Source organism: Lynx rufus, unplaced genomic scaffold, assembly GCF_022079265.1.
Source record: "Lynx rufus isolate CCGP_SWC_20201006 ecotype Redwood Valley unplaced genomic scaffold, mLynRuf1.p SCAF_1, whole genome shotgun sequence".
In the NCBI taxonomy this organism is placed as follows: domain Eukaryota; kingdom Metazoa; phylum Chordata; class Mammalia; order Carnivora; family Felidae; genus Lynx; species Lynx rufus.
The window spans coordinates 194,624,629-194,768,807 of NW_025814823.1; the positions used below are offsets into that span (position 1 = coordinate 194,624,629).

The following is a 144,179-nucleotide window of genomic DNA, read 5'->3' on the forward strand; positions in this document are numbered from 1 at the left end:
CTCTTTGATGTTTAGTGTCAACCAGGCATTTAATAAATGTCAACAGAGATACTGTATTTATGGGAATATATTCAGTGAAAGATTAAATTAGGCACTGCAACCTGACCACCTACTGAGCAGGGAAGTATTCTGTGCTAGAAAAAAACATTACCATCATAAGGATAAAAAGAATTTCAAATAAGAGACTTAGGATTTTCCTCCCCAAAATGCATGGTGTGAGTTTTCATCCTCAAACTAGGATATGTGTGGCTTGGTCTGGTTTCAAATGCCCTCCTGGTGCCCCTTATCTATCATGGCCTTTGAGACTCATTTCCACCCAGATACTTTCCCTGATTAGCCCCATCGCACTCATATCATTCTTTGTATCCAAACTCCTCCGTCAAAACATTCAGGCAGCATAGAAAGCATAGAAACTTATAATCTGAACATCAGTGCTTCAGTAATAATTCCTTTCCCCTCTACCATGAGACCATTGGACCTCAGATCACCCATAAGTACAACAGATGTTACATGAGTGCATGTGCTGTTAGAGCTATAGCATGTCCAACATTGCCTTCTGCACCACTGTTTTCGAGATGTTTGATTTGTTAAAACTTGATTGGCATATTAGAGGACGATTACAAAGAACAGAGTTACAGATAAAGAAACATAGCAAAGGTAAAGAAATATGTGTTCAAGTTCATGTAAGATGAAGACAGATTCCAGACATGCAGAGAAAAATACAAAAGAGAGTTATGTCAGTTACAGGTTAAATACGAACAGCTCTAGTGGACAGGTTTGAATTCTGCTCCATGGTGGATGATAGTTGCACCCTCTCTGCACTCCTGGCTACAAGTTGGTGGTCCTCAACCAAAACCAAAAGTGATTAAACAAAACCAGAAAGTCGGGGAGCAAAGGTGAATCCACAGTAGGATTTAGTCATCTTATCTCTGTAGGCCTCAAAAACTTTAAGGCAACTGTTCGTCATCAAATTTGGCCCAGTGTAAAATATCAAGAACTACTCAGAAGAACCACAGCTGTAAATGTTCAGAGAGCCACACCCTTGCTAGTAGTAAGTGACTTTCAATACAATTTGATTCCCTACCATACGTGAAAGATTGCATTCTTAGAAACATGGTAGATATAATTGAAAAATCAGGGTTTATTTTATTTTTCCCTTATTTTTGTTTCATCCACTGTCTTCATTTCCATTGGCTGTATTAAAAATAGCTAACAGTGAGACTTCTTAGATATCAAACACTGGACAAATACTTTAGATAGCAGTATCTTATTTAATCCTCATAACCAATCCTTTTACAGATGAGACAATGGAAACCTAGAGACATGAAGTACCAGGTGCAAAAATCAAAGAGTAATAGATAAAGTCAGAATATGAGCCTAGTGCTGTCTGATTTAGTCAGGAAAGTTGTTGTGACATGAGTAATTTTGTCTCTGGCATTGCTTTTATTCTTACAGCAATAGAACTTCTACTCACAAGAAGAGAACAAGCAGAGTGGCTATGGCCTATCTTTGGCTTCTTTACCCAGAATCTGAAGGTACTTATGGATTGTTTACAACCTCTAATCCATTCTGCCTATTTCTTGGCCCTCCACTCATCATGGAAACCAGCTACAAACAGCTATTGTCCATCTATTTTATTTACCTCATTTAGGGAGTTGATACTCACTTATTGGGCAATTTTTCAAAGCCACCAAGATTTTATTATCAGTAGGCCATATGAGCTGATCTGAAAGCCAGAAAAGACATGTAATACCATGAATTCTAGTTTCACAGCTGTCTACAAGCCTATGTTTTATAACGATAGAAAAAAACCTAACCCAGTCTGGTAGGCCATATTCTAAGTGAGATAGTTAGGGAAATTATTATTTTATGTGGGTATTTTTTTCACAGCAAATGATTAGAACAGTTATAATTTAGCTTTAATAGTGTAGCTCTGCTAAAGAAAACAAGCCTTTTGGCTATATACCCAAATATTTCTTATAGGCTGTTAAGACAACCAAGCATGTTCTACACTTTCTTCTTTGCATTGGGATATTGCTTCTTAAATAAGAACACTGAAAATATGTATCCTGAGAGATTTTGTTATTCAGACAATGTAAATTCTTCTAATATGAATTTAAAAACTGGATGAACATTAATGAAGGAACTATGTGAAAGTCCTGAATTCAACCGAAGGCTGATTTTTTTTCTCTTAAAACCCACACTTGTTCATCACTTGACATTTTACCCCTACCCTTTTAATTCTTGTGGTCTCCGAGTTTCTGTAATTGGCCTCTCAGATTTCCTATTTAGTGAAGGGTCTGAAGTATGCAGTATCCAAATTTGTGGCACGTCTGAAATGTTCAGTTTGGCTGTTTCAAAGAACCATCTGGATTGATTCAGCTGTGATGCATCTGGTTAGATTGGTTGTGGGCCAGGTTAAAAAAAATACACTGGATGGAATTGCCTTTCAAGAATCTGATCATTTTGCTTTAAATGTTTGGCCATAAAATCATAAATTAGGAAATAGTCTCAATGGGTAAAAATGCTTCAAAGAGTCATCTATTCTAGTCCTGACTTACTATTTAGGAAATTTTCCTTCACAACTAACCTAACATTTTCTTTCTACAATTAACAAAAAGCCACATTGCTTTATTTAGCTTCCGCATGGAGAGTGAAGTCTTCTAGGCAATCCTGAAAAGTTGTAAATTATTTCCATAAAATTGTGATCACACAGATGAGTTTAGATTAATTGGGGATTTCAGGTAATTGATTGCAGGCTTAAAAACCTTCTTCTGACCAATGATTATTTGTTTTGACAATTTTCCTCCAAAATGTCTGATTTCACTTTTGCGATACAGTAATTTTTACTCCTCTGTTTTTTAATAGTCTAATTTTTATCTGTGGTAAGTAGTTGCATTGCATTTCACTGGACAATCTCAAGTGTTGGCACTCTCTAAAATGTAAAGGCTTACGAAGTCAACCATTATTCCACAGAGCATCTCAGTGACTTTTTAAGACATGTCCTCATACTTTCAGCCTCTTCTTAACAAAGTTTGTCCTGAACAGAACACTGGGGACTGAATGGAACTCATCCAAGTAGAATAGGAATTCAGAATGGCACCTCTCCTTACAGATGACCTATCACAGGGTACCTAGTCACCTGTTAACCTTCCTCTAAGAAAGGCACTCAAACCAGACCTGTTTTTCCCTCATCTTTGAAAACATCACCACTTCTATCCATTTCTCAAGCCAAACCTGAGTCATTTTTTACTTTTTACCTCCTCTAGAACAGTCAATTCATCAGTAAGTCCTAACCCCACTGCCCCCAAATTATATCTCCAATGTATCAACTTCTTATCAACTCCAGTGTAACCAGCCTTCAAAAGTGACCATTATCTCTCATGTGCAACAGTTTCCTGCCTGGGTTCTCAGTTTTCATTTTTGTCTCTTTGTCTTCCATTATTTTTAGGCAAATAAAAACATCATAATCTTACATTCAGGGATCAACATCAAAGTTAACATCTTAGTATATGTGTCTATGGATCTTTTTCTATGCATGTATGTATACATGTGTAGTTATTTTTAAGTTCATTTATTTATTTAGAGAGAGAGAGAATCCCAAGCAGGCTCCACACTGATAGCCCCATGTGGGACTCGAACTCACCAACCATGAGATCATGACCTGAGCCCAAATCAACAGTTGATGCTCAACTGACTGAGCCACCCAGGCACCCCTGCATGTGTTGTTTTTTAACCAAAGTAAGAACATAGTGTATACTATTTTTAACTTGTTTCTCGTTGATAATATTACCTCTATATTTCAGTAATTTAAAAAATTTCTCTAATGATCCCAAAATGTTTTTTACAGCTGTTTTTTTTTTCTATTTCAGGATCATACTTTAATCCTACTTTTAATATAGCATAGTCCCTTTCTTATGTTTCTGGCTTATTGAAAAGACTAGACCAATTTTCTTAACATGCCTTTTTTTACAGAAAGGTCTGACCTCTTGTAAATGTAAATTAGATCAGTTGACTTTCTTTCTTAAACATATTAATGAATTCTCACTGCATGTAGAATGAAATCCAAATTCCTATTGCCTACAAGGCCTTATGATCTGCCTCTGCGCAACCTCACTGGTTTGGTCTTCTAGCCACTCTTTCTTCTTACTCACAAAGTACCAGCTGTATAGGGCTAAATCTCAGATCCTCAAAAACTTCAAGTTTTTCTTACCTCAACACCTTTGTACCTGCCCTCTTCTCTAGGATCTTACAGTTTTTCTCTCTCAGTTCAAATAGCATAGCTTCTGAGAGGTTTCTCCTGTTTTCCAATATAAAGTAGTCATCTCCCCCTATCTTTGGTGACTACAATAAATGCTGGCCTGTTTTCATGCACTTGTGTAATTCCCTCCCACACTGACTCTGGGCTTGCCCATCTGTTGATTTGGTCAATGGGACATTGAAAAACAGGACAATCATGTATGCTTGGGGAACACTTGCACACTGGGGTTTGTGCATTTAATATCCACCTAGTAATATTATTCTATTAAGCAGCTTGGGGAGGAATGCAAAATAATGACAAGGCAAAGAGAACCCGGAGAATGAGAGGTCATCTTGGGTGTTCGAGCCCCAAATGACCTCCCAGCTGACTGTGGTTGCACAAGTAATTTTGACTGTAGCACATGGAGGAGGAGAGTAACTTGGTTGAGTCCAGTCAACTACCGATTCATGAGAATAAACAAATCATTGTTGTTCTAAGGCAGTGCATTTTCAGTAGTTTTTACACTGCACTTGAGAACTGAAACCAGTTCTTCTTCATTTTAGTGTACTTCATAGCATTTATCACCACTTGATATAATCAGACATTCCTGTCCCCTTGATTATAGTCCATCTCCTGCCATTGTAAGTTCCATAAAAACAAAAATTTTTCCAGATCATTTACCATCATATGCACCTTCAGTGCCTATGACAGAGCCTGCCATCTCAGTAAAATGTGTTTAGTGAATGAATAAATAAAAAGCTGCAAAACCTGAGAAAAGTTTGGGCAAAATGTATAAAAGACAAGCTAGACAGGGCTCCTGGGTGACTCAGGCAGTTAAGCGTCTGACTTCGGCTCGGGTCATGATCTCATGGTTCATGGGTTCGAGCCTATGATGGGCTCTGTGCTGACAGCTCAGAGCCTGGAGCCTGCTTCAGAGTCTGTCTTCCTCTCTCTCTGCCCCTCCCCCACTCGCCCTCTGTCTCTGTCTCTTAAAAAAAAAGTGAATACAAGTTAAAAAAAAAAAAAAAGACAAGCATATTCAAAGATCATCTAAGCCAATCTTTCCTGTTATTGGTGAGGAAAGGTAGTCCAGAGAAGAAAAGGTTAGAACAAGGCCTAAACAATAAGAAAGAATCTGCAAACCAAGTCTTCTAGAAAGCAAACCACTCAGATTAGGAATCCCAGGTCCCTGAATACAAAAAGCTCTTTAAGTACTGAAAGTGTTACAAAAAAGTGATTTTAGACTGGAAGCATCTGGATTTGGAACTGTTTTTCCTGAATAGTCTGGAGTAGATCTGTATGGTGCTTGGGAAGGTACTCTTGGCCATATAACTACTCATTTTGTGCAACCTCTGGGCAACCACGATTGTACATCTCGACTCTAATTGCTTAGTAGTGACTTAGATCCCCACAGAAGCCTGGTCTCCCAACTCCTGCTATAGCACTTTTCCATGCCAACATCCTGTCCCCAAGCTGTGGTGGTGTTTTTGGTGTGTTTTGTTTTTTTTTTTTAACCATGGTATTATCCAGGTTTGCTCTGTGACACTGATCCCCATAACCACATGGACAAACTTACCAGCCTCTATTCACTGTTTACAGTATGTCAGGACCTCTAAGTGGTTTTCATGAATTCTTTCATTTAAGATTCACAGCATCTCTTAGAAGTCAATACTATTGTAGTTCCCGTGTACTGATGAATAAACTGTGCCTCAAAAAACGTAGGTAATCTGTTAACAACTAAAATAAGTAAAGCAGTCCGGCTTCAAATCTCTATATGCCTATCTACAAATCTTAAAACCTACTGCCTCTTCTCTGTGATGCCTCAACCCTCATGGGCTTGTATGTGCCAACCTCGGTCCATTTCCCAACCCTATATACCCCTTCACTGGGAGGTGCCTCATTTCTTTGAGCTCAAATTTACTGTCATGCTTAAACTGAGAATTTGTGGATTTTACTTGATATGTCACATCTCCCAAGTGGCTCAGGAATAGTTCATGCCTTAACTCCCCCCAAAAGTATCTCATCTTACATATTTCAAATCTGCTGGCAGCCTAGTGAGGAATGTATTTTGGGATAGAGGAGCTCTAAGAGCTTGGCTATATGAAAGATAACTTCCCCCATATCTGTATTCTGGCATATTCTGCCCTGTGTAAATATTTAGTTATGTTTAAGAGTGGGAAACAGTCATTTTATTTAGAACCTTAAGCTTAAGGAAACCCAAACACCATTTACTCCAGGATTTTTAGTAATATATCATTTTCCTCCCATCCTCTCATGCAAATGCAGTACATAAAAGATAAGAATCATGTTTCTCTGATTTAAGGAAGTATGTGTATGTGTGGTAACTGTAGTGGTAAGGATAGGGAGAAATTAGCTATATCTGGCTCCTTGGCTTCCTGCTTTTGCCAGAAAATCTGCGGCTGAAGAAAGTGACTACTCAAGGCCATACAGTTTCCCAGACGACAATATAGTTTCCAGTAAGTGTTGGCAACTAGCACTTTGATGCTAAAATGCACAACGTAATTCAGTGTATGCGCTACATCTTTACCTGGGTAGTAGGCAGTGCTTTTTCCTTTCCTGCCTCTCCAAGAAAAGAATTGCTTCCCCCTTTTTTCCAGGCCCACCTCCCTGAATTCTCTCATGGTGCACACTGGTTGCTGCCTCCAGACTGGGTTGCCTAGCAACCAAGCTCTGCAGGCTTCGTAATAGACAAAGGCTTTTCCTTCTAGTCCAACTGCTGTGCTAATGCTCATTGTTGACAAGGGAACAACTCCCTACTGAACACACTCTGTAATATGGAGGCAGATTTAGGGACATGGTACCAGGAGCTATGGACATCTCTCCTAAACGGGAAGGCGAATACAAGTTTGAGGGCCAACTTAGTTTACTGCACGGACTATTTCATACATTGATAGATGACTATGCATGCATTTCTACTTGATGACTCACCAAAATTGTATTATAGAAGGCATTTTGTCACAGTGGAATCTGAATTCAGAGAACCATTCATATCACCATTTTCTTGGCCCATAAAACCGACAAAGAAATTATCTGATATTGCAAGGTACACAACCACACAGTTAGAAATTATTTCATGCCTATCAACAAAGTGTCTCAGATGTAAACTCCATTTAACTAGAAGCACTTGAATTCATAGAACACTTTCAAATCCTTTTCACTGGATCCTAACATTGAGCAACCATCAAGGTAGGCAGAACATGGAATGGTATTTTCACGTAACTGAACGATGAGGTGACTCACCCAATGGTAGAGATAAGGAGACAAAGATTATTCTTTAAAACCGGTTCTTCAGAGTCCTCTGGCTCCAGGTACTTGTTCAGCTCTGGGACAGATGCATCTTCGTATGTAAAACGACTTTATATGTATAGCTTGCTTGTTGCAAAAGGAGGGCAGAAGGTCACTTTCTAAATTGCTGAATAAGCTTGGAGAAATGTAACAACTTATTATGCAGTATTCAGCAAAGCTGTGACCCTCTTATCTTTCTGAATCAAGGCAATCAGCCATTAAACACTATATTACTGATGCCTCCATAGTGTTATTCTCAGATGGCATGTGAATGCATGTAGAAAGATATGCAAGCAACTAAATTTTAAATATAGATTGGCAAAATGCAATTAAATACACGCCACTATTGAATATGGCAGGATTTCATAACCTTTTTTGTTTCCTAGGAAAAAGCAAGATAATCAACTTAATGATCATAGCAATTGTGTCTATTTTCCTTGGCTTTGTGTCTTTTATAGGCCTCACAGAGCCTGGCATATAGAAGTCTTAAATATTTATAGAACTAAAGACTAAAGAAAAAATAAGAAACCAGTATGTTACCCATTATAGCAGAAAGATCCTGTGTTCCAATTCCTACCTCATATCATCCAGTTAGACCTTAGGTTCAAAATCAGGAAGATTCTTCTCACATTTTAGTATTGCTAAAATTTTGCAATGTTTTCCAGTGGAAAAATAAAAGATCTTTCCTTTGAAATAAGACCAGACACCCAACTGTAAGTCCAGACCCATTCAGATAGAAATTCAGATAGAAAACATAAAGATTCAACCAAATCAGAATTTCCCTTCTTACCCTCAGTATCTTAATTCTTCTTCTCACATTCATTAGTATTCCATCTTTGAATACAATGATCATCAGATGTTTTGCTTACCTAGTTCTATAATCCATTATTTTTAAGACAAGTTTATTATAGCACATACAGCATACTAATCAAAAGTGTAAAATTTGGACTCAGAATGACCTAGGTAAAAGGCCTCTCTTCCTAATGGCTGTGTGACCTTTGGGTATCTTTGAACCAGTTTTATTTTAAGCAAAATGGGAATTATAGTACTTTATGTCAGTGCAGTGGTAGGTAGATATTTAATAAGATACATCATGTAAGACTTTTTGCTTGGACCTAGCATATAGGGCTCAATAAACGTTAGTCATTAAATGATAAAAAAATAATAGTGATTTAAATAAGTAAATATTTGGTTTTATATTGAGTTATTTTTTGAGGGGTCCACATTCTTTCAAGGCCCAAGATGCCCCAAAGTTTTCAATCAACACAAAGAAAGAGTTCCTAATATATTTCCAAGAAATGTGTTCAAATAGCATTTAACAAGACTTTGTACTCTTCTAGGACCAGGGAGGAATCCTAGAGAAGCAGCAAGCTAGACGTTTTCCATGAAGGGATTTGCTGTTGGTACCCTACTATCTCCCTTCTCTTCCCACCTCCACCACCTGGAAGGAGGAATTATTCAGTACACCCTGTTCCCACTCCTCCCTATGCTGGATAGAAATGCACCATGTTTTTCCATCACATGCTAGATTTTTCTGACACCATCTGTTCTCATAAGCCCACGGCACACAGTTTGCCTTGCTGTCACAACTCTATTTGAAAATGTCGAGAAGAAATGTGATGAATGATTCTGAGGAATGTTGTTTACCTACCCACCAACCACCATTGAGTTGTAGGGATTTGGGACTGGATAAAATACTGAGATCCTAGGATTAGCTCTACTAATACATCACAGAGTTTGAATGAAAGAGACAAGAGCTGATTGCAAAGATTTTCAACCCAGTGAAGACCCGTTGCTACAGATCAGGCCTTAGCTCTTATTTATGAAGTCCTAGTTTCCACTACTATATTAACCACCTTCCACACATAACACAATCCTCAACACCCTAACAAGACAGAAGATGCTGGTTATCATCCACCTGCATGGTTGAGAAACTAGAAGTGTGGAAGGATGAGTTAATCTTCTTACACTCATACAGCTAGTAAATGGCAGAGTTGAAATATGAATCCAAGTTGTCTGTCTCTAGACTCTCCGTCCTTGACCAATGTATATAATGCCTCCTACAGAACAGTAAACTAAGAACCAGTTGGCTTGCACTCTCTGGTTCCACCTTTAAGAAGATGCCATATCCTGGAGTTACAGTTTTATTTTGCCATTATTGTAACCCTAAAGTGTAAGGAAGTTCATTAAGGGCAGAGACCATGAAATACTTACATCTACACTCACATACACATTCACACCACCTTTAATCATGCATAGTAGGTGCTCTGTAATATCACTGATTTATCAAATAGAGACCACTAACCAGGGTGATCAAATAATTTATCACCCAAATCAGGGTATGTTTGAGGGGGAAAGGGGTCCTTCTACAACAACAACTATAAATTGAGATCATCCTACACAAATAGATCACATGTTTAATCTAGTTATAACCTCTGTTAATCTATTCAGTGTTATGAGCTCCCTCTGAGATTAAGATTAGAGACAGCCTTTGAAACTGCAACACCCAAAAAATGGAGCCATCTATCCTAAACACAAACCCAGAAACAGAGACTATAAAAAAGACAACCTGGATGTCACCCTGATTTTGCTTTCCCTTTTATAAATGTGTTTGTGATTTTTTTCCCACTCCTCAGCAGATGCTACCTGATTTGTGCTCTGGCTAATGTCACTCTCGTCAAAAGCATTGCCAAACGCAATGAGGTGCGACTGACACCAGGAAAGATGATGAGCAAGGAGAATGGCAGCTGGCTGCATTTCCTTCTTGTAGAATTTTAATGAATCAAGGAGCATTCTGATAGAGTACATCTGTACATGCTAGAAGAAAAGCAGAATGCTCTCGATCCAAACTCTGAGATCTGCAAACTCTCAAGTAGGCCCCACCCTCATGACAGGGCTGGATGGGTCCTGAATGGAGGATGAGGATTGAAAAATACATACAACAGCTGCAGAGCCATAGGAAAAATGGCAGAGAAGTTGTTACAAAACTGGAGTTCTCTCTCACTCTGGGCTACTCTCCAGTTCTCTGACTTAGGCAAACTCCTTGTCTTAACTACAAATCTATTAATAGTAATAATTAAAGCTACTTTAAGCAAAAGCAAGAAAACAATTGGTTTATCTCAAGGATCCACAGGCATTTCATGGAAGCCAAGGGCAGGAACACAGCAGGGTCTCAGAAGCACCGTAAATCTAGGAAGGGACCTCGTTTCTTCTTTAATTATTGTTTTTTGTTTCTGTGAATTTGCTTCTCTCTCTTCTCTGTCCATCTTTATTCTTCCCCCCCCCCTCTAGTTTTCTGATGGAAGACAGAATAACCCAGGTTTTTACGGTGTCAGTAGCCACAAGGAAAGACTAATTCTCAATTCTTATTCTCTTTTCCATGTCTGATTCCCAGCCTAGTATCTGATTGGCTTAGCTAGTGTCAGGTGTCTTTCCCAGGCTCAAAAGCATAAAAAAAAGTATTCATCAATTTAAAAAAAATTTTTAATGTTTATTTATTTTTGAGACAGAGAGAGACAGAGCATGAATGGGGGAGGGGCAGAGAGAGAGAGGGAGACAAAGAATCCGAAGCAGGCTCCAGGCTCTGAGCCATCAGCCCAGAGCCCGACGCGGGGCTTGAACTCACGGACCGTGAGATCGTGACCTGAGCTGAAGTCTGACGCCTAACCGACTGAGCCACCCAGGCGCCCCAACATCAATTTTAGATATCATGCCTGGGATCCATTCCTCTGACTCAATAGAAGACAGATTCATCCTCATTGCAGAGGAACTGTTTGTGAGTGGAGGCATTTTCAAAGGTGTCCATTCACTTGTGTACCCGTGTTCCCTCAAAAGTAAAATCCAACTTCTCTCCCCTCATGTGGTTATATCTTAAATGATGCTACGTACAAGGGAAAAATTGTGGAATGAAAAGGGCTTTACATCAGTCAGGCACTAGCTTTAAACTTGAATGACCCTGTAAGTCAGATGCAAAGCAATCATAGTTAAGCCTATATATTCTAACTTCCCAAGTTGTAGTCCTCCTTCCACAGATAACTGGTAGGTCAATGTCACTGCCAGAAAAGAAGAAAAAGTTTCCTCATTTGAATCTTGTGGGCATAGAGTTCACTCTCAAGTCAAAACCCTCTCCTTCTCTAGATTTATAATTAATTCATTTATTTGCATTATGTAAATGGTACCTTCTATAAATTCATATTAATAGTTATCATTAATAAACTCAGTTGCTATTTCTCTGAGCTCTGAGATGCTTAATTATTAGAATTGTAAACACAACATAAGGGTTACAGAAAGCATGAATATTTAGAAATACTGACAGATTTTGTTCATGACCTGCCATGATTATTAATATTACTATAAATTTTGCCAGGGCAGCTTGTCAGCATGGGTACTAAGTATGAAGCAAGGAAGAATCCATTACCTAGAGCCGAATTCTCGACGAAATGCCACTACAAAAGAAAAGAACACACATCTCACTCAAGCCTTAAGATAACAGTCAAGCAAACAACAGATCTTCACTAAGGCCTGTAGTGGGTCAAGACTCAACAATGTCGGGGGTTAGGACAGGGCTAGGGTGTGAAATAATATTTTTGAAGTCTTTATTCATAGGCCCTTCCACATGTGTCTGATCTGGACCTTCCTTTCCAACCCTCTATAGAAATGACTTAATGAAAAAAAACATCAAATTCCTTACCATTAAAGGAGGCATAATTAAAATATCTGCCCTGCCTAACTCGACCTGGCAGGGAGGGAATATTTTGTCACTGAGCCACAGAGAAGAGTTGAAATTCAGGGTTTCAAGCATTGTTTACCCAAGAAAGCTTGAAGTCACATAAACCCTGTGTAAACATGAGCCATCTTACTTAGAACCACAGAAACAAGATCCATCACATGATGCTCTCGACAGGTAAAAATACAAGGAGGCTCTCACTGCAAAGAGAAAGATGGTAAGGTACAGATTACTGATGGGTGGTGCCATCTGAGAGGGTAAAAATTGAGATGAAGGAACAGGGACAGAGACTAGAGAAAGGGGACATAAAGGGAGAAAGGAAACAAAAGAGAACATTCAGGCAGAGTTTCAAAGATGTATAACATGAAGAGTGGTTGTTCTTTATACTCTCAATGGTGCATATATGCAAACCTGCAGACATGGACACACATGGTCATGTACTTCCTCCACCCACAGACATATATATATATATACACACACACACATATATACATATATACATATATACATATATATATATATACACACACAATCTCCTCATATTCCTCAATATGTACAACACGTGTCCACACACACACATAAAAATATTCCCACAAATCACACACACACACAAACACTCCCCCCACCTTGCAGATTTCGTTTCATACACAAGAGTATCAACAGCATTTTAGCAAAGCTGTCTGAAACAAATGCAGAAATGAAGCACACAAATACTTTAAAGACAGACATAGGGACAGAGGCTGTCTGACCAAGACTCAATCAGAAAAACAGGAAGACCTAACTACAAATGCCAATAGAAAGGTCAGCATGACTGACTCCTGCTTCCTTAAAGCAGTTGGTAATTTTTTCTATATTACTGTCGATAGAATTAAAGATAGAAGAAATTCAGGTTAATGGCTGAGTGCTCTCATTAGCCAATCGATTGGTGATCATTTTGGAAAGAATATTTAAGTGGCATATTTACCAAATGGTCCTACTCAAATGCTAACTAAAATAGAAAGTTATAAAAACATAAGTCACTATACTTGTTGATCCATCTACCCAAATGCACACAGGAATCAACTGAGACACAAATATACAAACACACACTTGAACATCTGTAATTATCAAATATATTGCTCCAAATGCCCACATGTAGCTTTGAGTTGTTAAACAAGCTTTTAGTTGTATGTGCTAAAATAGTACTGCATAAAGGAAAGGGAAACTAAGTTCACTTGAGAGCCACCATTTATTAAGAACCAACTATGTGCAGACACTATTTCAAAATTCTTCACATTACCTTATTAAAACCTTACAATGTTTCTGTAGTGTAGGTACTATTATCTCCATTTTGTGTATGCCCCTGAAAAAGGGGCAGAGCTTGAATGTGAACCTAGGTGATCTAGTTCTAGAATATTATACTAAAATAAGGATATTTCATTCCCATGCTGACCATCAACTAGTAGTAACTGTCTGTAATGCCATATGGAGTACTTCTGACTGCATCTGGGCTTGTAAAGAAAGAGTTCTGTGAAGTGTGCAATGGGTAGAAAGGTGAGTAGAGTATGCATAATGAGTATTTGCAACACTGATCCGGGTTGCAGAGGATGAACAACCACTAACCATATGTGTGACCTTGCCCAAAATGACCAGTGGAAAGTGAAGGAATCACAGACAGTATCACTAGTTTAGCAATATTATTATGGGTGTGAATACGACAAGGACCTCTTAGCATAATCCTGGATGGCTAGAACAGCCTAATAGCCTAAGATCTTAGATCACTAGTCTCTAGTTTAGAATATGATTTCATGACTACAATCTATATTATCTAAACTCCACCCATCACCACATCTATTATTGAAAATAATAGAATTCAGGGGTGCCTGGATGGCTCAGTCTCTTAAGTGTCTGATTTCGGCTCAGGTCATGATCTCATGGTTTGTGAGTTCGAGCCCCACATTGAGTTCTCTGCTGTCAGTGCAGAGCCTGCTTCAGATCCTCTGCCCCCCTCATTCTCTCCCTGCCCCCCACTCAGACTCTTTCTCTCAAAAGTAAATAAACACTAAAAATAAAACATTAAAAAACGATTCAATCAACAATAAAGTTCCTCTGTGTGCTTATCAATACAGTGGGGATTTAAACGCACATCCAAAAGTCATATGACAATTAAAGAAAGCGACTTTCCATACTCACAAAAGTTCACTGGAGAAGAAATGTAAAGGGTAGGTGAAATTCTAACATTTAAACAACCCTCAAAAGGTTTGGCAGTTCTACTAGTCCAAAAATGTAATAAACATGCTCACCTTCCTAAAAGAAGATCATGCTTAACACTTAACCTTAATAAGAATCAGTAAGAATACTTGGTTGATTTAGTCTTTATAACAACTTTGGAAGCTCTGTTAGAAAACTTATTCAAGGTTACCTCACCATTCTGAGCAGATCCAGAACTATTACCCCAAACTTCTAAAACCAACCTATTTTTTTCTATGCTCTCAAGTTTGCCATTTGGGGAGTGGGGTGAACAAACATGTCTCTATCTTATAACCAAGAGTCTATGGGCTGATGACTGGCAAGGAAGAAGGCTGTGGGCTGTGACTGTGGCACAGCTTGGCACTCAGCCTGGCTTCTTTTGAATCACACTCTCAAGTGACAGAATTAACCAGCCACAGAGATTGAGTTCACTGAACAGGAAAAAAGAGGCTGCCAAAAAAAATTAAAAAAAAAAGTTAATGCAATCCAAGACTGTGTTTAATAGAACAACAGCCATTTATTTTTTTTCCCCTACCCTCCCTCAAGAAAGACTTAAGGGGGCAATAGACAATAATGTCCAGAAACAAGTAGGTGAAAATCTCACTCCGCTTTTGGTTTCCAAGTGACACATTGAAGAGAGTCCTAGATTCCATAAAAATACTTCACAAGGTCTTTTGAGAAACTAGAGCTCATCTATTTAGGGTGACCAGGATGATGATGGGGCAGAAAATCGTGGCATGTTGTGATGCCTGAAGAAACAGAGAATATTTACTCTAATAAAAAGACCTTGATTCGTTATTTTTTTAATTAATACTTAAAAGGTGTATCATACTGAAGAGCGTTTGGACTTTTTTATGCCTTTTAGGGAACTGAGTAAGACTGGTAAGTGGAAGTTCCAAAACCTGTCCAAAAATGAAAAACGATACCCATGAAGTAGTGATCACCACTCACATCAGAGCTACTCAAGAGAAACACAGTTATAAATCTCTCCACAAGTGGCTGGAAGGGACTTTTAAAAATTGTTCATTTAACCAACTCAGAGTCATATACATTCTCAGATATCTTTTCATCTTTACCAGACACTGGTGTGAAAGATTTCATATACTTTATGCTTTATTTGCTAAGCTCAGGAAGTAACTTGGGTTAGGAAGAAGAGTGAGGGTTTTTCTGTAAAAAGCCTCAGAATTTTAATCAAAATTAAGTACAGCGGAAGCATGTCACATTGCTGAATGGACCAAGATGTCTGGGGTGAAAGGTCACTTACTTCAATCATCATAGAATTTATTCTTTTATTTTCCCCACATAAGAGCAAAAAAATGCCCGATCCATATGGACTTCTGAGCTATAGATTATACTGGCAGCCATTCAAGAAAATTTGGACAATAGCAAATCATTTATCACTGGTAGGTAGCATTAGCCAGCTCCTTTGAACTGAAGGGGCTTCAGAAGCAATCCCAATATCCCATTCTTTTCTCTCTTTATGAATTCTACTAAGCCATTATCCTTGCAAGAATCAGCAAACCTGATCAAACTATTTGTAATGCAGTTAGTGACCTCATCGCCCCTACCCCAGTTGAATACCTTATTATACATGGGAAGAAAAGAATAAACGTATTTTTTCATCTGTTCTGCAATTTCCAGTTTAAAAAAAATAAATCTCCCTGCATTTTCAGAAGGTGTTTTGTCAGATTTTCTTTACCTTGCTTTGCTGATACAGCAGTAGACACAAGAGCTGTGTGGGGCAATTTTCTAGCCAACTTGCTGCAACTGGGAAATGAAGGAGAATTGTATTCAAAATTCAGTATCACAGTTCTGTCTTTCCAAATGAGTAAGATCTGGCATCCATGCATAAAAGAGACAATAAAAATAACAATGGTTATAGTAGAAAAATAAAAATGCTTTCCTTATAAGTAGATGCTATATATATTTAGAATCAAAGACTACAAATCAGACCATAAATTAAAAAAGCATATTTTAAAGGCCCAGGCAGATGAGGTAAATATGTAAAACAGGCTGGTTATGAGGCCATAGAAAGCATAGTGTTGGCATCCCCAGTTGGAAATTCTGCACCCTGACTAAGCATATTGTAATTCAACAACAGCATTAATGACAACAAAATGTGGACTAACCAAACACTTGAAGGTTTCCAGCTTGTAGACTCCCATTTGAGCTGGAAACCACCAGATTCAGTGGTTTTCAATTCTGACACCATATTCAAATCCGTGAACAACTGTCAAAAAAATTATTAACTCCTGGGCCCCATACTAGAAAAATTAGATGAGCATCTCTGTGAGTGGGAACCACCATCAGTGTGATTTTAAAATCCACCAGGTGATTCTAGTGTACAGCTAAACATAAGAAACAATATGAGAAAACTAAAGCTGAAAGAAGCAAAACATCTATATCAAGACATTAGTACTTGGTAGTACTAGTCAGCAAGGGCTGCCTTAATTATCAATGATGAACTTCTTAGGTTCCCAGCTAGAAGATGCCCAGAAGCAAATACAAAGTGGAAGTAATAAAAGGGTAATGTAAGAAAGTTAAGATTACTATTTGAGTCTGGCAAATATTTGACCAGTTAGAGATTTGGCTGCATTAATGAGATGATGCACCTTCTTAGTGCCTAGAACATGCCCCAAATAATTAAACATTCAACATACATTTCTCTCTCTAAATGCTGTAACAATCCATTAAAGACATTGCTGCACAGAGAGACAAATAATGTTGCCAAGTACACAAAGCTAATAAATTGTCAAGGATAGATTTAAACCTATCTATTTGAGGTAAAAATTATAGGAAGGAAATGCTCAGAGTTGAGCTTATGATTCCATCAGTTTGCCAAATGTGTGCACCCATGTAACCAACACTGCCGTGAAGATATGGAACATTCCCATTACCCTAGAAAATTCTCTCCTATACACTTCCAGTTGTTCCAGCCTGCATATGATTCTCATTTCTATCACAATGAACTAGACCTTCATATATACAAAATCTTATACTGTGTTCTGATTTGTTTCTCACTCGTCTGCTCAACATATTTTTTGAGGTTCATCCATATTGTTCCACGTATCAATAGTTTGCTACCTTTATGTAGCTAAGGAATATTCCATGATATGAATATACCATAATTTGTTCACCTACTGTCCCGATACTGGTCATTTTGCTATTGTTGGTAAGCCTCTTTGCCCATTTATTAGTAAAGTTGCTATAAATATTCTTCTTCAAGTCTTTTTTGTAGAAATATATTTTTATTTCTCTTGGGTAAATACTTAGAGATGGAATTTCTGGGTCAGTAGAAACAGCTGCATGTTTAACTTTATGGGAAATTCCCAAACTGTTTTCTAAAGTGGATGCTTTATTATGTACATACTTCCCTGAACAATATGAGAGTTCCAGTTACTCCACATCCTTGACATTTGTTGATGCCACAGTGAAGTGGTATTACATTGTGGTTTCAATTTGCATTTCTCTAATAACTAATAATGTTAAATATTTTTTCAAGTTCATATTCACCATTCACATTTTCTTTCTTGTGACGTGTCCGAACCTTGGCCTAGTAAAACAAACAAAAAACTTGCTTGTCCTCTTATTACTGATTTCTTCTTTATTTATTCTGCATCAAGTTCTTTGTCAAATATATATTGCAAATATTTTCTCCAAGATTATAACTAAACTTTGTATTTTCTTTCAACGAAAAGAAGTTTGGTTTTGTTTGGTTGGTTTGGTTTGGTGAAATCTGTCACTTTTTTTGTGGTTTAGTGCTTTTCCTTTCCTAAGAAACTTTTGCCCCTCCCAAAATCACTAATACGTTTTTCTATGTTTACTTCAGAAAGCTTTGGTTATTTTTTTTTAAAGATTTTATTTCTAAGTAATCTCTATACCCAGTGTGGGGCTTGAACCCACAACCCTGAGATCAAGAGTTGCATGCTCTACTAACTGAGCCAGCCAGATGCCTCCAAAAAGCTTTAGTTTTAGTTATTATGATTAAATTGCCTGGCCTTGTGGTGCAATGGATAGCGCATTGGACTTCTAGACAGTTATTATGATTAAATCTATAATTTATCTAAATTAATTTTGAGAATGGAGTGTAGTTGCAGTCAAGAGTCATTTTTTCCATGTGTTTATCCAGTTATTCTAGCACTATTTGTTAAAAAGTCTTGTCTTTTCTCACTGAATTTCCTTTGAGCTTCTACTGAAATTGACTCTATGTATCAATGTATTTCTGAACTCTACTTTGTCCCATTGATAAACTCGTATATCCTTATGCTTATACAATACTATCTTGATTACTATGACTTATAGGAAGTCTTGATATGAAGTATTATAACTCATCTGACTTTGTTCTTTTGCAAGATGGCCCCGAATGTTGTATACTCTGCATTTTCATATAATTTTTTTAAGTTTTTATTTAAATTCCAGTTAGCTAACATACAGCGTAATAGGAGTTTCAAGTGTAGAATTTAGTGATTCGGGGCGCCTGGGTGGCGCAGTCGGTTAAGCGTCCGACTTCAGCCAGGTCACGATCTTGCGGTCCGTCAGTCAGTTCGAGCCCCGCGTCAGGCTCTGGGCTGATGGCTCGGAGCCTGGAGCCTGTTTCCGATTCTGTGTCTCCCTCTCTCTCTGCCCCTCCTCCGTTCATGCTCTGTCTCTCTGTCCCAAAAATAAATAAAAAACGTTGAAAAAAAAATTAAAAAAAAAAGAATTTAGTGATTCAACAATTATATGTAATACTTGGTGTTCATCACAATTGCCCTTCTTAATCCCCATCACCTAACTCACCCATTTCCCCACCCACCTCCCCTCTGGTAACCATCAGTTTGTTCTCTATAGTTAACAGTCTGTTTCTTGATTTTCCTTCCCCCCTACCATGTTCATTTGTTAATATTACTCAGCCACAAAAAAACAATAAAATCTTGCCATTTGCAACAGCATGGATGGAGCTATAGAGTATAATGCTAAATGGAGTAAGTCAGGGAAAGACAAACACCATATAATTTTACTTGTATGTGGAATTTAAGAAATGAGATAAATGAGAATTTTCATATAAATTAAATAAAATTATTTCCACAAAAAAGTTGAAATGTTTCTTAAGATTGTGTTTGATCAAAACAGTATTGAGTCTTCCTGTTCATTAACATGTTATCTCCATCAATTTAAGTCTTCCTTAAATCTCTAAGGAATATTTTTAAGTTTTTATTACAGAGGTCTCATACATCTTCTTATTAAACTTATCTCTAAATATGAGTATCTTTTCAATATGCTATTGCAAATGTTACATTTAAATTTCATTTTCCAAATGTTTGCATCCAATATATAGATATACAACTTATTATTTTATATTGATATTGTATTAATCACCACCCACTAGTGATTATAATGTGCCAGAAAACTACACTAAACATCTATGAAAATCTTTACAACAATCTAAGAGACAAGGCAACTGAGGAAGAGAGAAGTTATATACCAAAGACATAAAGTTAATAAAGTTCCAAAGTTTAATTATATCCTGTCTTTGTAATGTTAAACTCTAAGTTCAAACCTCTGTTGCTTTGCTTATGTCATAATATGGGGGTCATGACAACCATGGCCTTGAGGGTTTAATACCAGTCAGTGGATTTTCATGGTAGATTCTTGAGCAAGGAAATAACATTTTGAAGGAGATTTTCTAAGGAGCCTATCCAGATGGAGGTGGGAAGAATGAAATGGATGGAGTGATGAGAAACAGACTACATTGTGTCAAACATCCCACACACTGCCTCCTCTAACTTGACTCTATTTCTTTACATTCACCAAGAGTTAAATTTCATGCCACCACATTTGAAAACAGTCTGATAGTTCTTTAAATGATTAAACAAGTTACTATATAACCTAGCCATTCTACTACTAGTTATGTACAAGAGAAATGAAAACCTATGTCCGCACAAAAACTTATATGTACATGTTTAAGGCAGTATTATTTATAGTAGCCAAAAGGTGGCAATGATCCGACTGTCCATCAGCTGAGGAATGGATTAACTAAAATGTGATATATCCAAATAATTGAATATTTTTGGCCATAAAAAGGAATGAAGTACAGATACTATAATATAGCTGAACCTTGGAAACATTATACGAAGTAAAAGCAGCAAGTCACAAAAGACCCTTAATATGACTCTATTCATATGAATAGAAAAATACATTAGTAGGAAGTAGATTAGTGTTTGTTTAGGGCTAGGAGAGGGAGGAGACAGGGGGAAAATCTAACTGGTATAAGATTTATTTTTAAAGTGGTAAAAATATTCTAAAATTGACTTTGGTGATAGTTGCAAATATTGATAAATATACAAAAACCCTTGAATTTTATACTTTAAATGTATGAATTGTATATTATGTGTCTTATATCTCAATGAAACTATTAAAAATAAAAGAATGATTGACTTACTTTGCTTCACATGATATACTCTAGTTCCAGTAGAAAAAAGACAAATAAATATATGTGGAATTTAAGAAACACAACAGATGAACATAGGGGTAGAGAAGGAAAAACAAGTTAAAAACAGAGAGGGAGGAAAAACATAAGAAACTCTTAGATACAGAGAACAAACTGAGGGTTGCTAGAGGGGAAGTGGGGGTGACGGGCTAAATGGGTGTTGGGCATTAAGGAGGACACTTGGGATAAGCACTGGGTGTTACATGTTGAGTGATGAATCACTGGGTTCTGCTCCTGAAACCAGTACTACACTGTATGTTAACTTGAATTTAAATAAATAAAACAAAAAATAAAAGAATGAAGTTCTTGTTCTTTTTCACAATGAAAAATACCTGATACCTAATAGGTGTGCAACAAATATTTGCTGGAAAGATAAAAAAGAATAAATTCACCAATATTAGGATCCTACTGTGTCCAAGTGCTGGGCTACAATGAGAGAGAAAGGGTTTTAAAATATACAAAAAGTAACTCTCTTTCCCTTATTTATTCAACTGTGTAATAAATCACCTGGGGCATCACTTAACTGTTCTAGGCTTCATTTAACTAAATCCTTTACTTATTTGGGGGTTCCTTCTGAAGTACTGTTGTCATCCATATTTTCAGCACTGCCTTGCAGAATGACCTTTGGTAGGTCACTTTAGTTTTCCTAGCTTGTTTCTAGTAGAATTCTTGAAAGCATCCTTGAGAAGGTGATTAATGAGAAGAGCCAGGGAAGCAGTAAAGGATATGGCAAGAAACCACAAGAAGCTATAAGATCACTAAATACAGTAAGAAATCTTGTATCCCTTGGCAATTTTTGCCTCCAAAATTTTCAACCAACAAAAAAGAAAATATTTTTATATATAAATATATATATATGCACAAATATATATATACACAAATATATATATACACAAATATATATACACAAATATATATATATATATACACAAATATATACACACACACACACACACACACACACACGCATGTGTGTGTGTGTATCTCCCACATATATGGGCCCTACTTCTTTATTTTCTCAGAGAGTATTACAATCACTAAAGATGTTTTGTTTTTGTTTCTTATTTTTCTCTTAAGCACTTTTAGTTCTAAAAAGTTAGAATAGAAAGTTACCTTTAGAGATTCTTTAGTCCAATACTGTCCAAAATTCAATGAGGATTTTGTTAAAATGCAGATTCTGATGCAGTAGGTCTGTAAAGAGGCCCACAATTCTAGAAAGCTCCTGGGTGATATGGATATTGCTGTTTCGTGGACTGCACTGTGAGTAGCAAAGTTCAATTCCAATGTCTTTACATTACAAATGAAAAAATCCACAGGAGGACAAGAAAAAGAAACTTATTCAAGGTCACAGAGCTTTGCAGTAGGAAGATCAAGCCCAGAGACAGAATCTCTAAAATCCTAACTCAGGTTCCTTTCCACTACATATCATAAATCAGAAACCCAAAGCGCATTTCCTTTTCATTATGTAGTCCTTAAATCTTTAAATGTTCTGAGATTATTATACCTAACAAGCAAAAATCCCCAATTAGTTTTTTTTCTGCCCTATCAAGCTCTTAGGAACATGAAACATGAGAGAAAAAAATCAAACCTACTTTTGGCCTTCAAGACCATCAACTGTTTTCCTTATAAATGGCTACTGTAGATCCTGGCCTGAGGTCAGTCTCTGTTCTACCATCTGTCATCATCAGGTGTAATTGGAAATAGAGATGTATTTTAGCTTAAACAATCCATTCTCATAGCAGATCTATTGAAGAAAAAGATTCATAAAACCTTTCGAAAGAAAAACCCCGTAAGTTTATTTTATTTCTAATCTTGTCACTATGGATAAATGAGAAAGGATTTTATAACTCAAATATATGTAGACTTAATAGAATGCAATATTTGTATGCATATGTTGGTGTATGCATAACATTTTTGAAAGATTACACACAGTGAATAATGATTAAATTTAGTCACTATATAATTGTTAACCAAAGTACATACTCTGATGAGGAAAAAAGAGAAGGACCTTTTAATTTTTCACACTGCATTTTTTGTCTTATTTTCATGTTCATTTCTTATCATTTCATTTTGCATGTATAAGTTTAATTATTTCTTAAAACCAAGAATGTTTAAATAAGGTTAATAAAACATAGCAAGGAAGATTGTAATTTCTAAAAATGGCTACAGTAATATTTTCAGTCCCACATGTCTTTCCAGAACCTTACAACATTCCATCAAGAATTGTAGTCTATTTTACTTCCCATTAAGTCTGGGAATGTTTGTGAATTTTCTACCTAAGAAAGTAAAGGGATGCTATGTGATTTCTGGGGCTAGGTCTTAAAAAGAATACAGCTTCAACCTGGATCCCTCTTTTTGGGATGCTTGCTCTGAAAAAGCAAATGCCATACTGTGAAGATACCCACATTTACCCACACAAAATGATCCTATGCAGAGGGCTTTGTAGAAAGTAATTAAGGCCTTGGTCAACAGCCTTCATTAATCACCATACCTGTGGGTCAAACAAGCCTTCACATGATTCCAGTCCTCACAATGAATCTTCTAGCTGAGAGCCAAACGTCATGGAGGGGAGACAAACCCATCACTCTACACTTATCTAAATACCTAACTTGGAGAATCCACGAACAAAATAAATAGATATATTTTATCCTAAGTTTCATAGTAATTTTTTATATAGCATTAAATTGCTGGAATAGATTTTTCACACCTGGAAGTAAGTACACTGCCATTACAAAAATACCTACAACCAGGGTAGTGTATTTAGGACTTGGTGGTGGGCAAAGACTAGCAAAAACACAGGGGAGAGTATTAGTGAAAATGTAAAGCATCTTAATAAGTCTATCTGCAGAACCTTGACAACCCGCAAGGAGATTTTAAGTAGGAGATTAAAGGAAAGGGAAAGTGTTACTGCAAGTTAGAAGAAACAAGACACTTGTTATGTAGTGGTGGGAAGTTTGGAAACATGGTCTCCTATGATAACATGGAAATAGAATTGTATTCAATGGTTTGGATAATTGAGCCATGGAGATTTCTGGGCAGATTGCTAAAGGTGCCACCCAGTAGTACAGGCTGCTACAGAAGCCTAGAGTAAATGCAAGAAAACAGAGAAATTCTAAAGGAAGGATTAGTGAATATAAAGGAGCCAGGACTTTCTGGGTTTGAAAATAATAGTGTTTCTCATTCTCAGCCTCCCCAGATGGTAAATGAGGCTAAAATTAATAAACGGCTTTGTTGAAGATATCAGATCTGGGGTATTGTCAGGAAAACATGATCTAAAGATAAAGTCAAGTGTGTGATTTTAAAATCCTTTAAGATCTCAAAAGAAAAAAAAACAATAATGAGGTGGTATCTCAAACAGATAAAAGTCCATTTAAGGAAAATAGCAGTGTAGAAGATTCTGAGCTCACCTCCTCCCATGGACACACCAGTTACAAATATACATATAACAAGTTTCTCTAAAAAAGACCTAAGACTAGCAGAATAGCTCTTCCACAACACAGGGGGGAAGGAAGGAAGGAAGGAAAAGAAGGAAAAGAAGGAAAGGAAGGAAAGGAAGAAGGAAAGGAAGGAAAGGAAGAAGGAAAGGAAGGAAAGGAAGGAAAGGAAGGAAGGAAGGAAGGAAAAAAGAAAGAAAGAAAGGAGGGAGGGAGGAGAAAAGGAAGGGAGGGAGGGAGGGAGGGAGACCACATTCAGATGAATAAAAGGGGCAGCTAAGTGGTATTTCCTGGACTCCCACCATTACCCATAAGAGGAAGAGACATCACAAGTGTGTGGCTCCACATTGAGGAGTGAGTGGTCCAAGCCCCATAATGGACACCACAGTCCATGGGACCTGCAGTGGAAAGGACCCCCAAAATGACTGCCTTTGAAATCCAGGGGTGATAACCTCTGGGGGATCAGGAGAGCTATAAAAAACCAAGAGCCCACTCCTAAAGGGCTTGTGAGCTGGCTCACTCACTATGAATCCCTATAGTAGAGGCAGTAGCTGGAGAAGTGCTTGGGTAGTGTGTAAGGAAGATTCATTGACTAGTCAGTGGAGTATACCAGAGGACCAATAGTCAGTTGGATATTTCTCTAGGAACAGAGGATCTAACAGATGTTTTTCGGGAAGGGGGAGGCTTGTTTTTGTGCTTTTTTTTCACTCTCCTTATTCCTTGTTAGCTTGGCACTAGCAGGTGCCATTTTTGATGCTCTCAATTTTCCTTGTTAGTGCCACTCACCCTGTCCTATATCCCCCTGAAGCCCTGCCCTACAGCCAGCCTAGTGCTCATCCACCACAGCCCCTACCCAAAAGACCCAGAATGGGGCCTCACCCTAGCCCAGTGATTTTCTACCATGGCCCTTGCCTTGACAGACTCAGTGCAAAGGTTTGCCCTGGGCTGGCACTCCTCCACCACAGCCCCTACCCTGCCTGACCAGAAGGTGTACACATCCATGCAGGGGACATCTGTGAATGTCTGTCCAGGAGGGCTTACATTTCTGGGTCCCATAAAACTAAAACATTGAGACAGAACTTGGCAAGCTACCACCCTGAGGGCACTGGACAGACTCCCAGCCTTCCAGTGGCAATTTCTTCAATATTGGAGACAGCTACTTCATTTAATACAAAGATACAAACACAGGCAGGAAAAATGAGGAGATGTAGGAATATGTTGCAAAACAAAGAACAAGAAAAACCTCAGAAAGTCATTAATGAAATAGAGATAAGCAATCTACCACATAGCTCAAAGTAATAGTCATAAAAGTGCTCATTAACTTGGGAAAAGAATCAATGGACACAGTGAGATCTTTAAACAAGGACCCAGAAAATATAAGAAAGCTTCAAACAGCAGTTATACAGCTGAAGAATATAACTAAAATGAAAAGTACACTGTAGGGGTCAACAGCAGACTAGATGAAGCAGAAGAAAAGATTAGCAAGCAGGAAGACAAAGCAATGGAAATCACCCAAAAAGAAAAACTAAATAAATACGATAAAGTGAAGATTCCTTAAGAGACCTTTTCATCAACATCAAAGAGAATAACATTTGCATGTGTCAGAAGAAGAGAGACAAAAAGGGCCAGAAAACGTACTTGAAGAAATAATGGCTAAAAATTTCCATAATTTGGGCAAGAAAACAGACATTCAGGCCCAGGAAGCATAGAGAGTCCCAAACAAAATGAACCCAGAGATCCACACCAAGACAGATTGTAATTAAAATGTCCAAAGTTAAGTAGAAAAAGAGCATCTTAAAAGCAGCTAGAGAAAAATAACTTCTTACTTAAAAGGGAAACTCCATAAGGCTATCAGATTTCTCAGCAGAAACTACAGATCAGAAGAGAGGGGTGTGACATATTCAAGTGCTAAATAGAGAAAGGAAAAAAAAAAGTTTCCAACCCAGAATTCCCCACTTGGCAAAGTTATCATTCAGAACTGAAGGAGAGATCAGATAAGCAAAAGCTGAAGGAGTACATCACCACTAAACCAGACTCACAAGAGAGGGATTCTGGGAAGATGGCGGCGTAGGAGGACGCTGGGCTCACCGCGCGTCCTGCTGATCACGTAGATTCCACCTACACCTGCCTAAATAACCCAGAAAACCGCCAGAGGATTAGCAGAACAGAGTCACCGGACCCAAGTGCAGACGAGAGGCCCACGGAAGAGGGTAGGAAGGGCGGCGAGGCGGTGCGCGCTCCACGGACTGGCGGGAGGGAGCCGGGGCGGAGGGGCGGCTCGCCGGCCAAGCAGAGCCCCCGAGTCCGGCTTGCAAAAGCGGAGGGGCCTGACGGACTGTGTTCCGACAGCAAGCGCGACTTAGCGTCTGGGAGGTCATAAGTTAACAGCTCTGCTCGGAAAGCGGCAAGGCTGGAGGACAAAGGGAGGGTGAGCTGCGGAGCCCCCGGACGACAGAGCTCAATTTGGCGGGGAACAAAGGCGCTCGCCAGCGCCATCTCCCCCGCCCATCCCCCAGCCAAAATCCCAAAGGGAACCGGTTCCTGCCAGGGAACTTGCTCGCTCCGCGCGAACACCCAACTCTGTGCTTCTGCGGAGCCAAACCTCCGGCAGCGATCTGACTCCCTCCGGCTGCCACAGGGCCCCTCCTGAAGTGGATCACCTAAGGAGAAGCGAGCTAAGCCTGCCCCCCCTGCCGCCGTGCACCTTGCCTTCCCACCCCAGCTAATACGCCAGATCCCCAGCATCACAAGCCTGGCAGTGTGCAAGTAGCCCAGACGGGCCACGCCACCCCACAATGAATCCCGCCCCTAGGAGAGGGGAAGAGAAGGCACACACCAGTCTGACTGTGGCCCCAGCGGTGGGCTGGGGGCAGACATCAGGTCGGACTGCGGCCCCGCCCACCAACTCCAGTTATACACCACAGCACAGGGGAAGTGCCCTGCAGGCCCTCACCACACCAGGGACTATCCAAAATGACCAAGCGGAAGAATTCCCCTCAGAAGAATCTCCAGGAAATAACAACAGCTAATGAGCTGATCAAAAAGGATTTAAATAATATAACAGAAAGTGAATTTAGAATAATAGTCATAAAATTAATCGCTGGGCTGGAAAACAGCATACAGGACAGCAGAGAATCTCTTGCTACAGACATCAGGGGACTAAGGAACAGTCACGAGGAGCTGAAAAACGCTTTAAAGGAAATGGAAAACAAAATGCAAACCACCACGGCTCGGATGGAAGAGGCAGAGGAGAGAATAGGTGAACTAGAAGATAAAGTTATGGAAAAAGAGGAAGCTGAGAAAAAGAGAGATAAAAAAATCCAGGAGTATGAGGGGAAAATTAGAGAACTAAGTGATACACTAAAAAGAAATAATATACGCATAATTGGTATCCCAGAGGAGGAAGAGAGAGGGAAAGGTGCTGAAGGGGTACTTGAAGAAATAATAGCTGAGAACTTCCCTGAACTGGGGAAGGAAAAAGGCATTGAAATCCAAGAGGCACAGAGAACTCCCTTCAGACGTAACTTGAATCGATCTTCTGCATGACATATCATAGTGAAACTGGCAAAATACAAGGATAAAGAGAAAATTCTGAAAGCAGCAAGGGGTAAACATGCCCTCACATATAAAGGGAGACCTATAAGACTCGTGACTGATCTCTCTTTTGAAACTTGGCAGGCCAGAAAGAATTGGCACGAGATTTTCAGGGTGCTAGACAGCAAAAATATGCAGCCAAGAATCCTTTATCCAGCAAGTCTGTCATTTACAATAGAAGGAGAGATAAAGGTCTTCCCAAACAAACAAAAACTGAAGGAATTTGTCACCACTAAACCAGCCCTACAAGAGATCCTAAGGGGGACCCTGTGAGACAAAGTACCAGAGACATCACTACAAGCATAAAACAGACAGACATCACAATGACTCTAAACCCGTATCTTTCTATAATAACACTGAATGTAAATGGATTAAATGCGCCAACCAAAAGACATAGGGTATCAGAATGGATAAAAAAACAAGACCCATCTATTTGCTGTCTACAAGAGACTCATTTTAGACCTGAGGACACCTTTAGATTCAGAGTGAGGGGATGGAGAACCATTTATCATGCTACTGGAAGCCAGAAGAAAGCTGGAGTAGCCATACTTATATCAGACAAACTAGACTTTAAATTAAAGGCTGTAACAAGAGATGAAGAAGGACATTATATAATAGTCACAAGGGTCTGTCCATCAGGAAGAGCTAACAATTATAAATGTCTATGTGCCGAATACCGGAGCCCCCAAATATATAAAACAATTACTCATAAACAGAAGCAACCTTATTGATAAGAATGTGGTAATTGCTGGGGACTTTAACACCCCACTTACAGAAATGGATAGATCATCTAGACACACGGTCAATAAAGAAACAAGGGCCCTGAATGAGACACTGGATCAGATGGACTTGACAGATATATTTAGAACTCTGCATCCCAAAGCAACAGAATATACTTTCTTCTCGAGTGCACATGGAACATTCTCCAAGATAGATCATATACTGGGTCACAAAACAGCCCTTCATAAGTTTACAAGAATTGAAATTATACCATGCATACTTTCAGACCACAATGCTATGAAGCTTGAAATCAACCACAGGAAAAAGTCTGGAAAACCTCCAAAAGCATGGAGGTTAAAGAACACCCTACTAACGAATGAGTGGGTCAACCAGGCAATTAGAGAAGAAATCAAAAAATATATGGAAACAACGAAAATGAAAATACAACAATCCAAACGCTTTGGGACGCAGCGAAGGCAGTCCTGAGAGGAAAATACATTGCAATCCAGGCCTATCTCAAGAAACAAGAAAAATCCCAAATACAAAATCTAACAGCACACCTAAAGGAAATAGAAGCAGAACAGCAAAGGCAGCCTAAACCCAGCAGAAGAAGAGAGATAATAAAGATCAGAGCAGAAATAAACAATATAGAATCTAAAAAAACTGTAGAGCAGATCAACGAAACCAAGAGTTGGTTTTTTGAAAAAATAAACAAAATTGACAAACCTCTAGCCAGGCTTCTCAAAAAGAAAAGGGAGATGACCCAAATAGATAAAATCATGAATGAAAATGGAATTATTACAACCAATCCCTCAGAGATACAAACAATTATCAGGGAATACTATGAAAAATTATATGCCAACAAATTGGACAACCTGGAAGAAATGGACAAATTCCTGAACACCCACACTCTTCCAAAACTCAATCAGGAGGAAATAGAAAGCTTGAACAGACCCATAACCAGCGAAGAAATTGAATCAGTTATCAGAAATCTCCCAACAAATAAGAGTCCAGGACCAGATGGCTTCCCAGGGGAGTTCTACCAGACGTTTAAAGCAGAGATAATACCTATCCTTCTCAAGCTATTCCAAAAAATAGAAAGGGAAGGAAAACTTCCAGACTCATTCTATGAAGCCAGTATTACTTTGATTCCTAAACCAGACAGAGACCCAGTAAAAAAAGAGAACTACAGGCCAATATCCCTGATGAATATGGATGCCAAAATTCTCAATAAGATACTAGCAAATCGAATTCAACAGCATATAAAAAGAATTATTCACCATGATCAAGTGGGATTCATTCCTGGGATGCAGGGCTGGTTCAACATTCGCAAATCAATCAACGTGATACATCACATTAACAAAAAAAAAGAGAAGAACCATATGATCCTGTCAATCGATGCAGAAAAGGCCTTTGACAAAATCCAGCACCCTTTCTTAATAAAAACCCTTGAGAAAGTCGGGATAGAAGGAACATACTTAAAGATCATAAAAGCCATTTATGAAAAGCCCACAGCTAACATCATCCTCAACGGGGAAAAACTGAGAGCTTTTTCCCTGAGATCCGGAACACGACAGGGATGCCCACTCTCACCGTTGTTGTTTAACATAGTGCTGGAAGTTCTAGCATCAGCAATCAGACAACAAAAGGAAATCAAAGGCATCAAAATTGGCAAAGATGAAGTCAAGCTTTCGCTTTTTGCAGATGACATGATATTATACATGGAAAATCCGATAGACTCCACCAAAAGTCTGCTAGAACTGATACATGAATTCAGCAAAGTTGCAGGATACAAAATCAATGTACAGAAATCAGTTGCATTCTTATACACTAACAATGAAGCAACAGAAAGACAAATAAAGAAACTGATCCCATTCACAATTGCACCAAGAAGCATAAAATACCTAGGAATAAATCTAACCAAAGATGTAAAGGATCTGTATGCTGAAAACTATAGAAAGCTTATGAAGGTAATTGAAGAAGATTTAAAGAAATGGAAAGACATTCCCTGCTCATGGATTGGAAAAATAAATATTGTCAAAATGTCAATACTACCCAAAGCTATCTACACATTCAATGCAATCCCAATCAAAATTGCACCAGCATTCTTCTCGAAACTAGAACAAGCAATCCTAAAATTCATATGGAACCACAAAAGGCCCCGAATAGCCAAAGGAATTTTAAAGAAGAAGACCAAAGCAGGAGGCATCACAATCCCAGACTTCAGCCTCTACTACAAAGCTGTCATCATCAAGACAGCATGGTATTGGCACAAAAACAGACACACAGACCAATGGAATAGAATAGAAACCCCAGAACTAGACCCACAAACATATGGCCAACTCATCTTTGACAAAGCAGGAAAGAACATCCAATGGAAAAAAGACAGCCTCTTTAACAAATGGTGCTGGGAGAACTGGACAGCAACATGCAGAAGGTTGAAACTAGACCACTTTCTCACACCATTTACAAAAATAAACTCAAAATGGATAAAGGACCTAAATGTGAGACAGGAAACCATCAGAACCTTAGAGGAGAAAGCAGGAAAAGACCTCTCTGACCTCAGCCGTAGCAATCTCTTACTCGACACATCCCCAAAGGCAAGGGAATTAAAAGCAAAAGTGAATTACTGGGACCTTATGAAGATAAAAAGCTTCTGCACAGCAAAGGAAACAACCAACAAAACTAAAAGGCAACCAACGGAATGGGAAAAGATATTTGCAAATGACATATCCGACAAAGGGCTAGTATCTAAAATCTATAAAGAGCTCACCAAACTCCACACCCGAAAAACAAATAACCCAGTGAAGAAATGGGCAGAAAACATGAATAGACACTTCTCTAAAGAAGACATCCAGATGGCCAACAGGCACATGAAAAGATGTTCAGCGTCGCTCCTTATCAGGGAAATACAAATCAAAATCACACTCAGGTATCACCTCACGCCAGTCAGAGTGGCCAAAATGAACAAATCAGGAGACTATAGATGCTGGAGAGGATGTGGAGAAACGGGAACCCTCTTGCACTGTTGGTGGGAATGCAAATTGGTGCAGCCGCTCTGGAAAGCAGTGTGGAGGTTCCTCAGAAAATTAAAAATAGACCTACCCTATGACCCAGCAATAGCACTGCTAGGAATCTACCCAAGGGATACAGGAGTACTGATGCATAGGGGCACTTGTACCCCAATGTTCATAGCAGCACTCTCAACAATAGCCAAAGTATGGAAAGAGCCTAAATGTCCATCAACTGATGAATGGATAAAGAAATTGTGGTTTATATACACAATGGAATACTACGTGGCAATGAGAAAAAATGAAATATGGCCTTTTGTAGCAACGTGGATGGAACTGGAGAGTGTGATGCTAAGTGAAATAAGTCATACAGAGAAAGACAGATACCATATGGTTTCACTCTTATGTGGATCCTGAGAAACTTAACAGGAACCCATGGGGGAGGGGAAGGAAAAAAAAAAAAAAAAAAAAGGACGTTAGAGTGGGAGAGAGCCAAAGCATAAGAGACTGTTGAAAACTGAGAACAAACTGAGGGTTGATGGGGGGTGGGAGGGAGGGGCGGGTGGGTGATGGGTATTGAGGAGGGCACCTTTTGGGATGAGCACTGGGTGTTGTATGGAAACCAATTTGTCAATAAACTTCATATAAAAAAAAATAAATAAATAAACCAGACTCACAAGAAATGTTAAACAGATTTATGTGAGCTGAAAGAAACAAAGTAAGTAATAATAAACATACAAAAGTAAAAATATCACTGTAAAAGGTAAATATGCAGTAAAGAAAGTAGAAAAACATACTTGATAAGAAGTATTTATAAAGTATTTATAAAAAGCTTTATAAGAAGCAAGTATGAAGATTAAAAGACAAAAAATAAAATTAAAACTATAGTAATTAGTCAAGGGATACATGAAATAACAAGATTTAAAATGTGACATCAAAAATATAAAATATGGATGGGTAAATAAAAATGTAATGCTTTGGATATGTTCAAATTTAAGCTGCTATCAGGTTAAAATAGACTGTTACATACATAGACTGCTATATGTGAACCTCATGGTAACCACAAAGCCAATAGTCATAGTAAATAAAAGAAAATGAGAAAGGATTCTAAACAATAAAGAAAGCCATCAAACCACAAGGGAAGAGAGAAAGAGTAGAAGGTAACAGAGAGGAACTATGGAAACAGCCAGAAAACTATTAACAGAATGGCAACAGCTACATACTTATCAATAATAACTTTGAATGTAAATGGACTAAACTATCCAAGCCCAGAGTGGTTGAGTGGATTAAAAAAAAAAAACAAGATTCATCTATAGGCTGCCTACAAGAGACTCACTTCAGAAGTAAGGACAAACACAGATTGAAAGTAAAAGCATGAGGAAAGATATTTCATGCAAGCAGAAATGAAAAGAAAGTGTAGTTTTGCTTCTATCAGAAAAAATAGACTTTAAAATGAAGACTGTAATAAAGGACAAAGAAGGACATTACATAATGATAAAAGGGTCAAAAAGATCCAGCAAAAAGATATAACATTTGTAAATATGTATGTCCCCAAAACAGAAGCATGAAAATATATAAAGCAAATATTATTACTTATGTTGGGGTAATTCAACCTATTCACCTAAGGGGAGGAATTGATAGAAATATAATAAGAGTATAGGACTTTAATATTCTTCATATGTCAATGGATAGATCAATTAGAGTATCAATAAGGAAACACCAACCTTAAACAACATCATATGTGCCTACAGAGTATTTTCTAGGATAGATGAAATGTTAGGCCACAAAACAAGTTTCAATGGATTTAGCAAGACTGAAATCATATTAAGCATCTTTTCTGACCACAATGGTATGAAATTAGAAATAATTTACAAAATAAAGGAGAAGAGAAAAATGTGGAGATTAAACATATGCTACTAAACAACCAATGGGTCAAAGAAACCAAATAAGAAACCAAAAAATACACAGAGACAAATGAAAACAGAAATATGCTATACTAAAATCTTTACAATGCAGCAAAAGTAGTTTTAAGAGGAAAGTTCATAGCAATATAAGCCTACATCAAGACACAAGGAAAGCCTCAAATAAACAATCTAACTTTACACTTAAAGGAATTCAAACAAGAAGAACAAATGGAGCTTAAAGTTAGTTGAAGGAAGGAAATAATAAAGATCAGAGAAGAAATAAATGAAGTGGAAACTAAAAAAGAAATTTAAAAAGATCAAAGAAACTGAGAGTTGGTTCTTTGAAAATGTAAGCAAAATTTTCAGATCTTAGCTAGACTAACCAAGAAAAAGAGAGGTCTCAAAATCAGAAATGAAAGAGAAATTATAGCTAATACCACATAAATACAAAGTATCAAATAGACTACTACAAACAACTATATGTTAACGAATTAGATAAACTAGAAGACATGGACAAATTCCTAGAAACACACTATCTTCCAGGACTGGATCATAAAGAAATAGAAAATCTGAATAGACTGATTACTAGTAAGGATAAGGAATCAGTAATCAAAAACCTCCAAACAAAAGTCCAGGACCAGACAGCTTCACTGGTGAAATGTATCAAATATTTGAAGATGATTGAAGAACAGGGAGTACTCCCAAAACTCATTTTATAAGGCTGTATTAGCCTGATACAAAAACCAGACAATACTGCAAGAAAAGATAACTATAGAGCAATATCCCTGAATAATATAGATACAGAAATACTCAATAAAATACTAGCAAACCAAATTTAACTGTACCTTAAAATGATCACACACCATGATCAAGTGGAATTTATTTCAGTAATACAAAGATGGTTCAACATCTGCAAATCAATGTGATGCACCACATTAACAAAATTAAAGATAAAAATCATATGATCATCTCAATAGATGAAGCAAAAATTCAACATCCATTTATGATAAAAACTATCAACAAAGTAGGACTGGTGGAAATGTACCTCAACATAAAAAAGGCTATATATGACAAACCCACAGCTGACTTCATACTCAATGGAGAAAAGCTGAAAGCTTTTTCTCTAACATCAGGAACAAGACAGGAATGCCTACTCTTGCTACTTTTTTTTAACATTATATTTAAAGTCTTAGCCACACCAATTAAGCCAGAAACAGAAATAAAAGTATCTAAGTCAGAAAGAAAGTAAAATGGTCATGATTTGCAGGTGGCATATACTTTATATAGGAATTCCTAAAGCCTCCACCAAAAAATGATTAGAACTAATAAACGATTTCTGTGAAATTGCAGGATACAAAATCAATCTATAGAAATCAATAGCATTTCTATACACTAATAATAGACTAGCAGAGAAATTAAAACAATTCCATTTACAATTCCAACAAAAACAACAAAACATCTAGGAATACATTTCATCAAGAAGGTGAAAGATCTCTACACTGGCAACATTAAGACATGGATGAAGGAAATTGAAGATGACACAAAGAAATGGAAATATATTCTATACTTATAAATCGAAACAATCACTATTATTGACCCAAAGCAATCTACAGATTCAGTGCAACCTCTCAAAATTTCAATGGCATTGTTTTACAAAACTAGAACAAATGATTCACAAATCTGTATGGAACCACAAAAGATCGCAAATAATAGCAAAAGTGACCTTGAGTAAAAAGAACAAGGAGGGAGGTATCATGCTCCATGACCTCAAGCTATAATCCAAAGCTACAGTAATCAAAACAATATGGTACTGGCATAAAAACAGATACAAAGATCAATGGTATAGAACTAACAGCCCAGAAATAGAAGCACACATATATAGATACTTTATGACAAAGGAGCCAGGAACATATAATGGAGAAAAGATAATCTCTTCAATAGATGGTATTGGGAAAACTGGACAGCTGCATGCAAAAAAATAAATAAAACTAGACCGACCATATTACACCATATACAAGCAAGACTTAAATGTAAGACCTGAAACCATAAAATTCTGGGAGCAAAACATAGGTGGTATACTCCTGACATTGGTTTAGTGATATTTTTGTAAATCTGACACCAAAGACAAGGAAGCAGCAAAAACAAATCAAACTACATGAAGCTGAAAAGATTCTGTACAGCAAAGAAAACCATCACCCAAACAAAAGGTAACCTACTGGATATGAGTAGGTATTTGCAAATCACATACCCACTAAGGGACTAATATCCAAAATACATCAAAACTCATACAAGTTAACACCAAGCAAATAACCTGATTTACAAACGGGCAGAGGATCTGAAGAGATATTTTTCCAAAAAAGACATACAGATAACCAACTGGTCCAAGAAAGGGTGTTCAACATCACAAATCATCACAGAAATTCAAATCAAAACCACAATGAGATAAAACCTCACACCAGTTAGGTTGGTTATTATCAAAAAGACAAGAAATAACAAGCATTGCAGAGCATGTGGGGAAAAGAGAACCCGTCCACTGCTGGTGGGAATGTAAACTGGTATAGCTACTATGGGAAACAGTATGGAGATGCTAAAAAGGTTAAGAATAGAACTACCACGTGATCCAGCTATTCCACTTCTGGGTATTTAGCTGAAGAATACAAAATTCTAGTTTGAAAAGATATCTGCATCCTGATATTCACAGCAACATTATTTACAATAGCCAAACTATGGAAACAATATAAGTGTCCGTCAATAGATGTAGGGACAAAGATGATGTGGCATATATACACAATGGAATACTCAGCCATAAAAAAGAGTGAAATGTCACCACTTAGGATCACATGGATAGACGTTGAGGGTATTATGGTAAGTAAAATAAGCCAGAAGGAGAAAGACAAAAACACTAAGACTTCACTCCTATGTGGAATCTAAAAGAACTGAACAAAGCAACACAACAAACTCAAAGACACAAAGAACAGATTGGTGGTTACCATAAGAAATGGGGGTACAAGTGCCCCTATGCATCAGTATTCCTGTATCCCTTGGGTAAATTCCTATCAGGAACCCATGGGGGAGGGGAAGGAAAAAAAAAAAAAAAAAAAAAAGGACGTTAGAGTGGGAGAGAGCCAAAGCATAAGAGACTGTTAAAAACTGAGAACAAACTGAGGGTTGATGGGGGGTGGGAGGGAGGGAAGGGTGGGTGATGGGTATTGAGGAGGGCACCTTTTGGGAAGAGCACTGGGTGTTGTATGGAAACCAATTTGTCAATAAATTTCATATAAAAAAAAAGAAATGGGGGGCGGAGGGGAGGGGTGGTGCTAAGGGGCAAAACTGGAAAAGGGGGTCAAATGTACGGTGACAACTGATAACTATTCTTTTGGAGGGGATCACTTTGCAAGGAATATATATGTCTAATATGCTGTTGTAAGCCTTACACTTACATAATGTTATATACTAACTTTACCTTAATTTAAAAAGAAAGAAAGAAAGAAAAAGTCCCTTTAAAGATCTTAAGAGTATACGGAAGAGATCCTCTCTGTTTAAGTGTGGGATTTCTAAGAATCTTAAGGGCATTTCCCCTGCAGCCTAACAAGAAGTCTGAGGTAGATAAGGGCTTATCTCAATGATATTTGTAGCTGTGGCTTTTGTTTGAGTGAGTTAACCCAAGTAAGATCAGTAGGAAATCTGTAACACTTATGAGATAATTGTTTTGAGAGAAACACTGCTAGACATTTCTTATGGAAATGAAAGCATGACTCAGAGGGCAGATCCATGAGCCATAGAGAATCATTCTCAGACAGTAGTCCTGAAAACCAATCAAAGAAGCTGCAAAGTATGCCTCTCTCGATTACAGAAATCCTATGGACCAGTGACTGATTTGTGCCTCCTATCTTCTCATTTTATTTTTTTAATGTTTATTTGTTTTTGAGAGAGAGAGAGTGAGCCATCAAGGGGCAGAGAGAGAGGGAGACACAGAATCTGAAGCAGGCTCCAGGATCTGAGCTGTCAGCACAGAGCCCAATGGGGGGCTCGAACCCACGAACAATGAGCTCATGACCTGAGCCGAAGTCGGATGCTTAACCTACTGAGCCACCCAGGAACCCCCTATCCTCTCATTTTTAAATCAAAGTGTCTTTAGTGGTTATCCTATGCCAATTCCACCATGGTATGTTGGATGTTTGTAGGGAATAAAACTGTGTCTACAGACCACACTTCTTTGAATCAAAAGAAACTGTCCTTAGAAGCTCCAAGGAACCTCACCCACTCTTGTACCTGCTTCAGATGATGATATCCTGGACTTCAGACCTGAGCCTGAAAATGTAATGGGGGGCGGGGGGGGGATGAGACTTTGGTGAGAGTACATTGATGGAAAGGTTAATGTATTTTGCACATATGGGGGAAGGATATGAACTACCATGGCCAAAGGATTGACTGAGGCTGATTATATTTTTTGAAAACAGTCATAGAAGGGGTGCTGGGGTGGCTCACTCAGTTCAGCATCTGACTCTTGATTTGGGCTCAGGTCATGATCTCATGGTTATGAGATCAAGCCCCACATCAGGTTCCTCACTGGACATAGAGCTTGCTTAATATTCTCTCTTTCCCTCTTCCTCTGTTCCTCCCCTGTTCACATGTATGCTCTCTCAATAAATAAATAAATAAATAAATAAATAAATAAATAGTAAGAAACAAAGATTTTTAAAACATAGTCATGAAATTATTTCAGATCCCATATGTTCTTCTATAACCTTGCTTTCCCCACCAAATTATACAGTGTATTTCTCTTCCTCTTAGACCTTGACTCTCTTGTGACTATTCTAGCCAACAAAGTATGCTGAGAGTAATACTACATAATTCACAACACCAGATCTTTAAAAGGATACAGTTTCCACACGTTCTCTTCATTTAGAACATTGGCCCTGGAGAAGCCAGCAACCATCCCTTGAAGAAGCCCAAAGCAGCCCATGCAAAGAGGCCCACATGGAAGGGAACTTTGATACCTAGCCAAGAGCTAGCATCAACCACCAGAACATGTGAGTGAACAAATGCACAAATGACCCCAGCTCCTAGCCTTCAAGTCTTCCATCGCAGTTTCCAGGAAGCAAGGAAACAGAGACAAGCCATCCTTGATACATCATGTCCGAATTCCTGACTCCCAGACTTTGGAAATGTAACAAGTAATTATATTGCAACATGAAATTTTGGGATAATTTGTTTTGCACTGTTAGATAACCACAACGGTAAAAGGAGTGGCCACCTGCAACACTTTCACTCTGCTCAGTAATCATATAGATAAAACCATTATGAAAGTGCTTTCATATCCAATAATGTATTTGATGTTTATTAAAAAAGCATGGTAAACATTTTCATTTCTGAATTTACTGTAGCAGATTCTGGTAATAAAAATTAGTGGTCTAAACCCACAGCTTTTAAAATCCAATTGAACCACACAAAGCTGAAACCACAGAAATTAAAGTAACTTGACCAAAATCATCTACTAGTAAAAAAACAAAGCCACATTTTCTGAGTAAAAATTTTTTCTGACCCAAATTTCCTGCCTATAAATCCAATGCTTATATTAAATATTAATATCATGTTCATGAATGCCTATGAAACCCAAGTATAAATTAGGGATATTGGCTCCTTCAAAGAAAGAACAACCCAGCATCCCTAGGAATTAAAATTCTTTCATTTAATTATGTGGAAAGAAATGCTTAGTTTACTACCATGCTCCTTGGGAAGTCACCAATTCAATTCCCCATGAATGATATCAGAATGTTTATAGAAAATACAAACATATATCTTACACATCAAACTGACTAGAATATCAACTCCACCACAAGAGTATAAAGTTTGCCTGTTTTGTTATTATATTCCCAGTGACTGAAACAGTATCTGAATTTTGGTAAGTGCTCAGTAACTTTGTGTTACATGAATAGACCTAGAAAAATTTCAAAAGCGATCTTCCCACATTCACTGTCTTACAGACCAAACTGTACCCACCTCTCCATTCATTTCTTAAAGCCCAATCCTCATTTGGAGCCAGAGCTTTGGGGAGGTAATTCAGTGTAAAAGGAGGTCATTAGAGTGGGACCCTTCTAAGAGATTAGTGCCCTTAAAAGAAAAGGCACCAGAGGACTTGCTCTGGCTCTCTTTGCCTTGAGGAAGATACAGGATAAAGACAGCCATGTGCAAGCCAGAAACAGGGCCCTTAGCAGAAACTGAATCAGTCAGCACCTTGATCTTGGACTTCCCAGCCTGCAGAATTGTGAAAAATAAATTCCAGTTGTTTAAGACACCCAGCCTACGGTATTTTGTTATGGAAACCTGAGCTAATAGAACTCTAAGGCTCTAATCAGATAAATTCAGAATAAATTATAGGAAATAAAGTTTCCATGAAAAACTTCAAACCTCATGGGGAACTTAAAAATTCATGGAAATAAGCTCCCCTATTTTACCAGTGGGGAAAATGAACATCTGCCTCAGGTCACATGGCTACTTGACATCATAAAACTGCAGAGGCATCTCCTATTTCAATGTTCTTTTTTAAGTCTGGTAAATTTATTACTTCCAAAGGGCTATGCAGAACTAAAATACAGATTTAGAAAAACTAATGTATCACTAAAGGAGAATATGGTATTTTTTATCATGTCCCTAACCTTTGAAACTAAGATCTCAGGGAACAGTTGTTTTCTTCCATCCCTGTCTCTTGGGTTATTGCTTGAAACAGACACCTTACATGGAGATCTTTGGAAGATACTGCTGGTTTGTGTCTAGGTTTCTTATTGTATATAAGTGGAAACTAAGATTCAGGAATGATAAAGGGGGGGTTTCTAGCCTTGCAGTTACAAAGAGAGAATTATAAAAAGAGGATAATCTTACCTTTATTAACATTTGAGTGATTACCAAGTGCCATACATTGAACTAAGTGCTTTACCACCATCTTTTAAAAATCTCTTATCAACAGTAAGGTAGAAACAACCAAACGCATCTCCCATTTATAGATGAGAAAAACAGAGAACAGAAATCATTTGTCCCAAATCAAACAGTGAATTGGTGATAGATTTGAACCCAGGTATGCCTGACTCTTAGGTCTAGGATATAGTTTATAAAGAAAGTGGCTTCTGGTTACTACAGCATGTCCTTTGACCCAATGGGGCTGTTGCCACATCCTCCTTCCCTGAGTTTAGGATTCTGTGATAAGACTCACATTTAATCAGAGGTCCCTCTTAATGAAAACAAAGTACTGTTATGCTAAGTGAAATTAGTCATACAGAGAAAGACAGATACGATATGTTTTCACTCTTATGTGGATCCTGAGAAACTTAACAGAAACCAATGGGGGAAGGAAAGGAGGGAAAAAAAGTTAGAGAGGGAGGGAGCCAAACCATAAGAGACTCTTAAAAACTGAGAATAAACTGAGGGTTGATGGGGGGTGGGAGGGAGGGGAGGGAGGGTGGGTGATGGGTATTGAGGAGGGCACCTGTTGGGATGAGCACTGGGTGTTGTATGGGAATCAGTTTGACAATAAATTTCATATTAAAAAAAAACAAAACAAAGTACTTTTGCAAAGAACATTCTTTCCTACTGACCATTACTTCCCTGTCTCCCTTATTCTCCCCAGAACATCTTCATCAATGTTGCACTTCATTACTGACTATAGGGTCTCAGGCTTCATTACACCTACTCTAGAATACCCTCTTGTGTGTTTTTCCTCCGTTTGCTAACATGAGGATTGGGGTGGAGAGAAAGTCAGCAGGCCTTCATTTAGCCAGCTGGTCTTCAGAAGTTCACACACGTCACTGCCAAGATACAGGTCCTAGGAAAGGAGTCTGAAAGTTTGCTACATCCCATTTGTTTTCTTTCAAAGGCCACTGCACTGGCTGTAGACAGATATCTGGAAGGCTACATATGAGGATATTTACTCCACGCCTACCCACAGATGTCTTTACCAAGTTTCATAGCATAAGTTTGATTTCTTTCCCAAGCTTCAATTTGTAAGTAGGGATTCACAAAAGTTATGGCTGAATACATACTATCATTGTGACTTATGACAGCTAATATTTGAATACTCACATGCTAGACAATATACAAAATACTTAATAATACCTCATTTAATGCTCACATGAACCCTTTAATGTAGGCATTATCATTATCCCCCTTCTAGGAATGAATAAGCTAAGAATCAGAAGGGCAAGTCACATAGCTAATAAAACATGGAGTTGGCTTTAAAGTCAAAGTAGAGCCTATGTTCTTTACCACTGTGCAATAAAAGCTAATAGAGATGATAATGATATTGTTAAGGATAACAACAGCAGCAACAAAAATCACAGCCACACTCCCTGCATTGTGACGAGTACTTTACATGCACCATTTCATTGAGCCCTCCCAGTTCTTCATGGGATGTGGTATCAGTATCTTCAGCTTACCTGAAGAAACTGAGTTTAGAGAAGTTAAACACCTTTCTCAGTGCTGCACAGACGATGACAGCACCAGGACGGGGCCAGTGCCAGTCCAACCACCCAAGCTCTTATTAATTACTAACACTAGCACCTTATTTTAAAGGTAGGGAAATGGAGGCTCAGAGAGGGAAAGGGCCAAACCCCTATATTCACAACAAGCTCGTTGAGAAGTCTGGTGGTGACATCCCCCAAGCCTGGATTACCGACTCCCAGGCAAGCGTTCTCTCCTTAGTGCCACCTAAGAGAAAACTCAACCAGGTCTCATTTCAAGCAGTGGAGCAATGTTCTGAGAAACAGTGGGGGCAGAGTGGCCCTGGAGCCAGAAAATAAGAACTGAACCATGTATTAGCTGCTTCACTTTGACTAAGACACTTAACTTGTCTCTGGCTCTTCCTCCGTCACTAGAGAACTTATTATGTGATTGGAAAGTTTTTCCATCAGAGACTATTCCAAGACAGTGAGTAGGAAAGAGCTAAATTAGGCTGTAAAAATATTAACTGCTATCATTTGAGACTGAATAGATCTCTATGGGTCAAAGTAATAAAAAGTGCCTTAATTGAGAAGGTGGCACCTAAGGTTGGCTCTGCACTATATTAGAACAGTAACTTCTTTTTAAATTATGTTATTACTATGTATCAGGTCCTGAAATAGGTAACTTACATGTATGGTTTCAGTTTTTCCTTATGAAACCCTATACATTTACTATTATTATGGTTCCTATTCTGGAGGTATAGTAACTGAGGTCCAGAATGGTGCATGGTTAAAGAGCTGGTAGATGACACAGCCAAGATTCAAACTGGGATTTAGACTCCATCACTGCATTACACTTCCTCTCTGGGCTGGCTGAAAAGACAACTGTGGGAATGGCTCTGTGAAAGCAACAGGCATCCAGAGAGTGAAATTCTCCATTGAAACTAGCAATACATGCATTCTATAATATGGGATTTGGTACTGAAGACACCCTAACATGATATTCTAGTTGTGCCTTCTGCTTTCAGACAGGGCAAGCATCACCACCATACTGTTTCATGCTTGAAGGATACTCCCAAAGTCAGACATCTAGATAATCATCCCCTCTTCCCATGGCAGTGCTTCTTCCTTAATCCCTTGCCTTGAAACCCTGTTTAAATTCATGGACATCCAGGTCTCAGGTAATAACTGCTCTGTCTACCTTATACATATCTGTTCTATAGGCCACAGATTATAAATAAGGGTGCTGAGGGTCTCTTTCACAGACAGAAAACTATAAATACAAGGTATATGGAAACCTAGAATAGAAGGCCTGGAACCTTCTATGTATTCATAGACACACAGCCAAATGGAAAGTGGAATGCATAGCCTTTCGTGCCCAGAACAGTACTGTAGGTGGAAGAAACCTTGGAAGTTGGTTAATCCAAACCACTCATGTTACAGACAAGAAAACCAAGAAGCAAAGGATAGAATGATTTGAACAAATTTACACAGACAGCCAATGCTGAACCTAGGCTAGCGCCCAACTTCCAGATTTTTAATTTGCTGCTCTTTCTTCTTCACCGTGCTACCTTCTCCCTCACATTTCTATCACTGTTAGGTCTACCCCATTGCTTCTCATTTGAATTACTTGCCAGCTTACCTGAAGCCACGCCCCCATAATCCATTGCTTTTTTTTTTTATATGAAATTTATTGACAAATTGGTTTCCATACAACACCCAGTGCTCATCCCAAAAGGTGCCCTCCTCAATACCCATCACCCATCCTCCCCTCCCTCCCACCCCCCATCAACCCTCAGTTTGTTCTCAGTTTTTTAACAGTCTCTTATGCTTTGGCTCTCTCCCACTCTAACCTCTTTTTTTTTTTCCTTCCCCTCCCCCATGGGTTCCTGTTAAGTTTCTCAGGATCCACATAAGAGTGAACACATATGGTAGCTGCCTTTCTCTGGCTTATTTCACTTAGCATCACACTCTCCAGTTGGATGCAGGGCTGGTTCAACGTTCGCAAATCAATCAACGTGATACATCACATTAACAAAAAAAAGAGAAGAACCATATGATCCTGTCAATCGATGCAGAAAAGGCCTTTGACAAAATCCAGCACCCTTTCTTAATAAAAACCCTTGAGAAAGTCGGGATAGAAGGAACATACTTAAAGATCATAAAAGCCATTTATGAAAAGCCCACAGCTAACAGAATCCATTGCTTTTTAACTATCTGTCCCTTATTAAAGCACTCTCTTTGCTGGCCTTTTTACCCTCCGCATACTTGGTTCCCTCAGAGAGAGGCACTAGAAAGTTGTCATTAACTGACAGGATGCTGATGGGACTCTCCCACATGTGAATGTGCCCATCCTACTGATTTGGCCCTGGATACACCATGCAGTATAGGCCTTCTTTTTGACACAAAGACCAAGAGGATTCTGAAGCAGGACAACTATCGGTGTGTGGGAAAAGAATAGCGTGCTGTGAGCGGAACAGCTTCTCAGTATAAAAACTCATTTGATTTTACATAATGGAGGCTGAGAGAACTCAGAGTGAATGATGGTGGAAGTCCATTTACATTTTTAATGAATATAACATTTGCTTAGGGGCAATACTTCCTCCTAATAATCTAATCTGTAAAACACACTATTCCTTTTTCTCTTTTTTCAAATCCTTTTCCTTAAGGTCAATAAACAAGGACTTTTCTGCTGCCCAAAGGTTTTACTATCTGTATATCTTTTAAGCGTAAAATCAAGACTGGGCCTTCAATGAATGACTGGTGGAAGCCATATAAGCATTTCCATGAGAGTTAATAGACTGAGTGACTCCTGGGATTCTGTCTTCTTCAAATGCAAAGAATTCTCAATGGAGACAGATTCCCTAGCCAGACCTCCAATCTCCCCTTCCCTTGCAGGGTAAGGAAAAGAAAGAAACATTGCCTGACAAGAATGACTTCACAGATGCTTCAGTGATTCCCAAGGTGATTCCACAGAGAAACCTCCACTCCCTTCAGGCACCTGGGGCCACGTGACCTGAGTGTGCTGCACATTTGTTACTCAATGAAATTACATTTTTGAAACAGAATCAACTGAGGATGTCCAGAGTCATGAGAGAGAGGCCTGGCAGGAGAAGAGATGATTAATTTTCTTATCACTAGCTTCTCCAGCAAGGGTTTAGAGGGACCTTGTATAATTTAATTCTGCCAGGGTTGTATAGTAGAAAAAATACAAATGAACAAAAAATTAGTTATGACCCCTCCCATCCTGTGACCATATCAAGGGACATACTCTTACCCTCCATCCCCAAACATTCACCAAGGAAAACAAGACTTCATGGGAGACTCTGACTCCTCGTTTTGTTCCTTCCTTTACTTGATCAGGTCGTCATACTTTTTAGAACCTTGCTTACCTATCCTTAAAACTACGAGAGAGGGTTTGCTTCACCTTCCTTCTGTACTTTCTCCATTACCACTGGGACAGGAGCAGAAACATGAATTATCAGGAGAGTTATCAGGCTGATATCTAGACCAGTGTTTCCAAAATTTGGTTGCATACTGTCTTCAGTAAGTAATTTTTAACTGTGCATGCTCAGTATATTTATTTATGAATCCATACAAACCCCATATAATGTATATTATAAATATATACAAAAATTTTAAATACTTTAACCAATATATTAAAATACAAGTGAATATAAGTTCTAACTCCCTCCCCTCAAGCCTCCGTGTTGCCACCACTCAGTATGCAGACATTCCATTTTGAAAACCTGTGATTGAAACCATCACTGAATGACCTCTCCTTCCAATGGGTATCACCCCAGAATCAGACAACAACCAGTGAGAGAGCAACTGTTGTGCTCAGGTAAAGGGCAGGTAGTGTGGGAGCTTTAACAAGTTGTCACATCTTAAATGCCCTACGCTTGTGAAAAGCTAACTGTTCAATTGTTGGTTAGGGGTTATAACAGTTCTACCATCTAAATAACACTTTCCTGGCTCTTTGGATCTGAAATATTCCTTTTTCTCCAATAAATCCCTGTAATGAATTTGTTGAGTACCAGGCATGTAGTAAGTGTTTATAGGTGTTCTTACTTGTGTAATTTTAGTAACACTAAGAGAGAAGGAAATTAGTTTCCTTTTTACCAGATTAGCAAAAAAGAAAATTGGTTGAAATCTCACCGTTATTAAGTTGTAGACCTAGAGCATTCAAACCCTAGTGTTATGCTAAATTGTTATGCTAAATTATGTCAACTACACTGTCTTTACAATAATACAAATCACCTGTGCCATTCTCTGACATTTAACACGTACTACCTTCTACAATAGTAATTAGCTGGACCTTCAAGCTCCTTCAGCAAGCCATTTCTGAGAGTTCCTACTGTGATATTGTCTCTTTTAGCACTGAAATTCCTCCATGAACTTACACTGAGTACTTGCTATATTCCAAGAATAGCACATAAGCTATCTCACTCAATTGTCCTGGTCATTTTTCAGCATTTTGTAATTATACTCATCTTAAAAATGAAAAAAAAAAAGTCATAGATCGGTTAAAAACTTTCTAACCAAGATAGTAATTTTGTAAGGAATGGAGTCAGGATTTGAATTGTGCCTAAGTCCCAAAACCTTGTACCATTGGATCTCTTCATATGCCCCTTACTATGCATTGGTCCCTCACTATACATCTCACTGATGAGCTTCACACTTTCCTGTTATGTGTGACTGGCAACTCTATTAGCATCAGTTACATGGTAAATTGCAAGTGAGTGACTCAGCACAATGATGGTTTATTCTTCTGTGATGTGCTACTTTAGAAAAAGGATAATTGCTGTTAGATGCTAAAGAATATACTCTACTTCATTTCATATATATATATATATATATATATATATATATATATATATATGTATGGAATTATATATATGGGGCCTTTCTGCCTGCCTCCTTTCAGCCTAGTTTAATATTTTCAAGGTTCATCCATATTAGAGCATATACTAGTACTTCAGCCCTTATTATAGTGGAGTAATATTTCACATTTCACTTTATGGATATACCACATTCTGTTTATCCATTCATCATTTCATGGACATTTGTGTTGTTTCACTTTTTGACTATTATGAATAATGCTGTTATGAACATTTGTGTGAAAGCTTTTGTGTGGACATATGTTTTAATTTCTCCTTGACAGATGCTTTGGGCAAAAGGGACAGAAAGAATATTTTAGGAAATGATGGCCAAAAATTTCTCAAACTTGATGAAAAATATTAATCTATACATCTAAGAATGCTAATGAACTCCAAGAAGGATAACTCAAATAGCTCCACATCTAGACACATCATATTCAACTATTGAAAATCAAAGACAAAGGTATAATTTGAAAAGCTGCAAGAGAAAAATTATTCTTCACATACAAATCATCCTCATAAGATTAAGAGCATACTTCACGTCAGAAACCATGGAGGTGAGAACAAAGAGAAGTGACATATTCAAAGTGCTCAAAACATATCAAGGGGCACTTAAGTGGCTCAGTCAGGTAGGCATCCAACTCTTGATTTCAACTCGGGTCATGATCTCACAGTTTGTGGGTTCGAGCCCCATATCATGCTCTGTTCTGACAGTGTAGAGCCTGATTGGGATTCTCTCTCTCTCAAAACAATAAATAAACCTAAAAAAAGAATACCAATCAAGAATTCTATACCCAGCAAAACCTAGGCAAATCTGTCAAGACAGAAAGATGAATGGTTGCCAGACACTGTGGGATAGGAGAGGTAACTACTAATGGGTACAAGATTTTCTTTATAGGGTGATAAGTATATTATAAAATTACCAGTGATGATTTCATAACTCTGTGGATATACTAAAATCTGATGATTTGTACGGTTTAAAGGAGTGAATTTTGTGATATGTGAATTATATCAAAATAAAGCATTTTCTTAAAAAATGGGATCTGGTACATAGTAAATACTATATTAGGGACAGCCATTACTCTCTATTCTTTATATTATTTTTATTGTTTTTAGTTTTACTTTTATTCACATCATGGATCATTCATATCATGGATCTGTGTGGAGAATGGATTGTTTGGGGGCAACTGGGTAAGAGATGGGCACAGTACATTAAGGTAAGAGAAAATGGTAGCCTGGATGAGATGACTGTGCAGATGGAGAGAAGTGGCAGGATTCAGGATAAATTCTGAAGTAGAGTGCCCATTGTGTGAAAGAAAGCACTCTCTTTGGATAGGATTTATGAGTGACTGGATGCCTGTAATAACCTTGGTGAACAAATAACTATCAGCTTCCCCAGTAAATACAGCTGCTATCAAAGGAACCACTTGAGTGGAGACTATTTTCTTTTCCTGTCCAGTTGCTGGCCCCAAACCTATTTCAATCAGGTACCTCTGGTTCTTAAAATAAAAGAAAAAGACTTTTCTCCAAGCTGATTATTATAAAGATTTTCATGTGGGAAGTCTTGAGAACTTCCACATTGAGGAAGTACAATTTGAAGGAAAGGAACCAATTCAGAGGACGAGTGGCTAGCTTCCTGGTTCAGCAAATACTGATTGATTAGATGTTCGGTGGCTCCATCAGTTAAACGTCCAACTTCAGCTCAGGTCATGATCTCACAGCTTGTGGGTTCGAGCCCCGCATCAGGCTCTGTGCTGACAGCTCAGAGCCTGGAGCCTACTTCAGATTCTGTGTCTCTCTCTCTGTGCCTCCCCCACTCGCACTCTGTCTCTGTCTCAAAAATAAATAAATATTTTTAAAATGAATTTTGAATACCTTTGCAGATCGTGTGATTACTATAAAGCGCCATTATCATGAGTACCAGAATTCTGCCTTGAATAGTGAAAAAAATTTGATGGTCAGAAAGGAGGATGTTTTACCTTAAGAACAGTTACATGGTCTATAGAACTTATAAAAATTTCAAGAACTGTTTCCACCTACTTTTAAAATTACAGCATTATGGACTAGTATGGTAATTCTTAAGAAACAAACAAACTTGAGATATGAGAAGGAAAGGACACATGGACTCTGTCTTCAAAGGCAAGATTATCCCAGGAAGAAGTGGCAGACTTGCTTCTTGTGGCTTCAGAACTGATGGTTGGATGTCAGTAGAGAAAATATTCTCGTATGCATTTACTAACAAGGACACTATATTAATAAAACATGTTTTTAATGGTAATTGGAAGCTGGACATTTTGTTGTTTTAGAGTTGTGGGGAGAAATACCAACAAAGTAGAAACCCAGTCACTCTGGCCCCATAGTGGTTTGCTCAGCTGACTTTGATGTCTTCATACCATACCCATGATAGGGTAGTCCAATATGATAGCATTTTCATACCTGTACCCATATCTACCCTATAACACCCCAAATTACCTATTCTCCCCTCTAGATAAACTCACAAAATTCAGTTAACTATTTGATGACTGCCCTATATTCCTGCTCACCTTGATGCATTTCTCTCTTCTTTGAATTCATGTAACATGTACTCTTTGAGTCCCACAATACTATCTCTTTATTATTTCTCTGAACCAATCTAATTTTCTAAGCAGCAAAAGGCAAATCCATATCTTCTTTCTCTTGTGTAGTTCTGGAACAGCATAATGCAAATACAGAAACAAGATAGATGGTAAACAACAGCACAGATAGTTTATATTCCGATAACAGGTGACCAGGTACTCCTACATACCTTCTTCAGTTGAAATCCACAACCTACTAATGCAGTTGTTGAGAAAACAGAAGTTGAAACATTTAAGTGATGTGTCTAAGGTTTCATAGGTATTAAGTAGCATGAGTTCTACTCCTGCAAAACTGAGCCTTATGTGATTAGGTTATTTTATTATATGGTTTCATAGTACTCTGGACTTCTATATGCTCTCTGCAGAATAAATAGATCAGCAATTGTTTTTTGGTTTTATTTTCTTCCCCAAGTAAGTCTAAAAACTCCATATGGGTAAGACTCTGTCTGGTTCGCTTCAGCGCTTTCTGTAGTCTCTAGTATATATAGGCACAAACTAAATGTGTGTGGAAGAAAGGGAGAAGAGGGAAATAAGAATTTGGGGTGTTGAGAAATATCAGACTGGATTTTAAGTCTAAGTCAAAAAACCTGGATTTTAAGTTCTTCTAGGTTACATCCATTTAGGTAAATTCAGTTAGACTGTTTCTGGGAAAGCAAAGAGGAACAGTGAAAAGGCAAGTGAGAGAAGGGATCAAGATAGCATAATTCCACACATCATTCCCCTTATGAGCATAGTACCTGGCAGAAGTTCTGTTGGACTTCTGTAGTATTATATTACCTGCCTAGAGTATTTTTAAGGGTAGTGATAGCCAGACTGAATTTTTTTTCACATGCCAATTTGAGAGCCTAACTCTTTCCTAAGATGAGGACTGACTGCCTCATTAGTCTTCAGTGATCCACTAGTTCTACTCAACTTTCTTTTTAACACCTTGATATTCTATAATTTTAGAACAGAATTTTCCTTTTTTGATTTTTTTTCTGACTCGCAAAATATATGTGAGTCTAAATAGAAATAGAAATCACCCTTTCCTTCAAAATACCTGCAAAATACCGCTGGCTAAGAACTTCAAATCAAATTTAAAAATTCACACACACACACACACACACACATCTTGAAGAATTGCATAAAGTGGTCTATAAAATCAATATGGCTGCAATGCACTCAGTACTGATGAGCTGGCCTTGGAAAAAGAGTACTCACCTAAGAAAGCAGAGATTCTCTCCTACTGAAACTGAGATTAATTAATTACTTTATAGGAAAAGATTTGCTTTTGTGAGGATCTGAGATTTGGTTTTTAAGCCCTTTTACTGACTTCTGTTGTGACCTTCAAAATTTATTCCTCATCTTTGAACTTAATATCATCATCACTTTAAAGAAAGGTCAAAATAAGTGATATATATGCCTGCCTCCATCCTTGGCAAGGCAACTTTCTACTCCAGCTACTCCAAATAAGTATATAAGTCAAAACAGTATGTCATATCAAGACCAGGTTTCTAGCCCATCGAAGACTCTCCAGTAGGAAAATTCTGGTACTACAACTAGCTGCAACTATGACCTGGTTTGAAAAGTTGGGTAATATAGGAAACAAATAGCCCATTTTTGTTTGTCATGTTTTTCAAGTGTAACTAAAATTTCCAAGATAACTCCCAAGGCTTCCTTAAGTATACAGTGAAAAATAAAGCCTCATATGGATGAACTTAGGGTATGTCCAGGTCAATTAACGATATCTTTCACAACCCCAGAAACCTTTCAGAAATTTTACCTTTTAAAGGTAAAAATACATCTTTAAGATGTATTTTCTGAGATGATGGGCCTTTTAACTTCCCCTATTAGGAGGCAAATACTATTGGCAGGGCAACCTCTTAACCTGTGTTTGTTACTCAGGGGCAGAGATATAGAAATACACAGATTCAGGGCATGAAAGCCACATTTCCTTTATTCCACAACTTGCCAAGGTAGCCTTCTACATTTAGGCCTTTAGATGTTATAGATGAATATTTCATATGGTTCTGCCCAAAAGACTGCCCACTTTGCCAAATTTTTTTATCTTGAGCCTCAAAGAAGATGAAGCCTTTTCATTCTATTTATTGAGATACCCAGTCCTGGAAACCTAGGAAGCACAGGAATTCAGAAGAGAAGCCTAGAGCAGAGACAAAGCTGGAAGGTGAGCAGGGGGGAACTTTCTATACCAGTTATGGTTTTATATAAATTAATAAAAATAATCATATAATTGGCTTTTGTTAAGACTCTGATGAAGCTATCAGAGGAAACAGTCATAAAGCAAGACCTAGGGAATCCTAGACTACACACAAAAAGGATGGTGACTTTCTTCATGACAATACACTTCCATCAACCAACAGTACAGATAGGGCTTGACTCACCAACTCCTTCCATGGTCATCCCCCATGGCTGATCATAGATATTGCTTTGCCAAGATATCACCTATTCTAACTCCCCCATTCACATTTGGAGTGACTGAGGCATAGTAGCAAAAAAAAAAAAAATGATTTGCTTATGGACAAAAAACTGGTTTCAGTGGTTAAAACAAAAAAAAAACCTGATAGGGTTCAAGAGAGGCTGCCCCAGAATGAGCCATTTTGGCATGTGGAGTATTTCAAGATGAAGATAACCAAGGCCCAAAAAAGTCAGAAGAATTTTTACCTTTCCTTTTAGTGCCTGGTTCATCTATCACCAGAAACAAGTACAAAGAGTGTGGGGTGGGTGTGGTAAGCTGGGGGAAGCCCAAGTGGGGCCTGTTTGTTCCACTGTCTCTGCACTGCATGACAAACATTTGTTTGCCAAATATTTGCTCTTCCCACCTTCCTGTTGTCTGTCTTCCTTCCCTTAGGAGCCCCAGACCCTAACCCTTCTCCTCAGCTCAGGATGGCATGTAAGCCTCAAATGCCTCTCTTTGAGCCCCCTATCTTTTAGGTTCTCATACATACAAAACTAAAATTTTCTCCTGTTATTCTGTCTTATGCCAATTTAATTATTAGATCAGCCAAAGAACCTAGAAAGGAAGGGAAAGTTTTCCTCCCCTACAAACTTGATCTTTCCTGAATACAACTTAGCTGGTGGCTGTATTTATGACAGTATCTTAAATTATATTCATTCTCCCATGAACAATTTTTTTTTCCAGAACCATGTCAACCTGTGAGCAGTCACAAAATTCATAGGAATTACTCAATTCATTCTTTCTTAGGACAGAAAACGACAGAAGTGCCTAAATGAAAAAAACAAAACAAAAACCTTAGAATTCTCCAGTCTTTTCTGCCAAGTGCAGAATTTCACACTAATTCATGTCTGTTCACTTCCCACAACCATGTCTCCCATTTATAATCGCTAAATATGCCAGGTTCACAACATCTCCCCATTTAGGTGCCCTATTTGAATCTGTGTATAAATACTCACTCCTCCAAGTGTTCTATTTGAATACACAAAATATTCATTTCAGCACAGAGTGCATAAATTCAGGAATGGAGGCGTGTGGTATACTGCGGAATAGCACTGATTCAGGAGTCAGCTTGTGGAGGTGTGGATATGGTTCAGCTATATGTTCACGATAGGACCTCCGGGACATTGGTTTCCTTCACTGAACATGTTTTCTGATCCCAAAACTGGGGTAAATGAGACTTTTCATTTTCCTCTTATGGATGAGAGACTCATAGGAGATTGTGGACACATTTAAAAAAAAACTGTCCATGATCCTCACACTGAGAACAAAGGAGAGAAATATAAGCAAAGGCATGTATTTAAAAAAAAAAAAAAAAAAAGAGGTTAGAGTGGGAGAGAGCCAAAGCATAAGAGACTGTTAAAAACTGAGAACAAACTGAGGGTTGATGGGGGGTGGGAGGGAGGGGAGAGTGGGTGATGGGTATTGAGGAGGGCACCTTTTGGGATGAGCACTGGGTGTTGTATGGAAACCAATTTGTCAATAAATTTCATATATATTAAAAAAAAAACAAAAAAAATTACAAGTAATGTGAAGAAAATAAATAAAGAAAGTCAAATAATATGGACTCAGTTCCCATCTTTTCACTATTTGATTGTATTTCTTCTCTGGGATGCAGAATCTCCATTAGTAAAATGTGGGATCAAGACTAAATCTTTTATGTCTCCAGTTTGGTTTCTGGCTGATTGAGTCTGCAGCATTATTAAGCAGTACTTAATTGCAGCCTGAATTTTAGTCATAGCAGTGCTTGAATTAACCCTTCAGAATGCCTTCAGAGCCAGGATTCAGCTACTGTAATGTAAAATATAGGATTATAATCTAAAGCAAAAAATTTTTTAGCAAAAAAACCCCTGATGAAATATGAATAAAGTCTATGGTTAGCTAATAATATTGTTCCAATGTCAATTTCTTCTTAGTTGTACTATATGGTTTTATAGAATGTTACTATTAAGGAAAGCTGGATGAAGGGTTCAGGGGCACTCTCTGTACTATATTTGCAACTTTTCTGTAAGTTTAAATTATTATTCATTAGTAGAAGTAGTATATTTCAAAAGAAGAAGGAAAAAAACACTGTATTCCACAGAAATCACATCAAGTACATGTTGAAAATGCAACATTTCCAATTTCAAAGATAAGGAAATGATAGCCCTGGAGCAAAACTCAGGAGTCTTCTTCCAACAGGCACACAAGGAGTTCCTGATACAAATTTCTTAGTGATCGTAGCTGGAGAAACTTGGAAAAAAAAAAAACACTGATCTGTAACCAAACGAGTGATAATATGGTAAATAAAAAATATAACCAAGGCTATAAAAAGGCTCTCAGGTGAGATCTAGGTTTTGGCTCTACCTCTGCCAGTTACTGTTTAAAATTAAGCAAGTTATCTGCTGGGCCTCAGTTTCCTCATTTATAAAGATAGAAGGTATCAGATCTATAGATTTCTAGTGGCCACTCATTCCTGTATAGGACATAAAAAGAAAGTCCAGAATGGTAAATAGTAGTCTTTAAATCCTTACTTTGGTAGCCCTACATCTTTCCCAGCATCTCTGCAGATTCCTTTTCTCTTATGGCACCCAACAGAACTAGGCTTCATGTAGTATCATTCCCATGCATGCAAGTGTCTGGCCCTTCAGTGAGTTAAACACAGCCAAAGGGAGACACAACCATGATGAAAAAACACAGCCAATGTAACAAGGTCAGCAGCAGGGGACATTAGATTTTGAATTTGCTTTATTGAGTAGAGAAGCAGAGACCATAGTTCCGATAGCATGCCCTTTTGCTTTGTGAAATAGAAATCCTAACTTCCATCTGTGAAGGCTCGGGGGAAATGAAATGAGGTCTTTGGCTCTAGGCCTTTCATTAGAAAGCAGTTTTATACCAGACGAGGCCACAGATTCATAGCTACCATGTCTCTACAGAGAGTCTGCCCAGAAGGAGGAGAAACATGGATATAAGTCAGCTCAGAGTCTTGGGATTTTCCCTGGTTTCTTGTTGGACTGGTCTTCTCTGCTAAGTATGTGAGTACTCACAGACATTAACACAAGTTTATACTTTTCAAACCAGAGAAGATGAGGTGATGTATCCAAATAAAAATTCCTATGGGGCAGATAATATGCCAACCTCACCCCATTCAAATTCTGTTGACCTGACTCAACAGTCTACACAGATGAACAATTTTTAAAGTACCTATAAATCAACTTTAAGCAGACAGCATATCAGAAAAACATATGACACTAACATTTTCTGAGTACAAAAATGTTATTTGCTATTGTAGAACATAATTGTACAGCGTATTTAACTTTTCTAAACCTTTGTTTCCTCATTTGTGCAGACAGCTAATAACACGTACAAAATTTAATTTGATCTTGACAATAATCCTATGAGTTTTATTTTATATGACCTTATCCACATATATGGAAAAGGTAAGTGAAATTTAACATCTCAATTTCTCACTGTAGACATTAAGTGCAGCAAAGTGTAAGAGCTTGGATTTAAACTCAGATCAAACAACTCTAAAACTCACACATCCTTTGGGATGACTCCAGGCAAACAACTGTTAACTATGGTGATTTTCCTAAAAGTCAAAATGAATTTTTCTCTTAAGCATAAAAAGAGAAAATTGGGGGGGGGATGGTATATCCTCTTTAATATCTGTTTTGTCAGTGTGATAGTTTGTGATTAAGTGTGGTTTCCTTAGAATGAAATGTATTAGCTATATACAAACAGTCCCCTCTTGACATTTGGGAACTGAGATCTACCCTCCAGTGAAGCATAATGAACAGGAAGGATTATATTTATTCATCCCAGAGATGCTGGTCTTCTGGATTAAGAATTAGAGAAGACAGAGTAGGAAAATTAAACAGATTCAGTAAACTGGAAGATGGTAATATAACTAAATCAGGAGTTTGGTTTTCCTTTATGTTTGTTTTGTTTAATTTTGTTTATGTGGAGGGAAGATAACATTATTTATTTTGCCAGGGCCATTCCTTATTGTTGTGTACATTTTCTGTTTCCCAACATTAGAGGATATCATTATATACTTGTTGGGATATTATGTTAATTCTCAGGCAGATGACAATAAAGTGACTTGAGGAAGTCTAGCTTTAGAAATGTATCATCATGGGGCACCTGGGTGGCTCAGTCGGTTAAGCAGCCGACTTCGGCTCAGATCATGATTTCACGGTCTGTGAGTTCAAGCCCCGCGTCGGGCTCTGTGCTGACAGCTCAGAGCCTGGAGCCTGTTTCAGATTCTGTGTCTCCCTCTCTCTGACCCTCCCCCATTCATGCTCTGTCTCGGTCTCAAAAATAAATAAACGTTAAAATTTTTTTTTAAGTATCATCACTATGAGGATACAGTTTTCAATGATTTTAAGTTATATTACAAAGTTGTTATCATCAAAACAACATAGTACTGGCATAAAAACAGGAGTATAGGCTAATGGATCAGTATAGAGAGTCCAGACATAAACACATGCATATACAGTCAACTATTTTCTTACGATGGTGCCAAGAACACACAATGGGGAAAGGATAGTCTCTTCAGCAAATGGTGTTCAGAAAACTTGACAGCCATATGCAAAATAATACAACTGTACAGTTATCTTATACCACTCACAAAAATTTACTCAAAAGAGATCAATGACTTAAATAAAACACCTGAAAGTACAAAACTCCTAGAACTAAACAAGAAAGAAAGTTCCTTGACATTGGTTTTGGCAATGATTTCTTGGATAAGTCACTAAAAGCACAGGCAACAAAAGCTAAAATAAGAAGGACTATAGTAGGGGCACCTGGGTGGCTGTGTCAGTTAAGTGTCCAACTTCAGCCCAGGTCATGATCTTGTGGTTCGTGAGTTCAAGCCCCACATTGGGCTCTGTGCTGACAGCCCAGAGCCTGGATCCCACTTCAGATTCTGTGTCTCCCTCTCTCTCTTTTCCTCCCCCACTTGCACTTTGTCTTGCTATCTCTCAAAAATAAATAAATAAAGAATAAAAAAAATTTTTTTTTAAGTAGGACTATAGTAAACTAAAAGCCTCTGCACAATAAAGGAAACAATTAAAAAGGCAACCTACATAGTGGAAGAAAATATTCGCAAACGATATATCAATAAAAGGTTAATATCCAAAACAAAGAAATAATTCATACAATTCAATAGCAAAAACCTAAGGAATCCAATTTAAAAATAGGAAAAGGACCTAAACAGACATTTTCCCAAAGACGTTCAAATGCACAACACATACATGAAAAGGTTCTCAACATCACAAACCATTAGGGGAATGCAAATCAAAATCATAATGAATTATCAATTCAACACCTTAAAATGGCTATTATCACAAAAACAAGAGATAATAAATGTTGATTAGGATGTGGAGAAAACAGAATCCTTACATGCCATTAGTGATATTGTAAATTGTTACAGCTATTATGGAAAACAGTATGGGGGTTGCTCAAAAAATTAAAAATAGAACTATCTGATGATCCAGAAATCTTACTCCTGGGTATATATCTGAAGGAAGTGAAATCACTGTCTCAAAGAGATACCTGCCCATGTGCATTACAGCATTATTCACAATAGCCAAGATATGGAAATAATCTAAATATCTTACCACGATAAATGAATAAAGACATGAGATATGTATGTATGTATATACATAAATATATATATATGTGTGCGCAAATATAATATGTATTATATCTAAAGGAATATACAATGTGAGATGTATACATACGTACATATACATATGCACATATACACATGCACACACACAGGAATATTATTCAGCCATTAAAAAAGGACGAAATCTTGTCATTTCCAACAACTTGGATGAAGTTGGAGGACATTATGCTAAGTGAAAATAAGCTGAAGTATCAATTATATGGTATCAATTATATGTGGAATCTAAAAGGCATAACTTGTATGTGGAATTTTTAAAAATGTGGAATTTTCAATTTCGTAGAAACAGAAAAGAATGGTGGTTTCCAGGGGCTGGGGGAAAGGGATAAATGCAGAGAGGTAGGTCAAAGGGTGCAAACTTTCAGTTATAAGACTAAGCTCTGAGGACCTAATGTACGGCATGGTGACCATAGTTAAAAAATACAATATTTTACACTTGAACATTAGCTGAGAGTAGATATTAAACATTCACCATATAGACACACCACACACATACACACACACACACACGCACACACACACACGGAGTTAACTATGTGAGGTGATGGATGTGTTAATTATCTTGATCTTGGTAATCATTCCACTACGTATGTATGTGTGTGAGTGTGCGTGTGTATGTGTGTGTATAAAATCATCAAATTGTATACTTTAAATATACACAACTATATTTGTCAATTAGTACTCAGTAAGGTTGGAAAACAAATTTATCATCAGATAATACTAGGGTTGCACTTTGCCTTAGAATCACAAAGGGAGAAAAAGGAAAGAATCATCTGAAGTTTGCCTTAAGTTACAGGGTGAAGTCTTACTACAAAGATGCTAAAGCAGGAAAATTCCAGGAATTCACAGGAGAAATGAAGTGCTCAGGGATTGTGGCACACTCTTTTCTTGCTTTCTGTCCAGGTTTTCCACTCCACCTGAGTTCCGCACACACTTACAAAGCCCATGATTTGGATCAATTCTACAATATTCTCTCTCTGCTCCTCTGATCAGGCCACCCAGCATTGCTGAAGAAATCCAATTCACTGTGTAAATTGGCGTCTCTACAACTTCATGAGCTGGGCATATTTACAAGCTTTATGCTTTTTTTGGTCAGCTCACTTCCCCATCCTTTTTGGGGATTTCCAAGCTTTTCTCACTCTCTTCAAGCCCACCACTCAGCCCTTAGATGGCTGTATCTCCCATTTCATAAAACAACTGAGGCTACCAAAAGTCATTTGTATCAACTTCCTACTCTACCCAACCATTAACATGCCTATATCTATACCAATCCTCACCTTCATTACTCTACTCTTTGAAAATAATATGCTGTGGTATTCCCTCTAGAAGCTGCTCTCTCTTATATTAACATCCCTTTTCCAACCTCTGGTTATATATGTTCAAGTGTAGTCTGAACAACTTCATCTGAATCTCCCATAGCTATCTAAAATGCAGCTGGTCTAAAACTTACATCTCCCCCCACCCTTGCTTTTTCCTACCAAGATTCTCAATCACTTGTTAGTACCAAAAAGCTGTAAACCTGAGGGTCATCCCTGAATTTCATCTTTCTCTCACTTTCACATGCAATAGAATTATTTATCTAATCAATCATTAGGAGTTCTACTGATTTTGGCTTCTAAATACTTCTTGAATCTGATCTACCTTATTTCTGGATATTATTTCTCTTATGGACAGCACTTCTAGTGATATGGTGGCCTATGGTGCTTTTTTCTCCTTCTGATACTTTTTCTACCTGGTGCCCACAGGTATTTATATAAAATGAAAATCTGAACATACTGATGCTTTACCTAAAACCCTTCACTGAATACCTACTGACCTACTTTTCCAACCTCATCTTCCACTAGAGCACTATACCTTCTTAGAAAAACTCACTCTTAGCCTTCTCTTTTAAGTTTCAGAAAATAAAAATCTATCTATAATTCTCTATATATGCCTACCTATCTCTGTTCATGCTATTTCCTCTTAATTAAATGTCCCTTAACTGCCCCCTTCCCTCTATAATAATTCTTCATCTAACTTCACTTTCATTTTGGAACTTATCTCAGACATCACTTCCTCTAGGAAGACTTTGGTAAGCATCATTACTGATAGACTAGGTTATATGACTTGTATTCTGACTTGTATATGACTTGTATTCCCATAGTACATACTATGTGATTTCATCACTGTTCTCACACAGTATTCAACTTTCCCCTCTCCTCTACAATCCAATTTTTAGAGAACAGTGAAACTATATCCCCAATCCAGTCTGTCACCTGCTTTAGCAAATAAAGTTTTATTGGAAGACAGCCATGTCCATTCATATACTTATTGTCAGTGTGCTTTTGCACTACAACAGCAGGGTTGAGTGGCTGTGACAGAGACCATATGGCCTGAAAAGCCTAAAATATTTACTATCTGGCCTTTTGCAGAAAAAATGTCTGTCAACCTCTATCTTTGAGGAAGCAACTCTTTCTCATGGACTTTTGTATCCCATTACCTTATCAAAAGTATTGCATAGTGTAAAAAGTTTGATATTGCTTAAAGAAATGTTACCAAATAATTAAAGGTAGTTCTGAAGTTTCTCAGCCAATTACATTAATTAGTGATCTACCTATAGGACCTATTCGAGATCAAATTTTGAGGTTGAAATATTTAATGCAATTCTAATGACATAAGGGTCCTATGTAGGTATTTTAGCAAGAATCCTTAAGAAATCTATTTTGAATATTGATTTTAATGACACTGAGCACCTTATAACAAGTACTTTCTGTCTTTCTCTCTCTCTCTCTCTCTCTCTTAAAGAAAGTAAAAATATTCTCAGGTGAAAGAAAATTTTAAAACCTGTTGCTTTAAAATACTTGCTTAAAAAAGAAAAGTAACTAATGCAATTATTGAGTCGCCTTGGCGGCCAACTCTTGGTTTCAGCTCAGGTCATAATCTCACGGTTTGTGAGTTGGGAGTCCCAGGTCGGGCTCTGCGCCAACAGCATGAGGCCACTTGGGATTCTGTCTCCTGTTTACTCTCTCTGTCCCTCCCCCACTCTCTTTCTCTCTCTCTCGAAATAAATAATAAATTTTAAATTAGTGTAAAATATTTGGGATCTCATGATCTCACAGTTCATGGAATCAAGCCCTGCATTGGACTCCATGCTGACAGAGTGCAGCCTGCTTGGGATTCTCTCTCTCTCTCTCTCTCTCTCTCTCTCTCTCTCAAAATAAATTTTAAAGAATAGTTGCTCATGAAAGATCTTCAGACAGAAGGAAAATTATACAGAAAGAAAACTGGGAATATCACGAATGAATGAAGAGCAGCTAAAACAGTAAATTTACACACAATAAGTATATACTACTAAGTTTCTATTGAGTTTTTAAATATAAATTTGACTATTTAAAGTTGAAAGTTTAACATTGTCTAGAAGGGTTTTCCGGGGAGGTATATGTAATCTATAAGAAAACTGCAACATTAAGAGGGTGGGAAAGGAACTCTATATGAATGGTTGCCTTTTAGTTTTGTTGATTGTTTCCTTTGCTGTGCAGAAGCTTTTTATCTTCAGGAGGTCCCAATAGTTCATTTTTTCTTTTAATTCCCTTGCCTTTTGGGATGTGTCAACTAAGAAATTGCTGAGGCTGAGGTCAGAGAGGTTTTTTTCCTGCTTTCTCCTCTAGGGTTTTGATGGTTTCCTGTCTCACATTCAGGTCCTTTATCCATTTTGAGTTTGTTTTTGTGAATGGTGTAAGAAAGTGGTCTAGTTTCATCCTTCTGCATGTTACTGTCCAGTTTTCCCAGTACCATTTGCTAAAGAGACTTTTTTCCATTGGATACTCTTTCCTGCTTTGTCAAAGATTAGTTGGCCATACATTTGTGGGTCCAATTCTGGGGTCTCTATTCTATTCCATTGGTCTATATGTCTGTTTTTGCACCAATACCATACTGTCTTGGTGACTGAAGCTTTGTAGTTCAGGTAAAGTCTGGGATTATGATGCCTTCCACTTTGGTTTTCTTTTTCAACATTACTTTGGCTATTCGGGGTCTTTTGTGGTTCCATACAAATTTTAAGACTGTTTGTTCTAGCCCTGAGAAGAATGACAGTGCAATTTTGATTGGGATTGCATTGAATGTGTAGATTGCTTTGGGTAGTATCAATATTTTAACAATATTTGTTCTTCCAATTCATGAGCATGGAAAACTTCAGTTTCTTTCATAAGTTTTCTGTGGTGTTCAGCATACAGATCTTTTACATCTTTGGTTAGGTTTATTCCTAGGCATTTTATGGTTCTTGGTGCAACTGTAAATGGGATTGATTTCTTGATTTCTTTTCCTGTTACTTCATTATTGGTGTATAGAAATTCAACTGATTTGAGAAACTTATTTCAAATGTAATGATGTAAGCAGTTTAAAAATCAAAAGGATGAAAAGAAATGGTACTGGGAGAACTGGACAGCGACATGCAGAGAATAAAACTAGACCACTTTTTTACACCACACACAAAAATAAATTCAAAATGGATTCAAGACCTAAATGTGAGATAGGAAACCATCAAAATCTTACAGGAGAAAACAAGTAGCAACCTCTTTGGCCTGGGTCACAGCAACTTCTTACTAGACATGTCTCCCTAGGCAAGGGACATAAAAGTAACAATGAACTATTAGGACCTCATCAAGATATAGAGTTTCTACACAGTGAAGGAAACAATCAACAAAACTAAAAGGCAACTGATGGAATGGGAGAAGATATTTGCCAATGGCTTATCAGATAAAGGTTAGTATCCAGAATGTATAAAGAACTTACAAACTCAACACCCGAAAAAAAAATAATAATCCAGTGAAGAAATGGGCAGAAGACATGAATAGACACTTTTCCAAAGACATCCAGATGGCTAACAGACACGTGAAAAGATACCCAACATCACTCATCGTCAGGGAAATACAAATCAAAACCTCACATCTGACAAAATTGCTAAAATGAATGACTCAGGAAACAACAGATGTTGGCGAGGAGGTGGAGAAAGGGAAACCCTTTTGCATTGCTGCTAGAATGCAAACTGGTGTAGCCACTCTGGAAAACAGCATGGAGTTTCCTCAAAAAGTTAAAAATAGAACTATCCTACAACCAAGAAATTACACTGCTAGGTAATGATCCAAAGGATACAAAAATGCTGATTCAAAGGGGCACATGCACCCCAATGTTTATGGCAGCACTAATGACAACAGTCAAATTATGCATAGAGCCCAGATGTCTATTGACCTACAAATCGATAAAGAATACGTGGTATATATATACAATGGGATATTACTCAGTGATCAAAAAGAATGAAATCTTGCCATTTGAAACAACATGTATGGAACTAGAGGGTATTATGCTAAGTGAAAAAGTCAGTCAAAGAAAGACAAATAGCATATGATTTCACTCAAATGTGGAATTTGAGAAACAAAACAAAGGAGCAAAGGGAGATAAAAAGAGAGAGCAGTAAACCAAGAAACTGACTCTTAACTATAGAGAACAAATTGATGGTTACCATCAGTGTGGAATTTGTGAATCACTATATTGTACAACTGAAACTAACATTACAATGTATGTTAAGTAACTGGAGTTAAAATAAAATAAATAAAATAAAATAAAATATAAAATAAAAAATAAAAAATAAAATAAATAAAAATAAAATAAAATAAAAAAGATTTAAACAACAATCCTAATTATATATAGACTTAATAGAGCTTAAAAAATGAAGCAAAAGTTAACAGAACTGAAAGGATAGACAGACAAATCCACAATTATACTTGGTGACTTCAACACTCCCCTCTGAGTAACCGAATAGATGATAAAGTGGTTAGGATATAGAAGAACTAGGCTATATCACCAACCAATTGAGTTTAATTGACATTTTTACAACACTTGACCCAAAAATAGAACATATACTCTTTTCAAGTACACATAAGAATGTACACCAAGATGGACCAGATCTCAGATTACAAAACAACAGTAGAAAATTTTAAAGAATTGAAATTGTATAAAGCATTTTCTATGACTATAATGGAAGTAAACTATATTTGAATTACAGAAGGATAGTAATAAAATCTCTAAACACTTAAGAATTAAACAACACACTTTTAAATAATCCATGGATCAAACAAAGTCTCCAAGGAAATTAGAAAATATCATGAATAAAACAAAAATGAAAATACAATATTCCAAAGTCTGTGCAATTCAGGTAAAACATTGCTAAGTTAAATGTACACTGTCAAATTCTTATATTAGAAAAAAATGGTCCCAGGGCATGTGGGTGGCTTAGTTGATTGAGTTTCCAACTCTTGATTTTGGCTCAGGTCATGATGTCGTAGTTCATGGGATTGAGCCCGTGTTGGGTTCCACACTAAAAGTGCAGAGCGTGCTTGGGATTCTCTCTGGCTTGCTATCTCTGCCCCTCCCTCACTCACACTCTCTGTCTTTCTCTCTCAAATAAACATTTTTTAAAAAGAAAAGAAAACTTGTCCCAAATCACTAAACCAAACGTTCATTTTAAGAAACTACAAAAATAAGAATAAGCATAGGAGGGAAATGACAAAGGTAAGAGAAGTCCATGGAATATAAACATAAACATAATAGAGAAAACCAATGACACTAATAGCTACTTCTTTGGAAAGATCTATAAAACTGACAAACTTCTGACAAAACAGAAAGAGAGATAGAGAAAGCCTATTAAAAAAACAACATTCATTCATTATAACATTCTAAGCAAAGTAGGAATATAAGGGAACTTAATGTAACAGAGGTTGTGTGTGTGTGTGTGTGTGTATGCCTACGGCTAATATATTTAATAGCATATTATGATAGCAAGAATGAAAGTGGAGATTACAGTACAGATTCTTCATGTATTGAGATAAGGAAATATTACTATGAATATTACTATGTATATCAATTTAACAACTTGAATAAAATTGGCCAATTCCTTAAAAAAATAAAAAACTACTAAAAAGATCGAACAGGTAAACTGAATAGCTCTAGAATCATTAAAGAAATTGAATTCCTAGTTTAAAATCTTTAAAAACAGAAGTTTCCAGGCCCAAAAGATTTCTTTGATGAATTCTGCCCAAAATTACATGAACAGGTAATATGAATTCCACAGAATATTTCCAGAAAGCTGAAGATAAGGGAGCAATCTTCTGTTCATTATATAAGATCTGCATTCCCCTAATATCTAAACGAGGCAATGACATTGATTACCTCCCACCATGAACTCTACAACACTCAGGGTATACACCATTCAAAACTATGGAAATCATATTTTCTGCCTATTTTACATTAATAAATTTATTAATATAATAATTTTTGAAAAGTCAATTACAGTTTAAGAAAACCAAAAACCAATATCCACCATAAACATAAAAACCCTTTACCAAATGTTAGCAAATCCAATTCAACACTATGTAAAAAGAATGATACACCACAATTAAGCAGGGTTTATCACAAGCATGCACTGTTGGTTCAATATTTGAAAATCAACCAACGTAATCCACCATATTAACAGTCTAAAGAATAAAAGCTACAAGATAAATATAAATTGACATAGACAAAGCATATTAAAAAAATCAACATTCATTCATGATAACACTCTAAGCAAAGTAGGAATATAAGAGAACTTCTTCAACCTAATAGTGTGTGTGTGTACCTATAGCTAATATCATATTTAATAGGAAAGGCAGAATGGTTTTTCCCTACAAAAGGGAATATGGAATGAATGTTGACTCTCACCACTTCTATTCAGCCTCATAATAGAAGTTCTAGCCAGTGAAATAAGCTTAGAATAAGAAATAAAATTCATATAGATTGGAAAGGAAGATGATTGTAGAAAATCCCAAGAATCCACAAAAACTTCTTAGAACTAATCATTGATTTTAGGTCACAAGATACAAGGCAACACACAAAAATCAATTGTTTTTCTACATATTAACATTGGACAATTGGGAATAGATTTTTTTTAAATGTATGAGTTCCAAAATAATGAAATACCTCAGTATAAATCTAACAAAACATGTACAGTATCTGTATGCCAAACATAACAAAATGTTGGTGAAATAAAATTTAGAAACCTAAGTAAATGGAGAGACATAGGATGTTCATGGATTGCAAGACTTATAAAGATACTAATTCTCCCCAAATTGATCTATAGATTTAACACAGTTCCAAACAAAATCCCACCAGGGTTTTCTATAGATATAGACTAGCTTATTCCAACATTTATATGGAGATGTATTAAGAGTAACCAAAAGAAATTTGAATTAGAAAAATAAAGTTGGAGAAATAACACTACTAAATTTTAAGCTTACTATAAAGTTATAGTAATCAACACAGTGTGGAATTGACAAAAGTGTAAACAAATAGGACAGAATCCAGAAACACACCAGCACAGATATGGCTAAAATGTGCACAGGCAAATCAACAGAGGAAAGATAGTCTTTTCAACAAATGGTGCCAGAACACTCGACAGCCATCTAATAACAACAACAAAAAACTTACCTCACTTGAATGTCACACTTAATATAGACACTAATCCAACATAAATTATAGATCTAAGCATAATATAAATACAAAGGAATATTGCTCAGCCATCAAAAAGAACAAAATCCTGCCATTCGCAATGATGTGGATGGAGGTAGAATGTACTATACTAAGTGAAACAAGTCAGAGAGAAACAATTACCATATGCTTTCACTCACATGTGGAACTTAAGAACCAGGGGTGCCTGCATGGCTCAGTTGGTTAAGCATTCAACTTCAGCGCAGGTCATGATCTTGTGGGTCGTGGGTTTGAGCCCCACGTCGGGCTCTGTGCTGACAGCTCGGAGCCTGGAGTCTGCTTTGGGCTCTGTGTCTCCCCCTCGGTTCCCGCCTCACTCACTCTCTGTCTCTGTCTCCCTCTCTATCAAAAATAAATATTTTTTAAGTATTAAAATAAAGAAACAAAACAGATGAACATATGGAAGGGGAGGGAAGGATAGAGGGAAACAAATCACAAGAGACTCAAAGATAAAGAACAAACTGAGGGTTGATGGAGGGAGGTGGGAGGGAGATGGACTAGATGGATGATGGGTGTTAAAGGGGGCACTTGTTATGATGACCACTGGGTTTTATATGTAAGCGATAAATCACTGAATTCTACTCCTGAAACCAATATTGCACTGTATGTGAACCAAAAGAAAAACCAAAAGAAATTCGAATTAGAACAAATTTTAACTGAAATTTAAATAAAATAAACAAATAAATAAATATAGAAATATAATATAAAACTATGTATTTTTCAGAAGAAAACATAAAACAAAAATCTTCATGACCTTGGGTTAGGCAAACAGTTATTTTTAAAATAGTGTTATTTCAATCAATGTAATGAATCAATTTATTTTAATTAATCTAATCAAGTATAGCTTATTACTGGTATAATAATTATAAATTAATGTGATTACTCTAAATAGTGTTTTTGAGATACACAAGATAATAAAATACAAATTTATGATGTATAATTTACTTAATATAAAATTCACCCAAAAGATACAAATTCAAAGACTTTTAGTATATACACAGAGTTGTGAGATTATCACCATAATCTAATTTGGAACATATTCATCACTCTAAAAATAAATTGTGTACCTATTCACAGTCCCTTTGCATTCCTTTCCATCTCCCCAGCCTTACACATTCACTAATCTTTCTTAGACAGAATTCTTACACAACTCTAAAAACATGGTCCATAAGAGAAAACATAGACAATTTAGACTTCATCAAAATTAAAAACTGATGGTTTGCATTGGACAGACACTATATAAAGAATGAAAAGATTGGGAGAAAATAGTTGCAAATTATATTTCTAACAAAGAGCTTGAATACAGAATATACAGAGACCCTTCTAAATTCAACAGTAAGAAAGCAAAAAACCCAACTAAAAATGGGCAAAAGATTTGAACAGATACTTCGTCAAAGAAGATGTACAGATGGCAAATATTCACATGAAAGGCATGTTATCCATCACAGAAATGTAAAACAATTTTCCAGTTTCTTATTAAGTTAACCATATACTTACCATATGCCCAGAAGTACAAGTTCTGAATATTTACCTTAAAGAAATGAAAACTGACATTCATATCAAAACCTATACACAAATGTTTATGGCAAATCTATTCACAATCACAGAAGGGAAACAATCTAAATGTCTTTCAGGAACTGAATAGAGGGCTACTACTACTGTTCAATATATCTATATCTATATCTACGTATATAGATATATGTAGATATAGATATAGATATATATTTAGATATATAGATATATATTTAGATAGATAGATAGATATATATTTAGATATATAGATATATATTTAGATAGATAGATAGATATATTTAGATATAGATGGAGAGAGAGAGAGAGAGATAATAGGTAGGTAGGTAGGTAGGTAGATAGACAGACAGACTGATTTAACCATTTGGATGAATCTCAAAGACATTATGCTGAGCCAAAGAGGCCAGTCTAAAAAACGTACATTCCATGTTATGCCAATTGTATATCATTCTTATGAAGACTATAGTGATAGAGAACAGATCAATGGTTGCTAAGGGTTAGGAGTGTGAGACAGGTATGAATAACAAGGAATAATATGAAGGAGTTTCATAGGGTAATAGAACTGTTTTATACCCTGATTTTGGTAGTGGCTACATGAACCTATAGATTTATAGAACTATATATAGACAAAATTCAACTTTACTGTAAATTAATTTAAAAATTATACTGAAACACAAAAAGAAAGTAAAAGACAAGCAAAAGCATATCAAATATGAAAAACAACCACTAGCTTTTCCCACCTATCTGACTCCCTCCCCCCAAAACAAAAACCTACACATTCTTTCCTCCTCAATGCTGGGCTTTTATTCATTTGTTTATGTTCATTTATGTTATGTTCACTTATGAATGTTTATATAGCAAATATTATGTGAAGAAAAAAGAGTATTCACTTCTGGTTGGAGAAAATCTAGAAAGAACATGGAAAGTTCTATGGAAAAGGTGGTACATTAACTACATACTGAGAAACAGAATTTTACTAAGAAGAGATAGAAGGAAAAAATTGGACGTCTCTTTGTTTAAAACCAGAAAATAACCTGTCTCATTTGAGGAAGTTTCACTTTTTGGAACCTAGAATAGAGCTAATTTGGAGATTACCAAGAGAATTAATTCAGCTAAGCTAGACTGAGGACAGATCATGAAAACCTTGAATGCCAGACAAAGGTGTTTATACTTAATTTATATGCTATCTTCCTGGCAATAAAGAGCATCTCATATCCTATTCCTTGCCCTTATCATATGAGTCTTATTTAAAGGAGATTTTACATCATTAAAGCCAACAGTAAGTGTTAGAGGATGGATTCCAGTATTTACTTAATCACTTATTTATCATATGATCTTTAGCAAATTAACTTCAGCATCTCCTTTTACCATACATAACATACCAGAAAAATATGCTAGTCTTTCCTATTTTGTTAAGTTTATCTGACAAGTGAACCTGAAAATAATGAGAAAGGAATTTTTAAAGTGTAGTGTAACTCATTTTCTCAAGGTGTGGTCCTTGGGTCACCAACATTAGCAAAACCTGGGAACTTTGTATAAATACAAATTCTCACACCCTACCCCAGACTTACTGTATCAGAAAGGCTGAGGGTGATGGCCAGCAGCAGTGTGCACTTAACAAGCCCTCTCCATTATTCTGATGTGTGCTAAAGCTTGAGAACCACTAATATAAAATATTATAGAAATATACTCAAGCGCCATTAAACTCAAATGGCATGTCTCAGTCCACTCTCAACATTATAATCTCATGAAGGGACAATGTCTTATTTGTAGACAGAAAACCACATATTGGCATTTTGCTTTTTTCAACATCTAAGGCTGATTTTCCTAGAGGAATAATTATTTTCAGAAATACTCAGCACTCTATATCAGAAGGTCCAAGAATGATTTCTTCAAGAGAAAAAAAAAGGAATTTTTCTTCACTGATTTATATTTTGATAAAGCAATTCTGCTTGTGAGAATTGATGTCAGCACACTGACCCACAGTCACAATAAATTTGTGTCAATTCACTCAATGAATCATCTCTAATGTCAACATTTTCCCCTATACCCAAATGCTCTTAAGCATTATAAATCCCTGCTGCAAAAAGGATGAACAACAAAAACATTGCTAGTCAAAGGACAAGGCACAATTGACAAGGAGGTAGCAAGGATACTTTTCTCTCTCACTACAAAATAATAAACAATATATATTTCTGTATAACATATTTCAATATGAAATATCACCCAAATAAATAATTGAAATAGATCACTAATGCCTCACTCAACAATTAGAAAACAGTGAGCTTGTTATTGTCCTAATCTGTATCTTCTTTCACTGATTCAGAACCTTTTTTCTATCATTCGCTTGGTTCAAGATATCACCATCACCATAAAATATCAGCTCTGTCCCTGAATCTGAGACTTCCCTCTAGGCCAACCTGGTCAATATTAACTCTAGAAAACATTCGAATTTAGAAATCACTTGTTTTTGAACTCTACTTCTATCAGGATATAAGAAAACCAACAGGTGGAGTCTATTGACCAAGTACCAAGTTCAGCCATGAACTATGTGCTATAATTACAGTCTTAGGCTTCAGTTTTATATCTATAAAAGAGGAACTAATAACTTCTATGGAAAGGGGTCTCATAATTTTTTTATAACCATGCTTTATTTTAATGCTCCTTCACGGTTTCTCACAAAACATTCAATTCCCTATTCTGCCCACATTAGCCCTGTCTCCAAAAGAAATAAATCAAATGAATCATTGCTATTTAGGCCAGAGGTCACAAATTCAAATGCCCACAGGTTAATAAAGTTATCATAATGCTTGCTGGATATACACAAATGTGTACTAACCAGCTTGTCCTGCAACCAAGCAAAACACTAGTTAGATTATCTTTAAAAATCTATATAAGGGCATATGTAATAAAATGCCCAGATAAAACACCTGTACTAGCTGTAAAACTTTGAAGCCATCAGTTTGAAAACATTAAAAATTTTTTTTTTTAATCCAGGGAGGCCAGTTTTTCTTCCAATCTCCTCTTACGGATGAGGAAATTGCAGCTCATGTTCTCCTGTTCCACCTGTTTCCTTCCCCACCTCCTGCCAGCCCACAATTCCTGCAAAATAACCACGATGCAAACTCTAAATCCCAACTTGATCCTTCTTGCACTATGTACCCATCACCACACTGTTTGTATGTTGGCACGTTAAGGGATACATTAATAGATTATCCACTTCAAGATTCTGGACCTCAACTAAAATAATTGCATGTAAAATTTGCACCCTGTAGAGCAATATGCAATTGAATGGACAATAATGAACCCTGAAAATACAGTGACATTCCTAAGCATTCTGGAATTCCCAAGCATTTTAGGTTTTCAAGGTAATGGGAAAATACGGTATGATATTGTACTTAGTGGGTGGCAAGATGTGGTGCTGCATTTGAGTGCAAGGAAAGGACTTGCATCCAGATTCACATATGGGCACGTTAGCAAAGATTCAGCACCGTGAGATCATGACCTGAGCTGAAATCAAGAGTTAGATGCTTAACCGACTGAGTCACCCAGGCACCCCTCCAATTATATTTTCTTTACCTCTGAGTAAAGGTATTAGCTTATTCCACCCATACTAAAGATGTATTAGGTAATATGGCACTTGGTAAACCTTATATTTTATAATTTGGCATCAGAAATTATGCATTATTGGTATTTAACATAATTTAGAACTGTGCCTGAAATATCTCTCAGTCAGCCCCAAAGAAGGGACAGCTAAAAATGGACTTCTATTCATTGAAATAAAATAACCATGTATAAGTGACTATTCTTATTCAAATATAAGCACTAATCACAGTCACCTCCACTATTATAGATTCCCACATTTCTATGAAGTAAACATCTTTGTGTCTTACAGATTTTACTATACTTTATCCATAGGATTTTACTATGAAGAAAAGGCAGATGTTGTATAGAAAAAAAAAAAAAAGACTGCCTACTGCCTGCAGTGGGAGATTAAGGAGGAAACAAGACACAAAACTTTTCAAACACCATAGAACACTGATTCATTTCTAAAATGTTTTTTCCTTTCTTAAGTCCTTATTTACTAGAAGTTGTTGTCAGGCTGTGATTAAACACATTGATCGCTAATTCCTCCCTGTTAACAAGACTAGCAATCAGTTCTCTTAGAGGAAGTCTGATTGCCCCCATTGTGAAGGTTTAAATATTCCAGATGGCTTTACAGAAATTTTTGGGTTTTGTCCAGTACCATGGACAGCTCCACTTATTCATCTACAAAGGCCTGTGTACAAGTCCTTCCCACAAGTATTATGCATCCTTTGTCCAGCGTTTTTCACAATACCAAGTGTATGTTTTTCTCTTCCACTAAGAGATGCAGTGACATTTCCAGAAGCTGCATCCACATTTCATGAGCATTAGACTTCTGAGTGATCACCAAGATATATAGCAAGTTCTTTAATGAAGCTCATAAGTCAATGATAAAAAATAATTTCTGCCAAATCTCAAGAAAACCTCCAACTTGGCATCTTTTTTTGTCTAAAACTGAGGGGTTTTTATGAGTAATTATTGCTGTCTTTTTTTTCTAAGAAACACCATCATTATTATTAGGGTGTCATTGCAGAGGCAAAGAAAAGAAAGAAGAAAAAACCCATAGATCTCAAAATTATCATAGGCAAGGCTTAAGGTTTTAGATGAGAAAAGAACTGTTGTTAGGATTTTAGTAAAAATAAGTGTTCTGCTGATGACTGATTTGTTTCAATAGGGAGATAAACAATCCCAGAAACCATAGTTACAAATACAAAGTTGGCATCTCATTGTCAGATCACAAAGACTTAGCATTCTCAGTCACTCCCAAGAAAGTCAGACCCAATAGGTCAATGATAATCTGTCCCCTTCTAGTGTCTCTAGTTTAAGAAGGGAATCAGTCTTCCTACAGGCCACAAATATATTTTCTTAAGTATCCTTTCAAAAGGGTCCACTTGCAGTGTACTTCTCAGTCAACATGTTCATAAGGATCTTGGTAAATCCTCACAGATACTCCTTTAATTCCATCTAAAGTTCTCTATGGTGGAAATAATAGCTTGGATTTCCTCTAGGAACTGACTTACCACTACATCTGCATACAATCAAGAAGTTAAGGTGGGTTCCAAGTTCCACTAGTCATTCTAAAATTGTGTCCATCATTTAATGTCATCTGATATTCAAATATAAATAATGTCCCCATACCTGATCAATTTGTTCATGGATGCAATTAAAAGAGAATATTTTTTTAATCTGGATGCTATTACTAGATCAATCCAACACTGAATAAACGGTGCCTTCTCCCTGCAAAAATCTCCTCTTTGAAATGACAGGTTTAAACAAGATGTGCTCCATGAATTTTAGAATTCTACCAAATAGCAAGTTCCTTGGTCAAGTCATTTTAGGCCTCTAAACCTTAGTTTCCTTATTTATGAAGATAATAAATGTATCTCCTCTACCTCACAGATAAAAGGAAGATTATTAACATAAAATTCCATAATGATTTTAGCTAGACAACTCCGTTATATTTTATTTTGTCAGCGTTACATGCCATCAATAGCCAATATTTCATAGCCAAGAAATGTAGGGGCTCTCGAGTTAGACTAAGTTCCAAACTCAGCTCCATTGCTTATAAGCTATGTTACTTTAAGCAAGTTATTTTTAACCTCTATTAGTATAAATTCACTCATTTGTAAAATATTGTTGTTGATGGTGATGACAATAACAATAATAGGAGGAAAAGAAGAAAGAGAAAAGTGTTATTGTTAAGGATAACAAGATCATTTGCATGGTAGGGGTCAAGTCAAGAAACTAGATAATAATCAAAACAGTGACAGCAGCAACTACTTCAGCTGCACTGAAAACCTGCCATGTACTGGGTGGGGATTGTGCTAAGTGTTTTTTAGGTATCATATCCTTCATATCCTTACCTGTGGCCTTCTCCTTCACTTCTTTTACTTATCATCTTGCAAAGAGAGATCTTGTCAGGATTCTTTTGTTTAAAAAAAATTGTCTTACGGTTAGAGAATACTTTCTGTGTCCTCTCTTATTTGATTCTAGAAACAATCTAGGAGTTAATTATTGAAATTATTATACCCATTTTGCAGAGATAGAACTATTCTGAGAGGTTGCAAAGTTCATAAATAGGAGTACATAAATAGAAGATCAAATCTCTTGATTGCAAGGCTGGTATCTCATTGTCTTCCTTCACTGCCTCTCATTGCAAAGACCCACTAGGTAAGCAAATGGCATAGGGCTAATTACTGACGGGCACTGAAATGGAATGGTATCCCACCGAGGAAATCTGAGCACATGGACAGCTGGATATCTTTTGAGTCCTCCCTCTGCCAAAAGCATATTCTAGCCAAGGAATTATTTTATTCATCAAATGCCAGAGGGTTGAATTTTTATGTAAGCTCAAGACTGAGTTGGCTGGCCGAAGAAGGCAAATAAAAATTGCATGAAGTTTGGAGTAGGCTGGGGGTGGGTAGCAAGTTTCCCTGCTGACTTGGCCTTTACTGCATGAAAGAGAAAGCTGAACCTCAGCAAGCCTTGTGTGTATCCTAGAGAAACTCATTTGACAAAAAATAAACCTTCTGTATGAAGGGAAATTCATGAGGCTGCAAAGGCCAGAGAAGCCGACCATTTTTTTTTTTAAGAAGGAAGTGTGAAAAATAGCAACTCTCTTTTTTCCCTTTGTTCATTCAAGATATATTTAATGTCCATTTTGTATTCAGATTTGCTAGGCACTGGGAAGCACATATAAGAAACAGATCATATTCCTATGCTCAAAGATATTAAGTACCAATGCTGGGCTCTGAAGAATAGAAAAAAATGGTTCCAGCCTCAAGAAGCTCACATCTAATAGGAAAGGAGACACCCACAAGAAACTACAATGCTACTAATACTATAATACTACAGTGTTCGTGCTATCAGAGGCAGACTATGATAAGACCTATGACAGAATGGAAGGAAAAAGGAAGGATAGAGAAATTCTGACGGAGTAATCATGGAAGCCTTCACAAAGGAGGTGATATTTTAGGTAGGCCAGTGATAATATCTGAATAGCAATATTTCAGAAACTAAGACTTACAGAAATGCTGAGGCATTCAGGGAAGGCTGAATAGTGGAAGCAGGTCTCCCACTCCAGAAACATCAAATATTACTTTTTTCTTTAAGATAACATCTTAATGGAAGCAGTAAAGTGGGAAGAAAGTGATTATTGCTAATGTGATATAGCAAAAGCAGAAGAGTGAAGCTTTTAAGAGCTGGCACTAGGAGTCAGGCAGTACCAGCTTCAAATCTCAGCATCATCGTTTTCGAGATTTGTGACCTCAATTAATTCAGTTAAAGTCTCTAAACTTCAGTTTTCTAGGCTGTGAAAGGGGTAATACAACCAACTTAGGGTTAATGGAAACATATTAGTAAGCTTGTTAATAATATCTAACGTGTGAAAGTACATAGTATTTAAATGAAGAGAAAGAGGAGAGAGTCCTAACTGATGTCCAGGAATTGTGCCAAGAAAGAGTGGATGATTAGGCTTATGGGAATAAAAAGTCTGCAAGAAAGAGAAAAATAACTCAATTTGAGTTGAATTATTTTACTTGATATTCAACCTTCTTTGGAAACGTCCCTCCTCGTGGGCACAGGTTGTACATCATCACAGCTCAAAGACCAAGTAGAGAACAATGGTCAAAAGCAAGTTATATACGCTGCTTATTTTGAGCTCTTTACTTGATGATTTTCTCATTGAAACAAAAGTGATCAGTTGTCCAAAAGCACATCCATTTGCATAAGAAGTCATGAATTTTACATAGTCTTTGACACCTAGGAAAGTAAATTATATCAGGGTGCCTGATGGAAGAAGCGCTTCATATAGAAAAAGTATGAAAGACTTGGCAAAGATGAAAATTTTCAATAACTTAATGTTTTATTACTATTCTTGATGCTTTTCTCATTCCTGAAAATTTTACTCTTTACTTTTTCTCTTACCCTACAGCCATCTCACCAGAAAATACCATCAACTCTACTTTTGAAATGTGTCCAGAATCTGACCACTTTTTTTTTTTTAACCTCCAAATCTATCACTTTAGTCCAAGCCACTATAATCTCTCACTGGACCATGACAATGGTATGAATTTGTCTCATCTTTCCACTCCTACCCCCTCTAGTCTCTTTTCCACACAATATCTAGACAGATGGTTCAAAATCGTATCAGATCACATCACTCCTCTGCTCAGATCCCCCAGAGGCTTCCCAGTCACTCACGGTTTTTTTAAAAAACCTATTTGATCTGACCCCATTACCTAAACCTTCTCCTTCTTGCTCAGTGTTCTCCATTTATTCTGGCTTCTTTGCTCTTCCACAAACATGGCAAACACCCTCCTCAAGGCCTTTACACCTCTCTCATTTGCCAAACCATTCTTCTAGGTAACATCAAGGCTCACTCACTCACCTTATTCAGGTTCTAATAGAACAGCAATGCAGTAAGACTCCCTCCCAGATTAACACCTATGAAAGAGTAATCAATCCCTATTATCATTCTTTCTTGCTAACTTGATTTTTATTTCACAGCATTTATCACTACTGATAGAATAAACATATTATTTTCAATTACCTGTTTCCCCCTACCAGACTAAAGCTTCACAAGGACTAACACTTTGTTTTGTCCTCTGCTGGATCTCCAGTGCCCATTACTCATGTCGAATAAGTACCACCAGAGAAAGCCTTAGGAATTGAAATGTAGTAACTATCCCCCTTCACTGTCTAACTTCAACCTCAGAAACTTAAAGATTCACCAACCATGTAATACAACAATCCATTTCAAGATATTGCTGTTCATTGACTTAACACTAAAATGAGATGCTAAAAACTGAAATGTTTATTAATGTACACATCAACATTGAATGAAAGCCATCATATTAAAAACATCCTAGGTTATTGGATCTTACAGACCCTATGTTGCATTTTACTAAATGTAGAAGAGGAATTGCAAGCCCCAAGTTGAAGATAAAAAATAAATAAAACCAAGAGCTCATAGTTTAAATAGCTACTTCATAAATATAAAATCTATTTTTACCTCATTAAAAATAATGGTCAACATTTACTGTAGGATTACTGCTGGAATGGTTAAAGTCATTCATCTTCTATTTTATTAATTTTACCAATATGTTGGTTTTATGAAAGCACTGAAGATTGTGGAAGTATAAAGTGATATGTAGGCAAACTATCAAAATTGTTTCATGTTTAATTTATCATATGATTTGGGGTAAATGGCTTGAACTCATGTTTCTGCAGATATAATTGCTTTGAAAGCAATGCAGATATTTGAGATTTTTTAAAGTGAATCAAAAGAAAATATTAAGAAATTAATAGCAGAGGTGTTACTTAGATGTAGCAAAACTTGTGAAGGCTGTCTATAATTTACTCAAGTTTGAAAAATGCTGACACAGTATTTCAATTTACCTTTGCAGAAGTCCTGTGAAGATACTATTAATTGTTCAGACATGTCTCTTTTCAGATAAAATATTGATAACCCGAGAGATGAACTACTCAAGATCTCATAAGTAATGTTCTAGAGAACTGAGGCTAACACCATGTCCCCTGAACATAGTTTGTATCCTTTCCATTAATCTGCCATAATCAAAGGCCTCTTTCATCTCAAACCCAACAATGGCTATCAAAGACTAGGACCAGGATTGCAGGCTGGCAACCCACCATCTAGGTGTGGCCCATGGACAGATTTTGACTATATCATAATGTACATTTTATAAATTTGAACTTGTATCCAACATTTTTTACAACCCAAAATTTTTCACATAAAAATTGTATCTTTCTGCCTTCCTATGAAAATTCCAGACAGTCAGACAACAAACAGTTATATAAGCCAAAAGTTGAGTTGAATCCCACGCATGTGTATATATTCTCTAGAGAGTGATAGCATCTCCAGATGGCCAGCTACAGTTTCAGTACCTGACTGTTATTACAGGCATTTTGCACTTTGAGACCACAGGATTGCAGAACAGTTATGTTTTAGTCAATAGGGTTCTAGTTCTTTTCCTGAAGTTGGACAGAGAAACACTGGATAGAATTCAATCAGATTCAATTAGCAGGACCACAGATGCTTCGTTCAATACCTGAGACTCAACTGGTATTACATAATTTCTAGTGTACTTCTGTTCAGTCTCCTATTTTCATTACCCTCTCTTATCGAAAGGGATATTCTAGAAAAGATAATGTTTTCCAAATAGTGGCTCATTCATCCCTTGCATTGGAATGATCTTGAACTAGGGCCTTATCTATGGATCATCTCTAGAGTTCAGATACCTCCACATAGAGCTGTGCTTCAAGCGATGGCATTTACATAGAAGGCAATGTGAATGGTGTCCCCGGAATTGTACAATATGGCAACCCTGACTGACTCCCATATATTCTGGCTCAGGACACCAGAATAATACTGGAACAAAGGTAAAGATATTTATAGGAAAATAAAAATTCAGAAACACACAAATATTTCTTTGAAGAGATGGCAGGCAGCTCAAACTAAATAGGCTCAAGCAGCCTGTTTGTCATCAATTTATCATCAGCACCAGCACCTGTAAGTGAAGCTTTGGTCCATCAGGCCTAATGATCTCATCCCAAGCTTAATACTGAGCATCATTTCAAAATCCTTCCTTAGAAAGTAAATTACTCAAACGCCTTGGTCACACTAGTGAAATTGTTCTTTTTATTTTTTTCCTAAAAAATGGAAATTATTCTCAGGTGACTAAATGTAAATTTCAAACCCCTTATCAGCAAAGGAGGAGGCTCTTCATCTGTTATGTCTCAAAAGCCATGAAGTAGTTCATGGAACAGCACAGAAACCACAGCTAAGCTTTTTGAGAACTTCTACGAGAAGAGCTGCCACAGAGCCAAGCTGACACACACTCCACACATTCATGTTCCTTCACAGCCTGCAATTCCACCCTTCTGTTTTCTATTTGAGAAACAATAAAAATCATACCTCCCAAAATTCTGCGCTGCTTGTGTGCTAGTCATGGAATAAGGTCTTAGCCAGCTTCTCATGTATAGATGGATTTCGCCCCAGTAAGACCTAAAGTTGTAATATTGGTAAGATATGTCATTTACCACCTTCCTACCCCGTGGCGTTAGATCCGTGTCAACCCTTCAAAAGTACTAAGCCTGCTTCCGACCATCACTATTTAAATATTTAACAATTTTTTGCAGTGCAGGGAATTAGAAAGCAATCTTGTTTCATATTTGTAAGCACCATGAAGACATCACCAAGGAATAAAACACCACAAAAGCTGTCAGAATTGTTCAAAACAAATTCAGTTTCCTGCTTGAGTGAACATTCACTGCCCCCTCGTGGGCACAAGAAGCCACAGGACTGTGTACACAACAGGAGCAATGCTCGGGAAGCCTTAGAAATGGGGCCCAACACAAGGCATTTGGGATGATGGATGGTGCTGATTTATAAAGCCATTTTTGTCCCTGTTAATATGGCAATTGCAGTTAACTTGCAGTAGTAAGCTTAACGGTGACGATCTCAAAAGCATACATGGCTTCTTTTAGACATGGACAATCTTCCAGGTTACTAAACCTTTCATTGGTTCATTATAGACACATTTATTCAAGAAATATTGATTGCCTACTAATCGCAAAGAATTTTTTATGGATATTGGGGATATCTGTGGGGAAAATAGATATAATCTTTGCTCTTACAGCACCCAGTATTTTATGGGTGCTGAGGATATATACATTAATAACAATCATGGCCTAAGTTTACCGAAAGCAAAGAAAAGCACCAGGTTCGTTTTGATTCCTCCCTCAAGATGTAGAAAAGAAGGCATCATCTTACCACTATACCATTCTGCCATTGTAAAACAGACGGTCTCTGGTGGAAGGGCTCCAAAAGACGGTAAAGCAAATTCTCCCATTTGCAGTGGTGGCACAATAGGGTTGTAATCAAGAGCAGGGACTTTGAGTTCCAGTGTCAGTATCCACCTTTCTGAATCTCCATGTCCTCTTTTTTGTAGAGATCACAAGTTAATTTGTAAGTCTGTAGCAAAATTAAAAGAATGAAAACATAAAGTGCCCAGTCAAGCAACTGGCAGGGGTATTTCGGGTGGGGGCTGTGGGGCTCAATCATTCAGAGGTGGCAACAGAGAGTTGTCCCATAAACTACCTCTCCTTGTACTTCTATTTTTCTTTCTTTTTTTTAATCTAGAGAAAAAAATCTGATTTTCACACTTTTGCAGAACAAACAGAACTGTGACTTTTGTTTCACATTGTACTTTTGTGTTCTTTTGAAAGGTTTGGCACTTTCCAAACGATCACATTTTTCTGCTCCTTTCCCATATCATGGGAGCATGTTGAGATGTTATGCCAGGTCATCAGGGAAGAGCACTCAAAGGTGCCTGCCATCCTGATACTGATGCTGCACCAACTGAGTCAAGTTGGATTCAATAAATGTAAAAAAAAAAAAAATCGTGCTTTAATAATATTATAGTCCACACTTGTCACTATTAATAATGATAATAATAATTAGCTCTACTATTACTTTGAGTAGATCTGCCCAAAATGGCCCTCAGGTAACAAATGGTAGCCCCCAAATCTAAGAGCTTCATTCAAAGCATGTTATGTCTAGATCACTTTCAGCACTGTCTCCTGAAAAACTGATGCCATATGGAGGATACAAAACAAAACTACAAACTGCCAGATCACAATGAATGGCAGATTAAGGACCACCCGAGATGTGTAGGAGTCTGTGTACCCCTTCTTGGCCTTTAACATGGGAGCTTTTATGGCGATGGAGAACCAAGTTACCAAATCATGGAATCAGAGTTAAAACGAGCTTGAGGACCTACTCCAAGGGTCATTCTTTTATGGGCCAGGTAGAGACCACACATAAGTGAACTGGTATAGTTGTGGAGAACTTGATCAACCAAGGAGCAATGAAAGTTCTGTCTTGAGAGGACAGCTACAACTCAGAACCGGCCAATTGTTTTAATGCAAGAATGTGGGCCCACTCTTGCCAGATCTGCAGATATTCCAAGCAAAGGCAGAACTCTAGAATTTATGTAATATTTCCCTTTTTTTTTTTCAAAACATGGCGAAGGTTGAAGCAGGTTGCAAAGGAGTATTGAGCCCACAGACCTCCCATTTGCCACTCTGACTCTTTAAAGAGGACAACATTTTAAAGAGAGGAATCTGAAGTCTAGAATGGGGAAGGGATTCTTCAAAGGCCATATAGTTAGTCAACAATAAAAACAGAGACAGACAACAGAATCCCTACCCCTAATTATAGAGGTACTGAAAATTTATTTCTTACACATTATCTTTTCTCTCACACACATCTTGCTACATCTAGCATTTGGCACAAGTCTCAACTACAATGATACAAGCAGAAGACTTCTCATCTATGGTTGGTTCCCATGGTTTTCCAGGAAACAAACACAAAGACGAAAAACAGCATGCTAGTTTGGGTAAGAAATGTAGCCCAGATGGATTGAAAGTACTTGGAGAAAAAAAAAAGGATGTATTTAAGCTGAATTATTATTATTTTTGTGCTTCTACAAGCAGTTTACATCTGGAATGAGTTATCCAGTTAACGTAATGAGATTTGGGGCCATAATCATCTTTAAATAGGAGAAAGGAATTATGGAGGAACTTAATTACCAATCTAAAATTCCTACTGGGACTTAGAAAGTTTTCGTTACAGCCCCATTTTGAGATCTAAGTACCCAATGACTTGGAAAAGTCACTTTACCTCTACAGCTCCCCTGAGGTGATTAATCTCCCTCAATTCCAAAATTGTTTAACTTTTTCTATTTTTTAATGATTAAAACAAGTATTTAGCAATCTAGCACCTAGGACAAGACAACAAAGTGCTCAATGCCACATTGGAGGGATCCATGAAGGAAGTAACACTGGACCTGTTGCCCTTGACCTTGGGTATTGCAATTTCTTTCTTTATTGCTATCAAGAGCCCGGCCCTGAAGCTGAAGCTGAGTCTGCCATTGCTGTTAGGGAAACATTGTGAAATGAAGGGAACAATTTGCCAAGAGAGAACACTGTGTAAAAACTTAACCCCACATTTAAGTACATTACTTAAAAAGTCTGAATCCTATAAATCTCTAGGTCCTAGGTCTTCAAATCTAGTTCATGGCTTCATTTGAAGGAAGCTATTTTTCAGGTGCTACAGACTGAATTATGTTCCCCTAAATTCATATATTAAAACCCAACCCCCCCCCCGTGTGGTTGTATTTGGAAATAAAGCTTTTAGGAAGTAATTATAGTTAAATGAGATTATGAGGGTGGGGTCCTAATCTATTAATGATACTTGGTAGCTTTCTAAGAAGGGGAGAAATCTATTCCCTGCCACATGCACACTCAAAAAGAAAAGACCATGTGAAGACATAGGGAGAAAGCAGTCAGCAGCTTGATCTTAGATTTCCCAGCCTCTGTAACTGTGGGAAGTAAATGTCTATTGTTTAACCCCACCCTGGTCTGTGATATCTTGTAGTTGCAGCTGAGCTGACAAAGACACCAAACTCCATCTCATACACTGGAAAGATGCTTTTACTATTATACGCACATTCACATTCATTTTGGGCTCCCATACACACTGGGCAATAGAAAAGTTAAGAGTTCTTCACGTCCTGATGTGGAAACATACACAGAGATATCGAGAGACCTGCTCAAATCATGGAGCAGGTGTGTGGCAGAGACAGTATCAGACCTTGGGAACAGCTCCACACCCAGCTTTTCTTCCCTGCCCCAGAAGCAGATGCTCCCATGTTGGAGATCGGCCTTCTCCAACTGCAAACTCTTCTATCAAAGGGACTTTGATGACACTGTGCTAGCTTCCCACTGGTCACCTTTCACCCTACAGCATGTTTCTAATTAGTATAAAAGGAAGGGGGGGTGACACTTTGAAGCTGGGGCAGAGGAAGGAGGAGTGACTGAAGGATTAATTGCCTCCCAGCTGTCAGGATGGTAATTAAATTCAGGTTGTTGACTCCAGCCTTGTTTTGATTATGTGAAAGGAATCTCCAAATGCAGCCACAATTTCCACTGTCTTCTACTTTTTTTTTTTTTTTTTTTTTTTTTTTTTACAGAAGACAGGGTGACCTAAACATGAAACACAGAGAATGACACATACTTGGCCAGCATCCAGGCCAAGCAGCTTCCTGGTGCTGAGGGACCGTCTAACTTTCAGTGCTCTTTATAAAACAAAACTGCTCAACTCATGTGCACATGCAGGACCACCTTTAGAGAAAATGGTATATAAGTGTTAGGAAGTCATTTTTTTTAATTTGCATCTTTGCTTTTATTTTTAATATGAAATTTATTATCAAATTGTTTTCCATACAACACCCAGTGCTCATCCCAACAGGTGCCCTCCTCAATGCCCATCACCCACTTTCCCCTCCCTCCCACACCCCTATAAACCCTCAGTTTATTCTCAGTTTTTAAGAGACTCTCATGGTTTGCCTCGATCCCTCTCTAACCCTTTTTTGTTTTCCTTCCCCTCCCCCATGGTCTTCCGTTAAGTTTCTCAGGATCCACATAAAAGTGAAAACATATGGTATCTATCTTTCTCTGTATGACTTATTTCACTTAGCATAACACTCTCCATTTAAACCGATGAAATAAGGGACACCTGAGTGGCTCAGCTGGTTGCGCATCTGACTTTAGCTCAGCTCACAATTTTGCAGTTCATGGGTTCGAGTCCCGCATCAAGCTTGCTGCTGTCAAACTGGAACCCACTTTGGATCCTGGGTCCCCCTCTCTCCCTGCCCCTTCCCCGCTTGTGCTCTCATTCTCTCAAAAATAAATAAACATTAAAAAAAAAGTTGAGGTCAGCATGTCATCCATAGGCTCAGGGAGTTTAAACTATTCCAAAGAGATGTTGGGGTCCTTAAGCAGTGATGTTGAATTGCAGGTCTGGATTCTTAGGTAGAAATTCTGGATCCCAGTGAAGGTTCTACATTCAGTCTTTGTGACTTTGAGCACAGTGTATTTTACCTTTGAACCTCAGGTTAAATCCGTATCCCACCCCTGTGAGAGAATCAGAAGATAAGAACAAAGTGATTTTCTTCCAGTGCTGAGTCCTTGACTATGACCTTTCCACTTTCAATGAAAATCTGTTCATGTCTAAATATTCCAGGCTTCTTCCTTAATAAAATTGTAGCTACTGAATAGCCAGAATTTTCCCCTGGCCTCCAGATACCTAGGAAAAAGAACATCAGTCTATGGAGGTAGAACAAATTAGCTGCCCACATGTTGTGAACTTTAATGATCCTGAAGTCTATTTATACCTGTTCCCTGATGACCAGAATTCCTTTTGGTGAGAAAAGTCCTAGTAGCCCTCAGGGTCAGACTTTAAGTACAAAACCCCCAGGAAAGGGGCCATCTTCCAAGGTCAAGATGACTTATGTTGGAGTCTTTCCTTTAATGGATACAATTACTTAGATGCTAAGTAATATGCAATTATTTGACATCCAGGGGTGGGGTGGGACAAAAAAAAAAAGAGGGGGGTGCACTTTTTGTCTAAACTGCTCCTGCCTCGCAAGACTTAATACCAAGATAAAATTGTATTCCTTGTCTGCAAGACAAAGAAAATGCACACAGAGAAATGACACTAGCACAGAGTTTAGGTCTTGGTCTTCTCGTTAGAAGACTACGAACAATAATGACTCCAACACAGAGCTACTGCAAACATCTAAAGAGATAAGGATGCAAAATACTTTCAAGTGACTATTTCAGAGAAAAGATAATGTTGAATTTTTGTAGGACTGAATTAACAAAACTAAAACTTTTACAGAGGACTGAATACGGGCCAGGTACTCTGGTAAGTGGTTTCCTTTCATTACCTTATTTAACCCCCATATCCACCTTATGATGCCAGAACTATCCCTCCCTCCCACCCTCAGCATTTTCAGCCAGAGATTTAGAGCCGTTAAGTCACTTTCTCAAGGAAAGCACTTGATAAATTATAAATCCAGGATTCAGGTAAGCCTTTCTAATTTCAGAAATTGCATTTTAAACTAACCCAACCCCTGTAATGTAAGGATGGGTCTCCTTTCACTGGACATGTCCAAGCAGAGGCTAGAAAAATGAGTGTCATGAACACTGAGTGTGAAACTTTTGTATGAGGTTGGAACCAGACTATGGAGACTTCTAAGGCTCATTCTTAGAGAACACAGATTCTACACACATGGTCAGTGGTTTAAATGTCAGCTCATCCTTAGTTCTGGGCATTCCTTTAATGGCTGAGCAGAGCAGAAGTCAGAGATGAGTCCAGTTCTAAAATATGAAAACCATCTTTCTTCCTGTGAGAATTTACCTTCTGTCTCCTTTGCTAGAAATTGCTCAGTTACCCATGGATTTTTCAGAATATGCATTTTGTTCCTCCCTCATCCTATTACTCATTATCTAATCCTCTTTATTTGGTGTGCTCCACCATGGGCTATGGTGCTGAATCCCCATGCCCTCTCATTAACCCAATTTTCTTTCTCATGATCTGCAACAAAACCATGACTGATATTCCTTTCTTGGCTCTATGCTATGGGCCCTGCATATTTGCCACAAGTTAATGGAACAAAAAGATAATTAATCCACCCAGGTACCATTACTTCTGTGGATAAGTCTATTGTTCATATTTTTAGAAGCTGTAAGGAAACTCTCTTCAATAGGAAATTTGCCTTTGGATAGAACAGTAACATCCCTGTAGCTTCTGTTTATGGCCTGATCTTAGTCAGCATTTACCAAGCACCTACTATACATGCAAGACTGTGCTTAAAGAATAAACTTCAAAAATTACAGAGAAGACTCTTTTTCTCCCTGATATGGATGGGAAAAAATATTATTATCCATAAGTTAATTTCACATAATTAAAATTTATCTTTTTGAGTCCTGAAACATAAATTAGCCCTTTTCGCTGTAAAATCTCTACAATACAATAAATTAAACATTTCCTCATGTGCTTTGACAGAACATACATGTAACTAGATAAGCCTCCTTCTTGATAACTTAGAGTCAGGTACATAAATGATTATGCGGTAACACACATATTAATTCTCTTGGGGACCCAACAGGCTTTTTGCTTTCACATTAAATACACAAAGTGCTGTACTTTGGGAAATCTTGAACCTTTTACATGTTTATGTGTTTTCCACTACCACCACCCACCTTCACACATGCTCACACCAACGCAGACACTAATGGAACAAAATCTCTGCCTTTAGTTCCTTCCACATTCTGAATTGTACTTCTTTATCTTCTAAGTTCTAAGAAAATGGCATTATTTTATCTGCACCTATGGCTACCTACAATTCCTCCCATCAACAAGCAGATCTATTTGAATCTGGGTCAGCTCTATGACTTGCTTTGACCAACAGAATTCTCCCGAGGTTATGCTATGCTAGCGCTGGACCTAGCCCTCAGCAGCTCGACACCCTAGGAAGCTGGCCTCCATGTTGTAAAGAAACTGAGAACAGACTGTGGAATAATGAGAGCCCACAAGAAGATAGAGACCCTGGAGGTCTCAATGGGCACTGCAGCCACATTCTAGATCCTAGCTGAAGGTAGCCATTTGCATGGACTCAGCTCACATGAAGCAGATCCGCCCAATGGAGCTCAATACACCTCAGATTCATGAAAAATAATTAACTTTTGTTGATCTAAGCCACTAACTTTTAGGTAAGTAAAAAATATTTTGAAATGATACATAAGGGAATAAAAAAATCTCTGAATAAGCATTTAGGTCACCCTATAAATTAAGTACATCATACTTAAAGATAGTGGAGTAAGAGGACCCTAAGCGCACCTCACCCCATGGGTACAATTAGATAACTCTCATGTAAGTGTAAGTAATCCAGAAAACATTCCCAAGACTGGCAGAACAAATGCCACAACTAATGGCAGAGAAGATTCCACATTAAAGAGGGTAGGAAAGGCAGAGATGTGGTAGGAACTAACTGGATGATAGTCTTCCACAGGGTGGGGGCCATGGAGGGATGAGGGAGCCCTGGGCATGGATAAGGGAGAGAAATAGACTATCACGCCAGGAAGTCTGCACGAGGAAGATGTAACATTTGGCTGTGAAAGTGAAAGGGGCTGAATTTCCTGAGTTCTTACAACCAGTGGGACTTAAAGCCTGGAATTCTAAAATGTAGCAGGCTTGCTTCTGGGAGAGACCTGAGGGCAATAGGAAGCTGAGCTCCTAACCTTATAGAGACAGGACAACAAAAAGCCTGTGGAGTTATAGTGTAGAAGCAGCAGTTTGAAAACAGAGGCACACAGGAGGCAGGGTAGTTTACTAATTTCAGACTGTGTCCTGGAGGGACAGGGTCAGAGGGAGACTCCTGGGAACAAAGGAGCTGGCAGATGCTATCTCCCTCAATAACCCCCCAGCACCGCCACCTGTGGGAACCAGCACAGCACCAACAATCACTACCTAATTTGCATACACTGCTCCCTGCCCCCTCCCCTGTGCTTCAACGGACCAGCCTTTTTCAGTCATATTTGCCTCAGTCCCAGCACTGCAAATTCTCTGCCCCAGAAGACCATCACAAACCTTGCCAACACTGATATTCCCTACTAAGGAACTTTGTGGGGCCTTGGTCCTAGTGGCAGTGGCAGCAGCTCTTGTTTCGCAAGCAGACTTGCGTGCACTTTGTTAAAACTGCATGCCCCATCTTGAGAGAGATGAAACACTTCCCTCAAAAGGCAAAGATACCCTTGTAGGACAACTGGACTGAAGGGAAAAGCACCCAAGACACAACAGCAGGGCACACGCAACACACATAGGAGACATCCCCTAAAATGCAAGGTTCTGATGAACAGTGGACACCTCACCACAAGAAACTACAGGACCTCTTTGTCATAATACCACTACTTTCAAGAGCAGGAGAAACAGTGGGAAACAGAAACATACAGAGAGTTAGACAAAATAAGAAGACAGAGGAATATATCTCAAATAAAAGAATAAGACGAAACCACAGCAAGAGACTTCAACAAAACAGATATAAGTAATACGCTTTATATAGAATTTAAAGTAATGATTATATTCACTGGACTTGAGGAAAGAGTGGAGGACAAGAACAAAACCCTTAACAAAGAGATAAGAAAGAAACAATAAGAAATGAAGAACACAGCAAATGAAAGTAAAAGTACATTAGATGGAATAAATAGAAGGCTAGAGGAGGCAGAGAAGCAAACTAGTGACCTAGAAGACAGAGTAAAGAAATCAAGCAGAGCAAGTGACAGAAAAAAAATATATATGCAAAATGAGAATAGACTTTAGAAATTAAGTGGCACCATATATGTAATAATGTAACATGTAAATGTACATACATGTAATTATGTTCATACTATAAGGATCCCAGAAGAACAAGAGAGAGAAAACTGGGCAGAAAATAATTTATTTAAAGGAAACAGATATCCAGATCCAGGTAGCACAGAAATCCCCCAACAAAATCAACTCAAGGAAATCTATACCAAGACACATAGTAAATAGGGTGGCAAAAGTAGTGATAAAGAATTTTAAAAGCAGCAAGAGAAAAAAAAAAGTAGTTACATACAAGGGAAATCCATGAGGCTACCAGATGATTTTTCAGCAGAAACTCTGCAGGCCAGAAGGGAGTGGCATGATATATTCAAACTGCTGAAAGGAAAAAACAAAAACAAAACAAAAAAGAAACAACAACAACAAAAAAAACACCTGTGGCCAAGAATACTCTATCCAGTAATGCTATCATTCATAACAGAGGAGAGATAAAGATTTTCTCAGAAAAACAAAAGGTAAAAGATTTCATGACCACTAAACCAGCCCTACAAGAAATGTTAACAGGGACTATTTGAGTGGAAAGAACAAAAGTATGAAAAATAGAAAACACAAAAGCAGTAAAAAATAAGTGTATCTATAAAAATTGGTCAAGGAACTCACAAAATAAAAGGATGTAATATATGACACCATATACCTAAAATGTGGGGGAGAGAGAAGTAAAGAATGAGTTCAAACTTAAACGACCACCAACTTAATATAGATAGCCACATGCAGATGTTATATCCAAACCTAGTGATAAAACCTCAAATCAAAAACCAGTAATATATATACAATGAATAAAGAAAAAGGAATCCAAGTATATCACCAAAGAAAGCCAGCAAATTATGAGAGAGCCAGAGAAGAAAGGATCAGAGAAGAACTACAAAAACAACCATAAAACAAATAGTAAAATGGCAATAAATACATATATATCAACACTTACATTGAATGTAAATGGACTAAATGCTCCAATCAAAACAAATAGGGGACAGAATGGATTAAAAAAAGACCCATCTATGTGCGGTCTACAAGAGCCTCATTTCAGACCTAAAGACACATACAGATTGAAAGCAAGGGGATAAAGAAAGATTTATCATGCAAAGTAATGTCAAAAGAAAGCTGGAGTGGCAATACTCATATCTGACAAAGTAGACTTTAGAAAAAAGACTGTAACAAGAGACAGGAATGGACACTAGATAATAATCAAGGGGGAAATCCAACAAGAAGATAAAACAATTATAAATATTTATGCATCCAACATGGAAACACTCAACTACATAAAGCAGTTAATAATAAACAAAAAGGAATTAACTGATAGTGATACACTATCACTATAGGAGACTTTAACCTCCCACTTACTCAATGGACAGATCATCCAAACTGAAAATCAACAAAGAAGCAATGGTTTTGAATGACACACTTGACCAAACGGATTTAACAGATATATTCAGAACATTCTATCCTAAAACAACAGAATCCACATTCTTTCCAAGTGCACACAGAACATCCTCCAGAACAAATCATTAATCAGGCTACAAAGCAAGTTTCAACAAATTCAAAAAAATCAGCCATACCATCCATCTTTTCTGACCACAACACTATGAAAGTAGAAGTCAACCACATGAAAAAAAAATCTGGAAAGAGCACACATACGTGGAGGTTAAATAACATGCTACTAAATAATTAATAGGGCAACCAAGAAATCAAAGAATAAATCAAAAGTTACAGAGAGAGAAATGAAAATGAAAATGCAATGATTCAAAATCTTTGGGATGCAGCAAAAGTGGTTCTAAGAGGGAAGTTTATACAGCCCTATATCAAGAGGCAAGAAAAATCTCAAACAACCCAACCTTATACCTAAAGGAGCTAGAAAAAGAAGAACAAACCCAAAACAAACAGAAATAAGGAAAAATAAATATTTGAACAGAAATACAGGACACAGAAACAAACAAACAAAAAAACAATAGAACAGGAAAATAAAACCAGAAGGTTGTTCTCTGAAAAAACAAAATAATAAAATTGACAAACCTCTAGCTATATTCATAAAAAAATAAAATAAAAATAAATAATAAAAAACAGAGAGGACTCCAACAAAATTACAAACGAAGGAGGAGAAATAACAACTGACACCACACAAATACAAATGATTCTAAGAGAGTATTATGAAAAATTATATGTCAAAAAATTAGACAATCTAGAAGAAATGGGATAAATTTCTAGAAACATAATTGAAGCATGAAGAAATAGAAAATTGGAACAGATTGATTACCAGCAATGATATTGAATTGGTAATCAGAAATCCAGGACCAGGTGGCTTCACAGGGGGAATCCTACCAAACATTTGAAGAGTTGATGCCTGTTTTTCTCAAACTTTTCAAAAACAAAATAGAAGAGTAAAGAAAACTTCCAAATTGATTTTATGAGGCCAGCATTACCCTGATATCAAAACCAGATGAAGACACCACAAAGAGAGAGAGAGAGAGAACTATAGGCCAATATTTCTGATGAATATAGATGCAAAAAAAATCCTTAAAATATTAGCAAACTGAATCTAATATAAATTTAAAAAGTCATTCAATCATTCACCATGATAAGTGGAATTTATTCCTGGGCTGCCAGGGTGATCCAATATTTGCAAATCAATCAACATGATACATCACATCAATAAGAGAAAGGATAAAAATCATATGATCACTTCAATAGATACAGAAAAAGCATTTGACAAGGTACAATATCTATTCATGACAGAAACTCTCAAAGTAGGTTTAGAGGGAACATATCTCAACATATATGGCCTTATATGAAAAACCCACAACTAACATCATACTCAATGAGGAAAAAACAGAGATTTTCCTCTATAGTCAAGAACAATACAAGGATGCCCACTCTCACTTTTATTCAACATAGTACTACAAGTCCTAGCCACAGCAATTAGACAACATAAATAAATAAAAGCCATCCAAATTGGTAAGGAAGAAGTAAAACTTCCACTATTTGCAATGGCATACTACTATATACAAAAAAATGCTAAGATTCTTCCAAAAACTACTAGAATTGATAAGTGAATTCAGCAAAGTTGCAGGATACAAAATCAATGACAGAAATCCACTGCATTTCTGTACACTAATAATGAAGCAGAAGGAGAAATTAAGAAAACAATCCCATATGCTATTGTACCAAAAACAATAAAATACCTAGGAATAAGCTTAACCAAAAAGATGAAAGACCTGTACTCTGAAAACTATAAAACGCTGATGAAAGAACTTTAAGATGACACCAAGAAATGGAGAGACATTCCATGCTCATGGATTGGAAAAACAAATATTGTTACAAATGTCTATATTACCCAAAGCAATCTGCAGATTTAGTGCAATCCCTACCAAATACCAATAGCATTTTTCACAAAACTAGAACAAACAATTCTCAAATTTGTATGGGACCACAGAAGACCCTGAATTACTAAAGCAATGTTAAAAAAGAAAAAAAAAAGTGGAGGCACCACAATTCTAGACCTCAAGTTTTATTATGAAGCTGTAGTGATCAAAACAGCATGGTACTGGCACAAAAACAAACACATAGATCAACGGAACAGAATGGAAGCCCAGAAAAAACCCCACAGTTATATAGTCAACTAACCTTCAACATAGTAGGCAAGATTATGCAATGGGGAAAAGACAGTCTATTCAACAAACATTGTTGGGAAAACTGGACAGCTACATGGAAAAGAATGAAACTGGACCACTTTCTTACACCATACACAAAAATAACTCAAAATGGATCAAAGACCTAAATGTGAGACCTGAAACCATAAAAATCCTAGAAAAGAGAACAGGCAGTAATTTATTTGACATTGACTATAGGAATATATTTCTACATAGGTGTCCTGAAGCAAGAGAAATAAAAGCAAAAATAAACTATTGGGACTATATCAAAATACAAAGCTTCTGCACAGGAAACAATCAACAAAACTAAAAGATAACATACTGAACGGGAGAAGATTTTTGCAAATGACATATCCAATAAGGGGTTACTATCCAAAATATATAAAGAATTTCTACAACTCAACACACACACACACAAAGAAAAAAAATCCAATTTAAAAATGGGCAGAAGACATGAACAGACATTTCTCCAAAGACCTACAGATGGACAACACATACATGAAAAGATGCTCAACATCAGACACTATCCAGAAAATGCAAATCAAAACTACAATAAGATATCACTTCACATCTGTCAGAATGGCTAAAACCAAAGCCCAATAAACAACAAGTGTTGGTGAGAATGCAAATGGGTGTAGCCACTCTAGAAAACAGTATGGAGTTTCCTTAGAAAATCAAAAATAGAACTATCCTACAATTCAGTAATCACACTACTGGGTACTTACCCAAAAAATAGGAAAATACTAATTCAAAGATATATATGCATCTCTGTGTTTATTGCAGCATGGTACGCAATAGCCCAACTATGGAAATAAGACAAGTGTCCATCAACCAATGAATTAAGAAGATGTGGTATATGTGTACACACACACACACACACACACACACACACACACACACTGGAATATTACTCGGCCATAAAAAAGAATAAAATATTGCTACTGCAACAACAGAGATTGAGCTAGAGTATAATTTTAAGTGAAATAAGTCAGAGAAAGACAAATACCATATGATTTTGTTCATATGTGGAATTTAACAGCCAAAATAAATGAACAAAGGAGAAAAAAGAAAGAAACCAAAAAAAATTTTTCTTAACTATAAAGAACAAACAGATGGTTACCAGAGAGGAGGTTGGGAGGGGAGGGAATGGGTGAAAAAAGTGAAGGAGATTAGGAAAAAAATTATATGTACATCATACTTAGTAATGTACTCTGATACATTAGAATAATCAGAAAACTAGTTTTCTCATTTTTCTAGTTATGGCTATATTCCATAAAGTTGGTGTCACTAAAGAACTGTCAGCAGAGAGAAGTCTGTTCTTAAATGTGTCTCAGGAAAAACACAAAGGCAGGGCTAAACATGGTATAAGACTAGATGGGAATATGGGACTAGTTAATGAAACCAAAATAAGTTTATGTTAGGAACCAAAAATATAAAGGGGAAAAAAAGAATGGATAGTAGGATGGCAAATGAAGAATCTTGTTAGGATTCGCTAGATAGCTGAGACCTTCCTCAGAGATGTTTTTGGAACCATAAATTGTCAATTCTAAACACAAATAATATAAGAATAGCTGTTGCATCATCCTTAGCTGTGACTAACTATAAGTCTACAGTTTGGCTTGAAGGGTTTTATAAACACAAAATTATTGGATAAGTTGATTAAAGTATAAAGCTGGCAATATTCAATTTTTTCAACCAATATGTATTGAGTACCTGTTCTAGATGATAAATACAAATCCGTGGACTAGATAGTAGAGATAAAAAAAAAAAAACCTAAAAATATTTTGAAGTATTTAAGCTACAAAATAAGTAGAATGTACTGATTGACCATATATGGTAGAGAGGTGAGAAGGAAGAAAAGACGGTGGCCAAGTTTTATTGCAAAACAAATGCATATCCTTTACTCAATTCACATTTTAAAAAGAGCACTTCAGATTTTAAAGGTTAAGTAGTATACAGTAGAAAGAGCACAATACTGCCAGTTAGAAAATTTGGATTCTATTCTCATTTTTTGCCATTGGCTATGTAACCTTCCCTTGCTAAAAAAGTTAAGAGGCTTCATCCCCCACAAGGTAGGAAATTCACTGATCTTTGGAAAACAGGAGGCTTCAGCTTGATGGTGAGAGCTAGGCTGGTGCTGCAAACAGAGAAAACATCTCTCTCTCTCTGTCTCTCTGGCAGGGGGCCACATAATACACTGATTCCATTTGGCAGCAGTAAAGTAGTTAATGGAAACTCCTCTTTCAAGATGTGACATGTTCCGCGTGATCTGTCAGAAGGAAAGTTTACATAATGAAGAGTACTGGCATGGATCAAAGCCATCTGGAGTAGCCCAATTCCCCTCTGGGCATTTGTGACTGGGGAGTCCTTATGAGAGCAAAGCAGAGAGATGAATTCTGGTTCCCTGAACAGTTAGGGAAGGGGATTGACTCTTGATACAAAAAAAAAAAAAAAAAAAAAAGTCAAGATTAGAGGCTTGATTTATGAGAGGGTCAGCAAAGTAAGATTTGGGTAGAGGACCACCCAGAACATGTTCACTGTAAATCTAGCAATAAACAGTCCCCTATTTCAAGTTGTCATCTTGTCCACTCACTCCATGTTTAGGTAGCTCAGACCCGCAGTAGCACTCCATTGCTCAAGATCTGAAGAGTGGTTCTGGGGTGGGCACAGGAAATATGTGATTCCTAACAGAAGAAAATCTCTTTTCAGGAAATGCAGGGGCCAAGGAGCTCTCCCTCTCAGCTGTCATCCCTAGCAACCCCCATCCCCACTCCCCTTACACGCACCACACTCCCCATTTCAATGTGCAAAGATGTAGCTCGAGGAGCAAGCTTGTGCTTCTCTGACCACTCTGACAGGGGAAGCTCAACACTAAATTTTGATTGCGTATAATACCAAGATTCCTAACTGACACAGACTTTTCTTTCTCTGAATCCAAGGTACTGTTATACCTCGTTTGTGTTTTGGCCAACATATGACACTAAATATTAAAGAAGGTATAGAGGAGAATCTGTACTCTTCTTCCCTCCATCAGGGAGGAGGGAGAAGGGATGAGGAAGAAGGGGGGGGAGGGGAGAGGAGGAAGAGGAAAAAGAAGGGCAAATGGCCTGTGTTCTAACTTCAAATTATGTCCCTATGTTATTCAATCTCCCAGGACATGACAGAGGGGGACTTCAGGGTCCCTGTAAGTAAGAGGCAGATTACGCCTCATGCCATACCTTCCTTTCTAATGAGGCTGTTAGAGTATGCAATGACAAAATGCTTGTGAAAGAATTTTGGCAAGTCTACAGCCTGGTATTTCTGGTATGACGATTAGCTCAAAATACATGCTCTTCTTTATATGCTCGATTTAGTATCACATTCGTTTATGAAAAACAACCTGCCAATACAGAATACCGATACACGTTTGGTGTTGGACTAGACAGGATGAGAGGTCTAAACAGTCGTTCAAGTCAAAATTAATCATAAGAGATTAATAATTAGCACATCTGGACTACATACTACTCTTTTGCTGAAAGTTCTATTTCTAGAAAACAAAGCGCGTAATGACATTTCACATTTTTTCTTTAGCAGTTAAAGGTGATTTCCTTGGCTCTAGAACCCAAACAGTTATCCCATGATTCGACAGATAAAGTATGTAAGCATTTCACCAGAAGAATTTACCTTCTAAAATACAAGTTCTTGACAATTTTTAAAATCAGTGAAGCTCACAAAAGTGACAGCTGAAAAACAGCTATTTGCCTGTACCCCGTACCATAGGCATTTCATCTGCATAATGACTATCTCCATGCATAGATCACTAATCTGTATAGTCTGAATATCTATACATTTAGAGAAGAAACTCCAAATCAAAGATTGACAGCTTTAAAAATAGTTAAGCTAGGGGCGCCTGGGTGGCTCAGTCGGTTAAGCGTCCGACTTCAGCTCAGGTCACGATCTCACGGCCCGTGAGTTCGAGCCCCGCGTGGGGCTCTGGGCTGATGACTCAGAGCCTGGAGCCTGCTTTGGATTCTGTGTCTCCCTCTCTCTCTGCCCCTCCCCCGTTCATGCTCTGTCTCTCTCTGTCTCAAAAATAAATAAACGTTAAAAAAAATAAAAAAAAATAGTTAAGTTATTTTAAGTCAATTTTCTATTCTCTTGACTTCCTCTGTATTTTCTCTCAAAAGCTTTCAGGAAATAAATGTTCTCAGGCCTCAGAAGCTACTTTCCTTCTAACAATGTTTAAAAAAAATGAAAAGAACAGTTCTCTTACATTTAGTCATTTATAATTGATTAAAATCTTATTTAAAACATTTTTTAAGCTTATTTCATTTTGAGAGAAAGAGAGTGAGAGAGTGGGGTGGGGAAGAGAGTGAGGGAGAGGGAGAATCCCAAACAGGGTCCACACCATCAGCACTGAACCTGACCAGTGGCTCAAACCCACACTATCAGAGATCATGACCTGGGCTGAAGTCGGACCTTCAACCAACTGAGCTACTCAAGCACCTCAAAAACAACATTGTCAAATTAGTATTTAGTTTGTTTTAATTATTGCAAGCATGGGCCTTGTCTAATTTCAAGTTTTTGTTTTGTGGTGGGCAAGGTTATTTTCATAGTTAATCACATAACAGAGTAGGCAGATGATCGAATGTAATTGGTAGATGCTGTGAGGTGCTCCGGAATGTGGGCTCCATGGGAAACAAGCGATTAGGAAGTGACCATGGTGCTGGAAAAGAGACCCAGGTACTCCCCAGGAGATAGCATGGAATCAGCACACACACTGCCTGGTTTCTACCTTATGGGCTCTTGCCTCCTTTCCAACTTTTTCTTGTAAACACCACATCTTAGCAGTCTCCAACTACTTTTTCAGTCCATCAAACATGCCAAGCCATTTCCCTATCGGTGGGTTCTTCCCTCTGTTTCCTGAGAGTCTTTCTCTAATCAGCTCTTAGTCAATCTTCAGATCTCAAGTTAATGTGGGGTAACATGTTTTGCCCAATCAACCCTTAAAATACATTCCCTCTCATTTTTCTCTAACTTAGGAAGTCATTTTTTTTTAATTTTAATGTTTATTTATTTTTGAGAGAGAGAGAGAGACACAGAGTATGAGTGGGGGAGGGGCAGAGAGAGAGGGAGACACAGAATCTGAAGCAGGCTCCAGGCTCTGAGCTGTCAGCACAGAGTCTGATGCGGGGCTTGAACCCGCAAACTGTGAGATCATGACCTGAGCTGAAGTTGGACACTCAACCAACGGAGCCACCCAGGTGCCCCAGGAAGTCATTTTTCTTATTTCATCCCACCCAAGGTAATCTGTAATTATTCCTTTAAGTATTACCGGTTTATTGTGGATCACTCTTTCTGTGAGTGGCAGACAATAGAACTATGCTTTGTAACTCAGTAGCTCACTAGCTTGCAGCTCACTAGCTGCATATGGCTATTTATGTTTAGATTAAAATTCCAGTTGGCCCTTGAACAACTAGGGGGTTAGGGGCTCCTACCCCCTACAATCAAAACTCTGCTTATTATTTTTGACTCCCCCCAATTTAATTACTAGTAGTTTGTTGTTGACTGGAAGTCTTACTGATAACAAATAGTTAACACATATTTTATATCTCATATGTACTATATACTGTATTCTTACAATAAAGCTAGAGGAAAGAAATGTTAAGAAAATCATAAGAAAGAGAAAATACATATACAGGGCTGTCCTGTAAAAAATCCACATATAACTGGACTGGCATAGTTCAAACCTGTATTGTTCAAGGATACATAAAATTACAAATTCAGTTTCTTAATCACACTAGCTATACTTTAATAATCATAGTAGCTAGTGGGTACCACAATGGACAACACAAATATGGATCATCTCCATCACTGTAGAAAGTTCTATTAGAATAGCTTTGTTCTAGAAAACAAGTTCCTTTAAGGCAAGGCTCACTGTCCATCTTGTTCCCTGTTGTATTCTAATGCCCATCACAATGCCTAGACTATCAGAGGTGCTTAAATATTTGTTGAATCAATGTATAAATGAATGAATTAAAGAAATAATACAAATATTACTGAATGACTGCTAAAAAGAATCTTAAATTAAGACTAAGAACTAGAATGGATAGTTGGGGTAGATTATTTGGAAAGGATTCAAACTCTAGCCCTGAGACAGAGGTTGCCAAAAAACACAGTGCGTATGTAATTGTCAGTTGTTCCCTCTCACACACTAGAAGATAGTCTCCCTGAGAGCCCGGACTTCTTGTCTACTGCTGTGTTCTCAGTACCCAGAACAGAGCCGATCTAGGGTGAGAAAACACAGACCACTTCGTCCCTTTGCATGTCCTTCCTTTTGTCTATAGAATGACCATTTCATTTTCAGAAAAGGGTACATCCATTTTCCAAATATTTCACTTGTATCACTGGCCTTCCTACTGCCTTCCAATTTTGTCTTATTTTATTTCATTTTTATTTTATATATTTTTTAATTTTTTTTTAACATTTATTTATTTTCAAGAGACAGAGTGTGAGCGGGGAAGGGGCAGAGAGAGAGGGAGGCACAGAATCCGAAGCAGGCTCCAGGCTCTGAGCTGTCAGCACAGAGACCGATGTGGGGCCCAAACCCACCAACTGTGAGATCATGACCCAAGCTGAAGTCGGACACTCAACCGACTGAGCCACCCAGGAGCCCCTTGTCTTATTTTTAAAAAGTCTTTTTAAATCTATAGATCTCTCTTTTAAATTTATAGGTGTCTCCTTGTTCTTAGTAACTATTTGACACAGGATGTGCTCTTCAGCTCCTGTGGCTTTTTCTTCACTCCTCAGGAAGCGGCTATGCTTAGCATTTCCTCTTTCAATCAGCATCAGTATCAGGGTGGCTACTTTTAATTCTAACAATTGGCTGTTACCCCAAGCTAACTGTGAATGGGTTAAAGTGTTCCTTCTCCGGGAGGATAGGAATCTTCAGCAAGATTTCTTGCAGTGGTCATAATTCTGAATCTTAGTTACCTCTCCAGGGCTCAGCTTAAACCTCTTCTCCTTCATGAAATCTTTCCTTTTTTCCAGAATTAAACATGAACAGGATTTTGACTTTAGCCTGGGCACATTTGAAGTAACTCATTTACTTGTAGCCAGAAGATGTCCAAGCAAAGCACCCCTTTAGTCCATCTAGACCACAGTAATTTCTTTATACTCTTACCTCCCCCCAGCAACCCATCCATTCCTCACCCGCAGCACATATTACCATCTATCTTGTACTGTAATGATTTATGCCTGGGTCTTATCCTTATAAGACAGCAATTTGTCTTTATGTATCACCCAGCTTTACACAGAATAAGCATTTGAGAAGTGATTTTCACATGGATGAGACAGAGTATCTTGTGTTAGGCCCATGGTTTGGATTTCAAATTCTTAGCTAACAGTATCTGTGTGTCTGAGACTGAAAATAAAAACAAGTGGACTTGATTTGAAATACACAGGACTTAATATAGGATTTAAAAGTTGCCAAAAACTCTGCTCCAATCTAAATTTGTATTAATATTAGCTTATTATCTAATAAGGGAAGAAGGAGAGGCCACTTTCTAGAAAAGGGCCACATTTTTATTGTTTAATGGGTTAGAATGAAGATCTTTTTAAGTATGGGGTGAAGAAGCCATTTATGAAATGACGCCCGCAGAAGCAGGAGGGTCGCAAGACAGACAGAAAGGCAGTCAAGGCAGATAGAGGCTTTTTCAACTAATTATTCCCTCCCCAAATGAGGACACAGATCCAGTCTTTGCTCCAATGTTCATTCTTCTCAATGTTCTGATCTACCTGCTTACTTCTGGTAATAATACCTAAAATTATAGTATTTGAGACACATACCTTTGAGTTATAGCTTATTTTTAAAGAGATTCTCACACATTAAAATATCTTTTTAAAGGGTTAATATGCAAAACGTAAGATATACATGAATATTTTAGCATGGTCCAGTTAAAAAAAAAAAAAGTCCACTGGGAAATATAAAACTGGCCCTGTCATATTTGTTAGTGGGATTCTGGTGACTTCTCTGTGTTTCAGTTACCTTATATGAGTAATATATGTACACATGGACATATGTATGTGCATATATATTTTTATGTAAAATATTTAATAGGTACTAGAAAAGGATACAAAGTACAGTTCCCCTTTTCATGGAAAATTAAAATAATTAGGTGACTCGTAAGATCAACTGATTTATATTTTCTCTTTTGCATATAGGAAACTGTGGCCAAAAGCAGTGATGTCATTTCCTAGAAAATGATTATTCATTTCCTTTTCCTCTGGTGTAATTTTCCTGTGGGAAACCTATCGTTTTACTAATTCCAGATTATGAGGTTCAGGAGAAATCACACCTGTTCTCCAAATAATGAGCCTGTAATCTAAGAACAGGGGAATATATAAAATATTTAATATACAGAACAGCATAAAATAGATGTCACCACAGACAACCATAACAACTATAAAGGCAAGTGCAGTAAAACCTTGGTTTAGGAGCATAATTCGGTCCAGAAATATACTTGTAATCCAAAGCACTTATATATCAAAGCAAATTTCCCCATAAGAAATCATGGAAACTCAGATGATTTATTCCACAACCCCCAAATATTCATATAAAAATAATACTGTAATATAAAACAAAATAACAAAATACAAAATCTAAAGGAAAATAAACAGATTAACCTGCACTTACCTTTGAAAACTTTCGTGGCTGATGTGAGGGAGACAAAACAGAGGAAGGTTATTGTGTAGGACGACTCTCACTATCACTAATGGAATCACTGCTATCTATTGGCTCAATGGAATCTTTTTCTGCCTGGGGACCATTGTATATGCTCACATGGATGTTGACTACAGAACAGTATTTATTTCTTTATTTACCTATTTATTTATTTTAAAATTGTCAACATTTTTTAAATTTTCCTTTGTTTTAAATTTACATCCAAGTTAACTAGCATATAGTGCAACAACGATTCCAAGGGCAGATTCCTTAATGCCCTTGTCTACAGTACAGTATTAATAAACTCTTGTCATATACTGTATCGAATGTAACTGGCAACAAGGCAGCCGAGGAAAGGGTCTCGATCTGCAGGCAGCCTGACCCAGAATGAAGCAGAGCATTCCTAAGCTCACTCTTGTATGGAACAGCGGAGGGCTGTCCATAGGTGCTTTGAAGGGACAAAAAACACACTAGTGCCAGTTGGGGGCACCTTCCAACCTTCTGAAAAATCACTGATTTCTGCCAAAACCTGGCCTGAGACTGACCACCCACGCATGGGAGACAGTCACCCACAATTCTGCAGCGAGAGAGAGAGAGAGAGAGAGAGAGAGAGAGAGAGAGAGAGGAGACATTGGCTCAGTTGTGATCACATGACATCTGGTGTCACACACTACTCGTATTGCAAGACATCACTCGTTTATCAAGTTAAAGTTTATTAGAAATGTTTGCTTATCTTGTGAAAACACTCACAGAACAAGTTACTCACAATCCAAGGTTTTACTGATTAAGGGAGAGACCTCTCTCTCCAAAAGTAAGCTAATTAGGCTGTACATCCCCACTGGCTATAGTGAATGGTTCAGAAATGATCCCAAAAGACAAGTCAGACCAAAGAGTGGAAGCTAAGGCCTTTGGAGGATTTACTGGGGAAAGAAATTTTCTCCCTCTTTGGAGGTTTGTTGAATTATCACAGTGAAGTAATCTCTAAGTGACCCCAATCTCCAAGTCACCACATAGAAACTAAGAACACCAATACAGAGGAAGGAAGAGCTAAAGAGATGGGAAAATATAAGTCCCTTATGATATTGCGTGATTTCTTGATCCATCTGTACCTACAAAATACAACAGGTTTTTACATATGGCTTTGAACTGAAAAGCTAACGGAGACTGTTGGGCAGGTCTGTGCCTAAAGTAGGAATGGCAAATAAGCCAATTCTGAAAAATTAGCAGTTCCTTCCAGGAACACAAAATTGATGGGGGATGGGTGATGGGTATTGAGGAGGGCACCTGTTGGGATGAGCACTGGGTGTTGTATGGAAACCAATTTGACAATAAATTTCATATTAAAAAAAAGGAACACAAAATTGATAAGAACTATGAAGTCTCATATGGATCCAATGGAAAAGTATATCATGATCAATTACTGGTGTCTATCATAGTTGTGGAAAGAGAAAGTGGTAGCTTGAGTGCAATCTACTTATCCTCTCTGACCTAAACCATCCACAACTAATAAAGGCCCGCACTTCTATTTTTCAACTTGTACAAATTTGTGTAAATACTCCCAAATATGTAATTGTATTGGCACTTGGCCATTATTTTAGAGCTAAATAGCAACAAATTGGCTTATTTTGAGACATAACCCTTAAGCTGTGTCAGCCGCATCAACAGCTACACTTCTATTGACCTCTGCAGGGAAACTTATCTCCCACAATTCCCTTCCAATTAGTACAAGTGAACAGGATGGATGTAAATTGATAATTTTCACTTTTAGAGAAAGATGCTCTTTTATTCTTGGAAAAACTAAGTTATAGGAATTAAATTTTTATACCAATCTTCCTTCTTCCCAGTGTCAGCTGTGCATCCTTGTGCTAATCATTTGGTCTCTCTGAGCTTCAGGTTCTCCAACTGTACCATGGACAGACCTATTAGCTATGGGATGCTCCACTGAAATAATGTATTCAAAAGTGCTTTGGATATTGAAAAGTGCTATATAAATTATGACTTGTTACTCTGGAGAGATCCCAAATAACACTGAGGGATCTTTTGTTAATTGCAGGCCCCCTAAAGGTCTATCTATTTCACTTATGATTAAGTGAACTCAGTTCCATCATGTAGGGTAAGAACTTTGCTAAGTTCTCACTAACTCACTTGATACCTTCAGCCTTGTCACCCTGTTGAGCATTATTTCAACCTCCTTCCAGTTAGAGTTCTCTTAACAAACTCTCCACTCTGGTCTGTCTTGATCCCCTACTAGAAGAGAACTTGTTCATGTTGCCATTTTCTAGCCCATATAGCTGACATTCTCCTTATTCCTGTGCAGGCTGTTGACTCTGTCCTTGGTCTAGAAACACAGGTTCCAAACTCCTCAAACCTCTAGCTCTGTTCATCTTCTATTGAATCATCTGAGCAATGTTAGTGGGCTTGATCTTTGCATCGAAACCAATATTTGGGGAGCTGTCATTTTATGATCTCCACAATGCTCTCCTTGAGCACTTCTTCTGTTCTAATTTTATATTTTTTCTCACTCATATCTTTCCTTTAAAAAAAAAAACTACAAAAGTAATAGGTACTTTAGGATGTAGATAAGAAAATGAATACCAAGAAAGGCTAATGACAGTGTCTAAGATCACAGAGATAGTGATCACAATGGAGAAAGAATTTAAATTCAGGTGTCATGACTCAAAAGCACACACTCCTTCTGGAGTACCATGCTGCTTTTAAAATCCTCATCAATCTTCCAGTTATCCTCATTCTATATTTCACATCCCAATTGTGCCAAAAAAAGCCTATGACAAAATCTGTTCATCATCTGAGAAACAGATACACCATTATTACAAGCACAATTTAAACACTAGTCAGCTTTGCTGAAGTTGACAATCAGCCTCTGTATCCCAGAAGATCGAAGGACTTTGAACAATAACATTAAGGGAAAAACTGTATTTTTGAATGACTAGTATTACTGCTCCTTCAATTAGGACAGAATGAGAATTTTAAACATCTCTATTTTGCTAGTTGGAAATGAATATGAAGGTCAAATTCTTATGGCTCTCCTGGGTTATGTCAAAGATTTAGAATAGAACTACTCAATTTTGTTCCAAAACTCTGGACTCTGAAAAATCACCAAGTTTAAAATTAGAGAACTCAGAGTTTATTTTCCAACCCCATAATTTGAGAGAAAGTGAAATTAAGATCAAGAAGGTCAAGTGACTTACCTACAATCACCACAGCTAATACTACTCCAAGTGTCAGACTTATAATAGACCATGAAATAGCACATATGGATTCCTTGCCTGAGCCCAGTAGTGCCTGGTGATGTGATTGACTGATATTCAGCATGAGCTCCTTACATAGTACAGTCTAGTAGTAAGAAGTTTGGGAACTTGCAGTCCCTGGATCCTATTTCAAGTAGGACTGACTGCAGCTAAGTAGTATTTCCACATATCCAAACTTATGCTCTTTCAATGAAACTAGCATTTTCCACAGTGTTCCTTAGAGCAGTATTCATGTAGGATGTCAGATAGTAGGTGCTCCACACTTTCAGGAAGTTTGGAAAATACAGTTCAAACACATTTAATTTATTCTCTTTTATACTACCAAATTTCTTGGTGCCTTTATTATGTTAATGAGCTCCTTGACACGAAGAAATGGCTATATATTACTTCTTAAGCCTTACTGCACAGTTATTAGCATAACTAAACCAGTGACTCAAGGAATACAGTTTGGGAAACTATGCCCACTACCTAACCCACATTTGCGGATTAAATGCTATACTCCCCAGGCAGGTTTCCTCTTTACCCTTTGCTCCTGTTCTTTAATGAAGCCCTAAACAACAGAGATCTCTGTAATGCAACCAGAGTTTACACAAACCCAGAGCAAGATAAAAATGCCAGCAAAAAACAGACAAGCAAAACCATGACAAACGGCCTTAGCCTGATATTTTTCTCCCTTCATGTAGCAAAGGATTACTTCTTGTGGAGTGAATTGAAAGTCTTCTCCACAACAGGCACTTTGGTAAAGGACAGACATGAACCAGAACACCCCATCTTCACAGGCCTTGAGGGCCATCCATGGCAGCTACAGAATTTCTACACATTAGAAATTAGAGCCAGTTAGGGGGACAGGATGAATGGGGATTTGGGAAAAGTGAAGTGACTTACTTTGACTTTTGAGTGCATCACAAAATCATTGCTAGATGGAATTATTTGTTGAGGGGCAAAATTGGGTGGAGGTGAAAGAAATTGTGGAAAGATGACATCCCTGAACCTCCCCTTGCTTCTGCCATGGGAAGCAGGTCTTGTAACTGGGGAGATACATGACAAAACAGATTATCATACAAAAAAGGAGTGCTCTAAACAAAGACCAGCATATTGTGCGCAGGGAGACCAGAACAGTGAATGGACTCTAGGGACATTTTAGTCTACATCTGTAAAGGAAAAAAATATTTCAAATTGCTGCTAGATAGCCATCTAGCGAAGAGAAAACATGGTACTCTCACTTGTTGCCCTGCCAAAGATGTTGTATAGCACAGTCTCTTTGAATAAAAATAAAAATAACAACGTACTGGATTGATTCTTCAGCTGTGTACTTTCAGGACCTCTTTTGATCAGAACTAGACTGGGAATGGAAAATATAAATTCTTATACTGTCAACCCTCCACCAAATGATCCTAAACACATCCTGTAATATCTAGGGGACTGTGTTTCTTCACCCATAGGTTGGGAGAGCTGAACTACAATATCAAGTAAACCCATCTTGGCTCTAAAATAATATGATTTCATAATATTCTTCAATGCCTCTTGGGTATTTAGTGTAGTGGTTAAAATGATCAGGCTCTGGAGTTTAAATCCCAGCTTTGCCATTTACTGTTTCTGTGACCTTGAACAAATTACTCCTTATTGGTCTTATTTCCCTAATCTACAAAATAAGGATAATAATAATACCTACCTGGTAAGTTTTAGGGAAGATTAAATAAAGTAATGCAATTAGAGTGCTCAAGTTAGTTTTTAGCACCTAGTTACAGCTCAATACATAGAAGTTATCATCCACACTATTACAGTTTTAAGTTTTACACAGAGATTATCCCAATGTCTGATATATAGTGCTCAATGAACAGGCACTGAACTGGGCACATCACAGGCCTGTGTTTAATCATTAACCTTATTCTCACTTCTTAGGCCTTGTACTATGCAGAACCTTGTTTATCCAACATATACATAATGAAATGCCTATTAAGTGCTGGACGCTCTTCTAAATGCTTGAAAAATATTATCACTTAATCTTTCCATGACCCTTTGAGTGAGGTATTATCTCATTTTATAAATAAGGAAATGGAGGCCAAACAAGGGTAAATAGCACGTCCTAAAGCATGTGCCAATAACTAGTTTGGGTCAGAGCTAGGATTTGGAGCCAGGCAGCCTAGCTCTAGAACCTGTGCTCCCGAACATCGGCAGACACTGTTAGCCTTGCAACTCACTCTTCTCCTGCTTACCCCTTCCAGCATGGCTGACTTCCCCACAGTCCTCCAAACAGGCCAAGAGGCCTGGCTCAGTCACACTGCTATGCTTTCAATCTTGCCTTCCTTCCTACCACTTCCCAACTCACCAAGTGGCCTCTCCCAGGTCCTGTACTCTATTGATCTTAATCTAAAATATCCTTCAAAACTTGCCACTTTCTCCCCTACAATGTTGTCAGTTTTTCCTTCCACTCACTCTGTTTTCTGCTGTCTGGCTCAACTCCATTTGCATGAAGAGGGGTCAGGGTAACGGGTCTTTATTTCTTGCGTGTCCAATTCTGCCTACCCCACTAAATTATAATTCCAGAAGAACAGAATCCACAGCATCCTCCTTCATTGAAAGACTGGCTCTCATGGTTGGGTGTCTGTCTGAAGATAGCCACAGAAAATTCCTTATGACTTGAAACATTAAGATGCATGGCATTTATTTGATCCTCTTTTTTTCCCTTAAGCAAATTTGAGAACAATGAATATGGTATTTGACAAAAGCTAGTCTAGAGTGACATCTGGTGGCTATTTTTTTTAAAAGGTTCACAAATATTTGCTGCTCCTTACAGGCAAAGTTCATTCCTTAAGGGAAAGGTGCCTTATCCATCAAAGCCTGCATCACAACTAGGCTACCTGCAAAGACAACAGGAAGAATCAAGGCAGAAGAAATCTTTTTTTTTTTTTAGTCATTTTATTTGAACAGAAATCCTCTATACTCACTAAGTCATAAAGATGTGAAACACCTTCTTCCCTCAGGAGGAGAGACAACTGGTACCAAGACCCACGTTTAGAGGCAGAAGTTGAAGTTTCCTATTCCAGTCCTTGTTGTTAGCGTCTAGTGAATAGGCAAGCCCCATTTCCCCCTTTGAGCCTCAGTTACTAGATATATATTTTTTAATACTGGGATTATACTCAAGGTATTCTTCTCTTTATATAAAAGAGCAATCATTCTATAATATATACAATTTCCCCTAAATTTTAAGTGCCAAGTTGGCAGGTATGGTCTCCTAGTTAAATACCACCTCTTTTACACTCATATTTGAACAAAATGAACCAAAATCAAGTTAAAAGTACTCTTACAAAAAGTGGCAACAGTAGTATCATTCATACTTGCAAGAGTAGTAATAATAGATAACCCAGGCCATGCCAAGTATTTTTGTATATATATTGCTTCATACTACCGAATGCCTAACCTGAGAAGGAAGGCATCGGCATCAGACTGTCACAAACTGCACGTTCTGGCCCAGGATGCCATCGAGCAAGAAGTGGGGACGCACACCAGCCCCCTGTAGACTCATCCACCCACTGAGGACATCAACTGGACTACAAGCCTTGCCTGCCCTGACTTTACAGTCCTTTCCCTTTTCTCACCAACCTATCTGTGGTGTAGAAGATGAAGTGTAAAAGGCAAATTAAGTGGAAAAGCTAACCTGCTATATCCCAGCTTCTCCACCGGAGGCATCCAGACAAAACCAGGCTCAAACTGGGGCAGAGGAAGGGGGTGAAAAGTCTAAACCCGGAAGCAATATTGACGCTGTGACATCAGACTACACAGAAAATTTTTCGCGCCTGGGAAATGAGACTGTTTATGATTATTGAACATGACAGAAAAAGCTATGAAATCCCAAGTACTATCAGGGCCACAGGAAAGAGGCTTGACATCACACAGAGTGACAGCAACAGTGAGAAAGGATACAGTTGTTCTCTGAGGCTTACCCCGTCCAGTTCATCCAATAAACCATATTTACCGTCTTGGACTCGAATAGAAATTGTCCGTTTTGAAAGGTGAGTAAGCAAAGGTGACAAGCCAGCACAAAACTTCGGAAAGGATGGCAGAGACTCAGAATACAAGAGATAGGGAAGAAAATAGTCTGTTACCTCTGCTTTTCCCTGTCAAGGCAATTAAACAAAACATGAACGCTCTGAAATAGGAAATAAATCTGTAACACACAATGAAAAGAAAACTAGTGCAACAGAGGACTACTAGCATTCTATGAACTCTTTAAAAGGACTAGGAGTTACCCAGAGCACAATAGGTCAGTGACAGAAGGATATGTTTGAGGGAATAACAAAATCACATAATTCTTAGGTTTAAAAAAAAATGACTAAGATGAAAATGGTTAAAAAAGTACAGTAAGTAGTTGGAGGGCCATTAATAATTGCCCTCCCTAAAGAGAAAAAAAAATATACTTGCAATAGAAAAAATTATTAAAAATTATTCTCTGAAGAAAATAACTCAGAAACAAAGCGGGAGTTTATCTGAAGGTCCAACGAGCTTCCTGTTTTCTGGCAAAGTTTAATAAACACTGTCGCAGGTCTATTTGGAGTTATTATACTTCAAGATTAAAAGCATCTCCTTTCCAGCCAGCGCTTAGCAATGGGCATCGCTCAGGACAACTAACACAAGTGCCAGCCCTGCCATGAGAAGAGGGAGCGTGAGCTGGGATGCCCCATTGCCAACAATGAATTGGCCTCCATCCCCCCCCCCGCCTTCCGCACACAGTCTGTTCAGACAAGGCAGCAACAAGTAGCATGCCTGGAGGCTGGATGTGGGGAACGTACCCTGGGGCTCCAAATGTTATACACACAGAACAAGGATTACTGACTTTGTCTACGATGCATCTAATAACCAACTGGTCCCACCAAAACCCTGGTGAAGAATGGAATCATTCTCATTAACCACACACTGTGTCAATAGTGGTACGGGTCCCACTATGCACTGACCTTGGACTGCAAGAAGGGGGTCCGACTGACTCCCGAAGATGAAGAGATTTTAAACACAAAACGATCAATGACAATTCAAAGAAGCAGGAGGACAAGAAAAAGAATGCCAAGATTAGCGTCTTCTGAAGGAGCAGTTTCAGCCAGGCAAGCTTCTTGCATACACGGCTTCAAGATCAGGCCAGCGTGGCCGAGCACATGGCTATGTGCCAGAGGGCTGGAGGCTGGAGTTCTATCTGAGGAAAATCAAGGCCCAGAAAGGCAAATAAATTCTCCTCCCCGCCTATTGTCCCTCATGTAATTAAAGTGAAAAATAAAACAAGTACCAACAACAAAACAAAACCCCCCCACAAAAATAGAATACAGAAGACGTAGTTACTACTGAAAGGAAGGTAACATACAGTAACTGACTTCTCAGTTGACATGCAAGCAGTTGGCAGAGCTACGCTGTATAGTTTGGGCAGGGAACTGCGTATTTGTAGAACATTGTCCCCAACCCGTGGAGAATACACGTTTATATACTTACCCTGCCCCTTTCCCTTCCACTCCAAACTCATTCAACTGCCTGCCCCACATCTCCACGTGATTATCTAACAGACCACTCAAAAGTACAATTTCCCAAAGCACACCGTCATCTTCTTCTAAAATCTGGGTCCCGGTTTCTCCACCTGAGTTAATGAAAAATGCATTTCCTAGTTACTTGGGCAAGCAACAGCGGAGTTATCTTTGACTTCCTTCCCCGATGCCGATCCCTCTCTCTAGCATTCCAATAGAGTATTGTTTCAGGAGAATTCAGTGACACCCAGTGTTCATCACAACCAGTGTCCTCCTTAGTACCCATCACCCATTTAGCCCATCCGCCACCCACCTTCTTCCATGAACCCTCAGTCTGTTCTCGATCGTTAAGAGTCTTTTGTGGTTTGTTTTCCTCTATTTTCTTCTCTCCCCCACCCTTTCCATATGTTCATCTGCTTTGTTTCTTCAATTCCACATATGAGTGAAATCATATGGTATTTGTCTTTCTCTAAATCTGGGCATTTTGAATAGGAAAGTCACCCAGGACAACAGGCATAAACTAAGACTGTCTTGCACAAGCTGGGTCACATGGTCACCCTATTTAATCTCAACATGACAGCCCAAATGTCTCTTTAAAACCTAAGTCAGACCCTGTACTCCTCCACTCAGAGTCTTCTCAGCTCACTTGGTATAGAAGCCAATATCCTTCAGATGACCAGCAAAGTTTTCCGTGATCTGCCCTCCTACCCCCATCCAGGCCTCTATCTCCTTTTCCCCTCCTTCCCCTTTGTTCACCTTTTTCTTCCCGCCGTGCAAACTCATGCCTCAGAGCCTTTGCTTTGAGGTTCCTTCTGCCTGAAAGGTTTTCTCCTCTGGCATTACATCTATACGATTTACTCCTTCCCTTTCTTCCAGTCTTTGTTCCGAGGTCACCCTCTCAGCAGAACTTTCCCTGAGAACTTTGTTCACAATTGCAAACCCCTCCCCCCAGTCCCCTGATGCCTCTTCCCCTGCTCTATAACCTTCAAATATTCTGTGTAACTTATTTATCATGTTTTACTGTGCCTGCCCATCACTGCCCTGCTAGAACGTAAGTTCCATGCAGACAGTGTTTTGTTTTTGCTTCTGCTTTGATCTAGTAATCTTGGTACAACAGTAAATGGAAATAAATGAAGACCAACCAAATGAGAGCGAGCAAAGTCTATTTATCCTGAGCTTGCTATAGCAAGGGAATCCACCACCATTGCTTGCATTTTCATGGAGACTGAAAGGCAGGCAGAGCAGTGGGAAAGCTTCATAGTGGAAAAAGGGAAGACCTCAGGTATGTACCGATTAGAGGCTATTGTCAAAGGGAAGCTAAAGGTGGGTTTACTAGAAGCAGGGCATGTATGTGATTGGTTAGGGGAGCATATTGAGCTTTCTCTAGTTGGTTCTAAGTTGGAAAAGGAGACAAACGTTAGGGAAACTGTCAGTTATTAATCAAGTCCTGGCCATTTTAGACTAACGTTACAGAAGACAGTAATCTGACTTCCTCCAATCTCACTTATAGAAAGCTGGCTTCCTAGGTGGTTAAGGTAAACAATAGGATTGTTTTCTGGGCAGACTGCTGTAGGTTCTGAGTCAGAATTTTATATTTATATCTGGTCTGGCCATTGTCCACTTGTATATTCAGTCTCTCAGGTATCTGGCATAGAGAAGGTGCTCAGCATTTGTTAAACGAATATCATTCCATTTCTACACAATCCCAAAATTTGGAAAACTAAACAATATGTTGCTTAAAGATAGAATCCTGTATGATGGAAATATGGATAAAAATATGCTGGTCATTATAAACTGTAACATTTAAATAAAGTCTGAAATTAAAAGGTAAACCAGAATATAACAAACATGTGAGATTAAAGTGGTCAACAAGCTATTTATATCATTAAAGTGTGGATAAAGATTATGGTGTACAAAAAAGATAGGTTGCACTCAACCTTTTAGCACACTGAAAGACACAATACCAACACTTATAAAGTAACACCTGAAGACAATGAAGGGGAAATTTACAAAAAGCAGGAAAGTAACTTAACCTCTTACGAAAGCTAACACTTTGGGTGGGTCAAATAATTATTATAATTATTTAGGGGACCAATAAACTAAGTATACTGCAAGGAGAGAACACTCTCCTTTCAATTTAACTTTAAAAATTGACTGTCTAATATGGCACAAAGAAAAACTTTAAAAAAACGATAAAGCAGGAAGAATATATTTTAGCTATATTTTCTAATCTCTGCAACAAAACTACACATAATAAAAGGCAAAAGCCAGACAGGAAAAACAGCAGTAGTAGTGATACTGACAACTCACAAAACGTAATTGAACAACCAAGAAATACAGTCTCTCTTCTAGCGGCATTTATATTACAAAACAAGTAAAAACTTGAAGTACATAGGATACTTCAGCAGTAAAGTGAATATCACAATAAGGTGAGTCAAATCAATTTTTTGGTTTCCCCATGCATATAAAAGTTATGTTTATATTACACTATGATCAATTAAGTGTGTAATAGCATTATGTCTGAAAAACAACATGCATGCCTTAATGAAAAATATTTTATTGCTGAAATATACTAACCATCCTTTGAGCTTTCAGCGAGTCATAATCTTTCTGCTGGTGGAGGGTCTGGCCTCAACGTGGATGGCTGCTGACCGATCAGGGTGGTGGTTTCTTTAAAGTTGGGGTGGCTGTGCCAATTTCTTCAAGTAAGACGACAATGAAGCTTTCCCCATCAGTCAAGTCTTCCTTTCATGAATGATTTCTCTGTAGCCTGTGAGACTATTTAATAGCATTTTACCCACAGAACTTCTTTCAAACTTGGAATCAATCCCTACCGCCACTTTATTAACTCCGCTTATGTAATATTCCAAATCTTTTGTCATTTCAACAATCTTCACAGCATCTTTATTAGGAGTAGATTGTATCTCAAAAAAGAACTTTTTTTTTTTTTTTTTTTTTTTTGCTCATCGCTAAGAAGCAACTCCTCATCCATTGAATTTTATCATGAGATTTCAGCAGTTCAGTCACATCCTCAGGTTCCAAGTCTAGCTCTCTTGCTATTCCCACCACTTCTCCACCACACTTCTCCACTGAAGTCTTGAACCTCTCAAAGTCATCCATGAGGGTTAGAACCAACCAAGCCAAGAATTCCAAACCCCTACTTGATGTTGATATTTTTTACCTCTCCCCATGTATCAAGAATGTTTAACTGACTGCCCAGATCCATCAGAGGAATCACTATGCATGGCAGCTACCGCCTTATGAAATGTATTTCTTCAACAATAAGACTTGGAAGTCAAAATGACTCCTTAATCCATAAGCTGCAGAATGGCTGTTGTGTGAGCAGGCTATGAAAACAACATCAATTTTGTTGTACATCTCCATCAGAGCTCTGGGGTGACCATGTGCATTGTCAGTAAGCAGTCATATTTTTAAAGGAATCTTTTTTTTCTGAGCAGGTCTCAACAGAGGGCTTAAAATAGTCAGTAAACCATGTTGTAAACAGATGTGCTATAATCCAAACTCTGTTGTTTCATTTACAGAGCATAGGAAGAGTAGGTTTAGCATAATTCTTAAGGGTTCTAGGATTTTCAGAATGGTAAATGGGCACTGCCTTCAACTTAAAATCATCAGCTGCATTAGCCCCTAACAAAAGACTCGGCCCATCCTTTGATGATTCTGAAGCCAGGCATTGGTTTCTCCTCTCTAGCTATGAAAGTCCTAAATGGCATCTTTGTCCAATACTAGGCTATTTCACCTACATTGAAAACATGTTTTTTAGTGTAACTACTTTCTTTATTTTAGCTAGATCTTCTGGATTACTTGCTGTAGCTTCTACATCAGGATTTGCTGCTTCACATTGTACTTTTTTTTTAAGTTTATTTTGAGAGAGAGAGCGAGCATGTGTGCAAGAGAGATTGAGCAGGGGAGGGGCAGAGATAGAGGGAGAGAGAGAATCCCAAACAACAATCTCATGAACTGTGGGATCATGACCTGAACCAAAATGATCCACTTAATCAACGGAGCCACCCAGGCACCCCTCACCTTGCACTTTGATGTTACGGAGATAGCTTCTTTCCTTAAACCTCATGAACCAATCTCTCTTAACTTGAAACTCTTCTTCCACAGCTTCCTCACCTCTCAGCCTTCACAGAATTGAAGAGAGTTAGGGCCTTGCTCTGGGTTAGGCTTTGGCTTAAGGAAATTGTGCTACTGGTTTGATGTTCTATCTAGACCACTAGAACTTTCTCTATAGCAATAAGTCTGTTTTGTTTTCTTTTCATGTGTGTGTTCACTAGAAAAAGGGAAACGGGAAACTCTTAGGTCCTTGTAAGGTACTGGAGCTCAACTTGAACTCCCACATTAAACCAGAAAACTCAGATGGACTACATTCTGGAAAAGTCTACCAACCAGCAAAGAGAATTTTCTAAAAATTCTGGCTGCAAATGTCTCCACATATAGTATCCTTTGATAATTTTAAATATAAGCCTGCTCTCACCTGGGTCTGGAGTTAAAACCATGTAACACCCAACCTAAGCCAGGAAAATAAAGGAATCTCTGCTTGGCAGCGCTAATAGGGTCCAGCAGGATCAAACATGAGCATGGAATGGTGCAAAACATCCCTAATTCAAGTCCTCTGTTTTGTGATCAAGTTCAACCCTAAATGAGGTAACTAAAAAAAGAACAAACAAAAACACAAAGAAATAAACACAGGAGGAAATGGGAAACCACAAATAAGAGTCAGCAGACATAGACCCCAGAGGACTTCAAATATTTGAATTATCAATAGCAAGAAAAGATAAATCTTAATATACTTACTTTTCAAAGCTAAGCGATAAAATAAAAATGAGCAAGGAAACCCACATTTGAACGGAAGATTCTCTGAATACAGTGGGAAAAGGATGCCAAGGGATTCCACATAGACATATTGGCACAACAGGTATTGCTCCATTTCTTAGGTTGGAAGGTGGTAGGGTCACAGATGTTTGGTTATTATTATGCACCGTAGCGCATATTAAATATTAAGCCAAATCCAAATACTACATAAAATACAATTTGAATATTAAGAAAAAACATTTAAGAACCTTTGTGAACATCTAGACATCTCAGTTTGTTTCCTCTGAAAGCCTCACTAAAATGATATTTACAATATATTTAATGGAGGGAATCAAGCCACAACAACAAAGAGGAGAGATGATAACAAAAACACAGTTGAGGGGAGGGAGGATGCTTCCTGGGGTCATCCATGGCCTCCTGTGCTGGTCCTTCCAGCCACAGCTCCTGTCGGGAAGGAGTGCTACTCCCAGCCCCAGTTTCAGCTTCCGCTCTGAGGAATATATCCCACAGCCTTTTAATGCTGGGTTTCCTTGTTCCACCAGACTATCCTCTTGGGCAGCATCCTTTTCCAATAGATTCCATACTTCCCTGTCTACCATGGGTTCTGTATTTACACCCGAGGACCCATGCCTTTGTAAACTGTTATCAAAGGGAACTTCAGTGAGACCTATACCTCTTTTCCTTTCTTAGGCAGGACTCAAGCCCCAATGTTTGTTTACTTTGGTAGTTAGATCCCTTTCCTTCTTTTTTTTTTTAATTTTTATTGATTTTTAGAGAAAGAGAGAGAGCATGAGCACACATGTGGTGGGGTGGGGGGGGTAGGGGAAGAGAGAGATAGAGAGAGAGAATCCCAAGCAGGCTCCATGCTGTCAGTGCAGAGCCTGAGGCAAGGCTCCATATCACAAACTGAGATCTTGACCTGAGCCGAAATCAAGAGTCAGATACTTAACCTACTGAGCTAGCCAGGCGCCCCTAGATTCCCCTTCTTATTCCACAAATTCAGGCAAGTGTTCATCCCCTCCTCCCTTTATAGCTGAGAATTAGAGGATTGTTCCCTGGAAGGGTAAACAGAAATTTAATAAACACCAGGCACAGTTAAAAGCAGTGCTACCACAAGGCAAACAGAGATTAAGCACCATCCAAAGAAGACACACAGACGGCCAACAGACACTTGGAAAGGTGCTCAACGTCAATAATCATCAGGAAGATGCAGATCAAAACCACAGCGAGAGATCACCTCACACCTGTTGGAGTGGCTATTATAAAAAGACAAAAGAGAGCAAGTGTTGGTGAGGATGTGGAGAGAAGGCAACCTTTGCGCATGGTGGTTGGGAATGTAAATTTGTGCAGCCACTGTGGAGAGTAGTATGGAGGTTCCTCACAAAATTAAAAATAGAACTACCATATGATCTGGCGATTCCATTTTTGGTTATTTATTCAAAGGAAATGAAAATGTTAACTCAAAAAGATGTATGCTCTCCAATGTTCTTGCTACATTATCTATAATAGCCAAGAAATAAAAGCAACCTAAGTGTCTATCAATGAATAAATGGAAAAAGAAAAGGTGGCATGCGTGTGTGTGTGCGCGCGCACACACACACACACACACACACACACACAGAAATATCATGCAGCCATAAGAAAGAAGGAAATCTTGCCATTTGCAATAAGGATGGACCTTGAGGGCATTATGCTAAGTGAAATAAATCAGACAGAGAAAGCAAATACTTTGTGATCACTCTTAAATGCAGAATTTAAAATAAAGCTGCACCCATAGATCCAGCAAACAGATTGGTGGTTGCCAGAGGTGGGAGGTGCAGGGAGTGTGCAAAATGGGTGAGGGGGGTCAAAGGTATAAACTTCCAGTTATAAAATGAAAAAGTCATGGGATGTCATGGTGACTATAGTTATCAACCCCGTATTGTATATTTGAAAGTTGCTAAGAGAGATCTTAAAAGTCCTCATCATCAGAGAAAAACTCCTATGTGTGGTGATATATGTTAAGTAGAGTTATTGTGGTGATCAGTTGGCAATATATACAAACATTGAGTCGTTATGTCATATATTAGAAATTAATATAACGTTACAGGTCAATTATATCTCAAAAACAGGGAGATTAAACACTAACGTAGATCAACTAGGAAAGACAATAGGAAATGTACACCTGGGTGTAGTGCATACTGTAGAGTATACTGTAGTATAACCATAAACATTAAATCAAAGAGAAGGATTTAAAGTCAGCCAGAGAGAAGAGCTGGACTCCCTACAATGACTAACAAACAGAAAACAGGCTTCTCAACAGTAAAAATGCAAGCCAAAGGGTTAATGTCAGCCTCAAAATGTGAACCACCCAATAAATCTACTTAAACCTGTTTTTAGATGAATAATTCTTAAGAACTTGCCACCAGCAAAACCTTAATGAAGACATTTTTACAGGATTTCCTGATTATGTAAAATTGAAAGATCGGCCTAGAAAGAAATTCTGAGATTAAAAAAAAAAAGCCAAGAAATTAATAAATGTAAAAACAAATGTAAACACTGTGTGAAAATAGGAATACCAGGGCACCTGGGTGACTCAGTAGGTTAAGGATCCAACTTCAGCTCAGGTCATGATCTCATGGTTTGTGAGTTCAAGCCCTGTATCAGGCTCTCGGGTGTCAGTGCAAAGCCTGCTTCAGATCTTCTGTCCCCCTGCTTCCTCTGCCCCTCCCCATATTGTGTCCCCCTTTCTCTCTCAAAAATAAACAAGCATTTAGGGGCATCTGACTTTGGCTCAGGTCATCTCACGATTCAGGAGTTCTGGCCCCATGTCAGGTTCTGTGCTGACAGCCCTGAAGCCTGGAGCCTGCTTCAGATTCTGTGTCTCCCTCTCTCTGCCCCTTCCCCATTTGTGCTCTTTCTCTCTCAAAAGATAAATAAGCATTAATTTTTTTTTAATTTTTTAATTAAAAAATAAACATTTAAAAAAACAATAGTAATACCAAATTGTGGGCTTTAAAAATTGATATAGGCATACCTTCAAGATATTGAAGACTCAGTTCCAGAACACTTCAAGAAAGCAAGTCAAATGAATTTTTTGGCTTTCCAATGCATATAAAAGTTATGCTTACACTCTACTATAGTCTATTAAGTATGCGATAGAGTGTCTTAAAAAATGTACAGACCACAGGGGTGCCAAGGTGGCTCAGTTGGTTAAGCATCCAACTTTGTTTGGCTCAGGTCATGATCTGACAGTTCGTGAGTTTAAGCCCCATATCAGGCTCTGCGCTGATGGTGTGGCACCTGCTTGGGATTCTCTCTCTCTGCCCCTTATGTGCTCTCTCTCTCTCTTAAAAATAAACTTAATAAATGTACAGATCATAACTTTAAAATACTTTATTGTTAAAAAAAATTTAACCATCATCTGAGCTTTCAGTGAGTTGTAATCACTGATCACAGATTGCCATAACAAATACAATAATAACAAAGTTTGAAATATTCTAAGAATTACCAACATGTAACCCAGAGACATAAAGTGAGCAAATGCTGTTGAAAATATGGTGCCCACTGGGCACCTGGGTGGCTCAGTTGGTTAACCATCTGACTTTGGCTCAGGTCATGATCTTACCATTCGTGGGTTCAAGACTCATGTCGTGCTCTGTGCTGATGGCTCAGAGCCTAGAGCCTGCCTCAGATTCTGTGTCTCCCTCTCTCTCTGCCCCACCCCTACTTTCACACTCTGTCTCTCAAGAATGAATAAACATTAAAAAATTAAAAAAGAAAAAAAAGAAAAGAAAATATGGTGCCCATAGACTTTCTCAACACAGGGTGGCCATAAACTTTTAGTTTGTAAGAAGCACAGTATCTGTGAAGCACAATAAAATGAAATACACATGTAAATACTACACAAAAAAATTTATGTAACTTGGGGACAGATCAGAGATAAAATACCATAAAGTCCTTGTAAATTTTTAAAAATTTTTTTAATGTTTATTTGTTTTTGAGACAGAGAGAGACAGAGCGCAAGTGGGGGAGGAACAGAGAGAGAGGGAGACACAGAATCTGAAACAGGCTCGAGGCTCTGAGCTGTCAGCACAGAGCCCGACGCAGGGCTCGAACTCACGGACCATGAGATCACGACCTGAGCTGAAGTCGGACGCTCAACCAACTGAGCCACCCAGGCGCCCCAAGTCCTTGTAAATTTAAATATTTGTTTAATTTTGGTCAGGGTGCAGAGAGAGAGGGAGACAGAGAATCCCAAACGGTCTCTGCAAGGTCAGCACAGAGCCCAATGCAGGGTTCTAACTCACGAACCATGAGATCATGACCTGAGCCAAGATCAAGAGTTGGACGCTTAACTGACTGAGCCACCCAGGTGCCAAGATGCAATTTCCTCTTTTGCCTTGCTCTATGGGTGACCTTTGTCCCTTAATGAAAATTCTTATACACTCCAAGACTATTCTTGTCACCTTTAGGTAAAAAGTTAATCTTTAAGACACAAAACTTTGTATCAGTTCAGTAACAAGCAATTTCTAGTCAACAGTTTAATCTTTATGGCAAAGTGAGTTTTATTTCCCTTTCTGGAAACAAATTGGATCTAGTTGTAGGTGGACCACATTTTGGTTGGTTTGGTACTAGGTTCTTTTCTTTTTCCTTTTCAGATGTCTCTTCTTCTTTAGATTGCCAATAGTTACTATTGAATGTCGAGCCCTGGCATCCTCTGCCCTTTCCTTGGTTCTCAGAAAACTAGCAGTCAGGCCTCCCCTTTCAGGCAGACATTAAAAGAATCTCTTCTGGGGAATCTGATTAGCTTAAGAGGAAAGACCTAAAGATATTCACATTTGGGGGACTCCCTCCACCCCCAGGAAAGGATCCTTTCAGATAACCTCCAGTAAAGCCCACTGTTGACCAGCACCAACTTCATGCTCAATGCTTCTACTAGATATCAAGTGCCCCACTCTTACATAAGAAACAAGGATCCCAAACATCTGACAATATTTTTTTTTTTTTGGAAAATATCAAGCCCCAAATGTAAAATGCAGCTGAAAGCCATGAAATTTAAAAAACATCTTACTGATATCCCAACATACCTTCCAAACTAATAGCAAATATTTAATCAATAAAACATGGCCAGGATGCAAAAAGGGGTATGTTTCTGAAAAACCAAACAGAGCTCTTACATATTAAAAAGTTTAGCAGAAACTTAAGTCTCACAGAAGTGTTAGAAAATAAAGTTTAGGGAAACTAGGAAGTAGAGCAAAAAGAGAGAGAGGGAGAGAGAGACCTGGGTGGCTCAGTCCATTAAGCATCCGACTCTTGGTTTCCACTCAGTTCATGATCTCCCAGTTTTGTGAGTTTGAGTCCTACATTGGGCTTCTCACTGTTAGCACATAGCCTGCTTGGGATTCTCTGTCTCCCTCTCTCTCTGCCCCGCCCCAACTTGTGCTGTCTCTCTCAAATAAACTTAAAAAAAATAGATTTAAAATTGCAGCAATACGTGCATTCCAACATCCAAATAACAGGAATCCTAGAAATAAAGAACAAAGTACATTTTTTCAAAAAAAAAAAAAAAAGTCCTAGATTCAAAGAGCATGTTGTTACAGATCAAGGGCATCCATCAAATTCCCAGAATAAATAAAAACAGACTCATTTCAAGACATCATTACATGATGACATTTTAGGATACTGCAGATAGAAAGTAGATCCTACAAGATTCCAGAAACAGAGAGGGAAAAAAAAATCACTAATGTTTTTTAAATTTAATACATCAAAATTGAGCTTTGAATTTCTTCCCCCTTCAAGCCACACATCTGTTCCTCCCCATCTCGTACATCTTTATTAATGGCCCTGACATCCATCTAGTTGCTCACATTTTTTGATGCCTCACTTCCCCACTTCTAACCAATCAGGAAGTCCTACTGACTCTAAATCCAAGATTTATCTTGCCTTCATCCCCTTCTCCCCATCTTCACTACTGCTACCCTAATCCTATCCCCATCTCCTCTCACCCAGATTAAAACAGCTGTCTCTTAACTGGTGTTGTTCCCCTCTTGGTCCTTTCCCAACTATGGAATACTTTAGAATTTAAGATCATGTTACCCCTCTGACTACTTCCCATTACCCTAAAGATAAAACCAAACATCATTATAGCACCTGTAATGAGTTCAAGGGATTTCGCAGCTGATCTAGGAAAAAGATGGCCATGAGAGGGCAAGAGCACACAACAAGCTTTATTTGAATACCACTTTGACAACTTTGCATGGAGAGGAGCAGGGAGGGTGTATGGAGGGGGGAGGGTAGTCCCCCAAAGCAGGAGAGCTTCCAGAGGCTGCCACACAGGGACCACCAATTAGAGGGAAAGATGCTGGAAGCCAAGCTATCCCAGCCTGATAGCAAGGCCCTTGCTGTGGATGGATCGGGACTGCAAGGCGGCTCACCGACAGTGAAGCCTCTTGTACTCCCGCTTTTAGATAATTTGGCCTTAATAAAAGAACCTGGGGAATTGTCTGTTGGGGAATTGCCCTCGACAGACCCCCTGGGAAAAGAATCATTAGGAAAAGAAAATACGGTTCCGCAAGAAAATTGTGCGGCCCTGCATTTAGCCCTTGCCACCCCCTACAAGAATCCTCTACCTAAAAAAGGATAGCCTCATACATTTGCCAGCAAAGAAAGGAACAAATGGATTTAAAAGCCCCACTCCGGCAACTAAGGAGTGTATCTATGGGCACAAGTTACTCCAACCCCTAGGCCCATTTGGCCCCCAGGACGCATTCCAGATGATGACTGAACCTAGTCAGTTAAGGTACAGAATGGTTCATTAGTTCCTAGGTGCATTGTGTCTCTGAGAATGTATAAGGCGTGGGTTTCTAAGGCCCTCTTGGCCCCCTCGTGGCACCTCGGACCCAGGTGAACACTTTTGTTCCTCAAACCACAAATAGTTCGGGGAAACAACTAAGAGGTCATGTCCCTGTAACTGTTCCACTTGAGGTGTCGAGAGATAAATGACCTTTCATGAAAACAGCAAATACTTTATAGATTATCGATAAAAGATAGATACATAATAAAAACAGTAAAAGAAATTAATCAATAAGCAAAGGGCAGGAGGGAACGTTATGAGAAAATAACCATGCTATTCCTTAAAGGGTGATTACACATAGCAACATTTGTAGAATTAGGTAATGCTAGAAAACATAGATGATGTATGTCACAAGGAAATTGCTAGCAAATATAATGCCACGTTTGCCACAATGAAGCGGCCAGTTCAACACACTGCTGTCATCTGTGTCCATTTTTATTTTTGTTTTTTATTTTCGTCTTGGTTTATTTTCACTTTTTCTCCAATGCAGTGCATCCTTCGGGAACCCCTGGACCTGCTGGAGCTGGACTCTAGCAGAAAGAGGGCAAGGAAACTCCAGGGTCAGGAGAAGCAGAAGAGGGCTCATATTCAGGTGATAATTGCTCTGCAGCCCAGTGGGGAGTCTCTGGGTCAGTGAGCTCAGTACAGCAGCAGAGACTGAGGCCTTTGCAAATCTGGGGTTTATCCTACCTATGCTTAGCAGATGATGAGTGCTGTTTTACACTGTACACAAAGCAAGTAGGCTCAACACGGGAGTTAGGAGATATGATCTTTAGTCCCCATTGAACCCTGGCCTTCGATAAATCTCCTAAGTATTTAAATGTTGATGTTTCAGTTTGTTGGTTCGTTTGTTTGTTCACTCGTTCACTTATTCAGCATTTGCTCTTTTAATAAATACCGTACTCAAACGGGAAATATGAATGTGAACAGGCAGATAGGATTCTTGCCTTCATGGTTCTTACAGTCCTGTAGGCAACAAAGGTGACTGCATCATAGTACAGTAGGTGCTAGGATCAGTGTGCCACAAAACGCCAACACAGCTTACATTGTAACAATGAAGGTAAAGGATGCTTCTCAATGATAGTCAAGTCCAAGCTTTAAAAATTCAAGACAGGGAGCAATGTAGCCTGGGGCTGGAAGGTAAGCAATGTCTTAAGCAGGAAATACCTCCTAAGCCACGTGAATGAAATGAGAATTCTGAGAAGGTATCCTAAGTGCAGAGAGAAGCTACTGGAGGGATATCAGAATTACATGAGAAGGATTACTTGACCCGCAATGTGAAAAACGGATTGGAAGGAGGCCATACTAGAGGCAGAAAGACTTGTAAAGGAGCCATTATAGTAGTTCTCAAGAACAATAATGATATCCTGAGTTAGGATAAAAGGTGGTGGCAATGAGTGCTCTGAAAAGATTCAAAGGAACTTTGGGTGAATTCAATGGAGCTTCAGATGGACTCGAGAGCTTTGTGATTTCTATCATCACTAGGACTCAACAGATACAAGTGGTGGGGGAGTTGAGTCAAGGATGATTAGCCTTCCACTGCTTCCCTTTTCACTGAGCTGATTCTCCTACAGTATTTTAATCCAGAGTAGATTTTTATTTCCCTCACGCCAACAATAGTAATAGAGTTGTCCACATATGACAATCTTAACACCTGCCTTATGGAATAGGCAATTGAAATCAGAAAAGAAGTGGGGCTAGAAAAACAAACCTAAACCAGCAGAAGGAAGGAAATAATAAAGATGAGAGAAGAAATCGATGATACAGAAACTAAAAAACAATAGCCCAGATCAATGAAACCAGGAGCTGTTTCTTTGGAAAAAAAAAAAAAATCAATGAAATTGATAAACCTCTAGCGAGAGTTATCAAGAAAAAAAAAAAGAAAACTCAAAATCCCAAATGAGAGAGGAAAAATAACAATCAACACTACAGAAAACAAGTGTGATCAGTTAGGAGTATATTACCTAGCCCCTATGTTTTCACACAAACTCTAAAGCAGTTGAATTTTGTAACTTTAGATATTTTAGTATTTTTCAATGATCAGAACAAAACATTGAAGATCCTAAATATCACCATCCTATTTTAGAACCAAGAGATATCTTAGAGGTAATATGATTTGATATTCTCACTAACTAGGTGAAGAAACTCATGCCCAGGAACAGAATGGGATTTGCCCAAGGTACATAAACCAGAGAATATGTCCATACTTGAGGTTCCTCGATCTATTCATCCCAATTATGTGCCTCGATATAGCAGAATTCAAGAGATCACAGGCTCTGAAATCAGACTTTTGGGCTTGAATCCAGGCTTCTCCACTTTCTAGCTTTGTAATTTAGTCACAGTTACAAAACAAAATTTTTTTGAGGTCTCAGTTTCCTCGAAACGATGAAGATTATAATACCTACATCATAGGATGACAAAGTTTAAATGAGATAATATACGTAAAATTAGGACAGTGACTAAACACAGAAGACACCAACAAGTGTTATCTCTTCCAATATTAATTTTTAGTATTAGCATTATCCTTATTAGCTTGGTTACTGTTCACTAGAGTCCCCTAGAGATAGTTCAATTACTTCACTTACCCCCTGCCTCCTAAGTCCCAATGAATTAGAACAAACAGGTATAGATATTTTGCATGGACCTCTGTAATTCAAGTTTTTTTTTTCTATTGCTCTGACTTTATCCTTTTTTCCATAATGCCCTCCTGTTACCTATCCATATCTTCTTCATATTTCAGGACTGGCATCCATTCATAACTTTTCAGTGACATTCACCCTGAGCCATCTGCCCTCTGGGCTTCCCCTCTCCTTCCATCTGCAATTTATAGTTTAATACTGAATCATCCTATCTGGTATGTTTCTAATTGGTCTTTTCCCACAGAAAGATTAGAAGACCTAGAGACAATGACCATTTTTTAGCATTTAATTCCTTCCCCCACCCATCCCCCCTCACCAAAAGCTCTGTGTATGTATCAAGATCCCAAATCATTTGGTGAATAAATTCAGGTTCAGAATATTAACTTGTTGCCTAATTCTGCTAATTCCCTACCAAGCTTCTCCAAATTTTGGACTTCATTGTAGTCCAAACACTTTTTCAAGGTCCAAAACATTGAAAGGTTTTTCTTATGTGGCACAATACAGGAGGAATTTTGACCAATTTATTTTGAATGAATCTTTTTGTGGTGGTTGTTGTTCTAGGAAAACACATTTTCTCTGTGTCCACTAGATGGCACCCACATCCCTACACTGATTTTGGAGAAATGGGTGGAAAAATTTGCAAAGTAATAAAAGGAAGGCATTGATATAGAGGTAACAATAGCACCCAGCCTATTCGCTGTGGCGCCATATATATGATGTAAAGGAGGCAATTATGAGGATGTGTTTATGGAATTTAATACAATAAAAAATGTCCCAAGTTTTTTATAAAATTAAACCTACTCATACCATACAATTTAGCAGTCCTACTCCTTGGTTTTCACACAAATGAATTGAAAATTTGTGTGCACACAAAACCTGCCCATGGATGTTTATAGCAGCTTTATCACTGATTGCCAAAACTTGGAAGCCACCAAGATGTCCTTCAGTAGGTGATAAACTGTGGTAACAACCACATAATGGAATATTATTCAGCAATAGCAAGATAGAAGCTATCAAGCCACGAAAACACATGCATCCCTTGGGTGCATATTATTAAGAGAAAGAAGTCAATCTGAAAAAGCTACATACTATATTATTGCAAACATAGTGCATGCTGAAAAAGATAAAACTATAGAGATAGAAAAAAGGTTGGTGGTTGCCAGGGCTTAGGAGAGAGAGAAGGAGGACTAGGCAGAGCACAGAGGATTTTTAGCACAGTGAAACTAGCCCATACACTAGAATGGTAAATACAGGTCTTTAAACATCTGTCAAAGCCCCAGAGTGCACACCGTGAGTGCGCCCTTATGTAAACCATGGACACTGGGCAATAGTAACGTGACCATGCTAATAATGTGTCACACACTGTAACAAATATACCACTGTGGTGGCAGATGTTGATAGAAGCAGAGGCTATACATATCTGGGGGGAAGGATAGGTGAGAACTCTCAGAGCTCCCTTTTCAGATGAGCTATACTTTGAATATTTACACATGTGATGAGTGTTTGGGGCTCCAAAGGCAGGTATGGTAGGGGGAAATGATTCCAACCCTGTGGGATCTGAGACTTTTCCTATATTTTCTAAGGAAACCATAGTTAAAGTTGAAGGAGGATTTAACCAAGCAGAGGGGCCACTCAACAAAGTATACAAAACTGGGTACATTTTTCTCTAAATCTTATTTTATACTGATAGCAGGGTTTTAAAAACATTTGTTTGGTGCTTCATCTATTATTTAGGTCTCCATTTTAAGTATAATTCTCCATTCCTTTAAGCTGATTCCTAATTCTGGGTTGGGCTAGGAAAAGTACAAGAGGAGCCTGGAACAGCTTGTGCCAGAAGGGGAAAGGTCAAGTACACGTAAGAATGAAGGAGTCAGTTCCAAGGAGCTATCACTGACCAAATTTGCGACAACTTGAACTCTAAGAAAAATGATGGCAACGGATTAAAAAAAAAATCTTGGGTCTGTAACAGCCCCTGAGAGAGGGAAAAGGGAAAACAAAATTCTTCTTTGTAAAAGACTGCCCGATAATCACTATAGAAAGAAAGAAAGAAAGAAAGAAAGAAAGAAAGAAAGAAAGAAAGAAAGAAAGAGGAGGAATATTACCACTTTTCAACTTCCAATCTCCCAGCAAATCAGCTTAATGATGAAGTTCCTTAACGATGATTAAAACCTTTGGGTCAAAGCATATTTGGGGACAGAAGGCTCATACAACCTCCAAGTATTATCCCCCAAATAGTTTATACAACCAGAAAAATACATCATTTATAGCTGAAATGCCTAGCAGTTACCATGTTAATCAAGTGATCAAAGCTGGTATCACTAAGCGTTATTATCTGCCTCCTAAAATCTTCAAAAAGTCAACAACCTGAAAAATAAAACATTTCATTTTAGGGGTACCATTCTCGATGACAAGAAACTAAAGAGAGAAAACAACCAAATGTAACCTTGGATGGTTCCTGGATTAAAAAATAATGATATAAAAGCCATCCAAGGATAACTTCAATATAAATAAATATTAGAAACTTGAATATAAATAATGTTAGGAAATATTACAGATTTTTTATTATCATTTCATTATTTCAATATTTCATTACATTAGCTTCATAGTTGTGTTAATGGTATTGTGGTTTATTGGAAAAGGTCATTTTTAGGTGATGCACACAGAAGAATTTAGGAGCAGAAGGTACAATTTTCAAATATTAATAACTGGTGAATTGACGGAAGGATGTTTGGATATACAATGAACTATTCTTTCAGCTTTTGTGCAGGTTCTGTTCAGAATTTAAGGAGAACAGGCAAGGAAAACTGAATTAAAATATGTTAACTTTCCACAGAGAAGGAGGGAGGAAGGCAGAGAGGGAGAGAAAGAAAAGGAGAATTCCTGCAGAGTACTGTACTACACTTCATCTCTCTTAAATCTCCCAAGGACCCTCAGGTGAGGGGCATATTATCACGTTCTCTGTTCCAGAGATGAAGAAACAAAAGAAAAACTCCAGATAACACAGCCTAGAGGGGACATAGCCATGACTCAAAATTGGAGTCAGCTTAATTGTACATCTGAAATATCACAACTGACATTTCCATGTGGAAAAACTCTTTTTATTTTCCTCTTCCCTCAATTTCTTTTTGTGAAAACATGGGCACAAAGTCAAAGGTGAATAGCTGAATGGGGATAGAATAAAAGTCAACAAACCTTGACCATAACAGCTTCCCAGAATATATTCTTATACTTTTCAGTTATGTGTATTTAGCAAAACCCTCAACAGCGGATATGGAGAAATGCTTTTGAACCCTAAGTGAAACACTGTTATTTTCCATTCCCATGACGTTAAGTAGTGCTTCCATGGTGTGCAGAGATATTTCCAAAAGAGTTCAAAAAATTTACTGCTTATAACATCCATCTTCTTTTGTAAATATGAATTCATAGTGGCTAACTGGGAGGATTTATACAATTTGGGATGGATTCCCATTTTTGTTTATGTTATGAAGGACAACGCCCTGCTCTATATGCAATATAAAAGTCTGAGCACTGGACATAGGTTTATGAAGCCTACATAAAAGTCACCATGCTCATGTGACACTAAGCAAGTTACTGCCTTTCCTTGGGCTATAAAAGGAAGAGGTTGAAATCTTAGATTCACTTTAGTCCTAATATCCTATGCATCTGAACCTCTAACATGCCTTTTAGTCTTGTATTGACCAACTCAGAATTCAGTGTGATACTGGTCTCAGTTTACATTTGTCCATGACATATTTAAATAAAGTACCCATTCATGTTACTTCTCATTTTAGACAGGTTTCACTAAAACACAATTTTTTTGACCTGAAGTTGGCTCCAAGGCCACTAGATGGCAAGCTTGCCCATTTTTCTTCCAAGATTTACAAAGCCCGACTCCGTCAACATTTGCAGAATAGGCAGTACAGGTCAAATGCAGAGGGCTCAGCTCTTCCCCTCAGGGATTCACAATGCAATCAACCCACAGATAACTCAGTACCATCCACTTTATTTTTTTAAATCAATAATCAGCGGATAAAAATTCTCCCTTTATATCCAATATACAGCACTATCCTTTCAATTACAATTAATTGTTTAAATAATAATTGCCATTGAGAAAGAAAAATCAGTAGGGAAATCTAAGTGTCTCTAGTGTTCATCCTGTCTACAGGTCTTTAATTTCCTCCACTCGTAATGACTTACTGGTGAACTCTGAAGAGAGCCGCAAGTCTCTTCCTCTTAAAGCCCTCCAGAGCTGGAAAACAGAGATGCTAACAGCACCAAGGGGCAGGTGAAAAAAACATTTAACCTGGGACGGAAGTTAGGTTAAAACCCTCTGCCACTGGGGTGCCTGGCTGGCTCATTCTGTACAGCATGCAACTGTTGATATCGGGGTTGTGAGTTTGAGTCCCATGTTGGATGTGAAGATTACTTTCAAAAAATCTGGCACTGGACACAATAGGAATACATACTTACCACAAGACTGAGCAGATTCAATCTCCTGAACCATAGCATTCTTCTCTGTAAAAGTGGGTGAAATTAGATACCTAACTTATTTCTCATAAAAATCCTGTAAGTTCTTAGAATAGGGTCTAGAAAAAAAAAAGTGCTCAAACAATTCCTACTGCTGTTCCTGCTATTACTACTTAAAAATAAGTAAATAAGTAAGTTTAGGGAAGTCTGGGTGACTCGGTTGGTTGAGCATCTAACTTCAGCTCAGGTCATAATCTCGCGGTCTATGAGCTCGAGCCCGGCATCAGGCTCTCTGCTGTCGGCTCAGAGCCTGGAGCCTGCTTCTGATTCTGTGTCTCCCTATCTCTCTGCCCCTCCCCCATCCCCTCTCAAAAATAAGCAAACATTAAAAAATTTTAAAAATAAGTTTAATAATTATAAGTATGGTTACTGCTAATTATAGTATTACTTTTTTATGTTTATTTATTTTTGAGAGAGAGAGAGAGAGTGCAAGCAGGGGAGGGTCAGAGATAGAGGGAGACACATAATCTGAAGCAGGCTCCAGGCTCCGAGCTATGAGCAGAGAGCCCGACGTGGGGCTCGAACTCACGAACTGCGAGATCATGACTATTGATTATGATTGACCTAATAACTATTTAAGTAGTACTAGGATGACAATTACTTTTTCTATATCAACCATCTCCTCTAAGCCTAACAGTCCTGAGTCATAAATATACTATTATTCACACCTAAGGATCAACTAAAGTTCAGGCAAGTTTAGTAACTTGACCTAGTCACACAGCATTAGGAGGCAGAGCTAGAATTCTAATATAAGATCTGGGACCATACAACCAGGACTTCAACCTACAGACCACAATTAAATGATAGGTCAGAAACCCTACTGTTTAGAGAAGACAAAGTGTATGACCTCTGTCTTATAGTCCTAGAGTTTCAGTGTCTCCTATAGGTGACACAGAATGTTAAGTGCACAACTGGTAACAGATATCTGGTCCCTTTACTCTTAATCCAATGTCCTCTATCTTATCCAGCAGTGCTTGGGAGTGTGCAAACTGATTTGACTATGAAACTCTTGCCAAACAGTATCTTCCATGCTCAATGTTCCATGAAACACACTTGTGGCCGAATTCCATATGCCGACACTTCTTCTAAAACAATTCTGAACTTTGTCAGTGTCACTAGCACAGTGACCACAGAATTCTGGGGTGATCATTGCTGGCATCACCAAGCCCTGCTGAACATTTAAGTAAATAGAAATACGATGGTGATTTCATTCTATCCAGCCTCTTTGAATGCAGCCTAGGAGGTAAGACAGAAAGCAATGTAAAGAACTTTGATGGAAAATAAATCTTAAGAGGGAAAAAAGCCAGTGAAAATAATGTGTTGGGCTAAGTGTTCAGCATTGGCGTTTGACTATTTAAAAATTCATTTAAGAGGTACTGAATCATTAAATTACAAATGCTCAGACAGGAAACCTGCTCAAGGTATTATTCACTCTTCTGAGAGGTGTTTTCTCAGGAAGCCAGAAAGATGCCATAGTCAACATTTTCTTAAAACTGCCAGGAATCAGATTTGTCAGGTTATGTGAGTATCAGAAAATTTTCATAGTACACTTGTACAACCAAGAAGTGCATTTCAATTTAATCTAAATATCCTTGCTTAGAATTCTGAGTCTTCAGTGAAAATAGGAAACATTTCCATTTCTTTACTGTGCACTTACTTCTATGTATGTATCATCGGATTTAGCCCTCTCAGCTCTTCCGCTCCTTTCCAACCTTGATATAAACCATGGCCACATGTCATCTAGTCCTTGCTCTGTGTCATAGGCAGTAGACAGGGATCACAAGCAATTAAAAGTTATTGCCATCTTTACTGGTGTTTTGTCAATAACGTCACACAAGGAGCTCCAATTTACGCTCCACGGAAACATTCCTTTCCCCTTCTTCACACTATTTTTCCTATACTCATACCTGCTCCAAAGCCTCTTTTCTGCCCCAATTCACCCTCAACCTCACTGAAACTCTTGCCAAATTAAGCTCCTTCATAACTCCATTCTTCTGCCCGTCTTTCTATTTCCAACATACCAGTTTCTTCTATCTCTGGTGGGTTTTCCTTCCCCTATTCACTCTTTATACTCAGTCTGCTTCACCTGTCATATCTACCTCCTTTCCCAACACTCATTACTGGAATCAGGAAAAGCCCAGACATTGAGCCACCCAAGATGAAGGTCTGTGTTCCTGGCAAACAGTCTCTAAAACCTTGCAATTTCCTGTGATAAGAAGGATAAAGATGTCATTGGTTATGTTAATGAATGACTTTTGGAAAGCCCTTAGGTAACTAAGGTGGGAGCTGGCTGCCTGGAGAACTAGACCAGTGATGAAAACATTAGAACATTGGTAAATTATAGTGCCCACCCCCACCTCCTGGAAGGGGACAGGGATGGAAGGTGAATCAATCACCAATGGCCAATGTAATCAATTCTGATTAGGTAATGAGGCCTCCATAAAAATCCAAAAGGACAGGGTTCAGAGAGCTCCTGGGTTGGTGAAGACGTGGAGGTGCTGAGAGAGCGGCATGCCTGGGAAAAGCATGGGAGCTCAGTGCGCTTTCTCCATGCCCAACCCTACACGTCTCTTTCCTGTGGCTGTTTCAGAGTTACTTCCTGTAACAAACTGGTGATCTAGTAAGTAAAATGTTTGAGTTCTGTGAGCAGCTGTAGCAAATTAATTGCATCGAGGAAAGGGTCTTGGAAACCTCAGATTTATAGTTAGTTAGACATATAGGAAACAGCCTCAACTTGTTATTGGCACCAGAAGTCCAAGGGGAAGATCATGGAAACCCCTCTAATTTGTAGCAGGTCAGTCTGAAGCACAGGTAATACCCTGGGCTTGCAAATGGCATCTGAGAGGGGTTTTTTTTGGGGGGGGGGGGGTGGCATGGAGGTGGGATTGAATCTCTACCTGTGGAATCTGATACTCTCTATGGGTAGTGTCAGAATTAAGTTGAATTGGAGGACAGCCAGGTGGTGTTCCAAGAATTGCTTGTTGGTGGGGTGCCTGGATGGCTCAGTCATTTAAGCATCTGACTCTTGATTTCAGCTCAGGTCATGATCTCACAGTTCATAAGTGCAAACCCAGCATCTGGCTCTGCACCGATAGAATAGAGCCTGCCTGAAATTGTCTATTTCTCTCTCTGCCCTCCCCCCCCCTCAAAAATAAATAAACATTAAAAAAAAAAAAGAACTGCTTGTTGGTATAGGGAACCTCATCCCCAACCCCCACTCCTATGCACACCTTGTAATTGATACCAAAACCTATTTAGGGGTAGATTGTTTAATACATATTATTCTATTGCTACTATAACAAAGAAAAGGATAGAGACGGCAATGGACTTGGCTTAGCTGCCCTTATGTCTCTTTGGATGGAAAAAGTAACATCAATTTGAAAATGCTTTCTCTATCTTTCCTTCTCCAAATGCAACGTAATTCTCCACCAACATTTTTTTAAAGTTTATTTATTTATTTTGTAGAAAGAGAGCACATGTGCACAAGTAGGGGAGGAGCAGAGAGAAAGGGAGAGATAGAGAATCCCAAGCAGCTCCACATGGTCAGTGCAGAACCCCAAACAGGGCTCCATCTCACGAATGGGGAGATCATGACCTGAGCCAAAATCAAGTCAGGTGCTTAACTGAGTCACCAGGCACTCCCTCACAATCAACATTTCTTATCCTTTCTCATCCTCCTCCTCTCTCTTACCTCCATGATGCCATGGCTTTTTAACCCCATTTCCTCCTCCTTCCTTTGTTCTACCTATTGCTCAGGCTTGCTTATGGTCCCCAAAGGCACAGCTAAGGATGTTCAAGGTCCTGAGAAATAGACTGATGACTCATTCTCAAAAGGAGAAAGGAAGGAAAAAAAAAAAAAGAAGGAAGGACAGAAGAAAGGATGGATCTTTTGGTAAAAAGAGCTCACGGAGCCGTCAACATGCCAAAACCTGGCTTATGGTTTCATTGTTTCCAGAATACAGAAAATTTTTTGAACGAAAGAATGTTTTCTCAGTTTTCAACTCTTTTTGCCAAGAAATGCATCCCTTGAGATTTGAAGCAAATGGGTTTACAAAACACAGTCTGAGTATCAGTATTCCATCCCACCCTGCACAGTTGCCTAGTAACATCTAAGTGAGTATTACCAACTGTACTCTAAATCCATTTGGCCTGACCCACCTTCACAGTATCGTAACTCTGCTCCTAGGAGATTCAGACCTTGGGCTAGCAGTGCTGATCTGGTTTTAAATGACTTCTTTGCAAGTGAAGATGATAAAAAATGTTCACAGGGTATAAAGAAAGCAAGTCATGATCAGCTCAGGGAGATAAGGATAGGCTGAAGCAGTGTTGCCAAACTATCATTTAAACTGAGTTGGCAGCTTTATCTAAAGCGACTACCCTTTGAGAATTTATAGAAAGAACTACTTTACACAAAACAACTTGCTCAAAAGAAAGTGAAGTTAGTGATCAGTGATTCTGACCTTATAATTTACTCATGAGGAAATGGAAGTTCCGGCAGGAAAAGTGATGTGTCCAATAAGCATACAAAACGAAGACAGCGAGGACAGTAGAGCATAATGGTCTCTATTCCACTCCATGAGCTTACTCAAAACCATGCCCTGCAGCTTACTAGTGAGTGTTCTGGGAGGAAAGCAACAAAGCAAACAGGGTTTCTTGATCAAAGGATTTTAGGAAGGGTGGGAAAGGCCAAGTTAAATGTCTTTCTTTATTGCTAAACCCCTCAGAATTCAGTACGTTAGTGTGTCCTATGCATCTCTAAATGACAATCTACTGGGTCTCTCCCGCACACTTATTTGGCTACAGAACAAGCCTCCCTGCATCTTTTTAAATAACATCTTCTTGAACCAGTAACCCATGAAGTGTGTGTGCCTTGGAAGGAGATACACAACAACATATCCCCCTTTTGATGGGATTGGCCAAACCTATCTGCCATTTCCAATTTATCATACAAGGAAGAATTCTATGCACCAGACACTTTAGGAGGTCTGGTTTCTTGAGTGGTGGTTAGTGTGGTACCTACAAATACATGATGGGATCTCCCAATCTCCACTATAACATCATTTCCCCCAGCTACCATCTTCTCTTGACTCATTTTACCCCCTATAATCTAACTGCCTCTACTTGTGTTCCTCTGAAACATGTTCTCTACTCCTTAATCATTGGGGGATTTTCACCATCTACATCAGAGCAGTTACTCCCTGTATTCAAACCACTCCCCACGATGGTTTCCCAAGATCTTCACTGGGTCTCTGAGGTTCAGTGATCAAACTGCTCCTTTTCTGACCTCATCTTCTACCAACCTTCCTTCCTTTTGTTCTCAATGCCACAATTAACTTGTCCTTTCTTTTCTTCCTTGATCATGATAAGCCTATTCCAGCATACAACCTCTGTTCTTACTGGTGTTGGTCTACATCACTCCATCCCCATATCATTAAGTGGCTGATCGGTTCTTTTCCTTCAGGCCTCTGTTCGGATGTAGCTTTCTTAGAATTTCTTTTTCTGATGTAATCTACTGTGTACCTCTATTTTGTTTTCTTCAAAGCACACACTATTATCTGAAATTATTTTTGTTCTCATCATTTTCTTTCTCATCTGTGTCCTCTACAAAAGCCCCAACTGTGTTATTTATCACTGAAATCTCAGTGTCTAGGATAATTTCTTGCACATAGTGGTATTCAATTAGTACTTCTTACATAAATGAATACATACAATGACAACTCTTTGCCGTTCAGGTTTCCAGAACGTGGGCACCCTGTCAAACCTGCACACAGTTTATTATGTTTACATGTCGTAAAAAAATATGTACACATGTTAATATACAGGGATATTTTAACAATCACTTACTGGGTGTGAAACAATTATGGATGAAAGGCTGAGCAAAGTTTTGCTACAATCCAAAATATTTTTCTCAACCACTGTTGATGATCTCAGCTCAAAGTTATCAGAACACGTTCACTTGTGAACAAGAGACCTAGGAAGGCATAACTGACAGAACAGTGTACTGCAGCTAAGCACGTGCCACTCACTTCACGTGACCTCAGGCAAGTTTCTTTTTTGCTCTGAGCCTCATTTTCCTTATTTCTGAAATACAAAACTGGACTAAGTAATACTCGAGACCCACTGAAGTCTTCATATCCTGATTGCTAAAGTCAGAGGTTTAGGACACAAATGGGCTTGATTATAATATCCATTGTTCTCTACCTTCTCAGTGATCCACTCAACCTGTTTAAGCTCCAAGGAACAAAGTTACACTTCATCACAGTCACAACATAAATGAAGAAATTCCTAGGCTAAAATGGAGAAAATTAGCCAAGAATTATAGATTTTTTTAATGTTTATTTCTGAGAGAGAGAGAAAGAGAGAGAGACTAAGTGTGAGTTGGAGAAGGGGAGAGGGAAGGGGGGAGGGAAAGAGGATCTGAAGCAGGCTCCAGGCTCTCAGCTGTCAGCACAGAGCCCAATGCAGGGCTCAAACCCACAGACCGCAAGATCATGACCTGAGCCAAAGTTGAACACCCAACCGACTTAGCCACCCAATACCCCTAGAATAGATCTTTTTTCACTAATGCCAGTAATTACTGAGCACCTAGAACCAGGCACTATTCTGTTTTGACAGAGCTTTTCTTACCCTGGTTGAGGAGACAGACAGTAAGGTACATAAGTAAAGACATAATAAATAGATAATGTTAGGTGCTGAGGATACAAAATAGAGCCTGGAGATGGATTAAGAAGTGTCCTGGGCAAGATTAAAGTTTTAATAGGATGGTTGAGGTAGGCTTCAGTAAGACAATGATGGCTGTGCTAAGATCTGAAAGGACAGAGAGAGTGGGCCATGCAGAAGTCTAGGGAAGAGCACTCCAGATGGAGGAAACAGCAGGAATCATTGTCTTGAAGCAGGAACTTGCCCGGTATGCTCAACCAACAGAGTGCTCACCACTGTGACTAAAGCACAATGAGCAAGGGAAAAAAGCAGTGAGGGTGAGCTAGATAGGGTAATGGGGGGGGGGGGGGCTTGCATTCATGATAAAGACATTGGCTTTTACTCTGAAGGAGATGCACAGCTACTGGAAGATTTCTAGTAGAGACTGGATTTTCACAGAATCAATTTGTTGTAATGCAAATAGAATGTGTATAAGCATGTTTAGTAGGTGGCAAGGGCTAGAGAGAGCCCAATTAGAGGTTATTGTGGTAATTCAGAAGAAATAATGGAAATGCAGTCCAAAATGGTCCAATTCTGGAAATAATTTAAAGATAGAGATAGGAGGATTTGCTAAGAAATCTTATGTGGGGTGCAAAGAGTTAGATTTCAGTGACCCAGGACTCATTTCCAGAAATCTAGGGAGAAGCGGTTAATACTTGACCTATTTTATGATCTAATATCCCCTTCCATTCCAAATAATCCTATCACTTAATCAGAGTTGTGAGATTCTGACACAAGATGGTCTGGACTTATTTGTGGAAATTCTATAGAAGTGCCAACTTTTCTGGAAATCCCATTGACTCCCATTCTAGGTTTCCAATATGCGACAAACGTCAGCTTCTTTACCTCTGGGTCACATCATGTTCACAGTTCACCCTTGCTGGTCTTATATTTATGGTCATTAATTGAACAAACTTAAGTGTTATAGGCCTAATTCCTTGAGAGCAAAGGCAACAGTTTTTCCATTTCAGAAAAAAGATCAACATCTCTGTTATACACATCAGAGTATGAAATAACCAATGTGCTGGGTTTTCCTTCTATCCAGGTAACCATGGATTAAGAAACAATACATAGCCAATACTTTCTGATCCAATACCACAAATACGTTTCCTAGAAAAAATGTAGAAGTACTACTAAAAAAGCAAACCCCAAATAACAGCTCCCAAATCTGGTGGGTTAGGACAGTCATCGAGGTATTGTGCCAAGCATGTAAATCTGTATCCCCTGAGCTGGTGACTTGCAATCTCTGGCAGCAGGGCCCAAAATTATGCATGCATGATACATTTTCTTGGCGATTCTGATGTTCTCCCAATTTAGGAACCACTAGCTGCACAGCTCTGTGTTTACGGATCACTGCTAGGATTTTGTCACTCCAATGAGAGCAATGACCTGGATTATTCTCACATTACCCATTTGCAGGCTGTTTTGGTCAAAAACATATTCCTGTACTTGTCCTATTCATAGATTCCTTTACTGTTCCATACACCCCATTCTGGTTCTAGAATTACATTCAAGTGGAAAGACGTTTGGTCTCCAAAGTGCCACAACAGACCCAGAACGTTTTAAAGTTCACTAACAGTAGGTGGACATGTGGGATCTTATTGGGGTGATGATAACGTTCTGATTTATGATGATAGGAATTCACAAGTTGATAAATTTACTTAAAAATCATTTTATTGTGTAAATGTTGTGAACTAAAATGGGTGAATTATATAAGTAAACTATGCCTTAATAATATTACATATTAGAAAAAGAGCCCTACACCCTGTAGCTTAAAAGTAGACAAAACTGAAGATTAGACACAGGGATTGATTGCAAATGTGGCAGAATTTCAGGGGAAAAAAACTGAATTCTTATTTTAGGTCTCTTATGCCAAAGTTAGGTCCCTGATAAGGAAAGCTATCCCCACTTGGGATAGGGAGATTTATATAGATGTTCTTCAATACTTTGAACCACCAGTTAAACCTTGTACTCTCTGGGCTTTCAGAAATAGCAAGTATTCCCTTGCTAGATGACTTTGAAGAAATCCTAAATGAGGCAGGTGCGTTGTAAGACAATTCTGGCCTTTCTCAGAATCTGTTCTCACCCACTTTCTGGGCACCAGACCAAAAACTAAAGTTACATCTTATTTTGATACAACTGGCAAAGTTGTGGATGTGCTAAAAGAGAAGAGGCATTCTAAGCCAATGGAGCTATAAAGCTGGTTTACATATCCTGCAGGTATCTAGACACTATGCTTGGGAGTGAACCTAGGGCTAGATCAGGGTGGGAGGGGTAGACTATAAAGTCAGGTAAGAAAGGATGTCTTGGTATGGGGAAATACTCTCTAACAAGATTTAACAATGATTTATCACCCATTGCTCACTGATGATTGACTTCTGTACGGTGACACTGACAGGAGGAAATACTGGGGCAGAACTGGGCTTTCTAGTAGCAACGGGAGATGGTAGAATACCAGGCTATCATTGCCAGGTGGCAGCACTGAGGCAGCAAAAACAGTGTGGGCATAATGACAGTAATCAGCCTCAAGCTAAAACTGGCAGTCACAAGGTGGGGCATAGCCTGACCCTCAGGGTTTTATGGAAATGGCTAATAAAACATGGTGTTCCTGGGAGCAATATAATTGGGCACCCCAGTTTCCAGACCGATGCTTTCTCAGGCCCACGACCCACTAACTGAAGAAGAGGCCAGGTCCCTAGGATCAACAGACCATGAAGCACCATGGCAAGTGATTTCCACCAGTCCCTCCCCAGAAAGACCTGCAGCCATTTTCCTGGGTAATAGCATGCTGGGAAAGACAGATTATCCAGTTCTTTCAAGGGCTGTGGATATAGGGTCCAAGGTAATTAATGGTGATATCCAAAGAATCAAAGTTGCCAGTATGGTTCTATGGAGTTCTAGACCAGGTCTCTTTCAAAGGGCCTCCCCCCAGGTCTGCAAAACAACTGGTGATCATTTCCCCAGATCCCAAATGTATCATTAGAATGGATATAACCAGAAGTTGGTAGAAGCTTCACATTGATTTCTTTACCTACAGGGTAAGAACTATCACAATAGGAAAGACCAAGTAGCAGCCAAAAGATCTACTCTCCATGCCTACCTAAGATGGTAAATAAAAACCAGAATCAGCACAGAGCCCAACATGGGGCTCGAACTCACAGACTGCGAGATCATGACCTGAGCCAAAGTCAGTCACCTAACCAACTGAGCCACCCAGGTGCCCCAACAGCAAATTTAACCAAGAAGCCCCAACTGGGGCTTCTGTGCTGAATGTAGGATCTTTACTAAAACATTTAAGCACAGCCTTGTATATGTGGTAAGTGGTGAATGAATTCTTCCCCATATTTATTAGGAAGGTCGTGTAGTTTATGGCCCTGGGTTCCACGAATGCAACCACATACTTACAGAAGCTGCTCTCCAGTAGAATGATGAAATGGCTTATTAAACACAGAGCTGGGGCGCCTGGGTGGCGCAGTCGGTTAAGCGTCCGACTTCAGCCAGGTCACGATCTCGCGGTCCGTGAGTTCGAGCCCCGCGTCAGGCTCTGGGCTGATGGCTCAGAGCCTGGAGCCTGTTTCCGATTCTGTGTCTCCCTCTCTCTCTGCCCCTCCCCCGTTCATGCTCTGTCTCTCTCTGTCCCAAAAATAAATAAACGTTGAAAAAAAAAAATTTTAAACACAGAGCTAATGTGCCACTTAGAGATGACACCTGTGAGGGTGGTGGGCCATCTTTCAAGATTCATTCCAGTCTTAAACCAACAGACACTTTACATAGGTTTCTTTCAAACTGATCACGTAAGGAATAACAACATTGGCTAAATTAACATTAAAACACCATTCTGTTCAGCCGGTGAAAAAGTACTTTTATATCATTATTCTGAATCACAGTGTTTCTTTCAAATGAAAAAAAAAAAAAGTACGCAATGAGCATTCTAGAAACTAAGAGTGAAAGAAGCAATAAGCTTCTCACCATCACCCTCAGTGACCAGCTGGAGAACATGTGCTTCCTACATCCACAACTTTAGGTTCTGTGATTCTAGGGGTGCCTGTTCCTGGTGGGGGGGGGGATGCTTCTGGCAGCAGACACAGTAAAAGAACCACTAAATTTAAAGCTAATGTGTCACTTGTTTAATATCCTGTGTCAATACACCAGCAGCCTCAGAACAGAATTTTCATACTTGTCAATTAGCCCTGACAGTTATGAGGAAGGACTGCTATCACCAAGAGGCAGAAAGGCATACATTTGATATGTAGATTATCTGCTGGGTCATCTCTTGTTACTCCCATGGCCACTTCAAATGGAAAGTAAAGCAATCATGGCCCGACAAGGGCACGATAACAAGGAGTCTCTTAGGGAAGAGGGTATGAATCATGCTAAGGCAACCATCTAAACCTCAGAAGTCCTGGCGGTGAGGAAGAATCCTCTAGACTGAAATGGTAGAGAAGGGAAATAAGGAATATCAGTCATAGCCTCAGGAGCAGCTCTGGAGTTATCCCACTCATTCTCCTCCTGAAAATTTCCCCAGGAATCTTGAACCCAGAATCCTGGAGAATCTGGCTGGATAGAATTTACGTAATGTGAGACATGGCTGTGAACAATGCAAGAGGTGGGCTGTTAAGAGACAATGCAATGCCCTGTCTAGATCAATTTACTGGGCTGGCACACACAGACCCCAGACTATGAGGCATTGGCTGATTGCTCACTCTGTCACTCTTCTCTGGAGAACTCTTCTCAGTTGACAAAAGGAGTCTTACCCAGAAAACTATGCACATACCCCCATCTGGGGGTAGTCCACAGCCAATGGCTACCTTTTATGTCCTCTAAGAGGCAAGCCTTTTTGCCTCAGAGTGGGACAGCTCTGCAGGACAACTTATGTTCCAGAGATCTCCCAGGTCCCTATAGATGAGACCATGATTAGACTTTGCCCAAGACCACATTCTCGCTCTCCTGCTTCCCCTTTCCTTATCATATATCCCTCTCTTATGTTTGTCCCTGAATCCCTGCCTGAGGCTGTTTCTACACAGCTCATCCTAACACAGGATAAAAACTAGCTCTGGGTCTTGTTTGACTCTCATGTGGAAGAAACCAGGGACTAGGCACACTCAGGCTGGTATGGTAGGTACAAGGCATCAGAAACCCAAGCTCTTCTTGTCCTTTCCACTGTTCATTCTTAGTTCATAGCTGCTGCCACCATGTTGCCATCACATCCACATTTCAGGATAAGGAAAGGAGGAAGGAATAAATGATTAAGAATACACCTCACATGGGGCAGCTGAGCGGCTTAGTCAGTTGAGCATCCAACTCTTGACTTCGGCTCAGGTCATGATCTCATGGTTCGTGGGTTCTTGTCCCACAATGGGCTCTGCGCTGACAGTGCAGAGCCTGTTTGGGATTCTGTCTGCTCCTCCCCCATTCGTGTGCACATGTTCTCCCTCTCAAAATAAATAAAAACTTAAAGAATACTCCTCAATATGCTTAGTTCTGCTTAAAAGCCTTCAGGGAGGCACTATGCAAAAGGCACTAAACCTTTTGTTCACACTGAGCACCCCTCCCACCGCCCCCAACCTGTAGAGACACCAGAAAAAGTAGACTTTGAGTTGGGTGTATTGGCATTCCCAATAATAAAGTCCATTAGAAAGGAAGAAGGAAAAACAAATTTTAGCAGTCACTGCAACAGACCCCAACTATGATTATGAGGCTTGGAAACGGGATCCAAATCTTCTCAGTTTCTTATAGACCACCTTACCAGAGTCAAATGATCAAGAAGCATGGGGCAAAGAGTAGATATGCCTAGCATAAGTAAAGCAGTCATAAATTTGAACCCAGGCAGGGGCAGTCTGGGACCTTTTCATGCATTCACATACCCTCATCTCTAGAAACCCTGGTGGATAGAGAGCGGGCATGCATTTTTTGATCCTGAATCCCTCCTGTGGAAGCCGCATTTTCTCCCCCTCTAGTCCCACCTGCTCTAGGCTGTGAGTACAAGTTACAATATTAAACCTTAAGAAAAATGCCCAGGGTTTGGCAGAGCTTATGGTTTACTTACCATGCAACCTCTAAAAGCTCAGAACCAATTACCGTATCAATGATATCTCTATTGAAGAATTATCAGAACCAGCTTGTATCTTCCAAAAATCTCAGTGGGGGTGGGGGGAAATAACCACATCAAATCTGCTGAACAATATAAAACAAAGATTTTTAACTCCAAACTGTTTCTCTTTCCTAGAAGTTGCATAAAACCTCCTCAACAACAAGAATTGCTGAAGAGACTTAACATATAGAAACGTTTTTCTCAATAACCTCACTATTGTTTCCTGAATTGGAGAATCTTCTATCTTCTGTGATTCTACCTCTCTGGGTCCTAATGATCTGTTCATTCCAAACACATCACTTAAGAAATAATCACGTTGGCTACAATTCCACTGTAAAGTCTTTTAATTCAATAATATCACTTTTATAACTACAGCACAATATCTTTGTGAAATAGAAAAAAAAAAGAATGCAATGAACATTCTTTTAGAATTAAAGGTAAAGTTAGTAAGTTGTGACTGGCTAAAGGTCAGGTAAACAGAATTACTGAAACTTCCTGATGTCTATTTCCATGCTCTGGTCAACAAGATACATCCCCTTACCCTTTCTTTTTTATTTACGCCTTACTTTAGATGGCAGAATCTGTAATTGCCTCCAATGTTCATTTTCTCTTTTAGTAACAGCCTCTTGAGTTTTACCCAGGAATATGGCTGCCAGGGTTGAGGTGGTATTTCCCCTCTCCCTAACAGCCAGTTGTAGCTACCCAAACAAGTTTGGAAGCAGTGCAAAACCTCCAACCATGTCCTTGAAGACAGAGCTGCTGTCTTTGCATGTTCTTTGTCCCCCATGCTGCTGGCTGGGAAAGGAAGATTATTCAAACCCTAGAAGCCTGGGTTGAAGATCATTGAGCAAAGCTGCTAATCTCAGACCACTCACCTCTGAACGTTTATGTGCAACAGAAGAAACCTTCCATATTACCTAAGTGACTGTATTGGATCATCTCTTTGCCCCCTACCCAATCAACTCCACCTGGCCCCGATTTTAGTCAATCAGGAGCCTCATTCCAAGGCTCATTTGAAGTAAAATAAGTTCAGAGGAGAGGAACTGGAAAGCAATGTAGCTAGAAATCATGTCCCAGAAGAGACCATTAGAAAGACATGGGAATGTATAACTTTAAGAAAAAGAGGTACCAGAAGGAGTTCTCTTCATGTTCTTTAAGAATCATCACATATGAGAAAATAACCACACTTGTGCCCTACTATATCAAAGAAAGTGTGATTAATTTGCAGAATCCCAATAGAACAAATTTCAGCCTCATTAAAGGATAAGCCTTCTCATAATGACAACAACCCAAAGATCTGCAGGAATGCACTAGGTACCAAGGAGTCCTCTGTCACTGGAGGTATGCAAGCAAACTTTCATGTGAAAGAATGGGGAATACAAGTGCAGGATTCTTACTTAGCTGAGTCCTAAATCTTGCTCTGACAATAAGCAAATGTTATTTCTTAATATATGAACCAAGCCATCATTTATAAAATGGGGTTGATTTTATCTAACGGAGTTGTAAATAACATAAGAGAAAATACACATAGAACACTTTCCAGTGGAGATGGTAGGTCATTCTGTTTGCTGGGGATATTAAAGTAGGGTTTAGGGGTGCCTGGGTGGCTCAGCTGGTTAAGGATCCGACTTCAGGTCAGGTCATGATCTCACTGTTCATGAGTTCAAGCAGTGTGTTGGGTTCTGTGCTGACAGCTCAGAGCCTGGAGCCTGCTTCAAATTCTTGACTCCCTCTCTCTCTGCCCCTCTCCTGTTCGTGCTATCTCTCTCTCTCTCTCTCTCTCTCTCTCAAAAACAAACATTAAAAAGTGAAAAATAAATAAATAAATAATAAAGTAGGGTTTAATCATTAGATGGGGAAAGGTTGGTCCTGATCAACAACCCTACGAATCTGTGATTGTAAACTATTTATTTCCCTTTCAGCATGTAGAATGCTTCATGAAAAAGCCTGGCTAACAAAATAAGCAAATCATTCTTCCCTTTGTGAATACCCATGTTTCAGTGACAATTAAGTTGAGTGACCCTCACTCACTCCCGCCTCCAAGCCCACACCCATAGGACTACTCAGAAACCTTGAGCATCTTTGTTGTATGGAAGAATTATACACCCCAGAGGTTCTTCCAAGACTGTTTTCTAATTTAGAATCCTATTTGGTCCAAACTTTGGAGAAAGTAATTCTAAAAGGCAAGTGTTTTCTGTGATACTGAAAGAGCAGACCTAGGCCGGCCGACTCCATCTTGCTCTGCATCCTCCATCTTGTTCTGCATCCTCCATCTTGTTCTGCATCCTCCATCTTGAGTGACTATGTCCCCGACATGGCCGCAGAAAGAGATTCCCCCTCAAACTTCAGACCACGCCTCCTCCCCTTGAGTAACTTCCTGCTCACCCTTCCAACTTCCCATTCAAACCATGCCCAGCGACCCGTGCAAAGGACTCTGACCCAATCGACTAAGGCCACAACCATTACCCTGCCAACCACCCCTAGATCCCTATAAAACCTTTGTGCTTTTGAAACCCACTCTCTCTCTCCCCGGCATCTCACCGCTGCGTCGGTGCAGGTAGGGGATTGAGCTCCAGCTAGCTCGAATAAAGGCTCTTTGCTCTTGCATCGGACTCGGCTCCCTGGTGGTCTTTGGGGATCACGAATTCTGGGCATAACATTACGTATGAAATGATATTGGAGCATCAAGAGAACTACCTTTGGGTCTAATGACTGACTGACATGAACTTTCAGATCTTGAACAAGTTTCCACAGCTTTAGAATTGGTATCCAAGTCTAAAATACAAGGGGGTTAGGGAATCTAAGTGTCTTTCCATGTTCAGAAACCTATTATTTTAATTCAAAAAAATAAAATGAGCCGCTTCTTAGAAGTCTAGATCACTCCTACAAGTTCAAAAACTACAGAAGCCCAGCATATAGGATCTACAACAATAACCTGGGGAATCCAGGATATATCACACAGTCACTTCACATAAATAATAAAGTTTTGTGAGCAGATAGACATAATCCCTTCTCACATGAGCAGTATAGCCATGAGTAGGGACATCAGGACCTTTAAATTTCAAAAGAGTTATATCCTAGGAGCTTGTTCACAAAGAACCAAAAGATGCCAGTGCAGAGATGATTTGTCTCTGTTGGGTAATATGGATGGTGGTTAAGAATATGTGATGGAACCTGAGTTTAAATCCAAGCCCTGCCCAACCCATTTTTGCTGATCTTGAAGTCATTTTCTAGGCCTCACTTTCTTTCCCTAAAAAGGTCCACCCAATTGTTTTTGTTTTGTTTTTAATGACA

At 38.3% G+C, this 144,179-nt stretch overlaps 1 pseudogene; it reads left to right on the forward strand.

The window, feature by feature from the left end:
- Positions 1–10,360: 10,360 nt before the first annotated feature.
- LOC124510117 (40S ribosomal protein S8-like) lies at positions 10,361–108,972 on the forward strand (annotated as a pseudogene).
- Positions 108,973–144,179: the final 35,207 nt, after the last annotated feature.